The 133,273-nt window shown below is 38.2% G+C and overlaps 2 protein-coding genes and 1 long non-coding RNA gene across 16 annotated transcripts; 1 reads left to right on the top strand and 2 right to left on the bottom strand.

The window, feature by feature from the left end:
* Positions 1 to 15,420: 15,420 nt before the first annotated feature.
* NADK2 (NAD kinase 2, mitochondrial) lies at positions 15,421 to 60,789 on the bottom strand. 2 transcript variants are annotated; one of them, XM_082724210.1, is made up of 13 exons: positions 60,348 to 60,789; positions 47,900 to 47,988; positions 46,956 to 47,044; positions 46,013 to 46,094; positions 39,420 to 39,503; positions 37,902 to 38,038; positions 35,241 to 35,319; positions 32,422 to 32,487; positions 31,011 to 31,106; positions 22,383 to 22,438; positions 22,199 to 22,252; positions 19,816 to 19,939; positions 15,421 to 17,502 (listed from the first exon to the last, which is right to left on the bottom strand). In XM_082724210.1, the coding sequence occupies exons 1-13, from the start codon at positions 60,645 to 60,647 to the stop codon at positions 17,364 to 17,366; spliced, it is 1,395 nt and encodes a 464-aa protein (XP_082580336.1). In that variant the 5' UTR covers positions 60,648 to 60,789; the 3' UTR covers positions 15,421 to 17,363. The 2 variants fall into 2 exon arrangements, with proteins under 2 accessions (XP_082580336.1, XP_082580337.1); XM_082724211.1 differs by lacking the exon at positions 32,422 to 32,487 and having other exon boundaries at positions 60,348 to 60,788.
* A 339-nt stretch (positions 60,790 to 61,128) lies between these two features.
* On the top strand, positions 61,129 to 108,582 carry LOC309861378. 8 transcript variants are annotated; one of them, XR_014309902.1, is made up of 6 exons: positions 76,986 to 78,236; positions 90,866 to 90,912; positions 92,427 to 92,530; positions 106,931 to 107,002; positions 108,107 to 108,156; positions 108,267 to 108,582. It is a non-coding gene; the product is annotated as an uncharacterized lncRNA (long non-coding RNA). The 8 variants fall into 8 exon arrangements; XR_014309905.1 differs by lacking the exons at positions 76,986 to 78,236; positions 106,931 to 107,002; positions 108,107 to 108,156; positions 108,267 to 108,582 and adding exons at positions 61,129 to 61,587; positions 62,176 to 62,243 and having other exon boundaries at positions 92,427 to 92,526; XR_014309907.1 differs by lacking the exons at positions 76,986 to 78,236; positions 90,866 to 90,912; positions 92,427 to 92,530; ... (1 more) ...; positions 108,107 to 108,156; positions 108,267 to 108,582 and adding exons at positions 61,129 to 61,587; positions 62,176 to 62,243; positions 79,924 to 80,004; positions 82,755 to 82,779.
* On the bottom strand, positions 66,341 to 113,882 carry RANBP3L (RAN binding protein 3 like). 6 transcript variants are annotated; one of them, XM_082724204.1, is made up of 15 exons: positions 113,263 to 113,857; positions 89,508 to 89,566; positions 88,354 to 88,390; positions 87,785 to 87,862; positions 86,704 to 86,778; positions 84,003 to 84,074; positions 83,525 to 83,664; positions 80,716 to 80,819; positions 79,337 to 79,421; positions 76,874 to 76,976; positions 76,162 to 76,292; positions 74,658 to 74,778; positions 73,090 to 73,232; positions 68,831 to 69,020; positions 66,341 to 67,219 (listed from the first exon to the last, which is right to left on the bottom strand). In XM_082724204.1, the coding sequence occupies exons 1-15, from the start codon at positions 113,351 to 113,353 to the stop codon at positions 67,176 to 67,178; spliced, it is 1,473 nt and encodes a 490-aa protein (XP_082580330.1). In that variant the 5' UTR covers positions 113,354 to 113,857; the 3' UTR covers positions 66,341 to 67,175. The 6 variants fall into 6 exon arrangements, with proteins under 6 accessions (XP_082580330.1, XP_082580334.1, XP_082580332.1 ...); XM_082724208.1 differs by having other exon boundaries at positions 88,286 to 88,390; positions 113,263 to 113,855; XM_082724206.1 differs by lacking the exon at positions 86,704 to 86,778 and having other exon boundaries at positions 113,263 to 113,882.
* Positions 113,883 to 133,273: the final 19,391 nt, after the last annotated feature.

Raw genomic sequence — 133,273 nt, 5'->3', positions numbered from 1 at the left:
AGATGACTAATGTGATACTCAAGTACTAATAAAAGGCAGCAAGTGGCACTTTTAAAATTTAAACTGGACCAGCTTACACTGTATATTTTACTCTCGTTAGGAAACTATTAGGAAACTGACTGGTTCACTCTATACCTAAGAGGTCTTGGGAATTCAGTTCCCTCTGAACCATCCATTCAAATGGTAGAATAGTGATTCTTGCTGAACATCACCTTTTTTTTGCTGTTTTTGGTTATGCTCTTATCACTTTTAGGCTTTCTTAATTATGAAAAATGTCAAATACATGCAGAAATTAGAGACTTATGAACTTCATCACTTCTGTCATTAACTTACAGCCTATCTCATTTTAGCCATCATCCCAACCCCCCCCCACACCCCCACCTGCTCAAATTACTTTGAAGCAGAATTATATTTTAGTATATATGTCGGAATTTAGTATATACATATACTAGTATATAGTATATACATATACTAAGTACAAAAATTTAGTATATACATCAGAAAGAGATTAATTCTGCAACATTAAATGTCAAGATGCTGTAGAAAATTCCCTAGTGGGTTTATTTTAAACACGGGTTTATTTTGATGAGGCCTCAGACGTAAGGCGTGATCTACACGTGCACTTGATTGACACTCTCTTGGGTCTCTTTGGATCCTCCCTACCCCCCCCCCCAAAGCTTTTTTTCCTTGCAGTTTGTTTACTGAAAAAAGAGGTTGTCCTGAGTTCAACATTGTGACTGTTGACGTGATCCCTGGAGTGATATGTACAAGTTCATCTGCCCCCTATTTCCATAAATTGGTAATTAGATTCAGCAGCAAAAAACCCTAAACCAAGGGGGATTTTGCCACCCAGGAGACATTTAGTACTATCTGAAAACATTTTTGGTTGTCCCAAGCAGAGAGGTGCTGTTGGCGTCTAGCAGGTAAGAGACCGTGGGTGCTGCTAACTAACCATCTTACAATACACAAGACAGCTCCCCACCACAAAGTATTTTCTGGTTCAAAATATCAGCAGTGCTGGGGTTATGAAACCCCAATCCCAAGGCTGATCTTACAAGTTTCTTTCTCAGTGAATCAATTCTTGCTAGGTGGTATTGTGTTCTTCGGTCAAGAAGCACCTGACATCTGGCTGTCATTCTTTGCATGTTTCTAACATCTGCCGGTGGCCCTTGATCCCTCCCCTCTCCCATACCCACAAGTTCCAGAGATCTGAATTTCTGGGTAAGGTAACTTGTATCTCTTCCATCCTGGTGAACTTGATTTCAGTCCAACATTTACTGAAGACCTACAATGTGGAAGATACTGTGCCTCCCAGGTATCTGGGAGGGTGCAGAGCGTCTGAGGAAAGGCACAATACCCAGAGACTGGGAAGACTAGAAAGAAACCCCTTTCCACCGGCTACCCTAACTTGCCCAGAACAAGCAAGAAGGCAGCCGCCTCTTTTGTCTTCTCCTTCTCAAACGAGCCGAATATCCAAGGAAGTCAAAAAAAGACTCTTCATCTTGAGGCCAACCCTTGTGAAAAGGTTGGCAATATTTTACACTGCTGTTAGAGTGGATAATCTACAATAATCCATTTAAAATCCTCATGGAACTATTTAAAAATCAATACAATGATTTTGTGAGAAATCATTCCACAAAGAGATGTTTGAAGAGAAGATCTGAGGCGAGAGGAAATAGCTATATAATCAAAATGTAATTACCAAAGATATTTTAAATAGATTGTTTTCCTGTGAAAGCCAAGAAGAACCAGCCTAATGTGACATCATTCAAGCCCTCTTCATCCATTTGAAGACAGTAAGTGTGGAAAATAAACAGCATTTGTAGTTGGGGGAAATGTCTATTTAGAAGGACAGTTTGTAAAAACCTTGTTCTCAAATACTGTCCTACTTATTTCAGATACCCATATCAGATCCCCCCTACACGCACACCATAAGGAAAGAATGTTAAATTTAAGTATGTTAAAACTATTGTTTAGTATTGTAATTAGCAGTTTCTTCCCTAGCTGTTATCAGTCTTTATTCATTGTGCAAAAGTACAGATGAGAACTTATTGTCCCTACTCCTGAGGAATTCACAATTAAATGGTATCAAAAGTTGTATCTTATTCAGATTTCTTCTGTAGTTTTGTCAGGATCTCAAATTTTTATTTTTTTAGCTATTATTATTCGGTTTTTAGAAAGGGAGAAATGGGGGCTCCTGGGTGGCATGGTCAATTAAGCATCTAACTCTTGATTTGGCTCAGGTCGTGATCTCACGGTGGTGAGATCGAGTCCCACATTGGGCTCTGTGCTCAGTGTGGAGCCTGCTGGGGACTCTGTCTCTCCCTCTGCCCTTCCCCACCACGTTCTCTCTCTCACTAATAAATAAATCAATGTTTTTATGAATAAAATTAGTTTTAACCCATGCCTTTACTATCCTATAAAATACTCAAATTAAAATACTTTTTCTAATTTTCTCTTTAATTCCCCTTGTTTAGTCCATAATTTTCTTTTAAAAAAATATATCTTAAAGCCCATGACACTTAAAAAAGTACTCTTCATATTTTCCCTTAATGTAGAAAACTTAATAAGCCTTCTCACTGACTTGTGTCCTAATCCCCTCATGCTTATTTTTAATGTTAAAAGTCAAGAGCACACTACATTTGAAGTAAATTCCTCCTTGTAGCTCAGTAATGCATCAGTATATTTACTCCTATCTCTTCCCTCTCATATATCTAGTTCTTTTCATTATATCATTTATATGTCATGATATCCTGGGGATCTTTCTGCATAATTATCTTGGAAGATACTATCCCTACATATAATGACACGTATATTATGTTACATTGGCACAATGGAATGGATTTTTTAGTAATTTAAATCCTGAATTACCTCTTGTTTTTAAGTCCTTTTTTGGGTTTGTTTGTTTTTGTTTTTTTAAGATTTTATTTATTTATTTGTCAGAGAGAGAGAGAGAGAGTGCACAAGCAGGCGACGTGGCAGGAAGAGGCAGAAGGAGAAGCAGGCTCCCCACGGAGCAAGGAGCCAGATGTGCGACTCTTACCCCAGGATGGCAGGACCATGACCTGAGCTGAAGGCAGCAGCCCAACCCACTGAGCCACCCAGGTGCCCTTTAAGTCCTTTTTTAAAATTGAAGTACAGTTGACATAAGTTTCAGGTGTGCATCAGGTTGACTAGACAATTATACGTTGCAAGCATTCACGGTGGTTAAGTATAGTCACCATCCGTCACCATAGAACCTTATTACAGAATTAGTGGCTATATTCCCTATGCTGTACTTTTCATCTCTATGACTTATTTTATGACTGAAATTTGTACCTCTTAATCCCCTTCACCTATTGTGCCCAACCCCCTATCCCTTCTCCCCTGTGGCAATCTAGCAGTTTCTTCTCTGTATTTGTGAGTCTGTTTCTGTTTTGTTTGTTCATTTTCTTTTTTAGATGACACATTTAAGTGAAATCATATTATACTTGCCATTCTCTGTCTGACTTCTTTCCCTTAGAGTAATACCCTTTAGGTCTGTCCGTGTTGTCACAAATGGCAAGATTTAACTTCTGTAGGTAAATAATATTTCTTTGTCTACCATATCTTTACCCATTCATCTATCGATGGACACAGGTTGCTTCCATATTCTGGCTATTGTAGATAATGCTGCAGGGAACACAAGGGTGCATACATCTTTTTGAAATAGTGTTTTTATTTTCTTCAGTAAATATTCAGAAGTGGTATGGCTGCATTATATGGTTGTTTTATTTTTAATTTTTTAAGGAGCCTTCACATTCTTTTACATAGTGACTACATCAATTTACATTCCCACCAACAGTGTACAAGGGTTCCCTTTTCTCCATGTCCTTGCCAACACTTGGCTTTTTTTTTTTTTTAAGATTTTATTTATTTATTTGACAGATCACTAGTTGGTGGAGAGGCAGGCAGAGAGAGAGAAGGAAGCAGGCTCCCTGCTGAGCAGAGAGCCCGATGCGGGCCTCGATCCCAGGACCCTGAGATCATGACGTGAGCCGAAGGCAGAGACTTTAACCCACTGAGCCACCCAGATGCCCCAACACTTGGCTTTTTTAAAATAACCACTCTGACAGGTGTGAGGTGATACAGATTGTGATTTTAATTTGCATTTCCCTGATGAGTGATGTTGAGCCTCTTTTCATGTGTCTGTTGAGCATCTGTATGTCTTTGGAAAAATGTCTGTTTGGGTCCTCTACCCATTTAATCAGATTATTTTTGGTATTGAGTTCTATGAGTTCTTTCTTTATTTTGGGTAATATCTCCTTATTGGATATGTCATTTGCAAATATCTTCTCCCATTTACTACCTTTTTTTTTGTTTTTTTTGGTGGTTTCCTTTGCTATACAAAAGCTTTTTATATTGATGCAGCTCCATTTTTTTTTTTTTTTTTTTTGCTTTTGTTGCCCTTGTTTGAGGAAACACATCCAAACAAATACCGCTAAAACTGGTAATAAAGTGTTTACCGCCTATGTTTTCTTTTAGGAGTTTTGTGCTTTCAGGTCTTTCTTACATTTTAGTCATTCCGTTTTTGAGCTAATTTTTGTCTCAAGTGCAAGAAAGTGCTGTGTTTCATTCTTGCACATGGGGCTGTCTGGCTTTCCCTCACTATTTATTGAAGAGGCTATCTTTTCCCCAATCCATATTGCTGCCTCCTTTGTCAGGGATTATAGTGGATCCTTGAACCAAATGGCTTTGAACTTTATGGGACCACTTATATGCATAGTTTTTGAATAAGTATATTGGAAAATTTTTTTAGAGATTTGTGACAATTTGAAGAAATTCTCAGACGTAGCCTAGAAATATCAAACAAAATTTTAGGACGTTAAATATGTCACAAGTGCATAAAAATATGTAGATATTAGTCTATTTCTCAATTACTACTATAAAATAAACACAAATGTATTACAAAATGTTAAAATTTATCAAAACTTACATAAGCAGGGGGCGCCTGGGTGGCTCAGTGGTTTGGGCTGCTGCCTTCGGCTCAGGTCATGATCTCAGGGTCCTGGGATCGAGCCCCGCATCAGGCTCTCTGCTCCACAGGAAGCCTGCTTCCCTCTCTCTGGGACGCCTGGGTGGCTCAGTTGGTTAAGCAGCTGCCTTCGGCTCAGGCCATGATCCCAGCGTCCTGGGATCAAGTCCCACATCAGGCTTCTTGCTCGGCAGGGAGCCTGCTTCTTCCTCAGTCTCTGCCTGCCACTCTGTCTGCCTGTGCTCGCTCTTGCTCCCTCTCTCTCTCTGACAAATAAATAAAATCTTTAAAAAAAAAAAAAAAACTTACATAAGCACACACAGACTGTACATGGTGCAGTTGAAAGAAATGTAAACAATGTGAAGATGTGGTTTTAAACCTTAATTATAAAATTAACTGTAGTTTGGACTGTGCCATTGTGGTAAATTTATAGCCACCTGCTGCTGCTATTGCTCTGAGCTCAAGGGTTGTGGGTATTCACGTAAACGACCACGTGAGGCCAATAATCTCATGGGCAGTGCATCTTCAGCAAGTTGCATATTGCTTTGAAAAAGTAATTTCTCACAGTTCTTACATATTTTTCATCATGCTTAGTACAATACTGTCAACCTTGAATAATGCCTGAGGACCCATATGAAGTGCCACTAGTGATACAGGAATTGGCCCCAGGAAGCAAAGTCACGAAATTTCAAGAAAACTTGAATGGCTTGATAGGTACCATAGCTTGGGGTCTGTGGTTGCTGTTGTCCATCATTTCAAGGTAAGGGAATCCAGTGTAAGAACTATTATTAAAAGGGGGGGGGGTGCCTGGTTGGCTCAGTGGGTTAAGCCTCTGCCTTCAGCTCAGGTCATGATCTCAGGGTCCTGGGATCGAGCCCCACATCAGGCTCTCTGCTCCACGGGGAGCCTGCTTCCTCCTCTCTCTCTGCCTGCCTTTCTGCCTACCTGTGATCTCGCTCTGTCAAATACATAAAAATCTTAAAAAAAAAAAAAAGAAAGAAAAGGAAATGTATGAAGCTGTTGGTGCAACCACACCAGCAGGCATGAATACCATATGCTTTGTATAAAATATCTTTTTATCTTGTATTAAAAATGCAGGTTTTATATGGGTTCTGGATTACTATAAGAAAGGTATACTATAGGGACGCCTGGGTGGCTCAGTTGGTTAAGCAGCTGCCTTCGGCTCAGGTCATGATCCCAGTGTCCTGGGATCGAGTCCCACATCGGGCTCCTTGCTCAGCGGGGAGCCTGCTTCTCCCTCTGCCTCTGCCTGCCATTCTGTCTGCCTGTGCTCGCTCTCTCCCCCCACCCCTCTGATAAATTAAAAAAAAAAAAATCTTTAAAAAAAAAAAAAAGAAAGGTATACTATAGACTAATACAATTTGAGAAAAGACAAGGTCATTATATGACAACTTGAAGCAAAAGGAAGGTGAAGCATTTTAAACTGAAGAATTTAATGCCAGCAAAGGATGGTTTGATAATTTTATAAAGAGGTGTGGCTTAAAAAAACGCCAAGGTAACAGGAGAAGCACCTACTACCAACAAACAAGTTCCCAGACCCCATTAAGAAAATCATTGAGGAGAATGGATATCTCCCTGAACAGGTTTTAATGTGGCTGAAAGAGGGCAATTCTGGGGAGAAAATTTAAAAAACAAACAAAAACAAACAAACAAACAAACAAAAAACATGAAATACGTTTATTGGTGAGGAAGTGAAGAAAGTACCAGTATGGAAGGCAGGAAGAGACTGGCTACTTTTTTACTTTATTTATGATCAACACTGCTCATTGCTAACTCCCAAGCCTTGAAGGGAAAAGAAAACACCAACTGCCAGGCTTTTCACTGAGAAGGCCCAGATAATAACTCTTTCTAAGTTGGTTCCATCACTGCATTGTCCCTGAAGTCAAGAAGTACCTTGCCTGGAGGGGACTATTTTTTAACATTCTTTTGATATTAAACAATGCCTCTGGCTATCCAGAACCTTGTGAGTTTACCAGAGTGGTCTATTAGCCCCCCACACAATGTCTCTAATTGAGACTCTTGATCAGGGGGTCATAATGACCTTAAAGGCTTATTACACACAGTATTCTATGGGAAGGTTGTCAATGCTACGTGAGAGAACCCTGACAGAACATCATGGAAGTCTGGTAGAATTTTGCCATGGAAGATGGCATGGTTATAGAAAAAGTTGTGAAAGCTATCAAGCCCTGAACGAATTCTGGCTGGAGAAAACCATGTCCAAATGTTGTGCCTGACTTCACAGGATTTATGACAGAGCCAATCAAGGATATCATGAAAGAGATTGTGGATATGGAAAAAAAAAAAAAAAGTGGGGGATGAAGACTTTCAAGATATGGTTTTTGGGGTGCCTGGGAGGCTCAGTGGGTTAAGCCACTGCCTTCGGCTCGGGTCGTGATCTCAGGGTCCTGGGATCAAGTCGGGCTCTCTGCTCGGCGGGGAGCCTGCTTCCTCCTCTCTCTCTCTGCCTGCCTCTCTGCCTACTTGTGATCTCTCTCTGTCATATGAATAAATAAAATCTTTAAAAAATAAAAATAAAAATAAAAAAAATTTTAAAAAGGTATGGTTTTTGGAGAAATTCAAGAGCTAAAAGACACCACACCAGAGGAATTAATTAAGGATGACTTGATGGAGACAGTGCTGAACCAATGCCAGAAGATGATGAGGACAACAAAGAAGCAGCGCCAGCAAACTGGTGTTAGACAGTCAGGCAGAAGGGTTCGGATTCCTCAAGACTGCTTTTGATTTCTACTACCCGGACCCTTCTATGATGTGGCCACTGGAATGAAACAAATGGTGGGAGGAAAACTGGTACTGGGTAGAAATATTTTTAAAACAATAAAAAAAAGAGCAAAAAGGACAGAAATTACGATGTATTTCCACGCAGTTTCTGAGTTTGCCTGCCTCTCCTGCCTCCCCTTCCTCTCCTCCCCTTCTTCACTTCTGCCACCGTGTCTCTGTGCAAAACCGGCCCCCCTTCCTCCTCCTCAACCTACTCAACATGAAGACAGTGAGGAGGAAGACGTGTATGATGATCCATTAATGAATAGTAAATAATCCTCCTGTACTTTTAATAAACTTACCTGCTGTATATATGAGCGTCTTCGAGTGAAATCAAACCGTGTGGCGAGAACAGATAGGTCTTTGTGTCACCATCATCATCACCTCAGTATTCCTAGGGGAGGACGTCATATGCAAAGCGTGTGTGGAAGTAGATAGCCTGTCCTTACATAGGCTTAAGGTGAGCGATATTTAATATAAAATTAATTAAAATTTTTAATTTTTTAATTAATTAAATTTAAATTTAAATTTTTATTTAATAAAATATTTATTTTATAACTGCTTTTGAAAAATTACATTACAGTATGCCTCTTTCTTGTGATTGGAGAAACCGTATCAGCCCATTAACAAGGTAAGTGGTTTTTCAAAAAAAAAAAAAGTAACAGTGTTTCTAATACTGTGTAATGAATATGACGGCAATACTCTATGCCATAAGTATTTTAAAATTAATGATTCATTCATTGGTGTACAGGCTAGGCACTGTGAAAGCATAGGCTACTATAAAGCAGTGATGTTGCTGCTATGTAATCGAAGCATGAATTGTTATACCTATAAATATGAATTTGTTTTTCACATTATCTTTTCATTTTTCATATTTAGTGTTAATATTTGTAACATTTAGTGTTTTGTGTAAGGCAGTATTGATGTTAGTAATGACATCTGATTAATCTTATAAACAGATGATGTAAACTTGTGGGATTGATAAATATATTAGTATAATACTGTAAATGTATTTTCCTCATTATTTTCTTAATATTTTCTGCAGCTCACTTTATTGTGAGAATACAATATGTAGTACATACACAAAATGTGTTAATCAACTATTGTTCTCACTAAGGCTTTCAGCCAACAGTAGGCTACTAGTAGTTAAATTCTGGAGGAATGAGAATCCTTTGGAGGATTAACTGTGTTGGCAGGGGCCCCTAAACCCCGCATTGTTCAATGGTCAACTGTAATTGACATTCTAAGTATGGGTTTATTTCTGGGCTCTTACCCTATTTCATTGGTCTGTGTGTCTGTATCTGTGCCAGTACCATATTGCTTTGATTACTATAGCTTGAAATCAGGGAGCGATACCTGCAGCTTTGTTGCTCTTTCTCTAAGATTGTGCTCAAGTCTTTTGTGGTTCCATATGAATTTTAGGATTATTTATTCTAGTTCCATGAAAAATGCCACTGGTATTTTGATAGGGATTACAATGAATCTGTAGGTTGCTTTGGGAAGTATGTACTTTTTTTTTTTTTTTTTAAAGATTTTATTTATTTATTTGACAGACAGAGATCACGAGTAGGCAGAGAGGCAGGCAGAGATAGAGAGAGGAGGAAGCAGGCTCCCTGCTGAGCAGAGAGCCCGATGCGGGACTCGATCCCAGGACCCTGAGATCATGACCCGAGCCGAAGGCAGTGGCTTAACCCACTGAGCCACCCAGGCGCCCGGAAGTATGTACTTCTTAACAGTATCATCTTCTAATCCTTGAGCAAAAAATGTCTCAGTTTGTGTCATCTTTAATTTCTTTCATTAGTATCTTATAGTTTTCATAGTTTTTCTTTCATTGCCTTGGCTATATCTATTTCTAGGTATTTTATTCTTTTTGACAGAATTATAAGTGGGATTGTTTTCTTAATTTCTTTTACACAGCTTGTTTTAAGTTTATAGAAACACAACAGATTTCTGTATATTGTGTTATTATGCAACTTTCCCAAGTTCACTTATTCAGATAGTTTTTTGGTGGTCTTTAGGGTTTTCTATGTATATATCATGTAATTGGCAAATAGTGACAGTTTTACTTCTTCCTTTTCAATATGGGTGCTTTTTTTTCTCATTTGATTCTATGACTAGGATTTCCAATATTACATTGAGTAAAAGTGGTGAGAGTGGGCAGCCTTGTCTTGAAATCCTAATCTTAGAAGAAAAGCTTTCGGTTTTTCACTGTGGATTATGATGATAGTTGTGGGTTTGTCATATATGGCCTTTATTATGTTGATGTTTCTTTCCTCTATACAAACTTCGTTAAGAGGTTTTATCATAAATGGATATTGAATTTTATCATCTATTAAAGTGATCATATGATTTTTATCTTTTTTTTTTAAGATTTTATTTATTTGACAGAGAGAGCACAGCAGGGGGAGTGGCAGGCAGAAAAAGAGGGAGAAGGCGGCTCCCTGCTGAGCAAGGAGCCCAATGCAGGGCTTGATCCCAAGACCCTGGGATCATGACCTGAGCCAAAGGCAGATGTTTAACCAACTGAGCCACCAAGGTGCCCCTATTTTTATCTTTTGTTATTGTGGTATATCATGTTGATTGATTAGTGGATATTAAGTCGCTTGCACTTCTAGAGTAAACACTGTAATGGATTTATGATCTTTTTAATATATTTTGAATTCAATGTGCTAATATTTTGTTGAGGATTTTTGCATCTATGTTTGTCAGGGATATTAACCTGTAATTTTTGTTTGGTTGCTAGTGTCTTTGTCTAGTTTTGTTATCAGGTTAATGCCGGCCTTGTAGAATGAGACTGGAAGTTAAGTGTTCCTTCCACTTCAATTTCTTAGAATAGTTTGAGAAGGATGAGTATTAACTTTAAAAAAATGTTTTTGCTAAACTTTATCTGACTCCATCTGGTCCTGCACTTTCATTTACTGGCAATTTTTTAAATTACAGACTCAATTTCTTTACTAGTAAGTGGTCTGTTAAGGTTTTCTCTTTCTTCCTGATTCTGTCTGGGAAGATTATATGCTTATAGCAATTTATCATTTTTTTCAAGGTTGTCCAATTTATTGGTGTAAAACTATTCATAGTAGTCTCATAATTTGCAGTGGCAGTTCTAAATTCACTTTGAATTCTGATTTTATTTAGGCCCTCTCTTTTTCTTGAGTCTAAAGCTTTGTCAATTCTGTTTATTGCTTTAAAGAATCTTTTCTTTCGGTGTTTTTGTTTTTTTTTTTTTTACTCTTTATTTCATTTATTTCTGCTCTGAACTTTATTATTGCTTTCCTTCTGCTAACTTTGGGTTTTGTTTATTCTTCTTTTTATAGCTCCTTTAGTTACAAGGGTAGATTGAGATTCTTGCTGGCTCTTGAGGTAGGCCTATATCACTACAAACTTTCCTTAGAAGTGCTTTTGCTGCATCCCACAGATTGTGGAGTATTGTGCAACCAATTTCATTTACCTTTAGGTATTTTTTTTATTTCCTTTTTGCTTTCCTCATTGGCCCCTTGGCTACTGTTTAGCCTCCACATGCTTGAATTTTTTCCATTTTTCCCCCCCTGTAATTAATACCTTTGTTCAAACTGTTGTGGTCAGAGAATTCGCTTTGCTAGGATTTTACTCTTCTTAAATTTATTGAAACTTGTTTTGTAGCCTAACATGTGATCCGTTCTGGGAAATGTTCCATGTGCACATGAAAAGAATGTGTATTGACCTGTATTGGGGTGGAGTGTTCTATATATGTATCTCCTAAGTTCATCCTGTCTAATGTGACATTTAAAGCTACAGTTTCCTCATTGATTTTCTATCTGGATGAAGTATCTGTTCGTAAAAGTGCAGTGTAAAAGGCCCTTATTATTACTGTGCTACCATCAATTTCTGCTTTTACATCTATTAATATTTGCTTTATATATTTAGGTGCTCCTATGTTAGATGCATATTTGTAAGTGTTCTATCATCTTGTTAGGCTGATCCCATGATGATGATGATGATGATGATGATGATGATGATGATGATGATGTAAGCCCTTGTCTCTTGTTAGTTTTATTTTAAAGTCTATTTTGTCTGGGGCGCCTGGGTGGCTCAGTGGGTTAAGCCGCTGCCTTCGGCTCGGGTCATGATCTCAGGATCCTGGGATCGAGCCCCGCATTGGGCTCTCTGCTCAGCGAGGAGCCTGCTTCCTCCTCTCTGTCTGCCTCTCTGCCTACTTGTGATCTCTCTCTGTCAAATAAATAAATAAAATCTTTAAAAAAAATAAATAAAGTCTATTTTGTCTGACAGAAGTATTGCTACCCCAGCTTTCTTATCATTTCCATTGACTTGGAATATCTTCTTCCTTGCCTTCACTCGTAGTGTGTCTTCTGCTCTGAAGTCTCTTGTAGGCAACATATACATGGTCTTTTCTTTTTTTAAATTTTTATATATTCAGCCACTCTCTTTTGATTGCTGCATTTAGTCCATTTACATTTAATTATTGATAGGTATGTAATCATTGCCCCTTTGTTCATTATTTTCTGGTTAGTTTTGTACTTTTCTTCTGTTTTCTTCCCTTGTGGTTAGAAAACTTTGTGTTTTTTTATTCTTTTCTTTTTATTTATGGTGCATCTGTTTGAGGTTTTCGGTTTGTGGTTACCACAAGGCTCATATATAACAACCTATATATATAGCAGTCTGTTTTAAATTGATGGTTGCTTATATTAGAAAGCATTCTTTTTTTAAGATTTTATTTATTTATTTGACAGATAGCGATCACAAGTGGGCAGAGAGGCAGGCAGAAAGAGGGGGAAGCAGGCTCCCTGCTGAGCAGTGAGCCCGATGCGGGGCTCCATCCCAAGACCCCAAGACCACGACCCAAGCCAAAGTCAGAAGCTTTAACACACTGAGTGGCCCAGGCGCCCCTGAAAACATTCTAAAAACACATTTTTACCCCCTCTGCCCATGCTTTGTTTTTGACATCATATTTTATGTATCCCTAACTACTGCAGTTGTAGTCGATTTTACACTTTTTTCTTTTAACCTTCCAACTAGCTTTATAAGTGGTGATCCACTACTTTTACTCTAGGCCAAATGGGGAGACAGAAGCGCTGGATCAGACCAAGGCTGCCCACTGGGTGTAGTGGCATGGAAACTATTTTGGAGAGGCACCTGCTAGAGCAGGCTGGTTAGATAGGTAAGGTCTGCAGAGGAACGTCAGGGCAGGACAAGGCAAGCAGTACTAGCTAGGTAGAGCCAGAAACGGTGCCTACCACCACTAGACCAGCGAGGTCCTCTGTCAAAGATTAATTGTATATAGTATACAATACAATAAATAATTATGTTTACTTCTGGGGTTTCTGTTCTGTTCCACTGATCTGTGTGTCTGTTTTTGTGCCAGTACTACACTGTTTTGGTAACTACAGTTTTATCATATAACTTCAAGTCCTGAATTGTGATACTTTTTCCAGGTTTGTAACTCCTTTTTTTTTTTAAGATTTTATTTATTTGACAGAGAGAGACATCACAAATAGGCAGAGAGGCAGGCAGAGTGAGAGAGGGAGAAACAGACTCCCTACTGAGCAGGGAGCTTGATGTGGTGCTCCATCCCAGGACCCTGAGATCATGACCTGAGCCGAAGGCAGAGGCTTAACCCACTGAGCCACCCAAGCGCCCCTACTTTTTGCATTTTAATAGAGATTACATTAAATCTGCAGATTGCTTTGTATAGTATAGACATTTTACCAATATTTGTTCTTTCCACCCATGACCATGGAATGTGTTTCTTTTTTTTTTTTAATGTCATCTTTCATCAGCATTTTATAGTTTTCAGAGCATATGTCTTTTACCTCCTTAGTTAAGCTTATTTCTAGGTACTATTTTTGGTGCAACTCTAAATGGAATGGTCTTAATTTCTCTTTCTGCTCTTTCATTATTTGTGTACAGAAATGCAACAGGTTTCTGCATCTTGATATTATATCTTGTGGCTTTGCTGAACTCATTTATTAGTTCTAGTTTTTGGTGGAATCTTTAGGACTTTATTCTATATATAGTATCATGCCATCTGCAAGTAGTAAGTTCTACTGCTTTGTCAATCTAGATGCTTTCTATTTCTTTTTCTTGCATAATGGCTGTGGCTAATATTTCCAGTACTATGTTGAATAAAGGTGGTGAGGGTAGACATCCTTGTCTTTTACTGACTTTAGGGTAAAGGTTCTCTGTTTTTCCCCATTGAGTATGATGTTTGCTGTGGGTTTTTCATATCTGGCCTTTATTATGTTGAGGTATGTTCCCTCTAAACTTACTTGAGAGTTTTTATCAAGAATGGACATTATACTTTGCATCTACTGAAATGAGCATATTTTTATCCTCTTATTGATGTGATCTATCATGTTGACTATTCATGAATATTGAGGCACCCTTGCACGATGGGTATTAATCCCACTTGATCATGGTGATTTTTTAAAAATGTATTATCAGTTTACTATTATTTTGTTGAGGATTTTTGCATCTATATTCATTAGATATTGGCCTGTAGTTCTTTTGTGTGTGTGTGCTGTATCTAGTTTTGGTACCATAGAATGAATTTAGAAGTTTTCCTTCCTACTTCTTGAATAGTTTAAGAATAGGTATTAGCTCTTCTTTAAATGTTTGTTAGAATTCACTTATGAAGCCATCTGGTCCTGAACTTTTGATTCCTAATTCAATTTCTTTGTTGGCAATTGGTCTGTTCAAATTTTCTGTTTCTAGGAACTTATCCATTTCTTCTAGGTTGTCCAATGTGTTGGCATATAATTTTTAATAATATTATAATTGTATTTCTGCAGTGTTGGTTGTTATTTCTCCTTTCTCATTTGTGAGTTTTCTTTTTTCTTTTTCTTTTTTTTTTTTTTTTGAGGAGTCTGACTAGAGATTTATAAATTTTGTTGATCTTTTCAAAGAACTAGCTCCTGGTATCTTTTTTTTTTTTTTTAACTGCTTTATCATTTATTTCTGCTCTGATTTTATTATCTCCTTCCTTGTGTGGTTTGGGGTTTTGTTTGTTCTTTTCCTAGTTCCTTTAAGGGTAAAGTTAGGTTGTTTGAGCTTTTTCTTGCTAGAAACTTCCCTTAGAGTTGTTTGCTGCATCCCAAAGATTTTTTGGTTGATTCATTCATTGTTTAGTGGCACGTTATTTAAACTCCATGTATTTTTGGTCTTTCCAGATTTTTTTCTTGTGGTTGATTTGTAATTTCACTGACTTATGGTTAGAAAAGATGCATGGTAGGATTTTGATCTTTTTGAATTTGTTGAGACTGGTTTTGTTGAGAATGTTCCACGTGAATCAATTGACTCTTTGATACAAAATTTGTATTAACTGGTTCTAATTGTTTTATTTTATACGTAGTTTATTTTGATACTTAAAAGTGTAATGAATGGAAATTATTTTAAGGCTAGTAAAACATTTAATATTATTTGATTTACTAGGCCTATGAATATAAATACCTGTGAAACATCAAAAATAGTAGGTACTTTAATAAGCCCTAGTTCTGTGTGAAATATTAGCAGTCAATGAAACTAACAGGGCACAGCACCTGAAAAGGTCTGAAACATAACATTTTGGAAGAATCTGGCTTTCTAATGATGCTGTAAGAGTAAGAAATAAATGTAGTTTAAAAAACAAAGATAACACTAGTTTAATTATGTTTATTCACATACAGTTGCCATTAAAAGGTTAACTCATTCATAAAAACATTTCTTCTACTGTAATATCCTTTGCCTCTTTTCTCTTCCAAATAAATCCCCACCACATAGCAGAAATGTTAGAAGTTACAGTGCAAAGGAAGCAAATTAACTATTTTTTAAACCTTTAAAACATGACTGATGAACAGTTTTACAGAGTAGGTTGTCTATTAATATGTTACATATTAACAGATCTACGGTACCATTTTGGACAATCAGATTTGCTTGATATAGAGATGGAGCTGGAATTTTTCTCAAGAAGGTATTTAAACCTCTTAGAAGAGTTTTTATAAAGAACTGAAATCCCATACCATAAAGTGTTCTCTTCAGTTAATCATTTTAAATCAAGCCAGAAACTAGATCCAGCTCTAGGAAAACACTGATTTTTTGTTTTTATGCATCATGTAAACACTGCTCTGTCTATGCAGATACTCTTAGAAAAGAAAAACAGATTCTTGTTCTGGATATACATCAAAACCTAGGTTACCTTTGTGTAACATTTATTTAAAAATTTGACAAGAACATGTTAAATGTTGGCAAAGCTAATAGCACTCAATTTGATTATACATTCTAGCTTTCACAGAATTTGAGCTCACAAGACTCAAGTTTTATTAGGATTAGAGTCTATTAGGATAGACTCTTTCATTCATCAGTGTAGTATACCCAACATCTGACACAGTACATAACACAAGGTATGTGTTCAATAAATATTTCAATGTTGAATATAACTTCTTAACAGCAAATGAAAAAAAGATACAACTCTGAATAAATTTGTCTCATGATGCAGCAATAGGTGCTTTTTATAAGAATTCTAGGATTGCTTATAAGTAGATCAAGAATTAGATAATTTCTTCTCAAACTAAAGGAACTCTTATGGGGCGGGAATGGAAGCCGTAACATTTTATCTTTCACAAAGCTAATTTGTGAAACATGGAATATGAGGCTAGGTAAAAACTACCATGATATTAAAAGTAAGGCAGTTCCAAAACTTATGCTTTGTATATTTATTGAAGAATCCCATTTTCTGACACTATTCCTAATACTAGATATTTTTTAAAGGTTTTACCAAACTACTAATATGTCTAATTAGCTCATCTTTTTAGTATTTGAGTCCATGTTAGAGTTTTAAATATGGAAGAACTTATTAAGATTCAAAAGCATTAAAAAAAAAAAAGTCTAGGACTTAAAATAGCTATTGGATAATATATTTGTAACAGTATCATGATTTGTCCAGATGTACTTTTTCACCCACCACTCTCAAAATTAACCTGAAAGTCAATTATTAAATGAAAACCGATAATTTCAAAAATGATTGTTTGAACTTCTTAAATCAGTAGAGAGCTGTAACAATATTTTACTCTGAAATTAGAAAATTCTAAGCATATATAAAAAACACATTTACCTACTTCAATTAGGTCAATATCAGGATTTATCAAATTTCTCCATCAAAATTTTTTAAAAATCTTGATTTTTAGGTACTATAAAAAATATACACTAATCAAATGATATGTGTTTGGTCTGACCAATTCCGCAGTTAGAAAGGGAAGGGGGAAAAAAAAAACGTGTACAGTGAAATTTCAAATCCTAAACATTTAATCCTTTATTTGAGCCTACCCTCTCTCAAAAGGTTATCAGTACTCTTAGATACCAACTATAAGCAATATAGAAATTTCACTGGTATCAATTCTAATCTGTTTAGTCCATCCATTTTCTAACACAGTGAACAAACTTTTCTATCCAAATTCAAAAGAAGAATAATGCAAATCTCACTTTCTTGGTCACCTTTGAAGCCCAGGGCCAACCAGTCTCAAGAATAACCAAAATATGGTAGTCTGTTTCTGCAGTGAAAGCATTTTCCCAGTAATCAAAATTTGTCATCTGAGGAAATCTTTCATTGTTCTAGAAGCACAGTTCGAAGCTCATCTTCTTTATTGATCATCATTGAAGCAATTGCTCCATCATTAAACTCAAAAGAAGTACCTCCATCTACAACCATGCAGGCATCCCAACAACGAGAACGAACACACACCCTGGGAAGAAAGAAACATCTCATTAAATACTAAGTTTTCTTAACCTTTAATTATGGTTTCTTTAAAACTCTTAATATTTTTTGAAACTGGTAGATCATTTGGCCTTGATTTTCAAAATCAAGTTGTTCTTTGGTTTGAGAGAGTAATATGTATGGATACATTACCAAAATCTAATATTCAGGATACCTCCATTCACCCAGATAGCTATGAGAGAACAAGTCCAGACTTGATGGAACTCAGGCTTTTTTCATACAAAAAAATGTTGAGCTATTACAAGTGCTAATATTGAGCAAGAATGTAACTGTTTTCATAGTTTAACACACGAAGAGGCACAAATTTGTAGTGTACAGCTCAATGAACACATTTGTGTAGTCATTCCTCACCCAAATCAGGACTCAAGTGTGCCCCAGTTCCCCAGAAGCCCCCTCCTTGCTACACATGCACTATTTTTTTTTAAAGATTTTATTTATTTATTTGACACTCAGAGATCACAAGTAGACAGAGAGGCAAGCAGAGAGAGGAGGAAGCAGGCTCCCCGCTGAGCAGAGAGCACAATGCGGGGCTTGATCCCAGGACCCTGGGATCATGACTTGAGCCAAAGGCAAAGGCTTTAACCCACTGAGCCACTCAGGCACCCCCACATGCACTATTCTAATGTCAGTCACCATCACAGTCATAGCTGTTTGTTCTCAAACTTTATATAAATGGAAGAATACAATAGGTCTGCTTATGTGTAGCTTTCTTTTCCTTAATAGTATGCTTGTGAAACTTATCCATGGTTATTACCAGTAGTATTGGTGTGTTCATTTCATTGCTATATGAAAATACTTCCATTGTATGAAAATACCAAAATTTATGGCTCTCTTCTATTCACCAACACCTGAGTTTTTACTACTGGAAGCAGTGCTGCTGTGTATATTCATAAAATTTATTTTATTATTATTTTTAAGATTTTACTTATTATTTGACAAAGAGAGAGGGGGAACACAAGCAGGGGGAGCAACAAGCAGAGGGAGAAGGAGAAGCAGGCTGCCCTCTGAGCAGGGAGCCCAATGTGGGGCTCAATCCCAGGACCCTGGGATCATGACCTGAGCTGAAGGCAGCCTCTTAACTGACTGGGCCATCCAGGTGCCCTGCTGTGCATATTCTTGAGCATCTTTTGTTGCAGATATTTGTGTATCTACAGTTCTGGTGGGGAAATTTGCATTTCCCACAAGAATAGTAAGTTCAAGGATGTTTTTCATACACGTAACCATTCAGATACCTTCTGTAAAATGCTTGTCCAGAACTTTGGCAATTTTTCTACTGAGCTGCCTTTTCTTGTTGAGTTGTAGGAATTTTTACAATACTCTGGATATAAGTCCATTGCTGGATATAGGTATTGCAAATACCTCACTCTGTGGCTTGCCTTTTTTTCCCCTTAATGTTGTCTTGATTAATAGAAGTTCTTAATTCTAATATAGTTCAATTTTCCAATCTTTTGTTGCTAAGTGCTTTATATGACATGTTTAAAAAATACTGCCCAACTGCTAAAGTCATGAAGCTTATTCTGTTTACATGAGCAAAAATTTAAATGTCTTTGTAGTATCACCTAAACTGAGTACAGATTTATTGAGTAATCAAAATTAACTCTCAAAGGAGTAAAATGAGTTTCCTTGTTTTTCCTAGAAAAAAATCAACAGTATTTTTTTAAAAAGAGTGTGTACACTGCATAAGCAGCAATTCAAACTTAAACCATTCTTTGCCTGACAGGAGACAGATGACATTTAGTTTTTTTTTTTTTTTTTCCAGAAAATTGGACAACGTTTACAAAATAAATTATGTATTTTTTTATATCCACCCTTCAAAAAAAATCAAACCTGCTAGATGTGGAATAGGGAGGGGTTAGTTTTAGGGAAAAGGTGACAGAAATGAGTCCTACTCTAAAAGTTTATTGCTACACAACTGAGGTTTTATATGAATGTTTATATCTTGCTTTTTATCCCATAGCATATAAAAAAAAGTTGCTTTCCAGAAAAAGTGATTTGATCTTGTATGTCTTAATATATTAAATCCACATCACCCAATTAAATATTCATGATCCTTCTATTTACTGTACCATTTTAGAGAAACTGTAAGTATGTTAGAAAGGAAAATACCATTCTCACCAGGGTATATAGCATGACACCTCATTAGCTCCACAAGTTCTATACCTTTCCTACCAGATTAAGTTTGAATGAGTGGATTTCATCAAAATGAATACTTTAAAACCAAGAGTCCTTTATAATTACAAGAAGTGAAAGCACTGTCACAAGTCATCCTTTGGAAGCTTACTTTGAGGAGAAACAGCGCTGACGACTGCTGGAGAAAACTCTGTTTGCTATTGGTTCTCGAATACTGAAAAGTATTTTTGGTTCTTCTGGACTGAAGAGCAGCGATTCATTATATTCATTTGTTACTATGAAGAAAAAAATGTAATAGCAGAGTCAATGCAAGATGGTCACTTCTGAGAAGTGCAAAATGAAAAACGAATGCCATCTCCTCTTCCCAACTTAAAAGCAACTCTGTTTGGCACAAAGTTTCTTGGAACTCACAATACATTCCATTAAAACAAAACAAAACGAAAGAAAAAAACCCACCTTATAAATGAGGACTGGGTTCCAAGACTAGGCCATCAAAGCCTGTATCAACCACAATATAGCAGAAATAGATGTACTGGGGTGGGCTACAAAACCAGTAATTAAACAGAAGGAACTAGCTTGAGGCACTCAAATGGAACTTGGGCTCCAACAGTTCCCTTGCCAAGTTCCCTTCCAAAATACCATGTCAAAGTGTTCATAAGTTAATTGTCTTGATGTAAAATGCAGTCTTAAACAATAACAGGCAAAATATGCTTTCTCTAATGAAACTGCGATTACTCAAGATATTTTTAGAAATCTCTGAGACCTGATTTTCATAACCAAGGGGCACATCAAAGTTGATAGGCAAAGCACAAATTGGTTAAAAACAACTGTACAAAGAAATCAGGCTTGTAAGAATGTTTACTTGAACACCACATTAAAACAAATCGTAAGACTGTCAGACAATCTAGCTTATTTACTAAAATTTCACTTAAATTATTTGGCTCTTTGAAAATAATATATCAGAAATAAAAACGTACTTTTCTGGAGAGAGAGACAGACACACACACACACACAGTGTCCTAGCTCCAGGGGGGCCTAGCTGGCTGCAGTCACTAGAGCATGCAATTCCTGATCTCGGGGGTGTGAGGTCAAGCCCCATGTTAGGCACAAAGAGAACTTTAGGGAAAAAAAAAAAAGTACTAGCTCCAAAAGAAGTTAATTCCAGAAATGTCTGTAATAGTGACTGCACCACATGCTTTCACTATTGCTTCTAAAGAACAGTCAAATTTTCAAAGTTGTAACATTCACTCAATAGAGCAAGAAAAAAAAAATCACTGTATTTTACATATACCCTTAAATTTACATGCCTGATATGTTTCAGTTGTTTTAAATAATTATGTTTTAAGTTAAATTATATAATGAATCATTACTATAAATGCCTAATTTTCCTTTCTTTGACACATACTTAATGTTAATCTTTTTAGTCTCCAATAGGGAGAAAGTCCACTTTAGAGAGCTGAAATGGACTTCAGAGATTTAGTCCTGTTTTTTCAAACTATTACAGGCCAAGCATCTTCCTCAACAAAGGAAGTCTTACCTGGAAATCCAAAATATTCACATAAGTGAACTGACACTATTAAATATATAAGTAGATTCACTATGAAAAAGTTTGGAGTTTTTAAAAATATAATTGACTTTGAAATCTCAGGATACTCTTCAGTTAGAAATAGAAAGGAGAGCTTTAGCGGGAAGTCTGTACAAAAATGTTCCTGATAGACGAGTTGGGACTTTAGTGAGTTAATTTCATATGCAAATCAAAGGAACATGTTTTCTAATTTAAGAATTTAAATATATAGAAAAAATTTTTTAAGAATAAAGTTGAAGAATCCCTATGCATTCATTACCAATCTACTTCCACTTCCTCATCTTACAGTCCAGGAAGCAGAGGAATGGACTCAGTCTTGCTCATATTTTCAGTGAGTGACTGGTCTGCGATTGGATCCCAGGTGGTCAAACTCCCTGATCAGTAGTATTCTTTCCCAACACAGCTAGTTCTCTCAAGGGAACCCTGAAGCAACTGGCAGGAGTAAGTAGTCAAAAGTTAAGGAGAATATTTTAGTGAATGTGAAGATAAAGCATTCACAACTGGCAGGAGTAAGTAGTCAAAAGTTAAGGAGAATATTTTAGTGAATGTGAAGATAAAGCATTCACAGCTCAGGGAATTTCATTTCATTCACAGGGTATTAATGGCATACTGAATTTAGGTAAACATTTCCCATTTGCTGATCTATATTTTTCCATATTTTCCTATCCCCCAGGACATAGTCGTAGTGTTAACTACACTACATGTCAAAACCATGTGTTTTGACATAAAGGTTATATATTTCATAGTTCACAAAAATATAATATATAAAAAGTCTAGCTGAAAACTTTTTATTGCTTAAATATATGTAAGGGGATATTATATCAAGAGACTGTTTGAGTCAAAAAAGTACTATGCTTTGCTAATTAGACAAGTTAATTTCACAATAACATCCTCAAGATAGATGCAGAACTTAAATGAAACTTAGTAATTATGATCATTAGTCACTGACCTTTCTCTACCAATTCTCTGTTCAATGGAAGACTTAAATTCCCTTGTCGTTTTGCTGTTGAAAAAGGAAAGGGGGAAATAAATACCTTGATTAAATATTGTGTGTCATATAACAGCTAACATATAATAATATATACATATTATATAGCATATAATTATAACATAATAGCTATTATGGTACTCACCAATATTTAAAACATCTTCCACAGCCTGAGTTGCAACCCTGTTAATATTGAATGACCTAGAAACAAACATAAGTTCTTTAATTCTACAAACAAACTAAAAATGAAAAAGAAATTATCTACCTAATATATAAAAAACTCTTAGAATTATCAAGGAAAAAAAAAAAACAGCCGAAAGATAATAGCCACTTCACCCAGTTTTAAAAAGTGGGCAAAGTACATTTACAGGCCTATATGAAAACAGTTATATGACAAACAGTTACAGGTCTATATGAAAAAGTGTTCAATTTTACTCCTGCTAAGGAAATACAAATTAAAGACTGATAATATATTGGCATAGATATCAGAAAAACATTCTCATATACTGATGGGCTTATGGAAGTTGCAGTTGGAGGGCAATTCTGTGTTATTAATATTTTAAAATGAACATATTCTTCAATCTACTAATTTATCCTAAAATACACTTGCATCTATAATACACAAAGACATGTACAAGATTATTTACTGAAGCATTGTTTATAATAGCAAAACAACTCATATCCATAGGAAATAGATTAAATGTTACTATGTAGATATTAAAAAGAATAAAATAGAACTGAATGTGCTGACAGATAATGGATATGTTAAGTTAAAAGCCAAAGGCATTATATAGTACATATAAATAAACAGGGAAGTAACATACACAATAAAATGTGTATACACACACACACACACACACACACACACACACATATATACATATGGGATGGTTGTGTCTGGAGATTAGTAATAGAGATATGAAATGAAAGACTAGCTTTTCATTTGATACCCTTTTATACTATTTAACATTTTTAATGTGCAAATATCTCTTTAAATTACAAAACAGAAAAGATGAGAAATTTTTACTGTGTGATGCATTGCTTAACCACTTAAGAACAAATATTAACACAAACATGAATCACTTTTTTTTCTTGAAGATTTATTTATTTATTTGACAGTGAGAGGGAGAGATAGAGAGCACAAGCAGGTGGAGCAGCAGGCTGAGGGAGAGGAAGAAGCTGGCTCCCTGCTGATCAGGGAGCCCGATGTAGGGCTTGATCCCAGGACCCTGGGATCATGACCTGAGCCAAAGGCAGCCTCTTAACCAAATGTGTCACCCAGGTGCCCCCATGAATCACTTTTAAAAGTAGCTCTGTCCTTGGGTCTACAAAAATGGTTATGGAAGGTTTTTTGTTGTTGTTGTTGTTTTGTTTTTTTCATTCTTTCCAGTGATTTAGAATTCTGCTGCTGCCTCACAATTCTTCTCACATAGCTTCAGTAGATAACTCAATGACCCACACACTCTCAACGTAATTCAGTGATTCTTAACCTTTTTTGAGGAGGGCAAGTAACAGATACTCTTGCATACCCTTCTAACTCTATACCCTTCACATTTTGAGAAATGTGGTAACATTGTGGGCATTCTCTTAACAATGCAGATACACAAATTTTTATATTAAAAATTTGGGGTCACTCACAGTCCACATACCTATGCTAAAAAAAACAATCTCAGATCTAGCCATTGCCTATTCTATTTTTCACCATTATCTACTCCAATTTCCTACTGCAACCACACCAAGCCCATTCTTGCTCATACTTACTATGTGGCATGAAGCAAAATACTTTAGGTATCCTGACTCATTGTTTAGTATGAGATGCCATATCTATCTCATTAGAATTACTGCCACACACTACAGGGCCAGGCATCTGTGGCACCACCTGGCTCATGGCAAGAACTCAATACTGAATGAAAATACCAAATGAAAAAGATGTACATGAGTTATATCCTAATTCTTCTGAATATTCACATTATTGGAAGATACGGTTTTAGAACTCTATTTTAAATTAAGAAGTCACATAAAATGAGCTATACTTATTAGGGTTCCACTGAATTAAAATATTGATGTTAAGACTTAAGAGAACAAAAGTCTCCTATGACTTGATCTAACAGTCCTAGAACTAAGACTTATTCAGGATACCACAAGACAACCCTAACTAAGTCCTCTGAATAGGGGTTAAATTAAGAGGAATTTCCTATGGTTGCAAACTGGATCTCAGCCAGTTCACTCTCCCTTTAGGAGTGGTTTATATTCTTTTTTTTTTTTTTAAAGATTTTTTTATTTATTTATTTGAAAGACAGAGATCACAAGTAGGCAGAGAGGCAGGCAGAGAGAGAGAGAGAGAGGGAAGCAGGCTTCCTGCGGAGCAGGGAGCCCGATGCGGGGCTCGATCCCAGGACCCTGAGACCATGACCCGAGCCGAAGGCAGCAGCCCAAACCACTGAGCCACCCAGGTGCCCCAGGAGTGGTTTATATTCTACATCAAACACAAACTATATGCTTAAGGAGGTCTTAGCTAGCCCATCACGACTTTTTTCTTAGGTCTACAACTTTCAACATTCTAAACATTCCCAAATCACATACAACTTCCATTAAAGATAATCCAACTGAAAGACAAATTGAATCTCTTATCTTCTTAAGCCAGTAAAGTTTTCTCTCCTCACTTAAGTTCATCCTTAAATTGGCCATGACAGAATGTGTGGAGGAGGGGGATTGGCAATAGTCCTAAAAACCAACAGAAAGGCATGTGATCGAACTCTGTAGTACTTCTCCCAGTGAATGTAGCTAAGTCCACACTAGGAAAAGGACAGAGATGACCGTGAGACAATTCAGAGACAATCTGCTATGCAACATAACCCTTACCTCCTCTGTCCTGTGGAGGAATTTTTAGAAAGGCAAAATGGGATAGCTAATCCCCACTTGCTGTGTGTGTGCATGCGCACATACTGTGTGTGGGTGTGTGTGTGCATGCGCATAGTCAGGCCATCTTCTCCATCCTTTCTTGTCATAAAGCCATGTGTCAGAGTTCTAGCTACAGGAATGAGAACGGAAGTCACAAACATGTCTAAGCCTGTGTCCTGTAAGCCTCCCATAGGTGATCCTCCAAGTTTTTCCTCCTTCTCTGGCTTGATATATGTAAGTAGAGGGGACTTAAGCAGTCATGTTTAAAAGACGGTTGAACCACATGATAGAAGGAACCTGGATCCCTGAGTCACCACTTACAGATCCACCTCCCAACTAAAGACGCACCTGGACTTTTTAAGAATAAGATACAAACTTCTATTTTGTTAAGTCACTGAGATTGGGGGGCTATCAGTAACGATAATTATCTTATCCAAAGTTACACATTTCCACGTTTCATAGTCAAAGCAAGGACTGAGAGGTCACATAGGAAAATTTCTATCTCCATATCAAGAATTGAAAGAGTAAAAGAAATAGGCTATCCTATTCCTTTCTTTCCAGTGATCCCTAAGGTCTACGGTTTAGAGTTAAGTCCAGAACTTAAATCTGTCTTCACCATTTATTAGCCACATGGCTTTGGGAAACTCCTGAGACTTTAATAATACTCTATTAAGAAAAATAAAATCACTTACTTCCAAAGTGTTTTTGAAGATTTAAATAATATATGTAAGCTCAAGACAAAACTTAGAAATGGCAGTTTCGCTTATTTGCGGAGCATAAGGAGTAACACAGAGGACATGGGGAGATGGAGCGAAGAAGTGAGTTGGGGGAAATTGGAGTGGGGAGATGAACCATGAGAGACTGCGGACTCTGAGAAACTGCGGGTTTTGGAGGGGAGGGTGGGGTGGGCGGGTGAGCCTGGTGGTGGGTATTAAGAAGGGCATGTATTGCATGGAGCACTGGGTGTGGTGCATAAACAATGAATTCTGGAACACTGAAAAGAGATTTAAAAAATAAAATTTTTTAAAAATTAAAAAAAAGAGAAAAATGAGCAAAAAAAAAAAAATAAGAAAAAGGAAAAGAAAGAAACGGCAGTTTGATAGACATATACCTTTCTCTCAGCTCTTCTGGCCCCCAGGCTTCTCTTCTCCACCTCCCCACCACAATCTTCTGAAGAGAACAAGGACAACAGACGAATGGGAAATGCAATCACAGCAAAAGAATGATCCGTAATAAGAGGGAATAAGGCAGAAGATGTTAGAAGCCAGCAAGCTATGTAGGGTCGAAGAGAGAAGAGGCTGAGTGACTGAGGTGGCAGGGACAGGATACAGTTAGGGACAGAGACTTCTAGACAGAGACACAACACTGGAGACCACAGGAGACTTTAACAAGCAACATGGAAAAGATGGAAATCCTAATTTAAGCCATACTCATGTCCAACATCAACTCAGGACTCAGCTGGAAGGTGTGTGGGAGTGGAGGGCAGGACTGTTTTACAAGCCTAGTGGCTCTTATTCTTTATGCTCTTCTTACTACTAAAAAGTTGAAAACCAAAACTATCAAAATCACACAGACATAGACACACACTCCAAAGCAAAAGCCAAAGCCAATTCCCTGCCTTAGCATAACCACTATTTCACTAAGATTAGCAAGTTTACCTTGAGAATTCTTCAAAAAACCTACTGACACATCTTTGAATTGCAGGAATTGTACAGACTGCTCCCCCTCTGCATTTAAAGCTGGCGGTCAAAAGGGCCAAACACACCTGTTTTACAGCCAAACACACCTGTGCTTGTATCCAGTTTCTGACACTAATTGTGACCTCCCCCTAATTATTTATCCTTGCAAAGCTTCATTTTCTACCTTTATAAAACAGGGATACAACTACCTTCTTGCAGGATTTCTGTAAGAATATTATCAATGTATAAAAAGCGCCTAGTACAGTGTATGCAGAGTAGCAGAAGCAAAATGACTAAGAGCTTGTAATTATAATCCATACAACAGAACCTACAGAATCAGAAGATAAAGTAATCTTATTTTTTTATAATTTTTCAAAATTTTTAATAAACATATAATGTATTATTAGCCCCAGGGGTACAGGTCTGTGAATCGCCAGGTTTATACACTTCACAGCTAAAGTAATCTTATGTTATCTGTTCCATTTCCCCTCACTTTGCCGAAAAGGAAACTTGTACAAGATCACAAAGCTAGTTAGTGGTTTAGCCCGGGCTCTAACATCCAGGCTAGTGCTCTTTTCAATTATACCACTTTGCCCACTTTGAGGGTGGGGTGGGGGAATCAGAATACCAGAAGAGGAGAAGGAGAAGGATCTAAGAAACCATTTCTGATCCTCAATACAGTTTTCAACAAGTAACACATCGCAGTGAGCAGAAAAGATGTTATGATAAATTAAAGCAGTTAACTGTGATGTTTTCATTTTATGAGAGGGTTACACAATAATTTTATAACAGATTATTAAATTTATTTTTTCAAACAATTATTGATAAAAAGTCATCTTAGTCATACATCTTTGTGTATGGTGTAAGAAAATGGTCGAGTTTCCATTCTCTTACACCATACACAAAGATAAACTCGAAATGGACAAAAGACTTCAACGTGACACAGGGTGGCTCAGTGGGTTAAAGCCTCTGCCTTCGGCTCAGGTCATGATCCCAGGGTCCTGGGATCAAGCCCTGCATCGGGCTCTCAGCTCCGCAGGGAGCCTGCTTCCTCCTCTCTCTCTGCCTGCCTCTCTGCCTGCTTGTGATTTCTGTCTGTCAAATAAATAAATAAATAAGATCTTTAAAAAAAACAAAAAACAAAAAAAACCCAACACATTGAGATACCACCTTACACCAGTTAGAATAGCCAAAATTAACAAGACAGTATTCAACAACTGTTGGAAAGGAGAATTCTCTTATACTGTTGGTGAGGATGCAAGTTGGTACAGATACTTTGGAGAATAGTGTGGAAATTCCTTAAGAAATTAAAAATAGAGCTACCCTATGACCCTGCAGTTGCACTACTGGATATTTACCCCAAAGATACAGATGTAGTGAAAAGAGCCATCTGTACCCCAATGTTCATAGCAGCAATGACCACAGTCGTCAAACTATGGAAAGAGCCAAGATGCTCTTCAACAGACGAATGGATAAAGAAGATATAGTCCATATATACAATGGAGTATTACCCCTCCATCAGAAATTATAAATACCCAACTTTATATCAACATGGACGGGAATGGAGGAGATTATGCTGAGTGAAATAAGTCAAGCAGAGAGAGTCAATTATCATATGGTTTCACTTACTGGTGGAGCATAAGGAATAACATGGAGGACATGGGGAGATGGAAAGAAGTTAGGTTGGAGGAAATCAGAGGGTGGAGACAAACCATGAGAGACTGTGGACTCAGAAACAAACTGAGGGTTTTGGAGAGGAGGGGAGTGGGGGGTTGGGTGAGCCTGGAGGTGGGTATTAAGGAGGGCACATACTGCATGGAGCACTAGGTTTGGTACATAAACAATGAATCTTGAAACATGGAAAGAAATAAAATTACAAAAAAAAAAAAATCATTTTAAAAATATAGTTGTCGGGACAGCTGGGTGGCTCAGTCAGTTAAACCACTGCCTTTGGCTCAGTTCATGATCCCGGGGTCCTGGGATCAAATCCTGCAACCGGCTCCTTGCTCGGTGGGGAGCCTGCTTCTCTCTCCACCTCTGCCTGCCACTCTGCCTGCTTATGCGCTCGCTCTCTCTCTGACAAATAAATAGAATCTTAAAAAAAAAAAAGAAATACAGTTCTCACTAACCTCAGGAAAATAAGATCTTATCCAATCTTTAAATAGCACTTCTCATTTCCAAAGGTTAATTTATTTGACAAAGATGAGGATTTCTTTTTAAAAGATGTGAAGTTATGAAGTACTTATGAATGAATATGGTATCTGAAAATTAACTCCAAATAATATAAGACAAAAGGAGACATCAGGGGAACAGAGTAAACGATTGGCATGTGTTAATAATTATTGAAACTGGCTAATGGGTACATGGATATTGATTATACTATTTGGTCTACTCAAATTTTTCCACCATAAAAAGTTTTTAATAAAAAGTAATGATGAGGGGCGCCTGGGTGGCTCAGTGGGTTAAGCCACTGCCTTTGGCTCAGGTCATGATCTCAGGGTCCTGGGATCGAGCCCCGCATCAGGCTCTCTGCTCTGCGGGGAGCCTGCTTCCTCCTCTCTGCCTGCCTCTCTGCCTACTTGTAATCTCTGTCAAATAAATAAATAAAATCTTAAAAAAATAAATAAATAAAAAGTAATGCTGAAAAAGCATTACTCCATTTTAAACTATCCAAACTTAAAATCAGTTTAATAAGTACTGTTTTCTGCTGTATTTGTGAACATGTAGTCATTTAAAAAAAAATGAGTGAACATGTATTAGGTACTAGGCTATACACACAAAAAATTAAGGGAGGGGGAAAAATACACACACACATACATAACACAAAACCACAAGTCACCATTCCCAATGCCTCCTGTTGCTTGAACCAGCTGGGTGTCAGCTGGGCAGAGAAGAATGTGGTAAGTGCTATAATAGTGCTAGGAGGAAAAAGTGGAAGCAATGCACCAAAAGACGGTTCATTATGCTGATGAACTAGATTCTAGTAGAGATTTCCTACACAGAGTGACGTCTGAAGACTGGATTTTTCAGCCGGGGGATGGGAAGTGGAGAACGTTCAGGCATTCAATGCAGGAAGAAGCTGCACTGAGCAAACACAAAAAGCCTGAGCGAGCAGGTTGTGCCGAGCATCACAAGTAGCCTGCAGAGTGTCCAGCGTGCTGGCGGATGAGGGCAGGACAGCATTAGGCTGCGAAGGTTCCTTAGGTCATATTTAAAGGGTCTGACATACAGACTGAATAATCTGAACACAGCCAGAAGTAAATGAAACTTTTACAGCACAGAAGGGATACAGCCACATTTTTCTACATTTTAGAAATACTACTCTGTTAGCAGTATGGATGACAGCCTGGAGGACAAAGGGTGAGGCACAAAGAATATTCACTAAAAAGTTAGGAGGCCTGAACCAAAGAAATAGCAGGAGAAATTGAAAAAGAGGGGCAAGGACTTCAGAAGTGTGACAAGCAGGATTCAGAGGCTGGGATGTGTAAGGGGGAGACCAGGGAGACTCAAAACTAAGAGCAAGGATTGGGGGAGTAATGCTTTTTCTCTAGAGCATGGACTCAGGGTAACAGTGATCCTATTTAGGAATACAGGGATCACAGGAATAAAAACCTGAAGATAATGTGTTAAGTTTTGAATGTGTTGAATTTGAAGGTCTATTACCCCCTCTAGCAGGTAACTTTAGAATAGGAGTTTGTGCTCTGGAAACGGCTGAAAGTCTGGGAGGCATCTGCATGTATATAGCCAAGAAGCAGCAGGGATTACCCAGAGAGAGGTGAGAGGGTAAAGAAGATATAGGAGCCCAAGTTATCTCCAGTTAGGCCTTTGCTGCACAAACCTCCAGGACATTTTGCTGTTGTTACTGTACTTGTTTTCATTTCTTTATTATTTAAAATGTTTTTCATTAAAAACAAAAACCTACAGTTCCCCAAAACATTCTCATTTTCTTTTTTTCTCTTTACAAACCTAACAGGCTAAATAATGACCAAATCCAGCCTACAGATCTAATCTAAGAAGTCAAGGCAGGACTTCTGGACCCAATTGATGAGACAAGCAGAAAGTGAGCCAAACAACATAACACCCCCAGGCTACCTTTTGAGTATTAGAGGCTTTAGATGCACCGATGTGCAGCCTTGAGTAAATTACTTAAAATATTTCACAAAAGTCAATAAGCAACATACCAAGTTACTCACCAGGCCTTTGATCCTGTTCCAGTACACAAATTGAGCCCTGAACTCTTCTGTTTTTCCCATGGACCATCATCAACTGAAATCTCATAGTAGGAAGCCCTATGAATTGAGAATATAAAACTGGATTTGCTGAACTTATGGCTCACAGTAAATAAGACAAACATCATTTTTCCAGAACTAATGAAATGTAAGTGGGCCAGCTTGACTTAGACATACCTGACTTAGTAGGCACACACACCATGATACTAATACCGATTAAGTGAAAAAGTTAAAAAAAATCTGCATATTTCCATCCCTCTCTGATCCATATGGTTTCTATCAATATTTTAACATTTCAAACAAGGGCTCCTGGTAAATTTTTACCTACCATAGCTTCTACAGTTTTTATAGAATCTAACACATGCAGAGCCTTATTTCAGAATTCAAAAAGGAAATGCCATTTTTTAGGTGAGTTTCATTCTTGGTAGCTAGTTCAGTCCTTGATCACCCTAAGTCTGTATCTAACCCTTCAAGCTGCCAAAAGTTTCTGCTCAACTTGGGTTAAAGTTGTATACTAACGTGCCTTTTGAATTGAGAATAAGCTGAGACAAAGTTCTAAAGAAAATTCTCAACCAGTACTGCATTGGTGGACAAAACTAGGAATAAACTAGAACTGTAATTTCTTTAAAGATTTCTATCTCTTCGAGTATTTCAGAAATATGAAATCAAATGGGTTTTTCTGACACCAGCAAAAATGACACTATTCTTTAACTTGAACATCTAAATTGCAATTATTCAAAAAATCTTAAGACATGTAAAAGCTTATTTTATAAAACTTTATCTTAAATAATGGTGTCATTGATAAACAATGGGTTATTTTTGTCCAGCAAATGAAAAAGTTAAACTCTTAATCCAGCTTTTCCAATAATGACAATTATTAGACATGCCTGCAAACACTAACACTCAATGGATAATATATCTCTTATTTTAATCCTCAATTCTCCTACCAAACTCAATCTGCAAAGGTTTCACATGGCACAACTACTTTTCATGTTTTCTCTGAAGTCACCATTCTTCATAAAAGACAGCAGGCCTTACATTCACATTTAATCTATTTCATAGCTTTGTTATGTCTTCCTAGAAAATTAGGAATTTTAGGCATATTAGGAGCCTATTACATTCAGACAAGCTAGTCAAATCTATAGAAATGGCTGCTATTAGGCCAGAATCACGTAAAAAGAAATGAGATTAGAGGTAAGTGGGGACAGAAGAGAAACAGGTGGAGAGGAAGAAAAGTAGAGTCAGGTTGAGGGGTGTTGAGCCCAAAACGATGAGCAAATTTAGTGTCATTCTCACATGCAGGTTTATCAAGATTAGTCAACTCAGAATTTTTGTTTCAGGGAAATTATTTTTTTAAGGCAGCAATAAAACTCACAGTCCCTTTAGAGTGGGTATACTTCTTCTTAAATTGTCCACTGCTACAGCCCAAGAATAAGACATTCTAGGTTAGAATAGAAAAGAAAAAAAAAATTGGGCCTTTAAAATGTTCTTAAATCTAAGAACATTATAAATGAGGCAGGAATAATATTGCTGCACTTCATATTTTCCAAGCAAAGCCCTTAAGTTTTCAAGGCAAAGTGAAGCCTCAATACAGGATCTAGAACCAGAAATACTGGGTACACATGACAGTTCTGAGGCTAACTAATGATAGGACCGTGTGCAAGTTATGAGAACTCTCCAAATCTCAACTTCTTCACTGATGCACAGAGCTACCCTTCTCACAGGGCTGCTATGCGTGTGTAACGTAATATGTACGATATGCACAAAGCCGGACGCAAAGCCGGTATTCAGTAAGTATCCATTGCCTTTCTGCCTAAGGGTCTCGGTCACAGATTCCTTAAAAATAAGTTCTAATACCTCCTAGAGTGAAAACTTTCTCAAGAGCATCAGAAGCGAACCCACTGCGGTCCTCATCTTAGTAAGGAAACAAGGTGAGGCTCAACACAAAAAGCAGCAGCATCAGACATTTAGGAGATAAACCAACCAAATCACCGCTGCCACAGGAAAAACATTCAATCCCAAATCTAGTGGGACTTCACTCAATTCCCAGAATTCTGTCAATCGATCCCAGTTTTCCTCCTTTTATAAGTTATTTGATTTTTAGTAAGTACAAATTACAAAGCAACACTAGTAGAAGCTCTTAGAAGTTTATAACCTTTAAAATAGATGAAGAATTAACATAAGCCATTAAATGGCTTCTCTAGAATCAGCATAAAAATCACAAAACATTTTTACCTTTGTCATTTTATTTTTTATTCAAGTTTAATTAACATAGAGTGTTATATTAGTTTCAGGTATACAACATAGTAACTCAACAATTGTACACATTCCTCAGTGCTTATCAAGGTAAGTACACTCTTAACGCAACTCCCAGCCCCCTCTGGCAACCACCAATTTGTTCTCTATATTTAAGTCTGCTTTTTTCTCTTTTTTCTATTTGTTTTATTTTCTTAAAATCCACAAATAAGTGAAATCACATGGTAACTATCTTTGACTTATTTCACTTAGTGTAATACCATTAGGTCTATCCATGCTGTTAAAAGTGGCAAGATTTCATTTGTCCTTTAATGTAGACATTCTTCAATTTCATTTAAAGTTGTTGCTCTCTGCCTTATGTTTTTAGTAACCATGATTAGATTATATCACAAATTATTCCTGCCTTCTCTGTCACAAAATTATCCATTATTTCCATATTGCTTCAAACTTGATACTGAGCAAAAGAAAACATTTTATGTATAGCATGAGTCTTACTATTGTTAAATGTATTTATACTTTATGTACTTTAAAGAATATATTTTTGATTCCTTCAAAGGATTTTACTTTTAAATACTTCTTAAAATTATGTATTTTATTACCCTCCCAAAAAATAAGATGCTACTACTACCTTTATCTTTCTTTATATCCCTAGTGACTTGCATACAGCATGTAGCAGATACACAATAATTTTAATATTACATTAATCAAAATAATTACAACTAAAAAATAACTCAAAGCATTCTACTGAATCAAGCCTTGGTGTACTGTTTTCAGTACTGAGTCATTGGCTAAAACATGGATATCTTTTTTAATTAAGACAAATATTTCTCATCATAATTAAACTTCTTATGAAAAGACAGGTCAACAAACAGAATTTCAGAATATATGGAACTCTCAGTAAACTAGGGAATCAGCTACATGACCTTCAAGAGGGTCACACGGTTCTGATAGCAGCGACGTGGGACGGAGACTCAGCTCTCATTTTCCACCCCTAACTTACTTATATCTCCAAAAATGAGAAGGCAAGTTCTAAATGGCGACCAAGAGTTTAATTAGCTTTACATTATGGCTGTCATTTTATAACTGGTAACTAATATCATACTAAAGTTTTTGAAAAAAATTCTGCTGACCATTTTAGTCAAATTATATTCAACACCCACAAAACAGATTTCATCAGTAATAAACTCATATCATAATTTTATAGTCCTAATGAAAAACTTTATTAACCTTAGTCTTGCTAATCATGGTTACAAATCTTACACTGTCAATACACTTGGCTTATGATGCTGCATATAGTATATAATTAACACCAAGCGGTATTCTGCCAAAAGTGTTTAGTCTGAATCTTATCATGCAGAGAGAGAAAAATCCTACATATCTAAAACAAGGGATTTTTCAAACCAAATGGCTTAGACTATACAAAAATATTAATACCAGAAATGACAAAACAGAGGTGGGACTGAGGAACAATTCTTAATTATAAAGAGCCATGATGGCCAAACAAAATGCATAATCCTTAAGTGGATCCTAGATAAATAATAAGCAAATCAGCCTTAAGGTATATTATTAAGATAAGTAGTTGGGAAGTTTTAATATGGACTGTTTATAAAAGTTCTATAACAACTGCAAATGTATACCATTCTCTTAAACATTTATAAAGCACCTATATGACAGATTAAAGGCTCTATAATAATGGAACCTGAATAACTTAAACCTAGGGTTTCACAAACTTTTTTGCTCATAGAACCATCTTTCCTCTTAACATGTATTATAAATGTGTGAGAAACTTTTGGAAAATTTCATTAAATAATTCATTTCTATCACTTATACCATATTAATTATTCATAATATTTAGGGTGTAGAGATCAAATAAATATCTAAAGAATACTAAAACATGAAATTCCAAACTCAAGAAGACAGATTTAAAAGTAAAAGTACCTGGATGATAGACTCTCCCCAATGAAGACTTCATTTAGTGCCCTCACTGGCAAAAGCTGGGGTCCTGAAGCCTCAGGTCCTGTAGTAATGAAAAGAAAAACAACTTGTTAAAATTTCAGAAATGTTAAGACTTAAGATTTTATAAAACATTAATATATTATACTTTTGTTTCAACAGAATCCATACTTTAACATTACTAACAAATAAGTTAAATCGTACTTAGAGTGTTCATAAGGAACCTCAAAATCACCTAACATACCTCCAATGAAGCCTCTCTCTCCAAAATAAACCTTAATTCTTGAAACAATTTTTTAAGAGTGACGAAATACACTTATCCATCTCATAAGATTCTTGTTGTCACACTTAATTTTCCTCTGAGAGCTTTAGATATGGAAATAATCAAGTACTTCCTTCCACAGGAGCCACTTTGGATTTAAGGAGCAAATTACATGCATGGTTATATTAGAAATCAAATTGGTTATACATTAGAGATCAGATTTTTTTTTCCTCAAATAGAAAACTTCAAGAGCATTTTTAGCAGTAGTAGTACTGGAGGAATACTGCTCTATCTAGTTACTGGTTTGTGATGAAAATTTAAAAATAAACCAAACCTACCTTCCCTTGAAAGTATACAGGTAATAAAAATGTATTCCTCACTAACTTGTACACAAATACAGTCCAGTATCTATTTTTAAGCTGAAAAGTTAAAAAAAACCAATAAACTGTTTTTTTCTATAATCTTTTGTTCTAAATTAGAAAGCTAAATCAGGGATCAAACACAGTGACATATTTATTAATATCATACCCACTCCTCTATTCCAAAATTCCAAATGGTAGCTTCCTAATAAATGTTTCCTACCACTGTGATGAGAATTTAAATAGAAAAAAATGAGATATACCTTGAAATCTTCCTAAATTTTTTCTCACAAAATAAAGCTATCAAAAAACAAAAAACACGCTCACAAAAAAGCCCTCTAAAGTAGTGTCTAGACAACGTAAATATCATAATTGTTACTAACAAAAATATTACAATAAGCATAGTAATTTCCAGTGTTACTACTGAGAAATCAGAAACTATTGATTCCAGATTCTTCCTGTATAAAATAATGGCCACAATCACCACCACCACTTCCTCTCTGGAAATTACAGGAACTTTATTTCATCCCTAGTATTCTGACATACTTGGTATGAAATCTTTTACTATTAGTTATGCTAAGTATTTGTGGGTCCTTACAATTCAAAGAATGGTGCCTACATTTTGAAAAATTCCTATTATTTTTTTGAACATTTTCTCTTTTTCTAGAAATGCCATTAATTAGATGTAAACATCCTGGATGTTATTTAGTTAATAACTATGTGATTTTATTTCTTACTTAGTTAATAACTATGTGAAATATATATATATTAAGTATAATATATACATATATATATATAGACTTAGTTTGTAAAACTAACAGTAAATCTGAGACAGGAATCTAAGCAATGAATCTCTAAAGACCAATCCATAGCTTTCTTATAAAGCTGCTGAATTTCAGAGCCAATCTTGAATGTCTCCAGTGATAGCAATAAATTCTTTTGGCTAGGAATAAAGTAAGATTTCCAACTAAAATTTTAAAATCCTTAAAACATGACATGGACACATAATTAAAGAATAGCCCAAACTTATAATGCTATATATCACCATGAAAAACTCTGAAAATAATGAGACAAGACGAAACAAAGTAGGTTTGTAAAGGTAGCTTTTCCCGATAAGTTTAGCCAAGAAATGAAACACAGGAGGAAAAAAAGTATCTTTTTATACAGTCCACAGATATTTATCTCTTGGGGTCTTCCTGTATCATGAAAGTCTTAAAATTACTGGAAAAAGTAGGACAATATAGCTAAATTACAATCCAGAAAACCGAGAATTCAAAAAAAAAAAACAAAAAACTGCATTATCACCTTATACTAATATTATCTTAGCAGCTTACAGAGATGTCTGATACACAAATCTTAAGGCTGCAATGCAAAATTTCCCAACAAAAATGTTTAAATCAACAACTACGATAGATCGACTAATTGATTTTAAGATTTTATTTATTTATTTGACAAAGAGAGCACGTAAATAGGCAGAGCACAGGCAGAGGGAGAAGGAAAAGCAGGCTCCTTGCTGAGCAGGAAGCCCAATGTGAGACTCAGTCCCAGGACCCTGAGATCATGACCCGAGTTGAAGGCAGCCACCCAACCGACTGAGCCACCCAGGTGCTGATATGGTAGATATATTTAAATATGACTATACAAACATAATTATTAAGAAATCTACAGATTAGGTCATTTATTTCTACTGCTCTTTTTTCTTTTTGACATTTTAAAGATTAATGCCAAGAACCTTTCCTTAAATATCAACTATTCTTAGACATTTTATAATTTCTTTCATAATCAGCAAGTTTTCAAACCCATCCTAGAAAACATTTCTTCTGGAAATACACTTACTTCTTATTTCTGTATCTAGTCATATTACATTTTACACATGAAGTAGTTGACTGTATTTTCTTAAATGTCATCAGTAGTACTAAAATCCTGAAATAAGTTAATTACAAATTATTACTTCTACAAATTAGAAGTCAAAAGGAACAAGAAGTTAAATATTGCCCAAACATATCTAATTCCCAATCAACTTACTTTCATCATGAACTCTTTCAATGTTGAAGGCTCTGCTATGTTGATTGAAACTTAGCTGCTGTTCATGAAGGTCCACAGGAACAGGGTTTATGCCAGTCCCTTCAAGGTACAACCTGATTCGCTGCCTCCATAACCACCTTAGAAGAGTGAAGGAAAACCAAAGATGTTAAGATAAAGTAAGCTTAGGATGAGGCATTATAATTTCACCAAATTAAGAAAATCATGTTAAAAACCTATTTTTCCACGAACAAATTATACCAGAAACACCTAAAACCCAAAGGTTCCTCCTCAAAGACAAATTCAGAGATTTAGTTCTCTTTTCAAAAATAATACAAATATCTCATATATTTGTACAAAATCTCCCACATTAACTTGAATTAAAATCAAATTCCTTATTAAGTATCCATTAAATCTAAGGTACTGAGTTAGATACAGCTGTGTTTCACTCATACAAAATTATAACATGCAAAAACAAAACAAAACAAAAAACAAGTAGAAAACCACTCAGATTAAAACATTTATTGTGTTAAGATGGTCAGACAAAACTCTCTCCGAAAGTTCTACAATGATTCTTTTTACAATAAAAAAGAAATCAATGACAAATTTTATAACATTTAAGATTACACCTCAAACTTAAGACATTTTTGAGAGCAGGAAAAAAAATAGGTATAATTGATTTCAAAACCAAAAACTGATTTATCAAAAAGCCAGTGGGACAGATTCTGCTAGATTAGTATATAAAAATATACTCCCAATTGGTAGCTATAAACTGGACATTTGTAGAGGTGCCAAACTTTTTAATGATCAGAAACTAGAATCATTACTAGTGATTCCAGAAATCAAAATTTCATACAATTAAAAAAAAATTTTTAAAAAGCAGACAAAGCGCTTTCTCAAACAGTAAAAATCTAGTCCAAGTCAGGAAATAAAAAGTCGTCCAACTTGGTACTCTCCACTACAATCACCAACCCCATCTCGGCTCCTCCCCCCACGCTTCTGTTTTCAGGATAGCCTGACCACTGAACAAATTACGTTAGAGAAGTATGCTAAAACATCCCCCTACCTGAGAAACACTTAATAAACATCCCAGGAACCTCAGAATGGTGGAGTAAATCCAACCCTCCGCCATTCTGGATAGAAGAGGGAGGTTAAAAATATAAAATCTCAGAGAATTTGAACACTTAGTTTTAGCCAGTAGCATAACTACCCTTGTACCAAACTGCTAAGAACATGTAACAACATTAAGAAAACAGAAACATGGCCTCTATCTCACTGATGGAGAAAACCTGTCCACTTGCAGTTGGGTTACAGGCCAAGTGATTTTTGTCAGCGTTTCTCTACATAGTTCCAGTTGGACTAGAAGAAAGCTAGAGGTTTGTGTGACTAAGCCAATAACAGTAGCCATAAAGAACAATACAGAACTATGCACTAAGCCAAATATTATCTAACTTGTTCTGTTCAAAAGCATTTCTAGTGGCACATAAAGATATTTATAAAACAACTGTAAGAAATTCCTACCTGAACTCACCACGATAGAACTTCTGTAAGGCTTCTGGGAAGGAATGTGTATATCGAACAGGAAGACATAAATGACCCTCAGACCTTTAAGAGATTTGTAGTGGTATAAAGAAAAGGAAAGAAAGAAAAACTTAATTCAAAATGTATCACTAAACTACAAAAACCAGACATGAAATTTTATACATTTCTGTTCCATACTTCAATTTTTTTGGCCATGAAACTTTCTGTACTTTCAGTAAGACAAAAAGACCAAATAGAAAGAGTGGTTTTACATCCATCTTCAATGCTATAATACACACTACTGAAGTTTCCACATCACAGTGAAACTAAAAATAACACCACATTTGCCAGTAACTGATCACCCTACAAAATTATGTAATGGTATGGTGGTATTTGCACCCTACCTTTAAATTATTTACCTATAAACTTTGGGCAAGTCACTTTAGCATCTGCTTTCTCATCTCTAAAAGAGAGATAAACCACTAATCTCAAAAGGTTATTCTGAGGAATCACACTATCTGTGAAAGTGAACCATAAATCCCTTTTCAATATCATTTAAGATACTGAGTCATGAAGAAGAATCATAAAGCTAATCGATTCCAATCCTTCATTTACTCAAATATATGAGGGTAAACTTCCTCCAGGGAGTGAAGAGCTTGACATAGAAGACAAATATTTTTTTAAAAAAGTACAAATGACAGTGTTAACATTGCCTTTAGTTAATACAGGAGGATGAGCAAATGTGGCACCTAACATGAGGAACAGCATCCAAAAAGTTCAAACATCATTCACATGATGCATTAATCTTGAAATAAAGGTTGAGGAGACTTGGCAAAACAAACTCTTAATCGCTGTACATTATAAGCGTAAAGAGCAGAAAAAAAGGCTTTTACAAAGTTGTGACAAATCAATTTTTTTTTAATCTGTGAGGATCAACACTGAAATTCAGACTAGGCCCTAAGTTTTTAAATTTTCATAGTCACTGCAACACTTTTACATAGTGCTAAATGTACAGAGGGTATCAGTAGCCATTTGCTAGAACAGTACCTGCTAGGGTCAACCAGTCTACAACACCTGGGACAGAGAACAATGTCTCATGAGATTGTAGTCCGATATCAGCCAGGGCCGTCAGCAGCTGAAGGCCTGAGTTGGCCTGGAGGATTCACTTTCAATGTGGCTCACTCACGTGGCTGGCAAATTGGTGCGAACTACTGGCAAGAGGCCTCAATTCTTCCCCATGAGAGCCTCTCCACAGGGCTGCTGGAGTATCCTCACATCATGCTGGCTGACTTACCCCAGAATGAGCAATCCAAGAGACTAATACAGAAGCTGTAATACCACTTATGACCTGGCCTTGGAATCCACACACTTTCATACCATATTCCACTGGTCACACAGGCCAGCCCTGATTGAATACAGAAGCAGGGAGAGAACCACATAAAGGTGTGAATGCTGGGCAGCTACCTTGCAGGCTAGTTCCACATGCCTTCTATCCCACTTTAATTATTAAGCATTCAAGTGTCATAATTATTTATTGGGCTCAATAAACTGAAAGCAGAATACAAACAAGACAAACCAAAGTTATATATTTAATTTAGATGAGTCCATGTAAGTGAACCATCTTAGAAGGGGATCCTCCAGCCCAAGTCAAGCCTTCAGGTGCCTGCAGCCCCTGCTGACCATAACCTCATAAGAAAGCTCAAGCCAAACCACCCAGACAAGCTCTTGAATTTCAGATACACAGAAACCATGAGCAATAATAAATGATTACTACTGTATAAGCCTCCAAGTTCTGGTCTGATTTGTCATGCAGCATTTGATAACTAATACAGAGGAGAGGAAATTTAAGTTGAACATTAACTTCTGGGCTTATTTAAGGCTTGTGAGTACCAGAGTACTTAAGAAAAAGAAGTCAGGCAACCTGAATTACCAAACGAGCTAGGAGGCTTAATACATTGTTGGCCTGAGAAAAGATGAGAAACCAAAGAACTTCTAAAGCCTATTATTCTAGGTAGAAAGTGGAGAAGCAGTACTGCCTGCTTACCAGTTTCAAAATTCCCACATGCTTATATGAGTATTAAGTCAGCTTTTTGAAGGAAAATATATTTCAACAAATTGTATAAAATGTGATCACTAAAGAATTTCTTAATGATATAAAAATATGCCATTGAGAAGTTCCAAAATATAAATGAATCAACACCAAAGGCAATAAAAAATAATTACTGAATCAATGATCTCAATTACTTACACTCAGGAAACATTTAGTCAGCTAGGTTGAGGTCCTAGCCCTACTCCCTAAGATCATTTAATCATTCATTTCAAAGGTTTATTGTTTATGAACTATGTATAATACTGTAACAGTGACAGAGGAATTAAAATACAATCCTATACTCAGACATTTATAGTCTAATGGAAGAGACAACAACCAAGCAGAAAATAATGTGCTCTCTGCAGAGAATTAGAGTCCAAGAGAGGCCCCAGTCTCCAGTGAACAATTACACAACCGAACCACCGAGGAAGTGGTAGAAGGGCACCCCAGGCAAAAAGAAAGCAGCAGCATGTGTAAGGGCATGAAAACAGTATACACCTTCTGGAGAACTCTTTCACATATTCTTTCACATCCTCCTGTTTTAAGTATCAACGAACCTCCTCACCAGAGGAAAAGCCTCACCCATGGTGTTAGCAGATGCTCATACTTGACATGTGCACTCAAGTGGGTGATGGAGGAAGTGGGTGAATGAAGGTGGTCAAAGGTAAAAACTTCTAATTATAAGATAAACAAATATTGGAGATGTAGCAACACAAAAGAATTATAGTTCCTTCTGCTGTATATTTGAATTATAAAGAGTAGATCCTAAGAGTGCTTATCAGAAAAAAAAAAGGCACTTTTCTTTCATATCTATAGGAGATGATAAACGTTAACTAAGTTTACTGTGGTAATCATTTCACATTATGTTATTCTGCAGCACGCCTTAAATATATGCAGTCTGTCAGTTACAGCTCAACAAAACTGGGCAAAAAATGCAATTAAAAAAACAAAAAACAAAAAATAAAAAGCAGCCATAATAAGAATCGCAGGGAGTTCCTAGAACTTCAGTAATTTTTTCTGAAAGTAGAGTACCCACAAGTAAAAGAGGCTCAGTAAAACTAAAAAAGCACTAAGGCATTTTCAATGTACTCTGAAGATCATAGGAAAACCCTAGAATATTTTAATTTAGAAGTAGATACAATCAGATTTGTACTTTGGAAAGAACATGAGTATAATTGATGGGTTGGAATAAGCAAGACTGGAAGCTGTTGCAGTAATTTCAACAACCAGTTATGAAGGCCTATGCTCAGTTAGCAGTGAGGATGGCAAGAGATGGACTCAAAGCTAAGATCCCAAGAACGCAACACTAGACCCACAGACCACTGTGATACAGGGTGGTCCCAGCTTCAGCACAGGTTACGATTTCAGTCATCAAGTATGGTAGGGGAAGGCTAGGGAAACAGGTTCACTTGCAGACATGTTGCCTATTTTTTTTTTTAAAGCTTGTATTTATTTATTTGACAGACAGAGATCACAAGTAGGCAGAAAGGCAGGCAGAGAGAGAGGAGGACAAAGCAGGCTTCCTACTAAGCAGAGAGCCCGACGCGGGGCTCAATCCCAGAACCCTGGGATCATGACCTGAGCTGAAGGCAGAGGCTTTAACCCACTGAGCCACCCAGGTGCGCCCCCCCACCCCGCTTTTTTTTTTAAGTAGGCTTCATGCCCAACATAATACTTAAACTCATGACCCGGAGATTCAGGGTCCCATGCTCTAAGACAGAGCCAGCCAGACTTGTTACATTTTTAATGCCACTGGATACTTTCAAATAGAGGACAGTATGGCTAGAATAGCATGAAGAAAGAGAAAAATAACAGGAGAAAGGACAGAGAATAATCAGGAACCAGATAATGTAGTGTCTTGTATGTCATAGCTAAGGTGACGAACTGTCCCAGTTTGCTTAGGACTGACAATTTTTCCAGGACATGGAACTTTCAGTGCCAAAACTAGGAAAGTTCTTGGCAAATCAGGGTGAATGGGTCCCCCCACCCCCAAGTCAGAGTAAATTAGATTTTAAATAAGATAGATTAGATAAAAATCTTAAATTAGATTTTTATCCTGGGTTTGATGGGGAGCCACCATAAGATTCTGAGCACAGAAGTCACTTAATATTATCAAACTTTCATAAAATGATCACTCTGGCTGCAGTGGGGAGAGAAATAAGGATATATATAAATAAGGATAAGAGTGGAAGCAAGATCAATGCTGGCTATAAATACTTTGGAGTCACCAGGATTTAAGTTCAACTACAGATATTAATGAGTTACACTGGAGATCGTTTAAAAAGTTAAAGAAAAAGAAGGCCCAGAAGTGAAGACACCATTATTTAAGCAGCGACTTAAATATAACATCCTCCAAAAGAGACAAAGTAGTAGTCACCAAGATTGGGGGGGGGGGGGGGTGGAGTGTGTGTGTCATAAATGCCAAAGAATTACAGATGCAACAAAGGAGCAAAAATTTCCCAGAAATCAAGTAAGAGAAGGACTAAAATGTTCAGTAACTTCAGTAACCAGGACATCACTGGTAAGGCAAAAAGAATGTCAATGAACTGGCTGGAGGCAAACCAGAAAAGATGGAAAAGCTGACCAAACAGTAACTTAAGTAAGGAAGTGGAGATACCAAGCTTGGAGGTAAAGAGGAAGAAAAAGAATAATAACCAAGAGAGAGACACAGGGTAAAGGAGTGATTACATTTTCTTAAAAGAGTATAGTCTTGACCAAGTTTTTAGACTCAGAAGAAGCATGCTGGAGAGAGGGGAAGAAAGGGAACAAATAACAGAAAAAGATTTTGTTCCGAAGCCAGGGAAAAGTTGAAAAGTCCAATGATTTCTATTTCCTTTATGAGGTAAGAGAAGACTAATGCTGAAGGATAAAGGGTAAGGAAGGCAAGAAGCATATAGTTCAATAACCTTGAAGTAGCTACCGCAGAGCACGGGGAAGAAGAGAGGAAGACCTGAGCCACACAGAAAGGTTTTTTGAACAACTCTGAGGGTCCAGTTCTAAGTGCTAGAAATAAAAAACTGGAAGTAAATTTGGGCCCAAATAAGTCACCAAGCTTAAGTTTCTACTCCCCCAGGCCCAGATGGCCTCAGCAGTGCTGAAGAAGGATCATCGACTGATGCAGGACTGAACAGAAAGACAGTGGTACAAAATGTTTAAGAGGTTTGTCAAGAGGGGCACCCGAGTGGCTCAGCTGGTTAAGCTTCCAATCCTTGATTTTGTCTCAGGGCTGTGAGATCAAGCCCCTCATGGGCTCCACACTAGGCATGGAGCCTACTTATGATTCTCTCTCTCCCTCTCTACCCCCTTCCCCACATTACATGTGCACTCCCTCCACCCAAAAGGAAAAGGAAAGGGAAAAGGAAAGGAGGGAGACAGAGACAAAGGAAGGAAGGAAGGAAGGAAGGAAGGAAGGAGAATTTTGTTAAGAATGTGAATGAAGTGGGGCGCCTGGGTGGCTCAGTGGTTTGGGATGCTGCCTTCGGCTTAGGTCATGATCTCAGGGTCCTGGGATCGAGCCCCGCATTGGGCTCCCTGCTCCGCAGGAAGCCTGCTTCCCTCTCTCTCTCTGCCTGCCTCTCTGCCTACTTGTGATCTCTGTCTGTCAAATAAATAAATAAAATCTTTAAAAAAAAAGAATGTGAATGAAGTGAGGGAAAACTAAGAAAATAGAGGGCCTTAACACACTAAAAACCAAAGGGCAGATTTAGTAGGATTGAGGGAATAAGACTATTGTTAAAGACAGGAGGCTGTGGTCAGAGTGGAATTAAGATTTAAGCTACAGGGTAACTCTAAATGATCATGAAGTCCAGGTATAGTCATGGCTGCAGGTGGCTGGAAAAGAATGATGCTAAATGTCAGTGAAGCTGAGGAAAGAAAAAAAAGAAGTGGTGACAGGATTTGGTCTCTTCATTAACGCAATGCAGTCACCCAGAAAAATCAGCAAAGGCATAACCAGGAAAGTAGATGAGAGACATAAGGAAGGGCAGAAAATGGGACATTAAGTCATCCCTTTTCAGCGATACCAAAGGTCACCAATATCCAACTAGGTCAAGGGCTCAGCTCTATTCTGCCAAAAGGTACTACTCCCAGACTACCTGGGAAGTCCAATATGAAGACTCCTCATCCCATGTCATAATTTTCTATGGTAGTAAATGCATTTATATTTCTCATGCCTGAGCTATACACGAGAGGTAGGGCCTTGAAAACCACCACATAGAAGAAAATTCTACTAACAGTAGAAATTAACTGTACATGCCTGAATTTCATCTCCAAAATGTTTCTGGTACACAGTTCTAACACTCATAACCAGGAGCAGTGATCCTTCCACTTAATCATCACACACCACAGTAAGCTCCCTATAGCAACAAAGCACAGCGATGTGACCATGGTGCAGAAAATAAAAGAGCTCCTCAGAGTTAAGATTCATCAGAAATAGATAGTATGCAAAGCAAAGAACTGTATGTATAACATACACAGCAAACTAAAATACCATGTTTTTCCTTACCGTTCTGGATCAGTGTTTACTCCAATAACTGGTTTAAGTCTATCTAAGACTTTACTTGCTGCCAGAAGCATCGTGCCGTCACCTAAAGGACATAAAACATAACCAGTTTTGTAACAAATCTGGTTTTTAACATCATTTTGAACACAAGTCCTTTTGCTTTAACAATCACACTCCTACTCCACCCTGCTGACCACCACAGTCCATTCTACTTCCTTTCTACCCACTATCCCTAATCCAGAATTTCTCAACAGCGGCAAGACTGACATTTTAGGCCAGATAGTTCTTTGTTGGGGCGGTGAGGGGAGCGGTCCTGTGCATTACAGGATGTTTAGCCATATCCATGGTCTCTACCTTCTGGAAGCCCCATAGTAGCTCCCAGCTGGGAACCACTGCTCCAGTCCTTATCATTCTACTAACCAAATCTCCTTCCTTCTGCCATAACATCAGTCCAAATTCAGACATTATTTTAAAGAGAATACATCCGACAAAGTGTCCAGTGTAGATTTTTCTAACAAATGCTATCAATTTAAAGCTCTGGCAACAATGCCCACTTGATAATAAAGTTCAGGAAAGATAGCTGTAAGTATATTGGAGTCAGAGTGGGATGGAATTTATCTCATTGAACTCTTAAACAATTTCATCTTTTAAGGCTGGTATAACTAAACCAAAATACAGTTACAACTCATCTTTTGAATCCTATTTGAAGTCAAATGCACACTTTAAATATACACAGAGAAACAGACACAGAACCTCACAATAACATCATTCACTACAAAAGTGAAATGTTTTATATATCAGATATTCTAAATCTTATCCTAAAAATTCCAAAATGCATCTTGTGGTAGGAATCAGAAGACTTCATTACAGCTAGACCACAGGGTGTCTGGAAATGCATAGTAAAGGGCATTTCCGTATTACATCTTTACCTCTGTAAAACTCTTACCTCCTGCAGCTATGACAGCATCTGCCCATCGAACAATCTCTTCATCATATTCTCTCCTCTTTACTAGACGAACCTCGATTCCCTCATTCCTAAGATAAAAAAGTAAAGGCTATATAATGTCTACTAACAACATGAAGGATGTTTTGAGAGACAGGTTATTACAATAATGTAAAAAAACCAAACTTGTTTTATAAACAAATGTTTAGTTTTGCAAGGTTAACTTCATTTTCATTTATTTAATTAAAACAGCCAATTTACTATGGTCAAGAAGCATATGAATAAACCAAAAGTTAATGACTATCCCAAATCTCTATGTGCTTCAAATACATCTTGTTTTGCCCCTGACAAAAGCAGTATCAATAAATTAGAATTCCATTTCATTTTCTCTATTCCTCTGATGCTAAAATTCACTAATACAAATGGTCGAGAAGTGTAGTATCTCGAGACCTTTTAATTATAAAAAGTCATTATTTTAAACCAACAAATATTCATTGTCAGACACTGAAACAGTGACCAAAATACTTTCTATTTTGCATGTTCTCACACTGATTCTCTTATATACATATAAACTTATTCACTGACTGCATTAACTGAATTTACAGTTCCTATAATTTTTAGACAAAGAATATTTTAACAAACACCCATATAATACAGTATTCAGTTTAATAAGACATTACAAATACAGTTGAAGCCTAATGGATACAGAATTACCTCTGTAGAAAAGGCACTTCTCAGACCAAATATTAACTGAAAATCTGTGCAATTTTCACAGTACAATAAAAATTTCCTTAAAAACACCAATTTCAACTCCATTAACCACGATATAATTTTCTGAAAATGATCTTATAATGGCAATCTTTACTAAAAATCTCAAGATCATCTGCTAATAAAAACTGGAAGTCCTGATACAAATGCCCATCAAAGCTCCAATCCCATTAACTTACCGTAAACTATCTAGAATATGTTCTACATTTTTGGTGTGAATATGATGTCGTTCAAGCAGTCCACTGTAGCTAGAGCCTTTCAATGCAAGCTATATCAAGATAAAACAAATTCTGTCACATTACATGACATATATTATACATTATAACATATCTCTTTAAAAAGCCCTATAAAAAGTATAATGGGTTTTTTTAAGGCACATTTTTATGACCACAAGTTTAAACTGAACTAGGAAAGTCTGATTTTAGAAAATCATAATTTGCTTTCAATATTAAATACAGCATTAAGTTTCCTGAATTATGTAGTTAATAAGATCTCAAAATTTGCTTATTTTTCAACTTGAGTGTTTTTTAATTAATTTTTTTTAAAGATTTTATTTATTTATTTGACAGACAGAGATCCAAGTAGGCAGAGAGGCAGGCAGAGAGAGAGGAGGAAGCAGGCTCCCCACTGAGCAGAGAACCCGATGCGGGGCTCGATCCCAGGACCCTGAGATCATGACCTGAGCTGAAGGCAGAGGCATTAACCCACTGAGCCACCCAGGCGCCCCTTGAGTGTTTTTTTAAATGAATTTGTAACACATCACATGCAGCTACTTGAAGACCAAAGATAAACTAGTATTTTAGAAGGCAGTTAGATGACCTTTGTTCCACTTGGATTTGCAGCTCTCTTCTGTTCACATTTATGAACTCTATTCGGCATTTACCCCACACAATCCAAACAAAGGCCGGGTTAGCTCCCAGAAATTGGGTAACTTTTAGATATGAAGATATATATCCTTCAAGAATTATCTCTCCTAGTCCACTGATGTGTATTTTTGCAATGTCACCCTTTTAAAGTATATGTCTACGAAATAATCCATAAAGTAAAATGTTGAGAGAAGTTTAGACATATCCTTAGTGCATATCCATTTAATCCACTATGAAATTTGTCCGGTAGAGAGAATTAAAAAGCATGTTATTTTCTTTCCTTCTCCAACTTCCCTTAATACTCTGCCTCTTGATGGTACAGTATCAGTTTTTCAAGTACATGTCCAAAATACAATCTTAAATATATTCCTTTTAGATTACTCAATTAAAAGTAAAACCAAATTTTAGGTAGCATCCTTAATATGTATTTTACCTTTTAAAAATTATTAATAACAAAATATCAAAGATACATATATATAAAGAAAATTTTAAAATACATATAATCTTATTGTCCCAGGACAATTTGTTAATATTTTGATATCTATCTTTCTAGTCTTTTGTTTATGAATATGGGGTTATTCATAAACAAAATAGTTTTGTCCTTACTCTACAATCAAAAGGGAAATGTAGGCTCCTCAAAAGAGGGAGGGGAGGACATATTTGGCTATTTGATAATACACGATGTTAACTAAAAAGATCCATTAGATCTGATAATCTGTACAACACTCTGAAACCTAGACATAAGCTTCATATTTAGACAGATCATACTAACATCAAAAGTATTTTTTAAAGGGAAGCAGTGACCAAGGTCATAATTAGATAATCCTTCATTTAATTAAAAAAAATCAACATATAATAGGTTTGAAAAACTATTTTAAGAATAGAATTTCTGAATATAAATGAACATAGCATTAACATTCAGATTATTATACTACCATTACCCAATTACAAATTAACTAAAACCGTACTAACCATTCCTCAGTAAATATGGATCACAATGCTCTTCATCTCTACTTTCTCCCTGGTGATCTCTAGCTTCGAGGCTTTCCGTGAGAGATCTGTATGCAGAGGACTCCCAACTGCTAAACTTGGCTTCTCTTCAGGGCTCCAAATAAATGTATGCAACAGTGTATCTGACATCTTTCTCTGGATATCTAACTGGAATCTCAAACTAAAATACTCAGTATCAACAGTCCTCTTAGTGCAGTGGGCAGAGAGTCAATCTCATTAAATACTCAGTATCAAACTCCTGACTTTTCTAACAGATTAGTTACTATGGTATATTATTTTGTTACAATTACAGTAATTACCTCTCATGAGCCCATTTCAAGAGTGAATACATAGCTAGAAATTGAAATCTAAAAAAATTCATTCATTCAAATATTTGAGTGCCTACTACTGTATTAGTTTAAACATTAATTTAGCTCAATCAAGTGCATTTAATGGGGCACTGAAAACTGGCAAGGACAATGAGAACTAACTCAAATGTATAAGAAGGCTATTAAAATAGTTTCAACAAATGTACTGCATCTAACCTGCTATAAATAGAACTTAAGAGTAGCTGGTCCCCAGTTTCCTGTCCAGATTTTTATCCTCTAATTTTGTTTGGATTATATAGAACATGTACCCAAGAATAGAGGACAGAAATCCTTATGTATGATAACTGTAAATTCTAGTTTGGTTGTTCAGAAACTTTTGTGCTCAATTCCTGGCTCTCAGCAAACTCCAGAAAATTAAGATTACTCAGCAGTTGAATGTTAAGAAACTGTGCTTGGTGAAGGGGGTTTAAATTTGTGGAGAAAATAATTTTGAAGCACTAACAAAAACCTTCAAGTTCTCCATGATTTTAATAAGTCTTGCTACCAACACTAAAATTCCTAAATTTCCAAACCTGAATACAAAATTTATTTAGCACCAGAATAGTTAATATTGGGGCAGAAATATCATTTCATTCTGTTCCCACCCAGGTTGTTTTTTGTGAATTCTCTAGCAACTCATGTTCAGTACATTTATTTAGAGAATACAAGTTCTTATATTAATTATTTTCTTTAAAGATATAGACGGTTGGGGGGCGCCTGGGTGGCTCAGTGGGTTAGGCCGCTGCCTTCGGCTCAGGTCGTGATCTCAGGGTCCTGGGATCGAGTCCCGCATTGGGCTCTCTGCTCAGCGGGGAGCCTGCTTCCTCCTCTCTCTCTCTGCCTGCCTCTCTGCCTACTTGTAATCTCTCTCTGTCAAATAAATAAATAAATAATCTAAAAAAAAAAAAAAAGATATAGACGGTTGGGCTAATAAGCTTCATTAACATGGACTGGCTAAACTAGGCAAATACAAGATAAGGCATTTTATAAAATGCCTTAGTGAAAGCATCAATTACAAAGCCTGAAATCACTATTCAACTGGCACGTACAGTTTTTCAAGTTCTCTTCTCATTCAAAGGCTGGTAAATTGCTAGCTATCCCTCCGAAAATAACAAGACCTCAAAGATTTAAAACCATACTTTAATCAAAAACACATTCTTTATGTCCTACAATGAAGAGATCAGAGAAATTACTGAAATTTAGAACACATTCTCAATTCTGCAATGCTACACCACCACTATTAGCACCAGTTTTAATATCCTCCCCCCAAAAAAGACTGTTGATGTGCATTAAAAACAAAGTTATAAGATTATTCACCAGAATATCTGGAAAAAGCAATGTGAATCTAAAAGATCTATTTCAGTCCGACATATTTCCATATCATATTCTATGTCAGTCCAACATACTTCAGTGAAAGAGCAAAAAAGAGTTTCATTCAAGGAGTAAGAGTTTCTCCTACAAAATCTACAAAAACCAACATCACTTCTCCTTAGGTGGCTCCAAAGTTAAGATACAACAAAGCATGAAAGGAATAAAAGAGGAAACTGAACCAACAAAAATTTGCTGACCTTAAAGTTAGATGTGGTAGTTAGGCTATTTCCTAAATGATCCAACCACTTTTATTAAAATATCATAGATATTTTTAATTGACCAAAACTGAATTTATTACAAATACAAATTTTTACGATTTATTTTACTAGTCAGTTGAATGCCACTGACTTTGTACTCAAGGTACTAATTCACATGAAAGCTCAATAAGGGAAGGAAATCAGTCTTTAACACATAAGAAATGCACAAACTTTCTGGAACAATGACAGTTTGGTCCATAAACTCACAAGGCATAATTTAAGCACTCTTAAAAGCATACCCACTTACCTAAATGGTGCAGTGAGTGTTAATTCAGAATTGCCTTAAAATGAATAGTAACACCTAGTCAACAGCTAAAAAGTAAACTTTCACCTAGCATGATCAAGCCTGCTACAGTGAAGCTGAAATATTTCTTGAGGTATATTTGGCATCTATCTTGGATCACTTCAGTTTCACTCTCCTTTCTCTCAGGTGCTTACCTTTAGTTTCCCCATCATTCTCTTTCTATTTCTACATTCCTCTTTTTATTCTGTTCACCTACTCCCTCATATATTGGGATCGTTCAAGGTTCCATCTTTAATTTTCTTCTCTGGTCCCACATAATTTTCCCTGAGTTACTTCCTCACTCCAGGGACTTGATCTCCCAAGTATGCACCAGTAACTATGAAATATATACTGTCAGCTTACGCCATTCTCTTGAGCTACAGGCTCAAATTCAAAGGTCTACATTAAATCCCCCCACTAGTAGATCAAGTACCTCTCACCAAAACCATCCAAATCCGATGACATATTCCTCCTTCAAATTTGCTCTTTCCCCATATATCAGTTAACAATACTTACATAATCAACAGAATAAACCCAAGTATCCCGTTTAATTCTCCCCTCACACTCAATCTCCATGTGGCAAAGTACAATAAATATACGTGTAAACTGCTTCTCTAACCCGTCCTTCACATTCATGCTGCCACCGCTTGGCTTCTGGACATCAGCTCTTCTCCGGTCTCAGGCAATAAATAGCCTGCCTCCAGAACCGCTAACTGAGTCTTCAGTCTATTTCCCATTCCGCCAACCTAACAACCACCACCAGGAGGCTGCTTTCATACTAGTTCCAGAATGCTCAAGTCTCAGAAAAATTGACCCTCCACTCCACTCTTATGGGGAAAGAGAGTAGGAGTGATAGTTGTATTCTCCTGCTAAAATAGACTGAAAATTACTAGGACATAAAGCCAACTCCTGCACATGACATTTAATACTTATAAGGTCCGGCTTACCTATTTAGCTTCTATAAACTTATTCATGAACAAAGATTTCCAAACTGCCCTTAAAAAGGTTGTCACATCAATTTATTGATGACAACCCACATTACTAAGAAAAAAATAAACTCTACTACATTTTAACTGGTTCAACTGTTTCATTTTATCTTTTATTTCAAATGAGTATATGCACTTAGTCATGATATAAAATTTTTCTGACTGTGGATTAGAGTCAAAAACATTTAAGTTCTTTTTGTTGGCAAAAAAATTAACTTCCCCCTGTCTTTTTTTTTTTTTTTTAAGATTTTATTTGACAGAGAGAGATCACAAGTAGGCAGAGAGGCAAGGAGAGAGAGAGGAGGAAGCAGGCTCCCCCGCCAACCCCGAGCAGAGAGCCCGATGTGGGACTTGATCTCAGGACCCCGAGATCATGACCCGAGCAGAAGGCAGAGGCTCAGCTCCCTGAGCCACCCAGGTGCCCCCCCCCCGCCGTCTTGCTAGTACTATTCTCTCCCATTCACATATAAATTCTTCCTTATTAATATTTAATTAAGATATCCTGAACTTAAAAGATATCATTTCACACTTATCACTTTGGCAAAAATGTAAAAGTCTACCAAGTGCCACTGAGAACATGGGGAATCACAGAGCTGTTCAATGCTTATGGACATATTTGTACTTCTAACTGCATTTTCTAATTTAAAAAATGGAAACAATCTAATTATCCAAACAATGTAATACCAGACAGCACTTAAAGTGAATTAACTTTAAAAGAAAGTTAAAAAAAAAAAAAAATCAAGACTGTCACTTCCTCCAAGAAATTGGCTTAAAAATAACAACAAAAACCACATAAGCAGGAGTTAGATTCAACAAATCTTCATGCCTTTTTAGTGGTCTATTTTATAAAGGAAACACTTTGAAGTGACCAAAGCAGTACCATTTTAGGTACCTAATTCAGTAAATAATAGTGGCATTTACATAATGATCATTACTGTGCCTGAAAAATTAGAATTATGCTGCTCTAAATTATGTAAATTATAGATTAACTTGATCTTCCTAAAAATTATATAAGCAAGGAAAAGCAGACATTATTATACCTATTTCAAAGTCAAAGAGGCTGATAAATAGAGAGAGGTTAGGTTACTTGTTCAAGTCTATAAAGCTAATAAACTGGTACCAGGATCAAAACTCCTGTCTCCTGCTCTTAACTCAGGACTTGCCCACTACAGACTCCTAACATTCCTATGTTAGCTATACATTTCACTTCTGCTTGAAAATACTTATTAGCGCCCTAAGCCTCAATTTAATGATTAAGTTATATAGGCCAATCAAGAACTATTCTGTTCCCAAGTCCCAATTCTACCAACCTTCAGTTAGGAAGAAGAGAACCAATCAGCTAACCTCTTCTTGAATGAAAAGGTCTTACAGAGGTTGGTGGAATTTCCTGCACAATCCACATCATATAGAATGAACTTTGCCAAGGAAAGAAATAACCCACACACTTGCTGATATTCTGAAATACACATTTCTGTTACATATTAACAAAGATTACTGATAGTGAAAAATAAAGTTAACTTACACTTTACTAGCTGAGAAGATATTAATGTGCATCGATACTTTACTCAAAATGTAATTCATATAATTGAAAATACAGGAAAAGGGATCATATAGTAAGACATTATGTTATTTACAAGCTCACGGCTGCCCATATATACCTGGTTTCTAAAATCTCCCCCAGGTAATCCTGATACAGTGAAGGGGGAAAATCAGGGCTCTAAAGCACATTGGTCAATGATTACATTAATGGCAGAATTTCAGCTACTGTAATATTCAACCCTTTTACATCTTCAGGAGTCTCCTATTTAGCTGCAAATATTTATGGAAGGAGTATATCATAAGCCTCTATTTTCCAAGATGTATTCCACATAATTTGACACGTTTTTCTAATCTGCACCCCCTTCCCCCACCAAATCCTATGGTCAAATAAAAATTCTGTCTTGTTTAGGTTTATGTTTCTCAAACGTATTTAACCATGAAACCCTTGCTCCTGTACCAACTCGTGCTGGTAACCTCAACCTTAAGCATTCAGCAGCTAAAATCTTCTGGAAGAACAATAGTTGGAAATAAGGCTCTGGAGCCTCCAGGAGAAAAGAGCCAAAACTCATTTTTAAAAAGTCAGAACCCTTTTTGGTGGGGATGGGAAGATAGAGAGGATGATGAATAAGATGAGGTCATTGTCCTCAAGTCTAGAGAAGAAAATAATCAGATTATACTCAAAGGTGGAAAGCTCAAATATGGAAGTATTAGGAAGATACAGTAAAGAACATCTAACACAACCTTGGTAGCAGAAAGGAGCACAGCCAGGTTCCCAAGGAAGGCTTCCTGTGGAAGTAATGTCTGGAGCTTGACCTCAAAGGAAGGCTAGGAACTGGCTAGAGGAAGGAAGAACATTCAAAGCAAAAGAGGCTGCAAAAGTAAAGACATTAATAGATGCAAATCAAACCGTCCTGAAATACCATTTTTTCATGGACCATCCTGGTAAGACACCCAGAATGTGATAAATGGCTTATGGAGGGGGAAAAGCACCTTTCATCCATTGCTGGTGAAGGTATACACTGGTACAGCTTCCAAGGGAAGCAATTTGGTGATACCTATTAAAAAGTCAAATGCACATGCATTTTTTTTTTAAAGATTTTATTTATTTATTTATTTGACAGAGAGAAATCACAAGTAGATGGAGAGGCAGACAGAGAGAGACAGAGGGAAGCAGGCTCCCCGCTGAGCAGAGAGCCCGATGCGGGACTCGATCCCAGCACCCTGAGATCATGACCTGAGCCGAAGGCAGCGGCCTAAACCACTGAGCCACCCAGGCGCCCCAAATGCACATGCATTTTTACCCAACAATTCTACCTTTAGATATTTATCTTCAAGTTTGATTCACATGCAAATAAATTAACACAAATGTTATTCATTATAGAATGTATTTAAATAAATTAAGACATGCACACAACGGAATACTATACATACTATTTTAAAGAAAGAACAGGTGCAGAATAGCTTAAAAAGTATATAATCACTAAGTAAAAAAGGATGAGACAAAGAAAAATATTTCACTGTGCTGATTTGTATGTATAGATTATTTCTGGAAGGAAAAACAAGAAACTGCTAACAGTGGCTACTTCCAGGGACAAAAACTGTGCCCAGTGGCAAGAATAAGAGAAAGGCTTTTCAATGCACACCCTTCTGTATCTTTTACATACTGAACCATTTTAATGCACTACTGGTCAGTAAATACACCACCTAATGAAAATAAAAGTAGTTTGAAATTAATGGAAAATGAAGCTCAGGACAAAAATTGATCAGAAATGAAGCTCAAGAGGTAGACAGGAGCCAGTTCATGAAGGGCCTTATCTGGAGTACTAAGTAAGGATCCTAAAGGTTCCCATACAGCAATGTTTCTCAAAGTGTCATCTGGGGACCACTTGCAAACCTGGAGAACTTGTTAAAAATGCAGATCCCTGGACAGACCTAGCAAACTTAAGGGTGTGGTTCAGGATGGCAGAGTCTGGAGTCTCCAGGAACTGAATCAGAATCTTGTGGTGCTGAGGTTCAGGCATCCTCATTTTTTTTTTTTAAAGATTTTATTTATTTATTTGACAGAGATCACAAGTAGGCAGAGAGGCAGGCAGAGAGAGTGAGGGAAGCAGGCTCCCTGCTGAGCAGAGAGCCCGATGCGGGACTCGATCCCAGGATCCTGAGATCACGACCTGAGCCGAAGGCAGCGGCTTAACCCACTGAGCCACCCAGGCACCCCAGGCATCCTCATTTTAACAAATTTCCTAGCTGATTCTACTGGTTAAGGGGAGGGAGCTTTTGAGAAGTTCTGAGCAGAGGAATAAAGCGGCCAGATGTTCACTTTAGATAGAGGACTCTGGTGCCTGTATCTGAAAGATTTGAAGGAGTGGGATTCTGTTAGAAAGCCCTGGAAGTACTTCAGATCATATTCTTTAATTTGATAAATACTCCCATACACTACACTCAATGCACACCATGTGGCAAAAGTATCTGCCCAAGAATTATAACCTAAGCTACACCATCATTTTCAGGATACATGGTAAGGGAAATAAAATCCAAGGTGCTGCATCTCCTAAGTATGCTAAGAAAGCAAGAACTAGGAATAATTTAATCCAGTAATACAGGGACTGCCAAATGAAATTATTCTATCCCATTATAAAGATAATTAAATTAAAAAAACTAAAAATGGCAACCAGTAAAGAAGGTTGCTTCTGGGTAGGGACAAAGGAAGAGAAGAGTAGAAACAGTTCCGATTTTATTTGGTATATTTGGTATATACTATGTTTAAATAAAACATAACTCTTTGGCCAATAAGCCATGTTTACAATGTCAAAACCCTTTCCAATCAGCTTTGATTCACTTAAAGATCTAATTTGTTGAGTTCCATGGACCCTATTAATAAAAATTCCAGGGCGCCTGGGTGGCTCAGTGGGTCCTGGGATAGAGTCCCGCATAGGGCTCTCTGCTCAGCAGGGAGCCTACTTCCCTCTCTCTCTCTCTGCCTGCCTCTCCATCTACTTGTGATTTCTCTCTGTCAAATAAATAAATAAAATCTTAAAAAAAAATTCCATATCTCTGAATAGCTGCATCTCTTACGATGTAAGCAAATCACAGTAATAGTTTAATTAGCCCTTGCAAGGTAATGAGCCAGTAGAGGTAACATAACTTCGAAGGCACCTTCCTAGAAATTCACAGGAAACATCGCAAGATTTAAAAAAATATAGTGCAACCAATGTGAACGAGTAACTGGAAGTCAGACTTTGACCAACTTTGAAAGATAGAAACCTACTCTGTACGGGCTCTAACAACCAAGTATTTCCTCTACTTAAGTTTCTACAAAGTGAGAAAACTATGAGGGTTGAGGGTATAAAATTACACTGACACTCCATCCTTCATCTTTTATTGGCATTTTAACAACCTAACACAGACTTATTCTGCAACAAAATCACCACCTCAACAACAAAAGAGAACCCTCTGATCAAAAAATTCAGGTTACCATGACACTACAGACATTAAGAGGTATGCTGCCAGAGACTAAAGTAAGAGACATGTGGGGGGAGGGGGTTTAGGAGAAGGGGTTGGGATTATGGACATTGGGGAGGGTATGTGCTTTGGTGAGTGCTGTGAAGTGTGTAAACCTGGTGATTCACAGACCTGTACCCCTGGGGATAAAAATATATGTTTATAAAAAATAAAAAATTAAAAAAATAAAAATAAAAAATAAAAGATCCAAAACTCACACACACACAAAAAAAAGAGAGAGACATGGACACTTTCTTTTACACACCCAATTCAGGTGATTCGTATATCTTAATATCTTTTACACAGCTCAGTATTCTTTGTCTTGCACTCAACCTAATGCTATTCCATTCTGAACGGTGCCTTTAATATAAATGGTAAAACAAACCCAAATCAGTAAGGAGCTAATCCAATAAAACATAATTGAAATGTGCCTTGCAATTACAAAACCATGTGTTCTATAGCACAAAAGTTTTAACTCAAAGTTTTCTTATCCCAAACAACACTGCCTAGCCAAAGACAAATATTTACCTTAGAGATTTCTCTTTAGATACTCAGAGTGGGTACACCAGGTAGTTCAATTTTTAAAGACATATTGATTTGCCCACATTTTAAAAAGTTTTAATTAGTGGCTATCTAGTTCAAAAGTCTAATTCAGAGGGCATGCATTTTCTTGAGGCCTTGAAAAGTTACCCACAGTTTCAAAACACCAGAACTAAAAAAGGCCTTGGAGATTATCTAGTCCAATCCTACTATCACACAATGACCTAGGGAAAGCACTTTGAAAACCTGACCGTACTACAAAAAGGTATCGTTGTCACACATTAGGCCCCTAGGAAGTTAACCACACAGAACTGGGCCTAGAACCCCAAGATCCTACCCGCAATCCCACACCTCAAACAGGCCAACGGAGTGTACTAATTTAAACTGTTGTGAGAGATTTTGTAAAATTGTATGAAGAACACATTTATATATGTATTTTCACCTAACCTAAAATTTTTAACCTAAAAATCCTGCAAAACTGAGTACAATCCAAGGAACACACCTTTCCCAACACAAATAATGCGCTTGTGTCTGACATCATTCTTCCCTGCCTCATCCCCTACTTCACTCCCTGTCAAAACTACTCCAACTTCCTGTTCAAAGTGATTGATCTCCTCTTGTTAAATCACACAACTGTTTTCTATATATTGCTACATCTGCAAACACTAAAGGAGAGAAAACAAACCTGCACCTAGCACTTCCATCTAATGAAAGCAGGGGCCCTCCTCATTTAACTCATTAAAGAATCAAGAATGCTGAAAATAGATTCAGTACTTAAGCAGACAGGATTTACAACCTCATTTTGATACCTGTACAAAACATTACAAACAAATCTGAAGATTAGAAACCATACCAGAAGTTTAAAACAGGCTGCCTACTCCTGTAAAGAAGTCTACAAGATTTGGTTATAGGCATGTAATTCCAAGCTTTTTGGTGCACGGTATCAACAACTAGAGATTTCCATACTGTTCATGGTGGCATCTTCACTCTCCTTTCCCTAACGTTGGTGAGTAGAGCGCATGGGATCAGAAATCTCAAAAGGAGAGAGAGGAGAGGGAAATTCGGGGTTTTTTTCCCCCCTTTAGATGGATTTATATACTTTTGCAAAAATATTGCTATCTCTACTAAAGAGAGTCCATTGTGGAGATACTGCTACGTTATGGACGCAGGCTTTTTATCTCATAATTACCAAGTTTACCTGCCCTCCATCTTGCCCTTTCTACTTAACAGCATATATCCAAAGTCAGATTTTCTCCCTTGCTAGACCCTGAACTCAAAACACGTGTGCTTTTCAAACAAACTGCTAGAACCTTGTCTGACGACCACGTTCCATCACGGAAAAGGCTCACTCAGACTGGCTTTCCGGAGTATTTCAGGCCTCGCAGTCCTGCAGAGTAAAAGGGGGTGTGTCCGCGGTACCAAAGCCCTCTCTGCCCCCTCCCGCAGCCATGCCCCGGGGCCCCTTTCCTGGGGGAGGCTTGAGGACCTGTTTCCAGAGCGTCCAGACCTCAGCCACCCGCCCACCTTTCTCGGGGCTGTTGCTGCTATTCCCGAAAGGGAAAACAGGGGGTGGGGCTGGTGAGCGCACAAATGAATTCCCAACCCCTTCCCACTGGGGGCTCCTGTTCCCCCCTCCAAGTCTTTCTCCCCCGTCTTGGGGGTCTCTACAGTAACAGTGACCCTCTCCCGCCGTCTGTCTCTCTCTCCCCCGTCTCTCTCTCGACGCACAAACACAGAAAGCGAGGAGTCTACGAGCGAAGCCAGAGGGAGTAGAGGGCACCTAGCCGGGAAGGCAGGGCATCTAGGGCGCCGGGGAGGAAGGGTGGTCCCGAGCGGTCTCGCCACACCACGAAGCCGCGACCGAGCCTGGGAGTGAACGGGGGCCGCGTCCGCACACAGCAGGGAGGGGGAGGCGCCGGGACCCACCAGCTGCTTCAGGTCCTCCTCCGAGAGCTCCGCGTAACGGTACCGCTGCTGCTCGAACTCGTACCGGGTTGTTTTGGCCACCACCACCACCCGCGACGGGCGGAAGCCGCCGTCCGGGCGGCTGCCACAGCCCGCCAGCTCGCGCGGCTGCCCCTGCCCCAGGTGCCGCCGGCCGCCGCCGTCCCCGCAGAACCGCGGCCGCGCGGCGGGGCCTCCCGCGCCCGGCCCCCTCAGCACCGCCGCCCGGCCGCCCGCCACACGCCGACAGCTGCCCAGCAGGAAGCCTCGGTAGCAAGTCATCCTCCGCCCGGCGGGGCTGCAGGCCCGGGGTCCCGCCTCGCCTCCCCGCCACCAGCAGTGCGCGCCGCCCGCGCCGCCCCGGCTTTTAACTCTGCGCCGGGCGGGGAGAGGTTAAGTGCACCGCCGTGCGTGGCCCGCGCCGCCAGGGGGACGTGCCCAGACGTTGACGGGGGCGGGGAAAAGCCCGGCGGCGGGGAGGCGGGAGCGCCGGAGCCCGGGAAAGGTGGGCGGGGAAGAGCTAGAGGCCTCTGGGCTGTGGGTTTTGTTTGTTTGTGTATCGGTTTCCATCTACGCCTGCGCAGTGGCCGCTTCGCCGCTCGGGGGCCCACCTCCTGCTCCACCCCCTTCCCTGGGTGGGCATCAAACCCACCCGCCCGCCGCCAACTCTGTGGGCCAATCAGAGCCAGCTGCGGTTTCGGAGCCCGAGGAGCTGCGGGGATTGGCTGCGGCCGGAGGAAGGGCTGGAATTCCATTTGGCGATTGAGCTGCTTTAGGAATCCAGCTGGAACCGGTCTGAAGCAGCGCAGGGGCTCCGTCTGGGGTTTCGAGGCTCTGGCGCTAGAGCAAGGCGACCCTGGGCGCCTCCTCGCTTGGGTTTCCTTACTGCACTTTATCGGCTCGTGTAAAACTAGACCCTGTCATTATCGCACACAAGACTGTATTCTTTATTCCTTCGTTTAACCAAATCTAGTCGGACGGCCGATATGACCAGCGCTGGGCTGGGGGCCAAGGAGCCTGAACAAGGACCAGCTGCACAATTGGTGTGGCCCAGTGCAAAATGAAAATGCAGAGGTTCTTGCTCAGAAATTATTAAGTACTGCAAGATAGACCGCAGTGAGCCGAGTGCCTGGTCCATCGAAGAATGGTGCCTTGTGGGACTGCTCAAGTTAGAGCCCTTAAGAACAACCAAAAAACTGTCAGCTCAGAGGGAGAAAGACAGGTAGGTAGCCTTTGAGGAAATTAGAGGGAAATGGGTAGAGGAATCCGGCGATGTGGAGCATTTCTAGATGGGGAGATAGATGGAAAAAGTGGATAGGTCAATAGAGGAAGGTAAGAATGTTAGTAATTTAGACTTCTTTTATAGGCAGTAAGTAGTTAGGTTTTTTGGAGACTCTTAACTGGAAAGAAGTGAGTTCTGAAAACAGTGATGACTGCTTTGGACTGTTGAGCGGATTGGGAGGTCAGAGGAAGAAAGAGGCTTGGCCCTGTAGGAATAGTTACACATGGCCCTGGGTTGATTTCGTAGGAAGCGAAGTGGGAGAAAACGCTCTCATTGCAAGAGGAGAATCAAATGGCAGTCCACATCCTACCGTTCATCCCTCCTGCTCCTTACATCCACTTGCTTGGGCCCCGTCTTGCTTTTTTATAGTCCTAGCATTATCATTAACTAGTCTGAGGACTTCCGGCAGGTCACTTCATCTTCCTGGGCCTCAGATTCCTCATCTGGAAAAGGAGGGTGTTGAGCTAGAGTGACGCCAAGGTTCTATCAAGCCCAAATTGATCATGAATTCTCACTCTTCCTTTTCAGCTAGCCACCACCACCGAGGTTCATTCATGGGTTCATTGAATATTTATGGAGTTCCTCCTGTGTGCCAGGTAGTGTATTAGAATAAGAAATAACAAAATGAAGGCTGATTTCTAGTTTTAGTAGGTCACTGATCCCTTCTGGTCTGGAACTTTGCCTCACAGCAGGTGCTAATAGTGACTTGGAGTGGAAACTAAAGCCCATCTTTTAACTTCTGTGGGGTGTGAGCTACTCATGTATAACTTGAACCTTCTCAAGACCCTTTCTCTTCTCACTATTCCAACACCTTATCATGAAGATTTCCACAAAGAAACAGCATGAGCAAGAGTATGGAGCAATGAGGGGCACCTGGGTGGCTCAGTGGGTTAAGCTTCTGCCTTCGGCTCAGGTCATAATCTCTGGGTCCTGGGATTGAGCCCTGCATCAGGCTCTCTGCTTAGCAGAGAGCCTGCTTCCTCTTCTCTCTCTCTCTGCCTGCCTCTCTGCCTACTTGTGATCTCTGTCAAATAAATAAATAAAACCTTAAAAAATAAAAAGTATGGAGCAATGAAATAGTTCTCAATTGCTAGAGAATTTAGAGGAAGGCAGGCTGCAGCGGGAAGTAAGGCTAGGGAGGCAGATGAGGGGAAGTCATGGAAAGTGTTTCATCCATGCTTAGGAGTTTGGCTTTTATCCTGTATACGCTGTACTTGTATTTGAGACAAACAGATGATACTGAATTATACTATTTTCCTATTTGCATGAAAATATTGGGTCTTACTGATACAGAAATTTAAGTTAAAATTAAATATAAAAGAATTTGGGGCACCTGGGTGGATCAGTGGTTAAGCCTCTGCCTTCGGCTCAGGTCGTGATCTCAGGGTCCTGGGATCAAGCCCCACATTGGGCTCTCTGCTCGGTGGGGAGACTGCTTCCCCCTCCCCTCTCTCTCTGCCTGCCTCTCTGACTACTTGTGATCTCTGTAAAATAAATAAATAAAATCTTTTAAATATAAAAGAATTTTAAAAAGAGTGTCAAAGCCACTTAGCTTTGACAGGCACACTTAGCTTTGACTGGAATTTCTTGGAAGAAACAAGCAGAGAATAAATACCTGAAAGATAATCAACCTTAGTAGAAATTAGAAAAATACAAATTAAGGTAATTTCACTGAAATAGTCTTTTATATCCACTAGGTTGGCAGAAATTAGGAAGATTTGGTGAACTTCTAATTGTTTGAAAACGATTACATCAAGTCTTTATTAGGCTACATATTTGCCAGTTATTTCAGTAACTTCTCCAATGCCACAGTTTCCAAATATCATCTTAGAAACTTTAAATGTGTTCATGTATTCCAGTTTGTCCACGGCAAGTCTGATGTCAAAATCCTGCAGTACTGTGAGTGTGATTTGTCCATCACAAAACAAACGGAAGTGCTTGCATTCGTGGATTTAATATGAGTTTCAAAACCCTTGAACTACTAAAACAATCCAAAACAATCCGTAATGTAACGGAGTGTCAAAAACTCAAACCCATCTCTGGCACAGCTGATATACTTTTCTAGAGAGTGGGCTTACCCAACCATCTGGTAACCACATCTCAGGAAACTTATTTTTCTCAACATGTTACAGGGAAAATTATATCATTGTGATATTCACAATTTGAGGATTTACAAAGGTTAAGAGATACCCTTCCAACCCATTTCACATACATTCTGACGCTAGGAAAGATACACATACCCCCCTTTTTTAAACATCCTCATATTCTAAGACTTGTATGGGATATTAATCGTTGGGGTCAAAAGATTCCTGGCTGTGACAGTAATGGATGTAAAATAATATTTTAAAAGAGAACATTTTGATGGCCCGTAATTAAGCTGAATAACTTAGTAGAGTCTAAAGTCCTGTTGAAAGAGAAGAATGGTCAGGTTATATGAATCTAAGATATATAATTAGATATAATATTAAATATATATCTAGTATATTGGGGAAATATTGAAGTAAATTTTGAAAAAAAGCAGCTTATATCAAAATCTAAAGTGTATGCTTTGAAATCATCTCATAATTTATGAAAATGATTATCATGTATGGTGATCTCTTCACCTTACAGAAAGGTCAACATATGTAGAAAAGCCAAAAAGAGAAAGGTTAAATGAAGATAGAGGACAAAAAGAAATTATAAGGATTTTTTACTTCTATTATCCCTCTGAAATATTCTAAATATTTGCATAAAGATTATAAGAAGGAATAGTAGAGTGGATAGAAATGGTTTGAAAATCATAAGCTAAATACCATGTTTCTGCTGTTGGTAACCATGTCATAATGAAGAAAATTTCACTTTTTCTCTCTGCCTTTCTGATACTCTATTTTTTATTCTGTTGCACTGGCATTAGTAAGTAAATAAGTAATTAAAGTAGTCTAATTTTTTTTTTCTGCTTGGTATATGCAGTACAAGGAAAGTTAAAGTATAAGGAAAATGAAAGAAAGAATAAATTCAAATGATATTAAAATATCTGAAGCATTGAAAAAATACTGTTTTATCTCCACCCTAAAGTGAGCACAAGAATGAACATGTCAGGAAGATAAAGAAGATTTCTGTTGTCTGTTTCACTTTAACAATTTGGTGCAATGACAATGTTTCCATATCAGCTAAGATCTTATAGGAAAAGAGAACCAATTAATTTCTTCTCCAGATGTCTTCCTGTTTATTTCCACTTCTAAAGGAAATTTTCCACTGACTCTGATGTCTTCAGCATCAGAGGCATTTTTAGGAGTTAAAAAAACCAACCAACTTTAAACTTTTGCTTTCCCATTGTTTTTATTCTTCCTTTTATGCTAGAGCTATTCTTTGATTTTTTTTCCTTCTCTCTACCTTTTCTGTATTCCTCTCTCACATTAATTTTTCTTTTCCATTTCCCGAATCATTGCTTATTTTAGAAGGATACTGAATTTCTTCTATAGTCACTATAATGAATGAGCCTCTCTCATTCATATGAATGAGCTAACTTTACTAAGTTATAGGGAAAGAACAAAACTCTGAACAACTTATATACTAATGAAATTAGAGTCTAAAAGAGTTAATTAAACTTTCATATAACAAATTGTCAGGCATTAGCTCAGATTTGACCATACCTATGTGTATGTATGTATGTATGTATGAATCTACCTATCTATATCTAAATAATTGCTTTTATTACTATGAGAGGTACTATAGCAAAATAATGTGACTTTAAAAAATGTATAATCAGGGGCGCCTGGGTGGCTCAGTGGGTTGAGCCGCTGCCTTCGGCTCAGGTCATGATCTCGGGGTCCTGGGATCGAGTCCCGCATCGGGCTCTCTGCTCGGCAGGGAGCCTGCTTCCCTCTCTCTCTCTCTGCCTGCCTCTCCGTCTACTTGTGATTTCTCTCTGTCAAATAAATAAATAAAAATCTTTAAAAAAAATAAAAATAAAATAAAAAAAAATGTATAATCACGTGTGTATATCCAAATGAATATTGTTCTTCAAAGTAGCATTTAGTGAAGATAGACCCATTATTCCAAATATGTTGTCATTGTTCAAAAAATTTTCAGAAATCATTTTGGAATTGTAAATCCTATTCCCTAGTTACAAACTGGATGTTTATGTTCTCCCCCAAATGTGTATGTTGAAGTCCCAATATGATGGAATTTGGAGATGGGCTTTGGGGGGTAATTAGGATTAAATAAATTTATGGGGGCAGGGCTCTCGTCTAATGGGATTAGTGCTCTTATGGGAAGAGACATTAGGGAGCTTGCTCTCTCCCTGCCTGTGCTCCCACGAAGAGGTCCTGGGAGCCCTGGAGGCAATGACAGCAGCCTACAACCAAGAGCAGAGACCTCAGAATAAGCCTATTGTGTTAACCCTTTGATCTTCAACTTCTCAGCCTCTAGAACCGGGAGAAATAAATTTATATTGTTGAAGCTGCACAGTGTGGTAATTTATTATGGCACCCTGAGAGAACTAAGATGCTTCTAACAAGGGAATATTTAGAAATCATGATCAAAAGTCATTTTGAAGTCATAGGGTGATCAAACTGGATTGAAAAATGAAATATGGCTAGAAGTCCTAATTTTTGTGTGTAACTCATAAAGTGTCTCTGAGACAAATCTCAAAAGAGGAGCATCAGAACTTTGTTGCACCAGTGTTGAAACTAATACAGTCCACCACAGTAACAGCATTTAAGAACAAATTTCATTTGGGTATATATGAATATATTTGTTTTTTTTTTTTAAAGTCTCTATACAGCTATACCCATTAGTCTATTAATGACAATTTAATTACATAAAGCAAAAAACAAGTTAACACAGTTTACTTCTTATATACTTACTGTTTTGTTACATAGTTAATATATTTTGATCATCCCTTCCACAGCTATTGGATGCTGGACTGTTGTCAAGCATATACAAGGTGCAATGGATACAAGTCCAAGAACAATACTATCTTTAAAGGAATTGATACCATGAATATATAAATCTTAGCATAGTAGTAAATCTAAAGATTACATGAAAATACACATTTCCCAGAAGAGAAACATGACTTAATGAAATGTTAGCATGCAGTTATACTGTTTTGGAAGAAATGACTAGAAATCTTGTAAAATATTTGCTTTATGACCAATGTATGACTGAAAAACATTTTAGTTAAACATTTATCAAATCGAGCAATTTATTTTAACTATTATATCCACCAATGTGATGAATAGTCCAAATTAGTTATCAAATCCTATTCTAAATTAGCTTCTTCAAAAATGATAAATTTTGAACTTCCAAAGTCCGTGTATTTCTTCAATTCTGTCATTTTCTCCACAATAAACAAAATGTAAAATCTTGCAATTACTAAACTATATAAGAGAAAAATCTTAACTGCAACAAATTATCTTTTATGAACTTTGCTATAAAAACTCTCCAAGGAATTAATAGGATCTTCTCATTTTGTTAGGATGGCTTAGAATTTTCAGTAAGGTGACCAATCCTTTTGTAGATGTTGTCACGTTTATGGTAGATGGCGCTCATGAACAAGCAACTGACTGTCTATGAGTCCACCTAGAAGGATCTGTGATATAAATTCAAAATATTACAAAATGTTATATTCGGATTACATTTAATATTGAACACAACTGAACATGAATATGCATGACGATGCTTACTATGAGGAAATGCGATATATAGAATATACATTTTATATGTAACATTTGGAAATGTTACTAATTTTAAATGTGACATTTCAGACAATTAAACCTTTCCTTAATTCATGGGCAACCAAGTTTTAAAAAATAGACTTTTTATTGCTTTCCTAACAGTTTAGCATTTGTATGTAACACCTCCTGGAGAAAATACCAAGTGAAAAAAGAAAATGGCAGAGGAAGGATGGGTTCCTATGATTGACATTTACTTTGCATTATTTCCATTGTTTCTCATTTTGTATGAAAAGAGTTGAATAGTCCTCTTTCCTAAAATGGAATATAATAAAATATAGATTTCCTAAGTGTGACTTTTGTTGATGAGAAAATTTTGCCATTTAATCCTATTTCAAATTAACATTTTTGATGGATACAAATTCATTTTCCAATAGACCCCATTTTATTGACAATATATGCATTATAAAAGTAATTTTATGTATAGATCTCATACACTTTAAAGAATAAGAAACCATTTGTTTAATAGTGACAAGAAAAATCATATTCACTTAGTTGTCTGGCTCATTTTAGTCAAGCAGTTTATATTCCTGGGTTGCATATTCTGTGTATTTTTCTTCTTGATTACATTCTTAGGATTAGGCAAAGGAAGATATTTCATCATGTTTTGCACTTGTCCTGTGGAGATTCTTAAACTATGTATGATTAAGTTACCTTTAAGATCTAAAATGATTAAAGGTTGGAAAAATGTTAACACACTGTCTTTATAAGGATGTTACTCAGTTCTTTGTAGAGCAGAATTCAGGCCTAAATGAAACTATTACTGAATGTACTTGGCACCATTTATATAGCAAAGCTGGTTGTCTTATTTCCTTGACCATATTTCTCTCCAAAAATAATGATAAATTTTTGTTTTAAATCTATCATCAGGACAAGCACTGAAACCTAAAAATCTACTAACAACTGGTTCCAGTTGAACCTTGCTCAATTCATGAATCTTGACCCAATAAAAAATAGTACTGCTTGCCATAGGCAAAAAAAAAAAAAAAGTCATTGAGGATAAAGCAGTCAAATTCCAAAAAGGAGACAAATAGGAGTCTCAGTATTTCAAGTCATATATGTCTGGTGGGCTTCATCGTAATGTGCTTTTACCTTTATGATGTATTTGTGATTTCTTCTATTATGGCCCATAATAGGAAAATGAGAACAAGTTATGAAAAATATGAATAAATGGGTTAGTTTCAGTGTAAGTCTTCAGTGTAAGACTTCATGGCATTTTTATTAAATCTATGTGCAAATGACATATGGGCATCACAGTGAAGAGGAATTTTGGCAAAATCCTAATGAAGGCCATACACAGAAGACAATGATTTCCAAACCCATTCCTCTGATCCAAAGAGCTAGGACTCTAATTCCCATCCACTTTAAATAGATCAGTTCCACTTTACAAAAATCTAGTTCATGTTATTAGGATTGTGCAGAAGATTTCTTTCTTAAACCGCTGACCTAAGAAAAGAAAAGTTATTTACCTGATCTATTTTTAGTGACTTGGAGGAAATCATCCTCATCCTCATCACAGCTCTCGCAGTTTAATTGTTGCAGGATTGTTTCTGACTGGCTTTCAGCCTGATTTACATCTTTCTGTTTATTGAAGCTCCGAAGGGCAAGGAGCCGGTGATGTATTGCTGCATACAGACATCCTGTGTCTTTGGCGCTGGCCTGCATTCGGAAAATTAAGTTGTTAAGAATATAAATAAGGCACCTGGGTGGTTAGTCAGTTTAAGCAGCCAATTCTTTTTTTTTTTTTTTTGGATGAAGGACCTCAATGCGAAAGGAATCCATCAAAATCCTTGAGGAGAACACGGGCAGCAACCTCTTCGACCTCTGCCACAGCAACATCTTCCTAGGAACAACGCAAAAGGCAAGGGAAGCAAGGGCAAAAATGAACTATTGGGATTTCATCAAGATCAAAAGCTTTTGCACAGCAAAGGAAACAGTTAACAAAATCAAAAGACAACTGACAGAATGGGAGAAGATATTTGCAAACGACATATCAGATAAAGGACTAGTTGTCCAGAATCTATAAAGAACTTAGCAAGCAGCCAATTCTTGATTTCCGCTCAGGTTGTGATCTCAGGGTCTTGAGATCAAGCCCCATGTCAGGCTTCACACACTCAGTGTGAGTCTGCTTGAGAATCTCTCCCCTTCTCCCCCTGCCCTCCTCTTGCCTCCCCCAAATAAAGAAAATAAAATGTTAATAGTATAAATAACTGGGGCTCAGTGGGTTAAGCCTCTGCCTTTGGCTCAGGTCGTGATCTCAGGGTCCTAGGATCGAGTCCCGCACTGGGCTCTCTGCACAGCGGGGAGTCTGCTATTCCCCCCACAACCACCAGCCTCTCTGCCTACTTGTGATCTCTGTCTGTCGAATAAATAAACAAAAATCTTAAGAAAAAAGTATAAATAACTTAGTAATAGCCACATTTTAGAGATTTTTTAATCTTTCACTATTAATAAGGAAAGGATCAAACGGCATAAATCTAGACTATAAATAACCCTAAAAATTAAAGAGCAAAAAGCCACTCATCTTGAAGCAAATTGAATCTGAAAGTGAATAATCTTATAACAGGTCCCAATTTGTGCATTTTAAACTGAGAAATGAAATTCTGTGATTTAAAATTTCTTTTTTTAAGATTTTATTTATTTATTTGTTTGTTTGTGAGAGACAGCAAGAGAGGGAACACAAGCAGGGGAATGGGAGAGAGAAGTAGGGTTCCACCTGAGCAGGGAGCCTGATGCAGGGCTCTATCCCAGAATCCTGGGATCATGACCCTAGCCAAAGGCAGATGCTTAATAACTGAGCCACCCAGGTGCCCCATGATTTAAAATTTCCATTTGAAATTAAGACTATCCTTTCTCCACTGTTTTACACTGTAGAAAAGTGTAGGGTGGATCAAAAAAGACTGCCTTTCCTTTACAAGACTGTGTTTCGACATTATGTACAAGCCTCCCAGCTCAGTGGGAAAACAGAGCTCATTAGAGTGGTCTATAATATTGCAGCACAGAAATTCAGTGTGCCATCCATTGGGCCACAGAGCCATCCTTACAATATTGTATCAGAAATACATAAGTCTTTGCTCTCACTATTTTCTATGCTGTTTTTATGGATGCAATTAATATAAAAAATGATGGTAACAATAACATTGGTATAACAGTTATGGTTACTACATTCTTTTTTTTTTTCAATCCTTACAATAAAACCATGAGTGAATTATTTATTTCACTTCTTTTAGCAAAAGCACCCAGCACGAGTATTCAGTAGATACTCATTTCCCACTTCCCTCTACAGATGAGGAGATTATGGCTCAGAAAGGAACAATGACTTATGTGAGTGTATATAGTCAGCAAATGACTGGGCTTGAATGCCAGATCTTTGCCATCAAAGTCAGTATTCTTTTTAGGTGACATGGCAGCAGTTTACATTTTTTTTTTATCTTTTCACAATTTCAAAGAAAATCCAGGTAAATTTTTCTCTTTGCTAATCCTCCAGGAAGCTGTCTTACTTTTCAAAGCCAAGAAATTGAGGGTTGAACAAACTACATGCCAACTTTTTGGGAGAAGGGTTAAAATTATATTTTTTCATTTGGATTTTCTTAAGTTTCCTTAATTACTTTGGGAGAAAATAACGAAAAGTTAAATAGAATGTTTTTTTCCCTCATATTATGCTAAATATTATATAGTAAATATTGAGAAAATAATTATTGACTCTTGACTGGTTTCATTTTTTACATTATATGCAAAGGTGTAATTTTTTCTTAGTCAGTTAATAAATATTGAAAGAGTATTTGTAATTGAAATATAAATACTACTCTGTCACCTTGATTTTCTAACATTAAAATTTAAATATGTTCTCCACTAGTTAACATATTGCCTTTTACCAAATTCATTCAGAAATATCCATTCAAGAAATTCAGAACAAGAAATTAAAAATAAAATCACAATGATATATTTTTTGAATAAAAAATTTTTAGTGCTTAAAAGAATTATAATTCCCAGGAAGTACCATGAGAAAATGCTGGTGAGAATGAAAATCGATTCAGTTTTTCTGAAGAGAAATTTGTCAAGACAAGTCAAAACCTTATCCCAAGAAAATTAATATGTATGTACACAGAGAATTCCTCACAACTTCCTTGCAGAATTTATAATAACAAAAGACAGTAAATTACCTAAGTACTTAATAAAGTAGAATTAGTGGAAATAAATTAGGGTGCATAATAGAATTCTTTTCACCTGTTAAAAGATTTCTTAAAGACTGAACTATTTAATGACATGAAAACACTCATTTTCATTCATGAGTGAAAAGGTTACATACGTGTACCTCATAATCAAATATTAGCATTCTTATCTATTCAATCACTTTATAAAGTATATTATTATTATTATCTTTATTTGGCAGATGAATAAAATCAAGTTCAGAGATCTAACTAAGCTACCTGCAGATTATACATTTTGTACATACATAGGTACGCACACACATATATGCTAAAATATACAACAAAAAATGTTAGTAGTGACCATCCCTTGGATAGGAAATTGGGGTGATTTTCATATGTTTGCTTATCTGTAGCAGATATCCTACAATTTACAGAGTCCGCGTGTGCCAGATATTGAACAGCACAATCCCATCTTAGCTATTGGTCTCAGTTGCAGTATTAGCAACAAGCAGGCTGCTTTACTTGCTCAAAGTAAGGGGACCCAGCCGGGCAGAGTACTAGGGATTGTCTCCCTAAATGATGAACAGCATTTGGGCATGCTCTTACTCTAACATCTTAATACTCAGCATTACTTACACCTAAGAGTACCCTTACTGATAGTTAATAAAACTTTGGTTTTTCATCATTGGGCATTTGGCAACTCCCCCCCCCCCCCAGTACTATATGGGAGCTAATTTACTTGTACTGTTACCCTCTGCCTGGGTCACATGAGTACTCAGTCTTCTCAAGTCTTCTGGGTCTCAGCCTATGTATGAAACCTAGCCTTTTTTCTGGTCTGATTCCTGCCAGCTCTCTCTCTTTTGTGCCTGGATCTTGTATTTGAGGTCAAGCATTCCTGCTGCCAGGAAAAGCTAAGGCTGTGCTCCAATCCTGTTACCTTGGAGACTGACTCATGTCCAGAATGGGAATTTGCTCCGGGACGTTTTTTTTTTTTTTTTAAACTTACTAGCCCTGTGTTTTTCCATTTCTCACTGGTTCCTTTCTAGTGATTGCAAAGCCTTCTCAGTTTCAGCATTCAGTATAAGCGCTGGGCTGTGTATTCCCCTGGACTCCTAGGAGCCCATCTTGACAACAGTCCCTTTGGTAACTTAGTAAGATTGTTGATATAATTTCAATGGTAAAGAAAAATGTGGAGGTTTGAAGCATATACCAATACCAATGTCTCAGGACATATACCAACTGATTACCGTAGATTTTGGTGTTAAGCTATAAATTTCATATAAAATTTAAAATTTATATTAAACTGTAAACAACCAAAATCAATGGCTGAAGTTTGTTTGTTTTTTTGCCAGTGGTACAGGTTACAATGAAATTAAACAAATTAGGGGAGGGTATGTGCTTTGGTGAGTGCTGTGAAGTGTGTAAACCTGGTGATTCACAGACCTGTACCCCTGGGGATAAAAATATATGTTTATAAAAAATAAAAAATTTAAAAAAAAGAAATTAAACAAATTAGCAATTACAGAGACCTAGAAATGTAGTAGAGTAATTCTCTATCACTGAACTTTGTTACTTACCTGAATTAAAAACACTTTGATGCTGTAGTCTTCTAAATCAGTAGCTGTTATTCGCAAATTTTTGTGGTTCGCTCTTTGGATCTCCATTTGAGCCCAGAGTTTGCTATTGAGAATCAGCCTCAGGCTGCCTTGATTGCGCATAACTAAAATGGGAAGGTAAATATATAAGACTACAGAACAGTCGATTCCTTGACCTTCCTGGGGAATGTGCCATTTTTGAAAGCAAAGTCAATCATTACAGTTGTTTTTCAGACTGTATTTTCACTATGAAGTTGTAATTTGGCTTGACGATAAGTTGGTTTTCCAACCGAGCTTTATTATGTTGAAGGACTATTTTTAGCTTAAAAGCTGGAATTTATTTTTTTACTATAGTATTAAAAAATGATGAAAATTTTAGAACTCCTTTGAGGAGCTAGTGGTCTGAAGAATATTTATCCAAGAATTGCTTACAGTGGAGAAAACTGGGCTTTAGGCATTCAAAAAATGGAAGTAGCGAAATAAATGATGACATGGCTATTCAAGATAATATTATGAACCCATTAAGAATTGGGAAGAAAGAGAATTACTGATGTGGAAAGGTGATCATGATATACCATATAAAAGGTAAAACAGGGTCCCCAGCAACGTAAACACCATGCATCACAGATTTTGGCAAGCAGTAGAAAGAGCAGCGCGGAACAAGAGTAGAAAACAACTAGCATCCTGCCTTGGGAATAATGCTTGGTTGGGTTATTTGGAAACCTGTTTGCCAGTTATAGAACTGAAGACCTAGTTCCTATTCTTTTAGTCTGAATTCTGTTCCTTACTGGGTTCTCGAGCTCCATATCTAAAGCTCAGGAAACATTCTTATATGTGAATCCAACTTCTACCAATGGTCCCCTCCACAGCTTTGACTTCCCGGTGTTGACCAGGAAACCTACTCACCCTGCCCAGGGTGCCCACTTTCAGTTTGGGCCTCTGAACAAAGCCCAGTGTGTCTTTTCGGATGCTAAAGACTTTCTGAGTGTTTCAGTCTGATCGACTCCAGATTCTCACCATCGCTCTGGATGTCAGTAACCACACACCTCTGTTTCCTGGGAAACTGGCCCTTCATCTCAAGCCACATGCCCTATGTAGAATGCCAAGAAGAAATGCCAGCGCAAATACTCTCTTTTGAAAAACTATTTTTCCTTCAAAACTAATGTCATCACACACCTTTAAGTCACACAGAGATTACGGTGGAGGTGTGTGCTGGGCTTGCTCAGAGCTGCTGAAGTGCTGAAGTGCATCATCTCATAGAATTCTCCCTGTTGCTCAGTTAGTCACGGAGTACTAGTCTCCCCATTGGAAACTGATGTAACTAGGGCAGGGAGAGATGAAGTACCTTCTCCAAGGTCACTAGTTAGTCAGTGATAGAGGCAGAACCAGAGCCTGCTCCAAACACGAAGCCGCTATAGCACATTAGAAACAACACTGCTTTCAACAGTCTGATTTGTTGACTCTGATAACACATCTCCAGAAGATGATGTGTATCTATTGGCAATTTTTCTCTGAGAAAGAGTGGGTGGCTGTACAAAACAATTCCTTACTTAGTCTTGACTGGAATGTTCCACAGTCACTGCTTGCTGTGTCATTCAGCCTCAAAGCTCCTCTGCCCCTTTCAGTCCAGGACTGTGTTGTTTTGTTGAATATAAAAAGCTTGCAGTTGATCTAAAGGACAATTTTTTAAAATGTCAAATATAGAAAAAAAATGTTTTTCCAAGTGATTTCTTTCCTATGCTGTAACACTTTTTCTTGCCTGATTTTACCAGAATAACCTCTGTTAATGATTTGTAAACCAGCTTTAAAAATTTATTTAACTTTTAAAACATGCAATTTTTGAATAGTTCAAACATCAAAAAGCAAAAAGATGTACAAAGTGGAAAGTCCTTCCCAGCCTGACTTCTCCATCTGTCAGTTTCCACCCCTGCAACAGGTGATCGCTGTTGCTGGTATTTTGCTTCTCTTTCTAGAGATAGTTGCATGTACATACATGCCAATACGTATGTCCCTCAATTATTTTGTAAATGGCAGAATACCATACCTATTTTCTGCATCACCTAACAATATATTTATGTGTACCAACTTTGAAATGAAATTGATGTTATTTGAGCTATGTAACTTACATGAAAGTAAAGGAATAGTGAAACTATTTGCATGTTTAAAAATTTTTGAGGAACACAGCATCAAAACTAGATGTGGTACCCCAGAGTACCATACTATAATTTGATGTTTACCAAAATTAAGTATTACCATGTATAAGAATTACCGAGATGACTTGTTAAAAAGAGAGCCTGCCAGGGCCTCAACAGCTAGCAATTACTTCACTTAATCTCGGTTTAATCTGATCTGAGATTTACGCTTGGAAGCACACTTGTACCAAAAATGTATCAGTAAATCATTGGAGGAGAGAAATGGAAAGATTTGGGGGGTAAATGCAGAAGGAGAAAGAGAAGAGGAAACCTGCACCTTGTTGAAAAACGATTATGTCATAGTAATTACATTTCCTCTGCCTTGGCTGATCCCTAAGGCAATTAACATTCAAATCCTATGTATAATACTGGATACCACATCTATGAAAGTCTTGCTTTATATGAAGTCCAAAACTTATATAGAAGAACTTTTCAAGGACGAACAGAATTTTTTTAATTCTCTTGAACTGAAATCTACTCATCTTATCATTTAAAAATGTCCAGGGTAAGTAGAACTTTTAAATCATAAGATGATAGCACTGATTATAAAAGTAGGCATGAGAAGTGTAAAACATGGGTCTGAAGTTGTTTTAAGACAGGGTGCCTGGCTGTCTTCTTTCTGACAGACGAACGTGAACGCTTTTAAACCCAACCATCCAAATTCCTGAAAATTACATATACTAACATATGAATACAACAAAATGTTGGCTTCGTCTTTGGAAGCCTCTCACATTTTTATTGAAGCAGCTCTGTCTTCAGGAAAGTGATACTTCTGCCTTCATTTGCAAAGGTGTTCCTGCTTATAGAAATTGGCTTCCTGTATACACGTGCTGGCAGAAAGAGCACCGGGTGATATACAGACCTTTAATACATTATGCTCTGCTTCTTCCCCTGTTACAACATCAATTTTCTCTAGCAAGCATTTGGGAGATGGTGTAGAAGAGAAAGCAGCAGCTGATTCAATTAAAGATATATTTTTAAGAGAGTCTGTGCCTAAGAAAATAAGAGGGAGAAAAGACACATAAAAGACCCCATTTTCTCTCCTGTACAAGCTCTTCATTGTCCCCATGAATATACATGCCCCCTTAGCTTTTTATAACAATGAGTATTTCCCAGGGCGCCTGGGTGGCTTAGTCTGTTGAACGTCTGCCTTCAGCCCAGGTCATGATCTCAGGGTCCTGGGATCGAACTCCAGATGAGGCTCCTTGATCAGGGGGAGCCTGCCTCTCCCTCTCTCTCTGCCACCCACCCCCATGCTTGTGTGTGCTCTCTATCTGTATCTCAAATACATAAACAAAATCTTAAAAAAAAAAAAAATTGAGCGTTTCCCAAAAGTGAACTACCCGAGTTTAGATACATCTCTTTAATTTCTCATAGCCTCAAGTAAAAAAAAATAAATAAAATAAGCTTATGTATCATACAACCATATCTGTATGCTTTAATTTTTTACCCAAAAGTTTTAAAACACTGCATTATTGTTTTTGTATTTTATAGATATTAAATAAATGACATAGGAAAACAGGAAACACACTAATTGAATAAAAAAAAATTTTAACAAATGAAATAATTCTTACTTGAATTTGGAGAGTTGGCAGGAAATTCTAGAGTGGATTTGAAGGGTTTTTCCTTAGTGTATGAGTCATTTTCAAGTTGAGGGTGGGTGAGATGTTGAGTATCCTAGACGAAGGAAAAAAATTGTATTGTATCTCTACAGCTTTCTTTCTTCCACTTCAACACGCAAACAAACTCCACTGCGATGTTTCTGTTTTGGGCTCCCTGTGTGCTCAGCAGGGAAATCCTTCCTGTCACATCACAGGACCTTGGTCCCGATCCTCAGGAAGCGTAATGGAGTTACCACCAGCCTACGTCAGGTGGGATCTCATTCCAGGAACAAGGGGAGAAGGATTAGAGACCTGAGAGGAGGTAGCAGCTGTTCCTGGCTACGGCCAGACTAACCTGAATAAAGGAGATGAAACTCTCATCTCTGTTGCAAGGTATTTCAGTATTCCCAACACTTCACTTTCAATCCAAAGTAATCATAAAAGTTACCCAGAGAACCCACTTGCTGTCTCAGAGCTCATCTTAATTTTTCCTCAATTTCTGCCAACAATCGCTTTTAAGGCTGCACACCTGGGGCCCTGCACAGGTGCTCTAACCAAGGCCAGGGAAGAAAAACTGAGCAATTACCCGGTCATTTATGATCTCAGAGAGCCCCCTACAGAACAGGGGGAATTAGAACAGCACTCAGAACTTGGGTTTCTTTTTCTTTATGAACTCAAAATTCTTCCACATCATTTAATTGGAACCTTTAAGATACTCTGTTAAAACTGGTAGAGATGGGTGTAATTATATCCATTTTAAGAAAATAAACAGAAAGGCACAGAAAGTCTCATGACTCACTGGAACAGCGCATGGTCAGCAAACAAGTCACGAGGGCATTCTGACCCCCAAATCACAAGGTCACAGGATTATAGGATTAACCAGAGAACACACACAAGTGATCACTGTAGCTCCTGCCATCCTAGGATGTTATCAATTTAGAGAGACAGGAAGCTCTGTTTCCTCTGCAAGCCAGAGTGGAAGTACCCACAGGAGATGTACACGGGTATCTCCTCCAACCAAATTTCTAAACCCAACGGTAGTTCATTTGCTCAGGCATGTCTCTATCTCTTCTTCAATTGTAAGCACCTCTAGAATGCAGTGTCTCCCTATAGCTCTGCATAGCCAACTCACCCAGGTGTTTTTCAATCCTGGCTGTAGATTCAAATCACGTGACACTTAGCCTCACCCAGAGACTTTGATCTAATCTGTTTGGGGAGATGCCCGGGCACACGTAATTCTTTAGAGACTCACGTAAACGAGATGATTGTTAATATGCAGCCAAACTTGAGTCCAACACCAGAGCTTTGGATATGATGAGAACACAAAATATGTTTGGTAAGTTGAATTGGATGTTAAAGTTGGTCCTGTGGGGCTTGGAAAGTTGTGTGTGTGTGTGTGTGTGTGTGTGTGTGTGTGTGACATCTTATAGAAGCTGTGGCTAAGCTAGTACCAAATTTAGGACTAAATGATATGGAAGAAATGTGCCTAAATGTATCGCCTAGAATTTCCCTCTCGAAGTTGGTCCATTCTGGTTCAGATTAAAAAATGTGGATCAATAGCCCTAGAAGTGTGGATTTGCCCTTCACCTTGAGAGTGACAGAGGGTGCCCCTAAGCTAGAAAGCTATGACAGTATTCTCAAATTTAGGTTTAGCCTGAGGCAGGTGTAGAATCAACCAAGTCTTAAAAGGGATTGATTTGTGAAAGCCCTAAAAAACTTGGAATACATAGGCCTCATGAGTTGGTTCTTTATTATTCTGAGTCTCTATACAGGTTTTTAAATCTGTGTGGCCTCCTGGGGATCCTTGATGTAATTAGTAGTTCTCATGCACCCTCACTGTGGAGGGCACAGTGGCAACCGCTTCATGGATGAGGACGCCCACTTCTAAATAGGGATGCTGGTAATATTCCTTAACGGTTTCCACTTGGCAAGTATGTTTCCCTAGGCAAGAAAAGTACTGTGATTTCCCTCTTAAAACCTGAAAAAAAAAAGTTGTGATAATGTTTTTCACCATAAAAGCTAGAAGGGGAGGGTTGTGGTTAACAAGAAAAAATTGGCAAATGGTTTTAAGTGCATCTTGTTATGAAAGATGCTATCAAAAACCTGATATTAAAATATCATTACCCGTTAACTCATCTACTGCAGATAATTCTGGGATTTCCTTGGGTACCTTGGGTGTAACACGTCGAAGAATATTTAATATTTCTCATCAGTAATAATGTTATAATTACACAATTCCCTTCCTCTGTGGGTTCCTGCCTATTATTCTAACAACCAGAACTTGCTTCCCAGGAGAATCTTTGCAGTTAAAGAAAGAAAACGTGCCTTTGGACTCAGGAGTTAAAGTATGCTCCAATTTAACATTGTTTTAATTAATTTTTCTCCAGAAACTCAAAATGACAGCTTTTATAATAGAAACATTTGCCAAATTCTTACCAAAACTCTTTCCACCATGTTTTCTCCAAACACGAAATCAGAACTGCAGCTTTTAAAAGAATACTTATCTTCCTTTGCTTGACATCTAAGGAAAAGAAATGAACATTTGTTCTTTAATATAGGGATAAAGGCACATTAGACCTTAGCACATGAAGTAATCCTATGATTTCTTCTGCTAACTCTTGTTCATCTGCATCTGAGAAATGAAGGAAAGATTGAGGTCCTCCCAGGGATGACATTTAAATTATTTGACAACTGTGACAGCACTAGCTAAGACCAGTCCAAACACATGTCATGCCCATCTCTGTTCGGGCTGTGTGATCAACCAGGGGCTGGCCCAGACCTTATCTTCTTGCTTTTCCAGCACAGCCTCTCCGATCTCTCATTTCTTCTCACTCCTTCCCCAAGTGACTGATGCTTTCAGCCACCAGAGGTCTCCAGAGCAAAAGCACAGCCAATCTGTCTTGTTATACTTAAGTGTGCTTTTGTTTAATTTGGGTTTTTACCTCCTGGAACATTTTTGTTCTTGTCGTTAGAAGTGTTTTGCATGATGAGAAACTCAAAGATATGCGGCTTTCTATCTGTAGGCTGATGCGGTCTGGGATCCCCACTGTACCCCCGTGTGCAACATAGGTAAGTGCTATGGAATCCACACGGGCCCTAATCATGTGAGTCTGGTTATCTCTATGGCTAATTTTAATCATCTCTCAGATCAAACATGCCCTCATTGCTGATGACACCGGTAAATACTAACTTCCATTTTGCACATTTATACTGCTTTCTTTGTTGTCTATCTAATGTATGTCAATAAATAAGGAATAACACAAAAAATAATGAGAGATGGTGGGGAGAGGGGAGGCACCAGAGAACGGGGAGGCTGATCTAGCACCCAGATAATTAATTCCTAACTAAATAAAAATTTAGCTGTATGTTCTTAAACTATTCTCACCTAAGTCAACAAAACAATAGAGATAACCTGATATTAATACGATAATCCTTAAATATTAGAGACAGTTTGAAAAGCATTTTAAATTTGTGTCTTTTCGAAAATCTCAAACAGAAATCTTAGCAATTTGGGGTGCCTGGATGGATCAATCAGTTAAAGTGTCTGCTTTTGGCTCAGGTCATGATCCCAGGGTCCTGGGATGGAGTCCCACATCAGGCTCCCTACTGCTCAGTGGGGAGTCTGCTTCTCCCTCTCTGTTTGCCTCTCCCCCAGCTCATGCTCTCTCTCTCTCAAATAAATAAATAAAATATTAGAAAAAGAGAAATCTTAGCAATTTATCTGTCTAGTATCAGAAACCTATTTTCCATAAATGATGATAATGATAAAGCAAGAATAAAAGGGTATCCTTTCTGTGTCCTCATCATTAACTTACCCTACTGATGTAGCACCTAAACAATTCTGGCTGGTAGTCAGCTGGACTGAAATTCTGGCACTTGGTAAATTTTCACTTAGCAAAGAGGAGTTCCCCTCAGAAATCTGAAAGAAAGGCAATTCATCAGAATGTTCCTTTCAATTGCCTTGCTGAAGGAGCATCAGATAAGGAAACATTAGTTACAGTTAAATGTATTGCAAAGTTACTATGTTCAAATACTACCCTAAGCATTTTGAGAACATTATCTCATTTACTCCTCACAACATCTCTGTAAAGGTTGTATGTCTATTATCCACATTTTATAATTTACAGATGAGTAAACTGACATAATGAATTTAAATAACTTGGCCAGGCTTAGGCAACCAGAAATGGGGCTGTCTGACATCAGGGACTAGGGACTGTAGCCTTCGCTATTATATTCAGAAATCCCACTTCCTTTTGGTACTTTTATGTTTTTGGAATTAATTCTCATTTCTAGCTTCACAAATATATCCTTCAGGACTATTTAATCCTGCAAATACCCTAAGAGCTTCACCAGCACAGCCACCAAATGTTAGAGGAAAACCCATTCATCTCTTCATCTAAAAATTTTTGACAGGTGACTTAATCAACTAGTTACTCTGTCTGCTGTATATGAAATGTTTATTACCTGATTAATAATATATAAATGAAAATTGTGTGAGCAATTTTAGAACTGGAAGGAGCCCTAAAAATGATCGGATCTAGTATCTCCAATGTTTTAGCACCTCCCTTCCCCCAGCAAGGGTTTGCAAAGACATTTCAAAGAGTTCATATCTTTAAAGGTAGGAGGGGTCTGTTTCCACTTCAATTTTATATCAATCAATAAAAATAATTTGGAGCATTTTCCCCTTTATAATAGAATTTGAGAGCTGAGAAATATGTATGAAGAGAATATATGTTGTTGGTTGCAAAGATCAAAGTGCATGCTCATGAGTCAGTCACTCAGATGACTTATCTCTCAGTCCAAATGGTAGTTTTTACTCTTATGTACTTAAAATGGTTTTTATTGGGTATATACTGTTTAAATTGTACATAATAAGTGACCACTGATTGATGACAGTGAATGAAAATTGCTCTGATTTTATGTACAAGTCATTAAGGAACATGAAAATAGCAGTTCTATGAAATTCACCTATAGATAATTTTCACTAGATCTGTAAATTTCATTATTTTGTCAGAATTCTTACACTGCATTTTATATAGCATGTCTTTAAATCTTCAGAGGTCATTATTAGACAGGCAAAATTCAATAATGGGCATATCCAATTAAGCTGTTCACTAATAAAGTGCCATTCGTATGTTTAATTTATTCAAGAAGAAAGCTTGCAAACAATTACCTGAAAATTTCTCTCATTCTTTATCATTTAGAAAGAAAATGCAAGAATAAATTTTATTTTTAAAATATATAATGCAAGGTTCAATAAACCATGCCAAAGAAGAAATATTGATTTGCTTTTTATATCATAATATGCAACAAAAAATTTAATCTATAATTTATAGTACATCCTGTTCCAAAGTTATATGCAATATGATAACTTTTAGAAATTAGTCAACATATCATACTTTTTCTTGCATACCTTAACACAAACAACATGCATCTCTTCTTAAAAGGATAAAAGTTAGAATTTATGTAATGTAATGATGATTATTAGGCTGTATTTAAATGAAAACTTTTAATAATCTACTGATTTGAAATTTAAAACATGTTTTACTTAAAACTCTTGCCATATTCCATGCAGAAATAATGAAAGGATTTTTAAAATTCACAGTGAGTCTCATGAGATCATATCTCACAAAAAAAAAAAAGGCTTGGAATTACAAAAATGTTGTCAAATGCTGACCAAGTTAAACTCTCTCCCTTCACTGATAAAAAGAGAAGATTGTAAGCTTTGACCAAGAATGTAAACATAAGTTAGTTAGGGGCAGAGGTAGGATTAGTACTGATCTGATTTGTTTTTCACAGCATTGATGAAATGACTGGCATCTTAATTTCCATGTGTCCCTGTCTTTGTGTTCAGTATTGAAAAACAAAACAAAACAAAACAAAACAGGGGACCAAGCCTCAACAGTTCTGCTGGAAACAAATGAAGAATGGAATGACTCTGAAATCCTGGGCGCCGTTCCTCTCAAGTATTGGCTTCTGGAAGACACAGCAACAGAATATCCCCAACCCGTATCTGCATGGCTTGAGCAAAATGACAATCTCCCTAAAAAGGCCCACAGTAAGGGACTCAGCCATTACAACCACTGGAAGGGAGACTGTTTCTCTGTCTTCAGAAGCTTCCCCAGTCCTCCCAATTCCCAACTCTGTGTGGGTAATTCTCTGCTGCCATTATCCATGAAGTTGGATCTGGATGGATTCCCGGTGTGAGCTAAACTGGCAAGGCCGCACTGGGATGTCGACCAGCTGCGGATGCAGAAAACGCCTGTTCCTTCTTTGATTTGTGGCTCCTGGTCCTGGCCACCTCATTGCTCCCCCTGTTCTCATGAGGAGTCAGTGCCCTGGAACAAGGCCCCAGGAGTTTCTACCATAAGGGACTCAACTTTACAGCTAGGAGAGACCACAAAACTAGTTTCTAGGAATACTTTCCATTTCAAGAAAACAACTTTAATAAGGTCACGGAGGGCTGCTTCCTATCTATCGTCTGGGTGTTTCTCCAGCCTGGCAGCTGCTTCAGCAACAGAACTAAAGTCAGGCAGCCCCTAATGCTGAACGTAGGGCCCAGAACAATCTACTAAATGAAAGATGGAGACTTGATGTCAATCCCACTATAGGAGATTTTCTTACCTTATTTTTTGTTTTTTCCTTAGTCTTGCAGGATTCCAAGGTATTGTGTCCAAATGTTTTTCTTAGTTTTTCACACCTTTGAGCTTGAGGTGGTTGCAAAACAGCAGGTCTTAGGACATGATCGGAATGTTTCACAGGACCTTAAAAGAACAGAATTAAGGAGTCACTATATCTTTAGTGGCATGCTTCTTCCTCCAGATTTTTGACTAATTTAATGTCTATTTTCTAAAGTCATTATTAAGTGAGGGATTAATGTTGACTGATCAACGTCAAAATAGCCAGTGAATTGCTTAGTGCTTACTTCAGACTTAGTTTTTACCCACTACCTATTCATCTCGACCCTGGGACTTGGCTTACCAAATTTGTTTTTTCACATTTTGTCACTTGACCTACCTCCAGATCCCAACACCCATACAACAAATTAAACTATAAATGGTAAAATGTAAAATTTCAGAGGCTCTTATAATAAACTACATACCTTGTTCTGTACTGTTCATATCCACATTCCTTTTCACAAGAGTTGATGTCATAAAAACATTGTTTTTCTTCACTGTGAGAAAAAATATTTTGTGCGTTTTAAATCTGAGTCGGTTTCTAGGAATTCGGGTTTTAACAGTCCTGTACTACATTCACCAGTAGATGTCGCTGTTGGCGCTAATAACTGTAGGCAGTGAGCTGAGAAGGCAGTCCGCTAGAAAGGGGTGATGGCAGGGAGTTCTGCCACATATGTCTGCTGACTTTCAGAAATATAAATGAAAATTGGTCCACTAATGGAACAGGCACTCTTCTTTAGAACCATGAAAATGATTACTGAAATGAGTACGTATTATAAAATCTGATGGTAGTGAGCCCTCTGTATTAATATATATTTTTAAGATTTTATTTATTTGACAGAGAGAGAGAGATCACAAGTAGGCAGAGAGGCAGGCACAGAGAGGGAGGGAAGCAGGCTCCCCGCCGAGCAGAGAGTCCGACACAGGGCTCTATCCAGGACCCGGGGCCATGACCAGAGCCAAAGGCAGAGGCCCAACCCACTGAGCCACCCAAGTGTCCCTTAATATGTATTTCTTATAAAATGTTATGAAACTAATAGCAAATTCTTCCACTTTCCCCACTCTCGTGATTCCTAGAGAGAGATGACTGTTATGCCAGGGAATTTTTCTATGAAGTATGTTGGTGGCATAAGACTAAGGATGGTGGTTGCAATATAGGACTATTATACATTTCAAAGTGATCACCTCCCTCTTGGCTGCAAATTGCAGAAACAGCAACCTTTGAGGATTTGATTAGTGGAAATGAGAAAAGAATAAGAACTGCTTCATCTATGTATTAAAAATACTACAGGGACACCTGGGTGGCTCAGTGGGTTAAGCCTCTGCCTTCGGCTCAGGTCATGGTCTCAGGGTCCTGGGATCGAGCCCTACATCGGGCTCTCTGTTCAGCTGGGAGACCGCTTCCCCTTCTCTCTCTGCCTGCTTCTCTGCCTACTTGTGATCTCTCTCTCTATGTCAAATAAATAAATAGTGTCTTTATTAAAAAAAAAAAAACTACAAAGGTTGGGGTAGAATCACTTCTCTAATTCAAAGTTCAATTAAATGCTTTATGATCTTTAATATTAAAAACCAGCCACAAATGGGCCATATCAAATTGTACTATTTTTCTCCATTCCAATACCACCAACACTCTGCACAACATAAAATGGAATCGTACTTACTGATATCAATGTTCCTTTAATCTTTTTGTATGTGTATGTCTTATTAAAATAATAATGAATCAAAACAGTTACTCAGAAAACTTATATCCATCCCTTCACTTTATGCACAAATACAATAAAATAAATTCTCTAGGATTAGGACCCCTATTTCTTTTAATGTCTGTAACTTGTCATTCAGGTTTAAAGGGGGTCTACTAGGTGCCTCATTAGCGCAGTAGGTAGCGCGTCAGTCTCATAAAGGGGGTCTACTGAGCTTGAAAGTATTTCTTCTGTATCTGAAAGGTATCTGACATGTATGTTGCTCAGTCATGTTTGGAATTTTTAATAAGAATATAAATTCATTAGTTTGAAAACCCCATGGCTCCCATGTAGAAAGGGATCATTTAGAAGGAAGTGAATAGTTTGTATTTTGTTATTTCTTAGTGGCAAGCTTAACCTGGAAAAGGCAGATGAATGTTCAGTAGAAACAAAAACAAAAAGAATATAAAATTGTAATTTCAATGTAATGTTCCAACCATTTCAAATATTTTATGACAAGATAGATTTCATTAGCAAAGCACTCTAAATGTCAAATTAAAAGAAGTAATGTTTTAATGAAAAGGTTAAGTAATCATATTCTAAAAATATAAATCAGGATGCCTGGGTGGCTCAGTGGGTTAAAGCCTCTGCCTTTGGCTCAGGTCATGATCTCAGGGTCCTGGAATCAAGCCCTGCATTGGGCTCTCTGCTCAGCAGGGAGCCTGCTTCCTCTTCTCTCTGCCTATTTGTGATCTCTGTCTGTCAAATAAATAAATAAAATCTTTGAAAAAAAAAATCTCCCAAAGGAGTTAAAAATATAAATGAAAATAAAAGGAATCATATTTTCAACCTTAGAATAGTCACCTAAAGCATAAATTTTGGGATAAGAATTTAAAATATAGCAGTATATTTTAAGCACTGTATATATTATAAACTGTACAGATGAACATTAATGAATAAAATAAAGTTATCTTATGGAGCTGCCTTATATAACATTTTGCTATCATAAACATAAATTCCTTAAAAGCATCATCAAACTCAAAATTTCTGCCAAAATTAGATACACTGTCTGGATTCATAAGGCATTCTACTAATCATAATTTGCTAAGGCCCGCATTTTATTTGCCACTAAAATGCCAGCATTTTGTAGTAGCTGAGTAATAAAGCTCACCATTAGTACCATCAATGAGAACGGATTTTTTTTTTTAAGATTTTATTTATTTATTTGACAGAGATCACAAGTAGGCAGAGAGGCAGTCAGAGAGAGGGGGGGAAGCAGGCTCCCTGCTGAGCAAACAGCCCAATGTGAGGCTCCATCCCAGGACCCTGGGACCATGACCTGAGCCGAAGGCAGAGGCTTTAACCCACTGAGCCACCCAGGTGCCCCGAGAATAGATTTTGAAAAAGTCAGAGTGTCAGGCTCAAGGTTCTAGAAGCTGTTTATTACCTGGCCCAGAAGGGGGGAAGGTCAGGAGGTTGGTGAAGGATGATGATCTCATTCGATTCTGGGACAAGGTGGATGCTAGAAGCAAATTGCAAACTGAAGTCAGTGAGGAAGTAGGCTTTTGTGTTTCTTTTGATTTGGACTTTTGCTGTTTCTAAAATTTCTATATCACTAATTTAGAAAAGGTTTTTTTTTCTTTTTTTTAAGATTTTATTTATTCATTTGACAGACAGAGATCACAAGTAGGCAGAGAGGCAGGCAGAGAGAGGGAAGCAGGCTCCTTGCTAAGCAGGGAGCCTGACGCGGGGCCTGAGATCATGACCTGAGCCGAAGGCAGAGGCTTTAACCCACTGAGCCACCCAGGCGCCCCAGTTTTGTATTTTTAATCAATAGAAATAAAATATGTCTATCATGAGAATTATAAATTAATTTCTATTCAATTCAATAAATATTGGAGTGCTCCCCATGTATAAGACACTCTACCAGGCATGAAGACGACCTCAAGGAAGGCGCAATGGAGGAGACAGACATACACAGAGACAGCTGTCTTACAAGGCAGAGAGAGCAATGCGGTCAGGTATAAAAGGAATCACGGAATGCTTAGAGTATAGAAGAGAGGCAAACTGAGTTACTGGTTTATTCAGAATGGAGTATGTGATGAAGTTCTTCAAGTGTTCTTTTCAAGGCAGACATCTATTTGTTTAAGTAGATGGTAACTTAGGGAGAAATGTCAGTTTCCCCTAATTACAAAGTTAATGCATACTCAATGCGGACACTCTGGAAACATGACAGAGTGCAGAGTGGGTGGGAAACCCCAAATTGCCTGTGTAATCCCCCTACCTAAGATAACCATTGCAGACATTAGGGCTGATGTCCTGTCCATCTTCCATCCCATGGTGGCAAATTGAATGTTGACATAGTGACTCGCTGTACAATCCATCTTATAGGCTATTTTTATCCAGTAATTTATTATAAACGCTCTCCAATGGGTAGACTTTTAAACATTTCCCTTTGAAAAGTTTCTCACTAATTTCACACAGAGAAAACATAACAGTGACCAGCCAACAGTCAGGTCTATACCTACCTCCTTGGAACTGAGGATCTGTCGTATGCAAAGTAAAAGATGAAGACCGTGCACGCTTTCTTAGAAAATCGTTGGATTCTGCAAGAAATTCGACAGGATGGGTAAAATTGCCAGCAATAACAAATTATCCTCAACCAAGATGGGGAAGGATAAATAGAATGACCTTTTGCCTACATAGATCATCACCTGCTAAGATGTTAAGTCCTGAAGCCCAAGTTTAAACACTGGGGTTAACAGCTTGGTGATTTTAAAGTGATAGGCATCTCATCCTCCTAAGAAACTCTTAGAAACAAGTGGCTTTGGCAAGAAACTGCATGTGACTTTTGAGATTGTGTAGGGAGTGTCTTTGGTTGGTGGAGACCCAGGCACTGGAGAAACAAGGGATCTTAGGCATTTCTAACGTCAGTGTTCCTACATGTCATCTTTCAAAACAAAAGCCACTGTATTTGGTGTTTAAAAACCAGCAGAACCATGAAGTTTTCCCCAGCTTTTGCCACATGCCAAAACACTTGTGCCTGCTTCTTTTCTTTGTCCGGAGACAGGTTGAAATACAGGATGTAAGTCATTACCATGCTCGGCTGCTTCAAACGTGTCTTCTGCTGGTCTCTGGAAAGAAACAAAGTTGCCCATGAGAGCTGAGTGTTTGCTGCATCAAAATTCGATCCTGTCACTTTAGAAGAGAATTCTCAAAAGCCAAGTCTATTCAGCTAGGTCAGGGCAAACCCACTCACCTTTGCTCCTTTACTCGCTAGGCATATTTTCAAGACAAAACAAAGTCTTAGAGGAGCGGTTTTGTATTTCAGTGACTGCACTATCCCTTGTCAGAACTTGTTTAAAAGGAAGATTTGAAACACCAGCTCTCAAGATCTGAGCTGTAGGCCTGGGGTGGGGCCCAGGAAACTGACTTTTTCAACCAGGGCAACCGACTTTTCTTTTCGGCCAGGGCTTGGGGGTTGAGCGACTCTTCTTCTTTTCTTTTTTTCCAAGGTCATCTTTAAATATTTTATTTATTTATTTGACAGAAATCGCAAGTAGGCAGAGAGGCAGGCGGGGGGGGGGGGGGAAGCAGGCTCCCTGCTGAGCAGAGAGCCCGTTGTGGGGTTCGATTCCAGGACTCTGAGATCATGACCTGAGCTGAAGGCAGAGGCTTTAACCCACTGAGCCACCCAGGCACCCCTGAGCGTCTCTTTAGTGAGTTTGTGGGTAGTAGGGTAAATGACTTGGATAAGCAGGAATGAATAACAGGAAAATATTAATCAAGCTAAAGTGGGAAAGCTACTAATCTTATCATTGGTCTTTCAAAGCTGGTGGTTTCAGTATGATACAGACCTTAAGGGACCTTACGATCCCTTTAAAATCAAGCATCACAGTTTAGAACTTATTTTGTACCCAGTTTTAGGCGAGGTCAGTGGAGACCCATGAGGAATTTCGACCCTGCTAACCTCTCTCAGTCCCGCCCCTTTCCAAGTCACTCCAAAAAACCCTATAATTTTGGTAAAGATGGTATGTTATTCATAGCTTCAAGACAAGGCAGGCCTCTGGCCTCCCATTTAGGCCAAATTGCTGCCAGTAAAAACCTACTGTATAACTATTCTAGAGGCTCGGCTCTGCTAAGTGAGGAGCAAAAGGATAAACTAAGGCAACCATGATACCATTCAGCGTCACTGGCTTCTTGAAACATCATTTTGTCAAAGTCAAACAAAGAAAATTAGCTTGATCTTACCTTAAAAGTGTTTCCTCTCTTTGCAAAAACGAATACTGGTTGAGCAATGACAGATTTTTCTGTAAAAGAAAAAGAACAGACAAAGGATGTTTGAAGGATGTTTAAGGATGTTTGAAGATTTTTGTGGTTTCATTTTGTATTTTTCCTGCCTTTGGGTAGAATCCAAACTGTTTTTACATAGCCACTATAACTTGCATATTTACAAATGATTTTAACAGTTAATTATAGAAATAAATACTCGGGGAAAGCGATAATAATGTGTTTCCATAAAAAGTGAGATCATCCCATTAAAAGAACACACTTTAAGTGTTTAAAGAAAACAAAGTATAATTACCTACATTCAGAATATCATTAGGACATCGTGATTAACATCTTTGCTTTTAGAATGAAAAAATGCAAGGAGTGAAAAACAGTTCTTCTAGGGCCACCTGGGTGGCTCAGTGGGCTAAAGCCTCTGCCTTCAGCTCAGGTCATGATCTCAGGGTTCTGGGATGGAGCCCCACATTGGGCTCTCTGCTCAGTAGGGAGCCTGCTTCCCCACCTCTCTCTGCCTGCCTCTCTGCCTACTTGTGATCTCTCTGTCAAATAAATAAGTGAAATCTTTTAAAAAATAGTTCTTCTACTTGGGTTGGATTTCAAGGTAAAAATGGTATAGATATATTGCATTCCATCCTTAGAATGATCCAGAAATAACCTATACTTCCTTGATTGCAGTCATATACTAAGCCGTGTTTTCAATATTTAGACTAAGAATCAGTCTTAGTCTTTTGTCCTCAGCCCAACTGACCTTATTAATCTTTTATGTTTTCTTACCTTAGGTAAGACAACAGAGAGAAACTCATTTACTATAGGGTATAAATGAGTGATAACAACTTTAAATATCAGGAGTCCAGAATTCTAAAAGAAAATGACATGCTTGTTAAAAGCCTAGGCCCTGAAGTTAGGCACATGTAGCACTAATACTTGGGGAAATAATATATTTGTACCTTTGGTTTCTTCATCTGAAAACAAAATGAAGATTATAACAAGAGTTACCTCACAGAGTTTATGGGACGATGAAATGGATTTTGGGATGTAAGTACTCAGATTTTTACAAGACAAAAATAAAAAAGAAAATATCTTTAAAGAAAGGATATGAAATATGTGGCATGCCACCAATCCCCATTCCAAAACTCTTAGCTGACATTGCTAGCTTATGACAACTCTCTTCCTTCCTTTCCATTTTTCCTCCTTTCTGTCTTTCTTTTCCTCTTTCTTTCTCTTTCTTTCTTCCTGTTTCCATCTTTCTTAAGTTGAAGTATAAGGGACAACACTTTCTTAATGAGCCCAAATATGATCTTAGAATTTTCTCATTACAGGTTTCCTGCAGCCATTACCAATCTATTGTCCTGGAATACAAGCCAAGGTAAGTTGCCCTCCTTGGGCTGAATAAATAAAACTCTCACTGAAGGGTTTCAAGGAACTATCAGACAACTACTTTTTTTCTTCATATGCTAGGAAGGGGTCTTCCAGTTCCCCATAATCTAATCCCATAAGAATGTCAAAACTCTGCCAGACCACCCTTGCCAAGCTCTTGGGCCCTGGGATTTTGGGTACCTTCTTTCAGTCCAGTAAACTGTTCACTTTTTCATGCAAGCGTTTGCTACACTGGCTGCCCTTGGAGCCAAGCAAGCTCTAGCAGAAAGCGCACAAGAATGTACTATCATTCCCATCCATATTAAACTATACTCAGTGCCCTGTTCCTTCTTGAACAGTCTCCTCTTCCAGCAATTACATTAGATTTAAGAAATGAGAACTCCAGTGACTTTGAAAGAAAATAGTCTTTGTGAATGTTCCGGGGAATACTTATGAATTAGAATTATAAATTAGCCTCTTCTAAACTGGCCTTAGGGTAGTTCTGCCTAAAATAGCATGAGGAGCCCTAACCCTAGACAATGGACATGCGACTTTCCCTTGATCAAAACATGCAGCTAAACACAGGCAAAAGCAATCTTCTGGGCAGCATTAAGTGTTCCTTGCAGCTTGGAGGACCTATGATAGAGTAAGTACATCACTGTTGTTCATTAATTCAATAAATATTTATTTATAATATTTTGTGCCAGCCATCTTTTTTGAGCATCTTTTTTGTGAATACCCCTGTGCTGGGACAGGGGTATACACCGTCTGATTGAAGGTACAGTAGCCTCAGACTAACCACCTTCTCCCCCTGACACTGCACGGCACGTGGTTGGAAAGCAGAGACTCTCCACATCTCTTCCTTCATCTGGATTCTCCCAAACAACTCTTTTGGCTTCAAAGACGATGCCAAAATTAAGCATTTATCAAGACATCAGATCCATAACAGGTTTCTTACTTGATCCAGTAGGAAAATTTCAAAACATAAGCAAGGTTCTTATGATTTTTTATATATATATATGTATATATTTTAAGATTTTATTTATTTATTTGACAGATAGAGATCACAAGTAGGCAGAGAAGCAGACAGAGAGAGAAAGGAGGAGGAGGAGGAGGCAGGCTCCACACCGAGCAGAGAGCAGAGATAGGCTCGATCCCAGGACCCTGAGATCATGACCTGAGCTGAAGGCAGAGACTTTAACCCACTGAGCCACCCAGGTGCCCCTGATTTTATATTTTTAAATTTATCCTCTTTTCTTTCTGATGTAGTCATTGATCAACCCATTTATTCAAAAAATGTGTTTTGAGGGTTGACTATGTACAAGACACCTTGCAAGGCAAGAGAGAGAGGACAAGTGGTACAAGATGAGGTTGAAAGCGAGTGAACATAAACTTCTTTTTCTCCTCTTATAATAAGTATCACAGTTTCCCCCTCCCCCAATTTTAGGTGGGTTGCAAGGCCTTGTCCCTGCCCTTACTCCTGTATGTTTAACTGATGGTCTCTGACAAACCTGCTTCATCTAGGAAAGCAACTGGAGGATTTTCTCAATGAATCATCCCAGAGAAGGAGCTTCAAAAGGATCTGTGCAGCCAAAAGCAGATGCAGAAGAGGAGGAAGACTCTGAACAGGGAGTACCATTGACTCAGAGCAGCAGGAGTGGGGTGGACTCTGCTAAGGGCCCCAAGTTTCTGCTACACAGTTTCTCCCATGTAGAGTCCTGCAGACGGCCTCTCTGCTGTGTTGGTAGTTCAGGAAAAGTGAAAACTGAGTCGTCCACACTGGATAGAACCAGGCTACTCTAGCCGGGGCCAGAAGGGTTATGGAAACAGTGTTGGCAGGAAAGAAAGTGGCAACAGCCCCCCTGCAGAGGGGCTGGCTCTGCCAAATGGGTCACTTCTTAATTGCTACCAGGACTGGAATTATCCACTTGGACCAAGGCCCTGGCAAGCTGCATTTTCTTCTCCCCTTCTTGCTGGACCTATCCACATGTCTGCCACATCCTCTTCTCTAATTTCTTCTTGTGAACTCTTATCCTAGGCTCCAATACTGTTCTTTATGCCCCTGCCTCTTTTACTTATGTCCAGTTCTGGGACTGGTCAAAGAATGGATTTTGGAGCTGTGAAGTATAACGGTCCTAGAGCTGTTCTGTTCTGTTTTGTTTTGTTTTAATTACTCTAAGCCTCAGCTTTATCACCTCTCTCCATATGTATTTTGAAAAGGTTATCATGAGGACTGAAGCAATGCATGCATATGGAGGACCTGGTACAGCTTCCTCTTCAAACCTGTTTGGAACAAAGCAGAACCTCATCTATCACCCATCCATCTATCTGTCTATCCATTTATTCTCCATATACGCACACGTCTCTCCACATATCCAGATATTTGCAGTATCTTCCATATCTACCAATCGATTTATCCACCCATCCATAAACATTTAGCAATATATCAGACTACAGTTTGCACAGAAGACATTCACTAAAAGTCAGATTCCCTGCCCTCCTCCTCCTCTGCCATCCAATGTTACATGCAAGAACCCTATGACTCTTGTTAGTCTCGGGGAAACATCTCATTGTTCCTCAAGGGTCTTTCTCTTTCCTTTCACTCATTACCTTATCCTTACCTTTTTTCCTTACCTGATATTGTCATTCTTATCCTTACCTTACCTTATTTCTTGTCCCTTCTCCTCATTGAGCTCCTATATTTCTTCTTTTACTCTCAGGAAGTTCCTGAATTCAGGCTGTGGCCCATACATAGTTTTAGAGATTGTTGGTCCTCGATGAGTGGCCCAGATTGACCAATAGCATTACAGGGTGCTTATTAGAAATGCAGACTCTCAGGCCCCACCCAGGACCTACAGAATGAGCATTTGGATTTGACACTATCCCCAGGTGAGATATATATATATATTTAAGAAGCAGTCCTCTAGACTATTCCTGGTTTCTTTCATCTGAGACCAAATTTAGGAAGATGGCAGTAGAGACTTGTGGAATCAATGATTAAACCTCCAGATGTTCTGAGTAACCTGACAGTTAATGAGAAAATGATTATTACTCAAACCATGTACTACGATTGTTATGACTCAATGTCAGGTGAAGTCAAGGGCTACTCTGAAGACTTAACTAGAAATCCCTGTAGTAAGGATATTCAAATATTGACATTGATATTGAAATCAGTCATGCAGCTATTTTGCTTAAAGCAATTAATGATTTCCTCTCTGATGCAAAAGTTGGTTTCCTGCTTTGATGAGCCTAAAATCTGATTTTTTTTTTCCTTGAAAACTATTTTCAGAAAGTGTCTCTGCTTGAGATTATTTATTATTGTTTTAAAGATTTTATTTGACAGAGAGAGACAGCAAGAGAGGGAATGCAAGCAGGGGGAGTGGGAGAGGGAGAAGCAGGCTTCCCGCCAAGCAGGGAGCCCGGTGTAGGTCTCAATCCCAGGACTCTGAGATCATGACCTGAGCCAAGGGCAGATGCTTAACGACTGTGCCACCCAGGCACCACTCTGCCCGAGATTATTAAATGTTGATTAAAATATTCATTTCTGCAAGGCAATAAATCAGGCGAAAAGCATAAACTACATAAAAAACCTTGCCATGGTACTGAGATTCTTTGACAGAAATCGGAAACGCCTAAAGTTTCAACTCTAAAAATGATCTCTTTTGTAGAAAAAATAGACACATTGTAGCAAGTGAACTTTAGATGGGAAGCACAAGCATGAGACATTCTGTAATTATCTCCAGCCATACCTGGAGGAGTTCTATAAAAATGCAAAAGGAATGAAATAAACAACAAATCACCCACCCACCGACATATAAAAAGTTAAGTCTTCGCAGAGCAGGTAGCAGGGTCACAGACTGACATTATGAACTGTGATGGAACACTCTTGGTTCTATGTTATGAGATACTTTGTACTGCCTTGAAGATAAAATAACCAGGACCCTGGAGGAAAACAGAGGCAGTTTATACAGGAAGTTTCCAGGCTGATTACAAAACACTAACTCAACTTGAGACACAGGATGAATGGACCCTGCTGGACTGTTTCCAGTCCTGGTCATTGCTGCTGAAGTCATACCCAACTGCTGTAATAAATACAGTGTATGAAGTAGAAGGGAAAAACACTCACCCTGTCAATCAACTTCTACATTTTTCTGAGCTGCTTTAAGTTCTTGTCGAAAACGAAGTTATTAACTGCTCATTCTAAGAAATCTAGCATTTCTAGTTTTGATTCATTATGAGAAGTGCACGCTAGGGACAAAAAGAACCTGCATGAGAATTGCACAGGAAAGCTATTCCTCTTCTTGTCAATATCATGTTGATAAAGAAATCACTCATTTTCAAAATGGGAATCATATCAGTTTAAGAAATTAGAGAAGATGAGACAAGTCTATCTCAATTCACTGAACACAGCCATCATCACCCAGAGTTTATGTAATCCATCCGATTTTCTTTAACTGATCTTCTTCTCATGCTGATAATCTTCAAGGAATCTGTTCGTTGCAAATTCTAAAGAGTCTAGAGTTTTTCCTGCACTGGTGTGTACCTTGGTCTAGAACTTGATACACACAGGCCAATTTTGCAAAACCAAGGAATAGAGATGATGAAAGTCTCTAGTGTGAGCAAGAAGCAAGAAGACTTAGAGGTTGTGTCAAATACAGACCTTGCTACCCTTCTGGGGATAGGACCAATCCCTGAGAATTCTGCACTGAATACACCCGTCTAACCTCACCTCCAAACTGTGCTGCTTAATTTATTATCCAGTTTTACGTGATAGTGGGAGATAGCCAGTGAAATAATTTCATTCACATTTTAGAATCCAGAGATTTATAGTAGCAGTAATTCAGCTGAAGAAAAATTCTTGTTTTTTAAAGTCACTGAGTTCACAATGTCTGTATAAGTGGAGAAGTGCACCGATTAAAAAACAGGTAATTTTAATTAAACCATTTGGTATAGAAGATCTGGCAAAAATCATTCTGTCGATCAAAACACAAGGGTGAAGGGAAAAAACCAGGCTTTATATTTCAAAGTGTGTTCTGCAATTACCCCCCAAAATATATGGTCATCATGTGCACTGTGCTTTATATTTGGGGGTGATCAGTAACTTTTAAAATAGATATCATAGCACACTCCTTTAAATTTTACTATTATTCCAAGATCACAACATAATTCTTTGAATTATTTCCTTTTTCATTCTTAAAGACAGTAGCTCCCATGTGATATGCTTGTGCATGTCATGATTAGTCTTTATCCTTTTGCCTTTTGTTTTTTTTTTTTTTAATTTTTTTATTTATTTATTTGACAGACAGAGATAACAAGTAAAGAGGGGAAGCAGGCTCCCCACTGAGCAGAGAGCCCGATGTGGGGCTCGATCCCAAGACCCTGGGACCATGACCTGAGCTGAAGGCAGAGGCTTTAACCCACTGAGACACCCAGGCGCCCCTCCTTTTGCCTTTTGAAGTGTTTAACTCAATATGACTTTTGAGAAGTAACATAAAGGGACACCTGGGTGGCTCAGTCATTAAGTACCTGCCTTTGGCTCAGGTCATGATCCCAGGGTCCTGGGATAGAGGTCCCACATCAAGCCCCACAAGGCCCCCATTGGGCTCCCTGCTCAGTGGGAAGTCTGCTTCTCCATCTACCACTCCCCCTGCTTGTGTTCCCTCTGGCTTTCTCTTTCTCTGTCGAAAGAAAGAAAGAAGGAAAGAAAGAAAGAAAAAGTAGCATGAAAAATTAGACCTTGGTGATCTCCCAAGATGCTTCTTTGACGGACTGGTGTACTAGAAAACCTTACATTTGCATCATACTTCACCTATTATAAAACAGGTTTAAAAACATCAGATTTTGGTGGCTACTCGGGGCCAGAATGCATAGTTTTAAACATCCAATCTTTGGCAAAAAACAGACCTGGACTCAAATTCCATCTCCGGAATGTACTAACTATGAACTAGGGCAGGTTTCCTCATCTGTAAGATGGAGAGCATAAAACATTCTTCACAGAGTTGTAAGGACTAAGCGAGTTGATGTGGGCAAAAGGCTGAGTGTGGGTGGCAGACACAAAATGCTCAGTAAGCTCTGCTCTTCCAGGATTCTCAGAAGAAACATCATGAAACCGTGTGTTCATCATGAGAAAAGAACGGCTCTAAAACTACCAGAGGTAGTTCATACAGCTCAAACTTATGGGTAAAGCACGTGAGAGCAGATTCCAAATCTGGAGCTTTGTCCTGTAAGCAAGACTCCCCCGAGCCCCCTGCCCCAGCTTCCACTGTGAGCGAAATGACAACTGGCCAGCTTCCTGACACTGTGAGATGCCTGCACTGTCCCAGCTCCGCTCCCTCCGTGCTCTGTACAAGCCTCACCAAGAGACCGTCTCGGACTGTGTCAGTCCCCCCACACTTCTGTTTCACCCTCTGTAAACACTGTAAGAGGTTGCATATAATCTCACCATTTCTGTTCCCATTCTGACGAAAGAAGGTATTCGAGAATGTTGGCAGACCTGTGGCCTGGTGAGCCTTGCCATCCAAAATCTCCATGTCAATATATACATCCAATCACTGGCCTAAATAACAGACCACTGTATTACTTTCGACAGAGCATACCTACTTCTCCATAATTTGAAGGAGTTATTTTATTGATAAATGAAACAATTTTGTGATAAGGTTACTTGCGATCTTTGATGACTTGAATATGTTTACCAGCAACAAACATGGGACTTCTGGATTGAGAATGCCAAAAGGGGCTGTTTGTTTCTCTCGACACTGTTCCTTTATGCCCACGGGGTAATAAAGATGGGGAACGTGTCCTGGGATGTGCTTGGTCAACTTGGTACCATTTGGAAATACATATTTCATTTGACAGCGTTTATAAATCACATATTTTCCCCTCAGAATAACTTGCAGTGTGAAACTGCTTCCATATGTTAGGAATGGGTCTCTCCGTTTTGCTGAGAGAGGAGAAAGAGAAATATCATCTAAGTTTTATGACATGTTGAAAATTAATATTGAACAGGCACATGCACAGGTTTAAAATGATATCTTTTTATTTTAAGTAATTCTTTAGTGTTTCTGGGCTGCTAAAATTAAAGAGGTGATTTTGACACAAAGTGTCATATTAGTAAGAATTAAGTCACTCGTCACATAGACTATTAATAAGTCAATATGGCTGAAGCATAGCTTCATACGTCGAATTCAGATAAATTTAAGCTCTTCCTCTTCAGTAAAGAAGCACACTATTTTTAAATTCCTCCATGATTCCAAGGACACAGGCCGGATGGAGAAGTTTGACTGCAACCTCTACTAATTCCAAATCTCTTTTCCTTAAACTTATTCCTCTTTGAGCCTTTGAGCAAGCAGGAGAAAAGGCTCCTTGTTTTCTTGTTTCCACAGGAATAAATGGATGTTATTCCCCTGAGAACAAGACCTTGGAGGCCTAGGCCAGAAGAAAGGAGCAGAGCTGCCCACCCAAGGCGCTCATAAGCCCAGAAGCCCTGGACCTCATTCTCTTCTTGGGAACTCACAGAAGCCGGCAGGCGGGCATTCATCGTCACTGAAATGCCCTGCGGGCCCTCCTCGGGCACAGAACTGGACAGGAATAGCGTGATGCCTGCTGCAGATACCTTACTGCACTGATGTTAGAACTAATCTGGCAGAAGTAAAGGCCAGGTAGCAATTTGCAAACAGAAATATTTTGCTTACCATGCTACAAGAGAAAAACACTTCAAATTTATATGACTTGAAAAATTCTCAAGAAAACAGAGAACAATCCTTTAAATTCATTCATTTTTTTATGTGCAGATTTTTTTAAAACTGTGGGAAAAGATACATAACCTAAAATTTACCATTTTAAGCATTTTAAATGTACAGTTCAGCGACATTAGGTATATCCACATCGAGGTGTAACTATCACCACCATCCATCTCAAGAACTTTTGCATAATCCCAAACTGAAACTCTGTGCACACAGCACTAACCCCTCTTCCCACTCCCCCTGCCTGCACCCTGTAACCACACTCAGCTCTGTCACTCTGTGAATCCAACCGCTCTAGGACATTTCGTGTAAGTGGAATCATACACTATTAGTCGTTTTGTATCTAACTTATTTCACTGAGCATAGGGTCTTCAAGGTTCATCTATGCTGGAACATGTATGAAGAATTTCATTCCTTTATAAGGCTGATTAATATCTCAGCATATGTATGTAGCACATTTGGGGACTTTTTATTTTATTTTATTTTATTTTTGGAATTGGGAGGTTTAATACAACATATTCCATAATAACTTCTTAACTTGAACTTTTTTCATACAGATACGTGTTTTTCGTTTTCTTTTCTTTTCTGTTCTTTCTTTCTTTTTTTTTTAAAATACATATAGATACTTAAGAATAAAGAGAAATAAGACCATAAGGCAAACGCCAGTGACACAAATAAGAGTTCTAGGTAACACTAGAATGGTATAAGGTAACTGATTCCAGAGAATAATAAAGAGTTTTCAATCCAGGACGCCAAATTCGCCTTCAAAATGGAATGAATCCTAAGGCAGGCAAGGCTGATGCAAATTTTTTATCCTTTCTTGTCACCAATGTGCTCCTGCTGGAGTTGACATCAGAGCAGATGAAAGAGTAAGACCACTAGTTGAGGTAGAAGTAATAGGGAGAGCAAATGGTGTGGCAGATGCGGCAGGTTTAAAAAAAAATCAGCTTTTCTTCATTTGCCTTCCCCTTTCCTTGTTCTCATTTGGCTGCACGTTTCTCTCCAGCACCTCCCCACGTGTTTCCTCCCTCCACATCTCCTGTTCTCCCCCTTCCCCTACATATTCATCATTTGCTCAACATGCTTAATATTAGGATTATTACACAAGTAAATACTCTTTTCTATGGTATTTTCAAAGGAGATAAAAATGCAAGTTCAGGGAAATACAAATCAAAACCACAATGAGATATCACCTCACACCAGTCAGAATGGCTAAAATCAACAAGTCAGGAAATGACAGATGCTGGCGAGGATGCGGAGAAAGGGGAACCCTCCTACACTGTTGGTGGGAATGCAAGCTGGTGCAACCTCTCTGGAAAACAGCATGGAGGTTCCTCAAAATGTTGAAAATAGAACTGCCCTATGACCCAGCAATTGCACTATTGGGTATTTACCCTAAAGATACAAACGTAGTGATCCAAAGGGGCACGTGTACTCGAATGTTTATAGCAGCAATGTCCACAATAGCCAAACTATGGAAAGAACCTAGATGTCCATCAACAGATGAATGGATCAAGAAGATGTGGTATATATACACAATGGAATACTATGCAGCCATCAAAAGAAATGAAATCTTGCCATTTGCGACAACATGGATGGAACTAGAGCGTATCATGCTTAGCGAAATAAGTCAAGCGGAGAAAGACAACTATCATATGATCTCCCTGATATGAGGAAGTGGTGATGCAACATGGGGGCTTAAGTGGGTACGAGAAGAATAAATGAAAGAAGATGGGATTGGGAGGGAGACAAACCATAAGTGACTCTTAATCTCACAAAACAAACTGAGGGTTGCTGGGGGGAGGGGGTTTGGGAGAAGGGGGTGGTATTATGGACATTGGGGAGGGTATGTGTTTTGGTGAGTGCTGTGAAGTGTGTAAACCTGGTGATTCACAGACCTGTACCCCTGGGGATAAAAATATATGTTTATAAAAAATAAAAAATTATATTAAAAAAAATTATAACTTCAAAAAAAAATGCAAGTTTATCTCCTCTTGATTTTTTATCCTTTTTAGATACTTTTCTTATGTGGCCCTTTGATCATAAAATTCTCAGATAGATGTAGAAAGAACACAGTAGGAGTTCTTTGCCTTATTAACTTTGAGGCACTTCTTGGCTCTGGTTTCAGTTTTTCTAGTGAGGATCGGCTGGACAAAGTGGAGTTTGAAGCTCTCACATTCAGTGATTGAGGAATATTAATCCCTTGGATGAAGTTTTGGGAGGAAAATGAATTGATTCCTTTAATAAACATTAATTGCCTGCTATGATCAAGGAAATAGGCAATAACAATATTTTGAATTTAAATTAAATTTAAATCAATAAATGTGAGAAATGTCTACAAAGAATTAAAATGTGACAAATGTCTACAAAGATAGAAAGACATTTGATACCTCTATTACAGTAGTTTTTGAAGATTTGTTTTCTAAATCTTTATTTTTTTTTCTCTGTATATTTGTAGCTGGAGTTCTTTTCTAGAAGTCCCTCGAAATCTACTTTGCTTTGTCCTACTATCAAAATAAACCCATCTACCAATTCACTTTAGCTTTTTCGATTTTCAGAAAGAAAAATGGCAAATAATACCAAAACATTAATCCATACTTGAGAATGAAGTTCCTTGTGACAAAGTTGGTCTTACTGGTCAAACGGATTCTCCTATTCAGTAGCGCTGGCCTAAGTCTTACCCACGCTCAGTTTATAAAAACACACATGCACATAAGTCTTTATCTGTGACTCCATTTCTCTGCAAGACAACTAAAGTTTAACACTGACAGCCCTAGCCCCAAAATGTCCATTTCCAGAAAGATGGTGTTCTCCCTCCTCAACTCCTTCCTCTCTAGATGGTCACACACTTTCTTCATGAATTACCTCCTCTCATCAGAACAAGAAAGGTTGGTGCTCATTATTTACACCAGTCATTACAGATGCCTACCCGAGAGGGACAGTCAAGTTACCAAGCTATAGTGTCTGGAAGTCTGGTCGTTTCTCTGGGTTCTTTTTGGACCTGAAGCCCATCCTGCACTGATACAGACCACTTACAAAAAATCCCTTTCCTCTCTCTCTGGTTGAATCTGTAGGTCCATTTTCATTTCCTCAGTTAGGGTTTAACCCCTGTCTCCTGGCTCAGCACACAGCCGCAGGTTTCATGCTCTTTTGCTGTGGCTTTAGTTAACCCTGAAAGCCACTTCAGACTATAATCTCTCGCTGGTAGTCTAGATCTTTCTCCTATGACCTCGTGCTTACTTATTGGCCATCCACGCAGGGTGAGTCTTCTGATCACTGGGTAGAAAGAATGCACCTTTTAACTGAATACAGGTATTTGCTGCATCTTGAATCCTGACTTTTGGATATTATGTTGGATTTCCCAACAGGTTTCATTAAAAAGCAACTCAGGTGTGAAACTTACCTCACCTGAATGTTAAGACGTCAAGTCAAGTTAATGATTTAAGGTAGAAGTTGAGCCAGCTCTTTGAACGGAGCCCTCAGTTTAAATAAAAGAACGAATGATAATAATGACAATTATTTTTTTAAAGATTTTATTTATTTATCTGTCAGAGAGAGTGAGCACAGGCAGAGGCAGAGGGAGAAGCAGGCTCCCCGCTGAGCAAGAAGCCCGATGTGGGACTCGATCCCAGGACACTGGGATCATGACCTGAGCCGAAGGCAGCCACTTAACCAACTGAGCCACCCAGGCATCCCAATAATGACAATTATTTAACCCCCTTTTCATTTGCAGTTTTGGAAACTTCTTGCGTATTTAGTTAAAACCCAAATCATCTCTCCAAGGCCATATCAGCCCAGTTCCAAAAGTGGTACAAAGCAACCTTTCACGCTTCATGTGGGGAGAGATGGAGACCATGCAGTCACTGAGATTTAAGGGACAATTGCTCGCCCAGGAAGCAGACCACCTGCCCTGGGCTGGTAGGTCTGCACTGACACTGCTGCATTTTCTTACCTGTTTGTTTCAGGGTCAAATACACCCTTTTGGGAGACAGCTGCATGCGGTGAGCAGTCATATAGGAATTAATTGGTGACTTCAATGACAACACATTTTAAACTGAACCACAAACGGAGCTCATGGGCCAGCCATCACTCAGATAGTTTGCATGTGTTTCGCTAAGCATCTATCTTGTGCCCCCCCAAAGAGGACACAAACATGGGTTAAACGGGCTCTGGAGTTTCTTGGATTAGGATCTTGGCTCAAGACCCCAGCTGTGAGGTCTTGATGTTACCTACCTCACGGGACTTTAATAAAGAAATGAGCTAACACACGCAAAGTGCTTCAAACGGGGCCTGTCACATGACAAATGTGATTTGTTTATAGGTGACATGGTAGCACTGTGCTTGGTCCCCAGTATAAACCCAGGTAACTGGTCCCAAAGAACTTGTACAACACAGTTGAGGAGGCAACATCCAAATGAATGAAAGAAGGAGGGCCAAATCACAGAATCTTAGTTTTGAAAGGGATCTGATTGCTCTCCTAGGAGAATTTACCATCTGAGGTGTCTGCAGCATCCTTAACAGATAGCCTTCCAACACAGCCTCAGGGTTAGAATGTGTGCTGTGGGCAGAGCTTACCAGCCCGTGGGTATACAGCACCCCAATGCATGAGCTACCTGGCTGCCAATTTCAGAGTCCTTCATTCCATAGGCTCAGCCTCCTGTCGTGCAGTTTCAGATTCATCTGTGTGGTTCCATGGATCAATAATTAAATCCTTTCTACTCCTGGCAGTATGCCAGTCTATGGACATACTAGTTTGCTTATCCATTTACCTGCTTAGGTACATTCAGGTTGTTAAAATGTCGGAGCGCATAGGTATAACATCCGCTATCAACATTCCTCTGCAAGCTTTCTGTGGACATATCATGTTCATTTCTCTTGGGAAAATACTTAAGAATGGAATTGAGTACCACAGGGTAGGCATAGATTTAACTCTAAAAGAAACTGCCAGACTGTTTTCCAAACTGGTCACACCACTTCACAACAGTGAAGGGGAGTTCTGGTTGCTCCACATTCTCTGAAACACAGTAGCAATGTATATTTATTTATTTATTATTTGTTTATTTATTTATTTTTTTTGCACTGCTGTATTCAATTTTAGCCATTCTGGTGGATGTAAAGTGGTATCTCACAGTGTTTTTAATTTGCATTTCCCTGATGACTAATTATGTTGAGCATTTTTTGAGGTGGTTATTGGACATTTGTATATCCTTTTTCTAAAGTGTCTGCCAGGTCATTTGCCTATTTTTAAATCAAATTGTTGATATTGAGCTCTTTACATATTCTGATTATAAGAATCAGATCTATATATCACAAGTGTTTTCTCCTAGTTTTTTTTCCTTTTTTTAAAAAAAATTATTTTATTCATTTATTTATTTGAGAGAGAGAGACAGAGAAAGCAAGAGAGAGCATGAGCGAGGAGGAGAGGGAGAAGCAGGATCCCCAGTATCGGGGAGCCCGACAGGGGTCTCCATCCCAGGATCCTGGGATCATGAGCCAAGCCAAAGGCAGATGTTTAATAGACTAAGTCATCCTCAGTCTTCTCTTTTTTTGTATCAATGCTATCTTTTAAACAACAAATATATTTTTTCCTTTTTTTAAATTTTTTAAAAACCATATAATATATTTTTATCCCCAGGGGTACAGGTCTGTGAATCGCCAGGTTTACACACTTCACAGCAGTCACCATAGCACATACCCTCCCCAACAACAAATGTTTTTTAATGTTCATAGTCTAGTTTATCTATTTTTTTGCATGTCTAAAAATTGCCTATTCCAATTTTGTGAAAATATTTTCCTGTGTTTCCCTTTAGATGCTTTAGGGACTAAGCTTTTGTATTTTCATATTTCGTCCCAAATTAATTTTTGTGTGAGGAAGGTAATGAGGTCCATTTTTAGTAACATGTTAGCCATTTGTTCCAGAGCTATTACAAAAAATATTACCTTTCCTTCTTTGAGCTATCTTGTTGTCTTTGTCAAATATCAATTGGCCAGGGGTGCCTGGGTGGCTCAGTGGGTTAAAGCCTCTGCCTTCGGCTCAGGTCATGGTCTCAGGGTCCTGGGATCGAGCCTTGCATCAAGCCCTGCATCGGGCTCTCTGCTCAGCGGGGAGCCTGCTTCCTCCTCTCTCCCTGCCTGCCTCTCTGACTACTTGTACTCTCTATCAAATAAATAAATAAAATCTTTTAAAAAAATATCAATTGGCCAAAAATGAGTGAATCAATTTCTGGGCTTCTTCTTCTATTTTAATAATCAACTTTCTATCTTTATACCAATATTACATCATCTCGATTATTGTATCTTGAAATCCAAAGCACAAATTGTCAACTTTGTTCTTCAAGATTCATTTAGCTCTTTTAGGTTCTTTGCATTTCCTTATAAATTTTAAATTAGCTTGCCAATGAAAAAGAAAAGAGTCTACTGGAATTTTGATTGAGATGGCCTTCACTCTTTAGATCAGTTTGAGGAGGATTGATATCTTAATAATATTGAACCTTCCAATTTGTGTATTTAGTTCAATATTCTTTCACTTTTCTCTGCATTTATTTAAGTGTACATACAGGTCTTGCACATATTTTGTTAAATTAATCTTTAAGTTTTTTGGTTTTTTTTTTTTTTTAGATTTTATTTACTTATTTGACAGGCAGAGAGAGCCAGCAAGAGAGGGAACCAAGCAGGGAGAGTTGGAGAGGGAGAGGGAGAAGTAGGCTTCCTGCTGAGCCCCCACTTATGCAGGGCTTGATCCCAGGACCCTAGGATCATGACCTGAGCCAAAAACAGATGATTAATGACTGAGACATCCAGGTGTCCCAATCCTTAAATATCTATATCTATATCTATCTATCTATAGATATTTATAAAAACTTACTACTAAAAGGATACTTAAAATTTTTCAATTTCCAATTATTCTTTGCTAATATATAGAAATACAACTTTTTTTGGTATATTGACTTTATATGCTGTTATCCTGTGACCTTGGTAAACTCATTTATTCTAGTATTTTTTCTTTTAATGGATTCCTAGATGTTTTTCTATACCAACTATTATCCATCTGTGAATATAGTTTTACCTCTTTTTTTCTGATATGTAAGACTTTTATTTCTTTTTCTTAACCTAGTACACTGGCTAGGACCTTTAGTCCTATTCCATAATGTTGAATATAAGTGATTATAATGGACAACCTTGTTTTCTTCCCAATCTTAGTAGGAAAGTGTTAAGTCTTTCATTGATAGTGAAAGTACTACATTAGCTGTCAGTTTTTTGAAAACGTTCTTTATCAAGTTGAGGAAGTTCCCTTCTTTTCTAAATCCTTTTAGAGTTTTTACATGAGTGGCTGTTGAACTTTTTTTTTTTTAATCTTTTTGGCATAGTGGTAATCATAATATTCTTTTATTATCCTTCTAATAGCTAGCTACAGGATCTGTAATAAAACCCTCTATCATTTCTGATATTTGGTAATATTTTATTTCTTTTTAATGGAAATTAGGAGTTTATTAATTTTATTAATGATTTAAAAAAATAACTTTTGAGAATTGAAGATGAGCACACTATTTCTTTCTAGTTTTTGTTTTGGGAATAGGAAAAATGAAGGTTTATTTTGTTTTTGTTTTTGTTTTTAAAGCCCAAATTCAGAAATGTAATTGGGGATGGCTTTGGGCAGCCACGGCTTTAAAATATTTTTGGTAAAATACACATACCATAAAATTTAGCATCTTAATCATTTTTAAGTGTACCGTCCACTAGTGCTAACTGCATTCACAAGTTTGTGCAATCCATCTCTAGAACCTATTCCTCTTGAATACTGAAAGTCTTCACCATTAAATAATAACTTCCTAGTCCCCCTTCCAGACCCTGGCAACTGCCATTCTGCATTCTGTATCTGTGAATGACTACTCTAGCCATCTCCTATTAGTGGAATCATATACTATTTATCTTTTTGTGACTTGCTTGTTTTATTTGGCATGATGTCCTCAAGATTTATCCATGCTGTATTTATCCATGTGTCAGAATTTCCTTTCTTTTTCAGGCTGAATAATATTTTATTGTATGTGTATTGTATTTTATTGTATTTTGTGTATTGCATTATATTGTATTGTGTATTGTATTTTATTGTATTTTGTTTGTCTACTCTTTTGTCAATGGACAGATGGGTTTGCTTCCACCTTTTGGCTTTTGTGAATAATGCCGCCATGCGCATATGTGCAAATATCTGTTTGAGTCCCTACTGTCTCCTTTTGGGGAGATACCCAGAAGTAGAATGGCTGGATCACATGATAATTCTGTTTTTAGTTTTCCAGGAACGGCCATACTGTTTGCCACAGCAGATGCACCATTTTGCCTTCCCACCAACAGTGCCTACAGGTTCTAATTTCTTCACATTCTTGCCAACACTTGTTATTTTCTGTTGTTGTTGTTGTTGTTGTTGTTGTTGTTGTTTTTTCTTTTAATGGTAGCCATCCTAATGAGTGTGAGGTGGGAAGATGAAATTTAAGCCATTACATATATTTTACAAATCCTTATATATGAGCCATCTATTAAGGACGTTATAATGGAAAGGATTCCTGTCCTAGGCGAGAGCTTGAACATGATCAAATCTAACAGAATATGAAACTTTCCTTTCTAATTATTTTAAAGTGATCTATATTTGTTTCCACCAATCTGTGCCTTTAAAAGAGAGTAAAATGGTTTTGCAGATAGGACAAAACTCATTCTAGCCTCCTTGAGGCTCTTTTTGGTGAAAGAAAAACAGAAATATGTGTATGCCTTCTTCTTTGATCCTTGTTTATATAGGCATGCATCATCCAAAAGACGTCACACTGTCTAGGCCGTATCATAGTTTTAGAATCACAAAAAAGGAAAGTTAATATAAATCTATTTTGAGAAGCATAATATATATATATTTCACCTAATGTTTTAATATAAAAGGCATTATTTCATTGTTTGCCACTACTGGGCTCCCTTTCTCATGGTTGTGTCTTCAGTTCTAAGCATTTAAATTTTTTAGGAGTTCTAAGTTAAGTACGTTCATAAATGCTTACAGAATATATTGAGGGGAGAGAGTGCGTTTGCAGCACTCAATAGTTCAGACTTCGGAGCAAATTTGATTGCACAGTAAATAGGCCCCCTTAGCCTTTATATTTGTATTTACTAAGTTCAAAGCTAAATTAAGTGCCGTCTGAAACCCTCAAGAGGAGTGTGGCTCAGATACAAAGAATGAGGGTGCGTACAGCAAAGTCAGAACATTATGGAATCAAACCACTTTTTCTTTCACCCAAAAAGCTGAGTAGGTATCATTAGCTGAGTTCTCATTACAGAATTCCTCTAAAAACACACATGATAGAAAACAATCCTGGGAGATAAACATCTTTGCATTTCTGGTGTCTAACACAGAATCCAGCAGTTGGCAAAAACAGCACTGAATAAGTATGTGACTGAAGGCATTAATCTATTTTTCTTGACTTGCAGGAAACTGACCTGACACTAAGAAGAGAATTCATCCAGAAATCACAGCCAAAGTATGATGTAATAAAGAATAGATCTGGTTTTTGTTCTCTATTCCTTGCACAGAGCTTCAAAGCACTTAGAATTTCCCAACTAAGTGTCAGGTGTCTGTTTTGCTAATGAGGTGTCTCCAGGGAGGGGTTAGCCACACCAAAAAGACCAAGCAACTATACAGTTGGAACTTCTAGCCCTACGTCCTACCCCCAACCTGAAGAGAGGGAAGAGAGACTGGAAATTGAGTTCAATCATATGAAAACTCTGGACACCCAGGCTCACTGGACTTCCTCGTTGGTGATCTCACTGATGTCCTGGGAGAGCAGAAGACCCAGACTCCATGGCGACAGAACTCCTGAGCTCAGAACCCTCCCAAACCTTGCCTTATGTATCTCTTCAGTTGGCTGTTCATGGGCATTCTTTGTAATAAAATGGTACAAGGCTTACTTGGATTCTAGGAGTCATTTTACCAAAGTTTTAAACCTGGGAGAGTTGTGGAAAGCCTTGCATTTGCAATCACTCAGGCAGAAATGAAGGTGCCTGAAATTTTGTAGCCGATGTTTGAAATGGTCCGTCCCATGAGACTGAGCCCTTCACTTTGGGAGTCTTCACTAAGTTTGGATAATACCAGAATTGAGTTAAGTTGTAGCACACTCAGGTGGTGTCAGAATGAACAAAAGCAGAAGGAATCCCAATGCAGCTTGAGGGTTTGCAGAGAACGTTCTTTGATATGGAGCAATGAAAAAAAAATTAAACATTGTAATGTTAGGAATCATGGATTCTATGATTCAGATCTATAGCGCAGAAAGTGCACTGAAAGTAGGCCTTAATAACTACATAACCTTAGAAAAATCACTTGACTTTAAGGATTCCCAGTTTCCACATCTTTGAAATTGAGATAATGATGCCCACTTAAAATCGTTAATTTTATGTATCAATTTGGCTGCACCACAGTACCAGATATTTGGTCAAACATTATTCTGGATGATTTGGTGAGGGTGATTTGGGGTAAGATTTACATTTAAACTTGTGGACTGTGAGTAAAGCAAATGACCCTCTAGAATGTTGTGGGCCTCAACCAATCAGCCGAGGGTTTGATATAACAAAAGACTAACCTGCCCTGAGCAAGAGGAAATTTCAGATTTCAGCAGCAACATTGGTCAGTTCTTTGCCTGGGACTCCAGCCTGATGGCCAACACAGAGGATTTTGGACTTGCCAGCTTCCCTGATTGTATGAGGCAATATCTTAACATAAATTTTTTTAAATTTCTAAAAAATTAAAAATTTAAAATTTTTAATCTAAAATTTTAAAGACTATTTTTAATTTTTAAAGGCTATTTATTTGAAAGAGAGAGAGATCAAGCATGCAAGTTGGGGTAGGGGCAGGGGAGAGGGAGGGACTCTCAAGCAAACTCCACACCAAGCACAGAGCCCCACACGGGGCTTGATCCCAGGACCTTGAGGCAATGACCTGAACTGAAATCAAGAGTTAGATGCTCAACCAACTGAGCGACCCAGGTTTTGTTTATTTAAAATAAATTTTTTTTTTAAGATTTTATTTATTTGACAGAGAGAGAGAAATCACAAGTAGGCAGAGAGGAAGGCAGAGAGAGAGAGAGGCGAGGAAGCAGGCTCCCTGCGGAGCAGAGAGCCCGACATGGGGCTCGATTTCAGGACCCTGGGATCAGGACCTGAGCCAAAGGCAGAGGCTTTAACCCACTGAGTCACCCAGGCGCCCCTAAAATAAATTTCTATCTCTATCTCTATCTCTTTCTTTATCTCTATCTACACACACACACACACACACACACACACACACACTCATTGTATAGATTCTGTTTCTTTGGAGAATCTTAACTAATACATGACCTTGTGTGACTATTGTGAGAATTAAATAAGGTAACATATTGAAAATTTTATAATTTTTAAAGGCTTTTAGAAATTTACTTTGTAAATTTTAAAGTATACAGCATTATAAAACATATGGTGAATTTTGCCTAGTACCTACATGTATCGCGTACTGAACAGTGTAGAGGTTTTGCATACACAGGTTAATGTTGACAAATGTGGTCTCAGATTAGAGTTAGATATCAGTGGATTTGAACTCTCCCAGAAGAAGCTATCAGACAGCAACAAGTAGAGAGAGGACCTTCCTGGACTTCTGTTCCGGACTCTGTACCAGCTGTTGCTGTAGCAGGTAAATACTGGCTGGACTGGACACCACGGCTTAGTCGGCTTGATTCAACTCATGTACTCAGTGACCAGCCCAGTGCTTTGCATAGTCATTGTTCAGAGAGTTGCTAAAAAACAAGTGACTTTTATCTCAGTGATCACCCAAAAAGCACAGCTTTATGACATCAAGCACCTCAACATAGAGCGTGGAAGTCTAGAACGTATGTATGTGTTGAATCCAGTTGTGCCCTTGGAAGAGTTAAATGCCAGCTAGTCATGGCCCGTACATTAAGTTTAAAAAGTCGGAATTTTGGTGTGGTAGGCCAAAGCCACAAACTCAGAATACCTCATTGAATAAATCCGCAGCAGACCTCACTCTCTGAAACTAATGGCTTTTGCTTTCTTGGAACTTTGCTGAACTTTGCATAATAGCAAGGTGCAAATAGAGCATGGAGGAAAAATCAAGGCCGCTACACTCAAAGAACACTTTTCAACTCCAGCACAGTAACTAGAACACTATTTAGCAGCACAGCAAACACTGCCCAGTGTCACTTGTCAGTTCAGACCTCTAGATGACAGTTTTTGTAGCTGTCAATGGCCTGTGTGAATTGCATTAGCATGCTTTATAGCTTTATGGATTGTGGCTTATGTGGGCTGATATTTTGTGACTCGGTTGTGGAAGAATATGGTTGCTTTCAAAACATTCTAGGCAAAAGCTTCAGTCTGAGAAAAGAGACCAGACTTCTCGTCTTGTTGGTATTTTGGGAAGTATGTCATCATAATGATATTTCCAGTGTCCTCTGAATATGGCCAGTATGAGGAGAGAATATTAAGACAGACTGCCTTCAGTGAAGAAAACAGCAGGATAGTATTTCCACTTATAAAATTGGGAAAAACTTTTAAAAATATTACACCAGTATTACTGAAAATGTAAACTTCTGGTTGGAGGACCAATTGGCAAAACAAACAAACAAAAACAAACACCAAAAAAGCCCACAAAATATTAAAAACATACATATTCTTTGACTTCACAGTTTCACCACCAAGGATATATCCCAAGAAAGTAATCTTTCTCTGCAATGATTTATCCATTAGCTTATATGAAACACAGTGTTGTTTGTAATAGTGGAAAAAATAGAAATAAAATGTCCCATCGAGAGCTGCCTAAGGAATTTTGTTACATCTATTTAAAGGAATAGTATACAACTGTTAAAAATAAGGTTGTAGGGGTGCCTGGGTGGCTCAATGGATTAAGCCTCTGCCTTCGACTCAGGTCATGATCTCAGGGTCCTGGGATTGAGTCCCACATCGGGCTCTCTGCTCAGCGGGGAGCCTACTTCCCCCCTCTTTCTGCTTGCTGCTCTGCTTACTTGTGATCTCTGTCTGTCAAATAAATAAATGAAATCTTTAAAAAAGATAAGGTTGTAGAAGAATATATGACATGGAGATCTGTTTGTAATCGATTATTAAATTAAAAAGCAGTTTACAAGACAACTATATGTGAAATAACTCTATTTAAAAGACAAGCCAAGGAATAAGTTGTACATGTGCACAGAAGAAAGGCTAGAAGAATATACATTAAAATGTTAATAGCAACTATCTTTGGGTGATGATTTTTACCATCTCCTTAATGCTCTCCCTGGCAAATTTTATAGAATAAATATTATATTAGCAACGGAGTGGGGAAGTTACTGTAAGCATTTAAAACAAAATGAAAAGCCAACAAAAACCTATGATGATTTAGAGTTTACTAACAAAAGGGTAAGAATTTTACAATGTTATGATTAAACCCTGGCACATTCCGGGACTTGACATGCTAAGGCAATTAGTTTAAAATAGCTTACAGGAGTCCTGATGATACAGAATGATTTTAAAATTTTCTGCTATTTCCATTTCTTGTAAAGTATTTTCTACCCACACTATGCCAAGCCTTGTACAGCCTAAGTCCAGGAACGAAGGCAGGGAGGTGGCCTGACACTGTCTTGCAAATGTCAGCACATAGATGCCACCTTGGAAATGGGGGTTTTCAGTGCATGAGCCAACACTTTCCATGCCACTAACATCTAAAACTGTCTGTGGAAAAGTAAATCAAGTTCTGGTAGCCTAGATCCATACACAGAGACATCCACCAGCCGTTAGAGGGCAAGTTAGAAATGCCTGGGGCCAATACTCAGCCTCTGGGGAGTGATGATGTCATCTATGACAGCACCCTGCCTTTCCCCCAAGTGTCCTTTGCTGTCCGTGACATGGATTGGAAGGATCCTCTTAGCTATTCGTGTCCACCATCTGCCACTAATCGATGCAGCTGGGTAGTAGATGTAAAATTTTTAAAAGACTGATGGTGAAACTGGCTGCCAGGTAGATAGTTTAGTCTGAATGAGAACCCATCACGTGAAATGTGACACTTCTCCCTCTCTGTCTCCAGCTGTTCCTACATCATAACAGGAAGAGAGTTAAGAATATATTTATTTTTCCCACAGATGAATGCGTCAGAGACCGAGGCAAAAATTAGGTTTAAACTCTAAATCCAAAAATGTGCCATTAGTGGCAGGGCAGGGAAGATAGTTCCAGGCTATCTTAAAGCTACTCTCAGCAAGTTCCCCTTGTAGCTGATTCTGCTTTGCCTGGATGGGCGTTGTGAATTACACAAGTCTATCACACTCTAGAAAAATGACAGTGGCCAGAAGTTTAAGCATATAAGCCTCCGAGTTGCAAGTCCAAGGAATATGCTTTCTTGATCGTCTCCCACGGTCCTTTCAAGACCAATAGTAGATCCATGTTAACTCACCCTGATGCATCACGAGTATGTCTGGTCTCAGAGTTTAAAAAAAAAAAAAAAGATGGTAAAGAATTTTACAACCAGAGATTCCCCAGGTACTTCCCCAGCCTACCATTCTTCCTGAAATGCAAATGCAGATCACTGAACACATAGCCCATTAGCCTGGCTGACTCACCTTGCGGTCGCTGGTCTTCTGGAAGCTTCAGTTTACAGGTATACGAACTGTTAAACAGGTGGCTGCTGCCTTTTCTTTGTATGGTAGACATGGTGCTGGCGATAGGGCTGTGGCTGCAGTCTCACTAGGGCATTTCCTTCTCTTGGTCAGTAACCTAAAATGGTCTTCATCAGACACCCAGAGCCACAGAGAAGCATGCAGGTCCTGTCCTTGAGTGTAAAACATTTACTTCTCTAATAAACTTCCAAGTGCTTCCGAGTCATGATTCTTGAAATAAATGTTTACCAGTTTAATTTCCCTTACATATAAAGATGACAGTTCGTTTGGATAAAAACACAACTTAATTCTTCTTTCATCTCAAAGCGCTTTGAAGCTTTCCCCCTTTCTGGTGCAAAATCCTACAAAATAACTATTTCTAACCAATGACCGTTTTGGCAATTCTTGCCTCATCTGCTCACATGAAATCGAATGCCTCTGGCATTTAGAGAGGACTGCTGGAGTAATAGACGCAAAATTTAAAAAGTCCTGCTGAGTTAAATCAGATGATTTCAAAGCCTGGTCTGAGTTACCCTTCGTGACAGCTGAAAGTGAACAGTTCTTAAGGGAAGCTGAGGGAGGAGGAGCCAAGGGAGCGAGGCTGATTAGCATAAAGAGGCAGGCAAGAAATGGTATTGGAGTTGCTTTGAATGATAGTGACCAAAGCAGGGATTCTAAAAAGATGCCCTGATGTTACAGTAATCATATACCCGACTTCTGCTACTTTGTAATTTAAACAAAAGCTCAGAGCAGAGGTTTATTCTGCGTGGATATTCATTTGCACATGCAACAGCTAAAGGGTATAACTGGAACCGGTAATGAGCTCATGGAAATATACTGCTGGAACTTTCAGTTTCTGTAAACACCTCTGAGTCTTCAGAAGGGGGCAGCTACGGAGCAGCCTGCCTGCCAACACAACTATTTGGAGTTCTGGAAGACAAATAAACACATAAAACATTATCTTTCCAACAATCTACCTCTCTTTCCCCTTGCATTCTCTAATTCCACTTCTAGGTCATAAAACACAGCTTTCTCCAGGGGTTTCTTGTGCTGCCAAAGCATATTTCACTGAAATATTCATTGAAATAATAGGATATTGGATTATTGTTTAAAAAACAAACCCCAACACCTTTCATTTGACTGGAAACTCTGCTACCTCTGAAGTTGTATTGAATGTTAGCAGATCCTGCCCTTGAAGATTCACAGCTCGTAGAGTCTGACCCCAGGTGGTGGGCTGGGGCAAAGGAGAAAGGCAGAGTGGTCCTCCTCAAAGTCTGGGTGGTTCAGCTTCCTGGGCATATTTGGAAATTGGTGCTAAACCTGACACCTTAACTAGGTTACCCGCTAGCCAGATCTGGGTAAGCCCTTCTCCGACTTTGACACAGTTAACAAGTCCCCAAGCATCCTTGGAGTTATGAAAAGTCTTCGGATCTGTGTGCTGGCTCTTTCACGGTTACTGTTATTTATTAAACTGCTTTTATTTTTTCAATAGCTTACTTATTGTAGTTTGAGGTCCCTCACAGTGCAACAGGTTATAGAAGTACGTAGCTACTTGGAAACAGATTGTTGTTACTAGAGAACCATAGTTTCTGCTTTAATGGTTGGCATTTGTCTCCAACAGTCATGATAGAAGGCTGCTGGAGGCATAAAGCTATCAATATTCTACCAAGTTGTGGACCTCACTAATAAGCCTATTATTACATAGGTAAGTTGAATAACCCACAAAATCGTAAGCCAGCCCTTGAGAGAAATGGATTCTTTAAAAAAGAGTGTTATAATGAGAAATTTAAAACATGCATATGAGTGGGTAGAAAGAGTAGCATAGTAAGTCCCATGCACCATCACTTGGATTAATCATTATCAACTCACGGTCAATCTTATTTCAAATCTGTTTCATCAAAGCCACTCTCGTCCCCCACCCCACCACTGGATTTGAAGCTTCCCAGAGATTGTTGCTTTCGTAGATATTTCAATATATATTTCTAAAATGCAAGGACTTTGAAAAAGTGAGCCATAATTAAATTGTCACCCTTTTAATATTTAAACACAATTCCTTAATGTAATTGAATATTCACGTGGTGTAGTTATTTTCCTGGTGTCTCATAATTTAAAAAATTTTTTTACATTCTGTTCAAATTGGGACCCCAAGGTCCACACGCTGTCTTTAGTTGATATGTGTCATAAGTCTTTTACATCCTGTAGGTTTCTCTCTGAGAGAAAATATTGCTTAGGGATTAATATCTACATTTACCCTGATTTATGTCTGATTTTCAAGGAAGCCCCTTGATGCCTCCATTTTTCTTATGCATGGATATAAAGCTGAGGGGAAAGGAATGGTGAACTAACCACAGAGGCTAAAACAAACAGCTTCCTTGTCCTGGCATTCCTAAATAGTGTACTGTGTAACAACCTTGAACCAAGTACTTAACATCTCTGAGTTTGTGTCTTCATTTGTCAAATGAAACAAACTTTTGGTAACAAATGCAAGAAATTATTCAACATTCATTCTGGAATATAAAGACCTGAGAAAGGAAAAGGAAATAGGTTAAACCTTAAAATATGAGTAGGATCAGGGAGTGTACTTGAAAACCTAAGCCCTCAGTTTTCAAACCTGGCTCAGTAATTACTCTGGGAATGTCATCAAGGGGCCTGGGCCCGAAATGCAGAGTCAGAGATATGGGATGGTATCTGAAATATATATATATATATATTTTCTTTTTAACCTAACTCCCCCACCCCCAAGCTTCATTGATATATAATGGACACAGAACCTCCTGTAAATTTAAGGTGTACAACATGGTGATTTGATACATTTATATCTTGAAAGATGATTACCACTATAACATTAGCTATACCTCATCCTGTCACATAATTAGCATTTGTTTTTTGTGGTGGGAATCCTTAATATCCACTCTCTTAGCAACATTCAAGTACATGATACAGTAGTATTAGCTGTAATCTCAATCCTGCACATTAGCTCCCCAAATTTGTCAATCTTTTTTTTTTTTAAGATTTTATTTATTTATTTGACAGACAGAGATCACAAGTAGGCAGAGAGGCAGGCAGAGAGAGAGGAGGAAGCAGGCTCCCTGCTGAGCAGAGTGCCTGATGCAGGCTTGATCCCAGGACCCTGAGATCATGACCTGAGCCGAAGGCAGCGGCTTAACCCACTGAGCCACCCAGGCGCCCCCAAATTTGTCAATCTTATAACTGTAAATGTTTACTCTTGACCAATATACTTCCCATTTTCCCCACCACCAATTCTGGTTACCACCACTCCATTCTCTGTTTCTCTGAGTTTGACTATTTTAGATGGAGTATTTTAAAAGTCCTCTTATCAAGGTAAATAAGCATAATCTGCTTAAATAGATCTGGTATACTCTTTTATTTCTTTCATTTTGTCTTTCCTGAGGGCTAATGAAACCAAACAAGAACTCCCTAAACATAGTTTCCAGTGCCACAACATAAAGGACTAGGGACAATACCAGGGGAGACTTGCTGCCTGGTTACTCTGTGTCCCACAGTTGTGCGTCATTGAGTTAGCACTGGGCAGCGACCCTGTGATTTTTTTTTAAAGATTTTATTTATTTATTTGACAGAGAGAGATGACAAGCAGGCAGAGAGGCAGGCAGAGAGGCAGAGAGAGAGGAGGAAGCAGGCTCCCCGAGGAGCAGAGAGCCCGATGCGGGGCTCGATCCCAGGACCCTGAGATAATGACCCGAGCCGAAGGCAGCGGCTTAACCCACTAAGCCACCGCGACCCTGTGTTTGATAGTGCTAAGGAGATTCCTGGGCTCCTACATTGCATGTTGGGTCACATGCCTGCTCTGGGAGGAGTCTCTGTTGGACTCACCAATTTCCACTGAAAATAAGCCAGTGTAGCTGAAACCAGAGTTTTATAGGAATATATAAAATAACATCAACTGCATCAGCCATAGTAAGCATCTGCTATAGTAAGCCATACTGTTATTTTTCAGAAACACTACCGAGTTCGTGGTTCATAATGGACATATATATTTTGTTTTTTGGTTGTCAATAAAAGCAAGGAGTCAGACTATAGAAAGTAAAGTCCAGTTGGGTAAAACAAAAACAAAAAAACAAAAAACAGGTGAATAATTTGGCATTTTTTTAACTTGCAATTTGAGTAAAAGTGAAATTCAAGCTTTATCCCTTGTCAACTCTCTGTGATGTCAGAAAGATGCCACTATTGAATAAAGTTGGTACAGCGACTCTGGAAAACAGTAGGGAGATTCCACAGAAGCTAAAAATAGAGCTACACTACAACCCGGTAATAGCACTGCTGGGTATTTACCCCAAAGATACAGATGTAGTGAAAAAAAGGGGCACATGGACCCCAATGTTCATAGCAGCAATGTCCACAATAAACAAAGTGTTGAAGGATCTGAGATACTTTTCAACAGATGAACAAATAAAGAAGATGTGATTCATATATACAATGAAATCTTACTCAACCATCAGAAAGGATGAATACCTCCCATTTACATCGACATGGGTGGAACTGGAGGGGATTATGCTGAGTGAAATAAGTCAATCAGAGAAAGACAGTTATCATATGGTTTCATTCATATGTGGAATATAAGGAATAGTGCAGAGGATTGGAGGGGAAGGGAGGGAAAACTGAATGGGAAGAAATTAGAGAGGGAGACACACCATGAGAGACTCTTGATCTGGGAAACAAATTGTGGGTTGCAGTAAGGAGGTGGATGGGGGAATGGGGTAACTGAGTGATGGGCATTAAGGAGGGCATATGATGTGATGAGCACCGAGTATTATACACAACTAATGAATCATTGAACATTACATCAAAAACGAATGATGTACTATATTTTGGTTAATTGAATTCAAACTTTAAAAAAAAGATGCCACTATTTTCCTTGGTCTGGATTCTTCCTTCTCTCCCATAGTCTCCTTGCTTGACCTGTGTCTTTGTACTCCCAGAGGGATAGAGTGGAATGGTACGTCACAGGTAAATAATCTTATCGGCTGGTGTGTTTGGGGTAGATACTGGAAAAATTGGTATTTTAGGATGAGAACTTAGCTCAGAATGCATAGTACTTGGTTGAATAATATAAATGGTTCTAGGTTTATAGGAGTTTTTGTCTTTCAGCTGAATCATGTTTAAAAAGTAGGAGAACATGCATTGTACATTAATATGCAAGTGAGTTACTTGTTTAATTAATAACCTGCCTGGTTTCAAAAGTATTTGTGATATTTAGTGTACAAGTATATCTACTCTTTGATAGTCTTTGGGCTGCTTTGAATGACAACTGTAACAAATAAAAAGCAGTAGTACTGCATTTATCACTCTTATCCTCAAATAAAAGGATAAAAGACCCTCAACATAATGCAAACATGAAAATCATGAGCTCCTGGCCAGAGCCTCACATGACCCCCCAAACACTGAAGAGTTATCACATGGTCATTTTAGTTCAACACCGAGGAACCAGTGTTAAGACTTTAGAATATCTATTGATTTTAAATAACAGAACTTCTGCTTCTTTATATCATTGCATGGTAGATTTGTTTTTTTCCTAAACCACTCTTCCTTCCACCAAAGACACAGTGGAGGAGACTTTTGAGTTTCAGCATCTCACTATGGCTTATGCAATGTATGTATCATAAAATACCAGCAAGGTAGGTTTTTGTGGTTGTCTAGAGTTGTGTTACTCTAAGTCACTGTATGTTTTTAGCTCAAAGAATTTCTCAGGTAGCACAGTTGGCTGGATTCACATAATTTCTATCTATCAAAACATAAGCAATGCAAATGGTGGTATTCGAGATTGTTCTGCTTGAATACTTGTTCCTCTCCATGAATCCAGGAGGCTACGTTGGCATAGCCTCAAACTGCTTACTTATTAAAGGTGCTCACTATTCTGAAATTGCTACCATTGATCTTTAATCCATTGAACACCAACATTTGGCTCTGGGTTATCAGAAATATTGCCTCACTCCTTAAACATTGCCTTGGCATTTGAAACAAAATTTCTTTTGGCCCTTTCACAGATGAGCCTCAGCTTTGGCTGCTACAGGGCTCCCTCTGGAGGTCAGCAGAGTCCAAGGTCAGTTAGTAAAACAACCTTGGCCCCAGAGCAAAATAAACCCATGTCTTCATCCAGTGCTTACAGAACGGGGTCTTGTATTTGTGAGCTCAGGAAATGATAATCTGTGTCTGAGGTTGTAGGAAAGTTACCTAATTATTCTCCTATGGGTGAAATTTGATTGTTGCTGTGAACTGGTATTTAATCCTTATAGCTTTACATTTTTTCTAGCTTTATCGAAGCCTTTCAGCCAAAGTGAAAGCAAGACAAAATAAAACCAAAGGGCAGAAAAATGCAGTTTTATTTTGTTTGTTTTAAGTGGCAAGGAAACCCAGAATATAGTGGTTCTGATTCCATAATGTCCACCATCTGGGTAGGATCAAATGATCCTACAGAGTCTGAATTCTACCTAAAAGTGTTTAAAGTACACAGGCACGGGGTCAATGGGTTTGCAGCAGAACTGAACTCTTTGAAGGTAAACATTCATTAGCTGGGATCATTTCCAAAATAAAGCAAATTAACTTGCATCAGACCAAACTTTTGTTCCTTGATAGGAATTCATATTCACAGGAATAAAATAATAACCCAACTATGTTCCTCCTCCCTCCCTCCCTCATACCTTCTTTCCTTCATTAGTTAGCACGTTGGATCCTTTTTTCCTTTTCACTCTTTTTCTCTATTTCTTCTCTCACTCATTTTCCTTTTATGTTAATTAAGTGGCATAAAATACAGGTTTGAAATATTGAAAATGAAATGACATGTCTGGAATTTGCTTCAAAACAATTTGAATGAGGAAAATATGGAAGGTATAGATGACAGAAGACATGCCATAAATTCTACTGTATTTTAACCGGTGGTTATAGAGGAGGGGGGCCTGGAGGAAACAAAGTCAGTTCCCTTTTTTGAAACAAAACTGAAACTTGAAGACATGTATTTTTTGTTCAGTAAAAATGGGAAAGAATCCCAATGTCCCTAGCCACAAGGGACCAGTTCCAGTGAGAAGTGAAGAGTGGCGACTCAAAATTTTGAAAATATTTGGGGATAGGAAAAATCAGCCTTCTGGTAATTGGCGAGTGTTCTAGTGGGACTCTGTTTTTCTTGGGATGTGTTATGTTGTAAGTACACACATATGCACCAGGATCTCTGCTGAGTTTATAAGATTCAGAAAAGATGATTAATGAAATCTTGGGGGGGGGTTATGTTTGTTTGTTTGTTTTTGAGATTGTTTGTTTATTTGAGAGAGAGAGAGAAAGAGAGAGCAGGAGGGAGAGGGAGAGAGAATCCGAAGGAGATTCCACACTGAGCATGGAGCCCTATGCAGGGCTCGAGCCCACCGCTGAAATAGCATGAACTGAGCGGAAACCAAGAGTCAGACACTCAACCAACTGAGCCACCCAGGTGCTGCTGATAAAATCTTGCTTTTTTTTAGTTTATCTCAATAAAATCCCATTGGGACTCAAAAAAAAAAAAAAAGCCTCGCCCTAAATGGATCATTATTAAAACTAAGTGATAAATACATGGGACTTATTATTCCTTCATGACTACTTTTATAGACATATTTTTAATTTTGATGATACAAAAATTAAAATATGAGTACTTTTAATGAGCCTGACTGGAAGGATATAAGGAATGGGCAATGTGTTTTATTAGGACATGGAGAGAAACTCTCCAAATTTCTTTTCCTATTTAACTTTTCACTCTATATATTTTAAAATATAACAAAAGATGGGAATTTTAGCATTCATAATGTATTTGTGGGGCAGTACATGAATATAATTTATAAACAAGCAAAGATATGCACATTGCAGTATACAGGGAAACACCTGCCATTGTCCAGGGCGCATGACCATTGACTCAGAGGCCTCTGTGGCAGGGGATGAAGGCTGGACTTTACATGAAGATGGAAAACTCACATTTAAAGAAAACCAGAGTCATTTTACTCATTACTGCTCGACTGTACAGATGTTTCCTTCTATACCATTCTTCTCATTTTATTACTATCTTATTATTTCTATCATAAATGTAATTAGGTTGTATCTTAGTTTGGGCTGGTGTAAGAAAGTTCCACAGACTGATGGCTTATATACAACAGAAATTTATTTCTCCCGCTTCTGGAAGCTGGAAGTCCAAGATCAGGGCACCAGCATGGTTGGGTTCTGGTAAGGACCCTCTTCTAGGATGCAGGCTGCTGACTTTCACTGTGTTCTCACATGGTGAGAAGAGGGGGAGGGAGATCTCTGGGGTACCTTTTAGGAGTGCACTAATCCCATTCAGAAGGGCTCCTTTCCCATGACCTCCTCACCTCCTAAAAGGCCCACCTAACACCCTCCCATCTGGAGGATAAGATTTCAACATATGAATTTGGTGGGGGCAGGGAAGGCCATGAACATTCAGTCCACACAGGTTGCATTTTCAAGGATGGAAACACTGTTTTTTTTTTTTTCAATTTTATTTATTTATTTGACAGACAGAGATCACAAGTAGGCAGAGAGGCAGGCAGAGAGAGAGGAGGAAGCAGGCTCCCTGCTGAGCAGAGAGCCCGATGTGGGGTTCGATCCCAGGACCCTGGGATCATGACCTGAGCCGAAGGCAGAGGCTTTAACCCACTGAGCCACCCAGGCACCCCTGGAAAATGTTTTTAATCTAACTTCATCTCCTTGGTGGGGCAGTAAAGAAAAAAGATCTAGGAGGTTTTTATATTTCCACATATATGACTTCAGAGGTCTATACACAATAGTCAATACATATCAACTAACATTATACTGTAGGACTACAACCACTTCTTGCCTCTCAATACCCCCCCCCCCACACACACACCCCTTATTTCCCTGGCATTCACAACTGGCATGTGAGAATCAGGTGTTGTAGCTCAGATATTGATTTTCAACTTCAAATAACAACAGTGTCCAGTGTGCTGCAGCATGGGGGCTCCCTGAACAGTTTAAACAGTACCAGGGCCACTGAATCCACTCCTTTGTTGTGCAGTGAGGACAGAGAGCAACTGAACGTGAAAAGGTTGGAAAGTATGTGTTCATATATCCTTGAAAAGGATGGAAGAGTCAGAATACAAGATCCTACTCATTGTCTCAAGGGTCCAGCGGGGTAAATCAAGAAAGGGTGAATCAAGAAAGAATTAGCCTTCTATTTCTTTTTTTTTTTTTAAGATTTTTTTTTTAAAAAAATTGTTTATTTGAGAGAGAGAGAGAATGAGAGAGAGCATGAGAGGAGAGAAGTCAGCGGGAGAAGCAGACTCCCTGCTGAGCAGGGAGCCAGATGTGGGACTCGATCCTGGGACTCCAGGATCATGACCCGAACCAAAGGCAGTTGCCTAACCAACTGAGCTACCCAGGCGTCCCAGCCTCCTACTTTTGATTCTTTAAAATGTCTTTCGATTCGGAGCAGCTTGAAACTCCCCCAGGAACTCTGAAGCTTAGATTTAAGTGTTATTGATATGATTAGATAAAACTTCTGGTGTGTTTTCATGGATATTACACATTCCACCTGAATCAACAAACACATACTTCATTGTCAGCTTTCTTAAGCAAACCTGTGTAGATAATCAACCCTACGTAAACATTTAAAGACAATATAGAAGAGATTATTTAAACTTACTACAGAAAAGACTAATTAAAATAAGAAACTGAGCACACACTTCAAAATGCATTCAGGAGCACCTGGGTGGCTCAGTTGTTTAAGCATCTGCCTTTGGCTCAAGTCATGATCCTGGGGTCCTGGGATTAAGCCCCAGGTTGGGCTCCTTGCTCAGCAGGGAATCTGCCTCTCCCTCTGCTGCTCCCCATGCTTGTGATGTGCTCTCTCTCTCCCTTTCTCACTCTCTTTCAAATAAATAAACAAAAATCTTTTAAAAAGTCATATCATTGAAAAATTATACAATAGGGTATATAAAAAATATAGGTGATGCTGATTAGAAAATCATCTTTATCTGTGTGCCATCACTGGATGAGAAATTATGAGGACTTACAAGATGATTAAAAGGAGAGGGACAGAGATAGTCCAAGATGGTGGAGGAGTAGGAGACCTTAGTCTCATCTGATCCCAAGAATTCAGCATGATAGCTATCAGATCATTCTGGACATCTATGAACCCAACCCAAGGCCTAAGAAAAGAATAGCTGCAACCCTACATATAGAAACATAACCACTGCAAGGTAGGAGGTATGGAGAAGTGAATCCAAGGCAATATATGGGAAGATGAACCATGGGGGTAGGGAGCCTCTGTGGCCTGGTTACTGGAAAGTGATATAGCAGTGGAACACAAAACCAGAACATATAGAAGTCTGCTCCTGTGTGGGATGTCCCTGCCTGAAAGATGCTAAGGTGGCAAAGTGGGGCAGAATCCTAGATGGAACCTTGTGGTCTCGGGATCCTTGGGATCAAAGAAAGACCAGAGGTGCCTGAGTGTGGCAGAGTTCCCAGACATTGGATCAGGGAATTGGGCTGCAATCAGAGAGCCTAGGAGTGGGCTCTCAGCTCTGGAGTTGCCATAAACCATGAACCCCAGCATGGTCAGGTAATTGGTCTGACCAACAAGTAGCCAAACCACAGCAAGACAGAAGCTACAGGAGTTTTTAGGGTTTGGAGACTCAAAATGAGGTTGTGTGCTTGAGATAGAAATGTTTTGTCATATGCCAGCTGAGTGCAAAGTGTGGCTGGAGACCAGGGAGATATGGGTGATTGACTGCTTTTCTCTGAGGGTGCATGGAGGAGTAGAGCCCTGATATTTTGGCTCCAGAGCCGGAGATCGGGAGGCTACCATTTTCATTATCATCCTCTAAAGGCATGGAAAGCCTTCAGGGAACAAAAGTCACGTAGACCAATCCAGAACAGCTTACTTAGCCTGGCCCCTGGCAAGGATGGTACAATTCCATCCCAGGCAAAGACACTTGAGAATCAGTGCAATAGCAACCCCCACCCCGCCCAGCCCAGAAGATCAGTAAGAACATTCAGTCAAGACCAAGTTTATTGATCACACAGAACTGCCGAACTCCAGCACTAGGGGACAATAGTATACAGAATTCATGCCCCCCACCCCCGCACAATTCTTTAGTCACCCGATTTTAATTTTTTCCTCTTTTCTTTTCAACCAATTTCTTATTTTATCAACTTTTTAAGAATCTTTTTAAATTTTCATTTTTATACTTACATTCTATCCTTTCACTCCATTTAATTTTATATATACATATATATGTAGTTTTATTTACTTTATAATTTTGGGATGTAGTTTTCTAACAAACAGACCAAAATACAGACAGGACCCAGTGTATTACTCTGGTCTGTTAACCTGTCTGATTATATTCATTCTCTCTCTATTTGTTTTGTTTTGTTTGTTTTAGGTCTCTTCTGATTTGTTTAGTGTATATTTCCCTGAGGTCATTGTTGTCATTTTATTATTTTGTTCTCTTGTTCATCTATTCTTCTCTGGACAGAATGACAAAACAGAAAAACTCACTTTGAAAAAGAGAACAAGAGGCAGTACTGACTGCCAGGGACCTAATCAGTATGGACACAAGTAGGATGTTGGAACTAAAGTTCAGAATAATGATTACAAAGATGGCAGCTGGGCTTAAGGAGAAAAAAAAGCATAGAAGATACCTGGAGAAGGGAAAGAACTAAAATCTAATCAAGTTGAAAACATAGCCTTTTTGGCTATAAGATGCAGCAAAAAAGGGAGACTTTAATCACTAGGATAAATAAGGCAGAGGAGAGAATTAGAAGACAAAATGATGGAGAATAAAGAAGCTGAGAAAAAGAGAGATAAACAAGTACTGGAGCATGAGGAGAGAATGTGAGAGATAAGTGAAACCATAAAGTGAAACAATATTAAAATAATTGAGATCCCAGAAGAAGGGGAAAGAGAGAGAAGGGCAGAAGGCATACTGGAACAAATTATAGTGGAGAACTCCCTAAAAGAACTTCTGGGGGAAGGAACGGGCATTCAAGTCTAGCAGGCACAGAGAATCCCCACTGAAAATCAATAAAAATAGGTCAACACCTTGACAAATAATAATGAAACTTGCAAATCTCAGAGACAAATTGAAAATCCTGAAAATCTGGACAATAGGTCCATAACCTACAAGGGCAGAAACATCAGATTGGAAGAAAAGACCTGTCCACAGAGACCTGGCAGGCCAGAAAGGACTGGCATGATATATTCGGGGTGATAAATGAGAAAAACATGCAGTCAAAACTATCCAGAAAGGATGACATTAAAAATAGGAGAGATAAAAAGCTTCCAGGACAAACAGACACTAAAACAATTTGTGATCACTGAACCAAACCTGCAAGAAATATTAAAGGGGATCCTTTAAGGGACAAGAGAGCCCCAAATTAACATACATCAGAAAGGAATAGAGATAGTGTACAGAAACAGTGACTTTACAGGTAATACAATGGCACTAAATTCATATCTTTCAATAGTTACTCTGAATGTAAATGGGCTAAATGCCCCAAGCAAAAGACACAGGTCAGCAGACTGGATAAAAAAAATCAAGACCCACTAATATGTTGTCTGTAAGAGACTCATTTTAGATCCAATGATACCTCCAGATTTAAAGTGTGTGTGTGGCAAAACAATCATATCAAAAAATGGGCAGAAGATATGAACAGACACTTCTCCAATGAAGACATACAAATAGCTATCAGACACATGAAAAAATGTTCAGGATTACTAGCCATCAAGGAGATTCAAATTAAAAACACATTGAGATACCACCTTACACCAGTTAGAATGGCCAACATTAGCAAGACAGGAAACAACATGTGTTGGAGGGGATGTGGAGAAAGGGGAACTCTCTTCCACTGTTGGTGGGAATGCAAGTTGGTGCAGCCACTTTGGAGAACAGTGTGGAGATTCCTTAAGAAATTAAAAATAGAGCTTCCCTATGACCCTGCAATTGCACTACTGGGTATTTACCCCAAAGATACAGATGTAGTGAAAAGAAGGGCCATCTGTACCCCAATGTTTATAGCAGCAATGGCCACGGTCGCCAAACTGTGGAAAGAACCAAGATGCCCTTCAACGGACAAATGGATAAGAAAGATGTGGTCCATATACACTACAGAGTATTATGCCTCCATCAGAAAGGATGAATACCCAACTTTTGTAGCAACATGGATGGGACTGGAAGAGATTATGCTGAGTGAAATAAGTCAAGCAGAGAGAGTCAATTATCATATGGTTTCACTTATTTGTGGAGCATAACAAATAGCATGGAGGACAAGGGGAGTTAGAGAGGAGAAGGGAGTTGAAGGATTTTGGAAGGGGAGGTGAACCATGAGAGACTATGGACTCTGAAAAACAATCTGAGGGGTGGGGGGGGGGTGGAGGTTGGGGGAACCAGGTGATGGGTATTGGAGAGGGTACAGATTGCATGGAGCACTGGGTGTGGTGCAAAAACAATGAATACTTTTATGCTGAAAATAAATTTAAAAATTTAAAAATAATAAATAAAGTGTGTGTGTGGGGAAATGATTTATCATGCTAATGGACATCAAAAGAAAGCTTGGGTAGCAATCCTTATATGAGGCAAACTAGATTTTTGAACCAAAGACTGTAAGAAAAGATAAGGAAGGACACTATATCATACCTAAAGGGCCTATCCAACAAGCAGATCTAACAATTGTAAATATCTATTCCCCTAACATGAGAGCAGATAATTATATAAACCAATTAATAACAAAATCAAAGAAACACATAAAAAATAATACTATAATAGTAGGGGACTTTAATACCCCACTCAGTGCAATGGACAGATCAGCTAAGCAGAAGATCAACAAGGAAACAAGGACTTTGAGTGACCCACCAGACTAGATGGTCTTCACAGACATATTCAAGCATTCTATCCTAAAGCAGAGGAATACACATTCTTTTGCATGCACCTGGGACATTCTCCAGAATAGATCACATATTGAGTCACAAATCAGGTCTCAACCAGTACCAAAAGACTGGGATCATTCCCTGCGTATTTTCAGAACACAGTGCTTTGACACTTGAACTCAATCACAAGAGGAAATTTGGATCACTTCTCAGCCTTTTGGCTAAGATCAAGTGAAGAGGAAATTTGGAAAGAATTTAAATACATGGTGGCTAAAGAACATCCTACTAAAGAATGAATGGGTCAATTGGGAAATTAAAGAAGAATTTTAAAAATTCATGGAAACAAATAAAAATGAAGTCATAACTATTCAAAACTTTTGGGATGCAGCAAAGGCAGTCCTAAGAGGGAAGTATATAACAGTACAAGTCTTTTTTAAGAAACAAGAAAGGTATCAAATACACAACCTAACCTTAGGAGCTGGAGAAAGAACAGCAAATAAAGCCTAAACCCAGCAAGAGAAGAGAACTAATAAAGATTAGAACAGAAATCAATGAAATAGAAACCAAAAGAACAGTAGAACAAATCAACAAAACTAGGAGCTGGTTCTTTGAAAGAAATAATAAGATTGATAAACCCCTGGCCAGATTTGTCAAAAAGGAAAGAGAAAGGACCCAAATAAATAATATCATGAATTAAAGTGGAGCAATCACAACCAACACTGAAGAAATACAAACAAGTATAAGAACATATTATGAACAACTGTGTGCCAATGAATTAAGCAATCTGGATTCATTCTAGAGAAGTATAACCTACCAAAACTGAAACAGGAAAAAATAGAAAATCTGAACAGACCCATAACCAGAAAGGGAATTGAAGCAGTATCAAAAATCCCCCAACAAACAAGAGTCCAGGGCCAGATGGCTTGGCAGGAGAATTCTACCAAAGATTTAAAGAAGAATTAATACCTTTTCTTTTGAAGCTGTTCAAAATATAAAAATGGATGGAAAACTTTCAAACTCTTTCTATGAGGTCAGCATTTACCTTGATCCCAAAACCAAACAAAGATCCCATAAAAAAAGAAAATTAGAAAATCTAATTTTCCATGGATGCAAAATGGATGGATCCATTCAAATCCATCCATTTTGCTTAAATGCAAAAATTCTCACCCATATACTAGCCAATAGGATCCAACAGTACATTAAAATGATTGTTCACCACGACCAAGTGGGATTTATTCCTGGGTTGCAAGGGTGATTCAACATCCACAAACCAGTGTGATAAATAAAAGAATAGACATTAATAAAAGAAAGGACAAGAACCATATGATCCTCTCAATAGATGCAGAAAAAGCATTTGACAAAGTACAGCATCCTTTCTTTATTAAAACTCTCCGCATTATAAGGATAGAGTGAACATTCCTTAATATCATAAAAGCCATCTATGGAAAACCTGCAGCAAATATCATTCTCAATGGGGAAAATTCAAGAGCTTTTCCTCTAAGGTCATGACATGGCAGGGATGTTTGCTATCACCACTGTTGTTCAACATAGTATTAGAAATCCTAGACTCAAAAGTCAGACAATAAAAAGAAATAAAAGGCATTCAAATTAGTAAAAAAGTCAAACTCTCACTCTTCTTAGGTGACATGATACTCTATGTGGAAAACTGAAAAGACTCCACCCCCAAAGTGCAAAGTGTGAGAACTCATACAGGAATTCAACAAAGTGGTAGGATATAAAATCAATGCACAGGAATCAGTTGCATTTCTATACACTAACAATGAGACAGAAGAAAGAGAGATTAAGGAGTCAATCCCATTTACAATTGCATCCAAAAACCATAAGATACCGCGGAATAAACCTAACCAAAGAGACAAAGGATCTATACTCAGAAAACTATAGAACACTCGTGAAAGAAACTGAGGAAGACACAAAGAAATGGAAAAATGTCCCATGCTCATGGATTGGAAGATTAAATATTGTTAAGATGTCTATGCTACCTAGAGTAACCTATATATTCAATGCAATCCTTATCAAAATACCATCAACTTTTTTCACAGAGCTGGAACAAATAATCCTAATAATTATATGGAATAAGAAAAGACCCTGAATAGCCAAAAGCATCTTGTAAAAGAAAACCAAAGCTGGTGGCATCACAATTCCGGACCTCAAGCTCTCTTACAAAGCTGTAATCATCATGACAGTATGGTCTTTTCAATGTAACAGAATCCAGAAATGGACCATCAGCTTTATGGTCAACTAATCTTCAACAAAGCAGGAAAGAATATCCAATTGAAAAAAGACAGTATCTTCAATGAATTGTGTTGGGAAAATTCGACAACCCCATACAGAAGAAGGAAACTGGACCATTTCCTTACACCACACACAAAAATAGACTCAAAATTGATGAAAGACCAAAATGTGAGACAAGAATCCATCAAAATTCTTGAGGAGAACATAAGCAGCAACCTCTTTGACCTAGGCTGCAGCAACTTCTTGCTAGACACGTCTCCAAAGGCAATGGAACCAAAGAAAAAAATGAAGTACTGAGACTTCATCAAGATAAAAAGCTTTTGTACAACAAAGGAAACAGTCAACAAAACCAAAAGATAGCTGATAGAATGGGGGAAGATATTTACAAATGATAGTTAAAGGGCTAGTATCCAAAATCTGTAAAAAACATATCAAACTCAACACCCAAAGTATAAATAATCCAATCAAGAAATGGGCAGAAGAGAACAGACATTAGTGCAAAGAAGACATCCAAATGGCCATCAGACAAATGAAAAAAGTGCTCAACATCATTCAGCATCACGGAAATACAAATCAAAACCTCAATGAGATACAACCTCACACCAGTCAGAATGGTTAAAATTAACAAGTCAGGAAATGACAGATGTTGGTGAGGATGTAGAGGAAAGGGAACCTTTTGACACTGTTGGTGAGAATGAAAGCTATTGTAACCACTCTGGAAAACAGTATGGAGTTTAGCTACCCTACAACCCAGCAATTGCATTACTAGATATTTACCTAGAAAAGCCTTTGAAGCAGGGACCAGAAAGAGAAGTAGAGCTGAAAGTGCCTTATGACTGCCCCCCTTCCACTTTCCACACGGAAAGAGACTAGAGAGAAAAGTAGGTAGTCTCAGGGAAGAAATGTGCTAAAGCCTTCTACAGCCAAAGTCCTAGTTAATGGTAATTGAAGGATGTCTGTCTGCTTTATATCCATGAACCTAAAAGTCTATCAATACAACCAGTGCACTTACACAAAGCATGAAACCAGCCCTTAGGAGAAGCCTGCTGGGAACAAGACCCACATGGCTGCAGAGAAAATCCTGCTAAATGTCAATATAAATCAAGCTAAATCTTCACTCCTAAATGTGAATGGCCAATGCAAGATAATTAGATGTTTTAGGAAAACCAATAAAAGAAAAGAAATGCACCAGATGCTTAAACAGAACAGATGAGGGGCACCTGGGTGGCTCAGTGGGTTAAACAGAACAGAGGACCCTGAGAGGGGGGGAGGGGGGAATAGAAATAATGCAGGAAATCAAAGAGAACTTGAAAAAAATAATTTAAACAAGTGTCCTCAGAACAGAAAGGATATTACATCTACAATATAAGAACAGTTGCTATACAAAAATGAGTTACCAGGGCACTAGAAAAATTCTTGGAAATAAAAAAATATGAGTGCCAAAAAATCCCCCCACATCTCATCTAGTAAGTGAACTAAATAATGAACATGATTAAAGGTAGAATTAGTCATATGGAAGGTAAAGTTTAGGAAATTTCAGCATGCAGAACCAAAAAGCAAGCAAAAATTGTGAACAAACTGAAACATTTAAAGTCCATCCAGGAGGTCCATGTACTCCTCAACTAGTTGTGACCTTGGGCAAGTTGCATAATGCTAACATCCAGCCTTAAGTGTGTGTTTATTGTTTGCTGACACTGTTCTAAGTCCTTACTCATGTTAACCCACCTAATCCACTCAACAGTCCTCCCTAGACTATCTTTCCATTTCCCATGATCTACTACATCCTTAATCATCCTTCACTGGAGGAGCTGCGTGCTTTGTAGTATTTCCACCTGATAAATTAATATTTTTATAAAATACCAAGTAAGAGACGTAGAGAGTCCACAACGTTCATTTCATCCTCTCCTTTCAAATGTTGGCCAGGATCCCCTCTCTGCCTCCATGCACATATCGTTGTGTCAATGGTGGAGAGAAAACACAGAAACAACCAGTCACACAGCCAAGAAGTGTTGGAGGCAAGAAGCAATGCCAAAGGGACAGTGAAAATGCATGGACACGTGGTTTTGCCCTAAGCAGAGCTTCAAATAATACTGAATTAAGAACCTCTTAAAAGAGAGAGAGACCTGTAGATTTTACATAAAATTCTAAATTTCAGTTTCTTATGTCAAAACCTGATTTTGTCTTCAAAAAAGATCAACAAGTGTGTTAGGATAGGCTGTTGTAATAAATAGGCTGTAAAATAGAGTGCCTCAAAGAAGATAGAAATTTCTTTATTATATAATAGTCCAAAGATGAGCAGGTAGTCTAGTCAGGTAGGTGGCTTTATCTGAGGTCATCTAGGATCTTTGATGGCTTTTATTTTGTTGTTTCCAAAGAAACTTTCTTTTTTTTTTCCAAAGAAACACTTTTACCATCTTTGATCTTATTTGCCGTCTTTGATTTGCCAGAAAGCAAATTCCTTGCTTTTCCATAGTTATTCAGATATGGAATGAATGAAGGCAAGTTAAATCTCCAGCACCTTGCAGATGATGAATATAAATTCAAAGCACTTTATAAAGACTATTTCAAAGACAATAAAGATACAATAAAACAAAACAAAAACTAATGAAAAGTCCTCTGCAGACCATTATGTGTGACCTATAGTGATGTGCATGGTACTAAAAAAGAGAGAAAATATGCAATGCTCCTTCTTCATTGGTACACAAATGCGTCATCTGTATGCCATTGCAAATGTCAATCACCTAGTCCCTCATTATTCTTACTTGCTCTGTAGCAGACATTGCTCAGTGCCTGCCTGGCAGCCATTTCCTCCCTCTTTTTATTGACAGAACTCTAATCTAGTGCAGCCATGTGCTCCAGGAAAGGTGGGTTTCATCCCCATCACCAAGGATTGGTCTAAATCATCATGAAGACCCCACTCTTGTTGCATTAAAAAATTGTGAGAAAATAAATGCTTTGCATCACAGCCTTGCTCTAATTTGTACCATGTCAAATGGCTTTTATAACAAACAGAAAAGTCCTGAGAAAAGATGAAGTATTTAGCATCATACTTTCTATGAGACAGAGTCATTCCATCCACACTGACTGGCATGGTGCCTTTCCAGCAGCTGCCTCATCTTCCACACTAACTCCACTGAGAGCAGCAGAACACTTGTCTTTGGAAACCACACATTGCCAATATCAATACAATACTTGTTTGGATCTGACCCTTCTGCATCTCCATTCCTTTTCTTAATATTGCATTTAGTAGTCGCTGGTATAGGAATCTGTAGCCAACAAAGACACACGCTTTCTCTCCAAATCACCCTTCCTCTTGCCTATTCATTTTTCAAGCATCAAGATCAAGCATCTTCTTGGGTGAAAGATTCTTTGGCTCCACCTCCTCCAGGAACTGTCTTCCAGGCTGGAACTGTATTTTGGATATCTTTCTATTATTGAATATACGTATTTCCTGATAATTACCTGCATACATATGCTTCTTCCCATGAAGATAGGAGTGCATTGGGCCTAATATATGGTGCTTTTTTTTTTTTTTAAGATTTTACTTATTTATTTGACAGAGAGAAATTACAAGTACACTGAGAGAGAGAAGGAAGCAGGCTCCCTGCTGAGCAGAAGGCCCGATGTGGGACTCGATCCCAGGACCCTGAGATCATGACCTGAGCCGAAGGCAGTGGCTTAACCCACTGAGCCACCCAGGTGCCCCTATATGGTGCTTTTAAATTAGAAATAAAGGACAGAAAGAAAAGGGGAGAATAAGAAAGAAGGAAGGAAGGATGGAAGAAGGGAAGAAAGAAAAATGTTATGATTTCTTTTTTTTCATTGAGA

This window comes from Mustela nivalis (genome assembly GCF_964662115.1).
Source record: "Mustela nivalis genome assembly, chromosome: 3".
NCBI lineage: Eukaryota > Metazoa > Chordata > Mammalia > Carnivora > Mustelidae > Mustela > Mustela nivalis.
The sequence above is the reverse complement of the archived record's forward strand: the minus strand, read 5'-3'. Positions and strand labels throughout refer to the sequence as shown.

Excerpts from the sequence above, each read along its gene's own strand:
- NADK2 (XM_082724210.1), bottom strand. The coding sequence starts at position 60,647 with ATGACTTGCTACCGAGGCTTCCTGCTGGGCAGCTGTCGGCGTGTGGCG. Across the intron at positions 38,039-39,419 it reads TTCTATCGTGGTGAGTTCAG|GTGGTTATGGAGGCAGCGAA; the intron begins GTAGGAATTTCT and ends CACTCTTCTAAG. Across the intron at positions 17,503-19,815 it reads CAGCGCTGTTTCTCCTCAAA|GGTGTGTGTTCGTTCTCGTT; the intron begins GTAAGCTTCCAA and ends CTTTCTTCCCAG.
- RANBP3L (XM_082724204.1), bottom strand. The coding sequence starts at position 113,353 with ATGTCTACCATACAAAGAAAAGGCAGCAGCCACCTGTTTAACAGTTCG. Across the intron at positions 86,779-87,784 it reads AGATCCTCAGTTCCAAGGAG|CATCCACCTTGTCCCAGAAT; the intron begins GTAGGTATAGAC and ends ATTTGCTTCTAG. Across the intron at positions 76,977-79,336 it reads ACATGGTGGAAAGAGTTTTG|GATACTCAACATCTCACCCA; the intron begins GTAAGAATTTGG and ends TCCTTCGTCTAG.